General features: G+C 49.9%; 7 protein-coding genes across 12 annotated transcripts; 5 read left to right on the top strand and 2 right to left on the bottom strand.

The window, feature by feature from the left end:
• Positions 1 to 10438: 10438 nt before the first annotated feature.
• Positions 10439 to 27672, top strand: CSNK1E (casein kinase 1 epsilon). The gene is made up of 9 exons (XM_086610198.1): positions 10439 to 10514; positions 16507 to 16617; positions 16780 to 16928; positions 17639 to 17867; positions 24429 to 24599; positions 26153 to 26301; positions 26819 to 27011; positions 27115 to 27254; positions 27640 to 27672. Exons 1-9 carry the CDS (start codon positions 10439 to 10441, stop codon positions 27670 to 27672), a joined length of 1251 nt encoding a protein of 416 aa, XP_086466324.1.
• Positions 27673 to 31675: 4003 nt separating this feature from the next.
• Positions 31676 to 60304, top strand: TMEM184B (transmembrane protein 184B). Of its 2 annotated transcripts, XM_086611074.1 has the most exons (10): positions 31676 to 31752; positions 45283 to 45543; positions 48031 to 48196; positions 51665 to 51755; positions 52337 to 52412; positions 55560 to 55651; positions 55954 to 56123; positions 57344 to 57538; positions 58433 to 58456; positions 59519 to 60304. In XM_086611074.1, exons 2-10 carry the CDS (start codon positions 45343 to 45345, stop codon positions 59758 to 59760), a joined length of 1257 nt encoding a protein of 418 aa, XP_086467200.1. In that variant the 5' UTR covers positions 31676 to 31752; positions 45283 to 45342; the 3' UTR covers positions 59761 to 60304. The 2 variants fall into 2 exon arrangements, with proteins under 2 accessions (XP_086467200.1, XP_086467199.1); XM_086611073.1 differs by lacking the exon at positions 58433 to 58456.
• Positions 60305 to 64078: 3774 nt separating this feature from the next.
• MAFF (MAF bZIP transcription factor F) lies at positions 64079 to 67416 on the bottom strand. Of its 3 annotated transcripts, XM_086611076.1 has the most exons (4): positions 67396 to 67416; positions 66245 to 66268; positions 66140 to 66181; positions 64079 to 66057 (listed from the first exon to the last, which is right to left on the bottom strand). In XM_086611076.1, the coding sequence occupies exons 1-4, from the start codon at positions 67414 to 67416 to the stop codon at positions 65644 to 65646; spliced, it is 501 nt and encodes a 166-aa protein (XP_086467202.1). In that variant the 3' UTR covers positions 64079 to 65643. The 3 variants fall into 3 exon arrangements, with proteins under 3 accessions (XP_086467202.1, XP_086467201.1, XP_086467203.1); XM_086611075.1 differs by lacking the exon at positions 66245 to 66268 and having other exon boundaries at positions 66140 to 66193; XM_086611077.1 differs by lacking the exon at positions 67396 to 67416 and having other exon boundaries at positions 66140 to 66296.
• Positions 67417 to 68057: 641 nt separating this feature from the next.
• Positions 68058 to 83962, top strand: PLA2G6 (phospholipase A2 group VI). 2 transcript variants are annotated; one of them, XR_015222130.1, is made up of 17 exons: positions 68058 to 68544; positions 69045 to 69260; positions 70026 to 70206; positions 71754 to 71941; positions 73212 to 73308; positions 74260 to 74442; positions 74661 to 74769; positions 75341 to 75493; positions 77174 to 77264; positions 78011 to 78174; positions 78698 to 78848; positions 79030 to 79166; positions 79802 to 79956; positions 80658 to 80825; positions 81963 to 82036; positions 82565 to 82796; positions 83944 to 83962. XR_015222130.1 is itself a non-coding variant. In XM_009986502.2 (16 exons), exons 1-16 carry the CDS (start codon positions 68336 to 68338, stop codon positions 82704 to 82706), a joined length of 2418 nt encoding a protein of 805 aa, XP_009984804.1. In that variant the 5' UTR covers positions 68058 to 68335; the 3' UTR covers positions 82707 to 83828. The 2 variants fall into 2 exon arrangements, 1 of the variants encoding a protein (XP_009984804.1); XM_009986502.2 differs by lacking the exon at positions 83944 to 83962 and having other exon boundaries at positions 82565 to 83828.
• Positions 83963 to 83986: 24 nt separating this feature from the next.
• Positions 83987 to 96648, top strand: BAIAP2L2 (BAR/IMD domain containing adaptor protein 2 like 2). The gene is made up of 15 exons (XM_086611078.1): positions 83987 to 84238; positions 85162 to 85296; positions 86286 to 86361; positions 86677 to 86763; positions 87854 to 87915; positions 88498 to 88569; positions 89190 to 89306; positions 89712 to 89858; positions 90334 to 90486; positions 90758 to 90896; positions 91673 to 91898; positions 92860 to 92931; positions 93262 to 93442; positions 95294 to 95334; positions 96126 to 96648. The coding sequence occupies exons 1-15, from the start codon at positions 84011 to 84013 to the stop codon at positions 96199 to 96201; spliced, it is 1812 nt and encodes a 603-aa protein (XP_086467204.1). The 5' UTR covers positions 83987 to 84010; the 3' UTR covers positions 96202 to 96648.
• A 5726-nt stretch (positions 96649 to 102374) lies between these two features.
• On the top strand, positions 102375 to 107452 carry SLC16A8 (solute carrier family 16 member 8). The gene is given in 5 exon segments (XM_009986501.2): positions 102375 to 102603; positions 103111 to 103254; positions 103807 to 104103; positions 104106 to 104669; positions 106946 to 107452. Coding segments are annotated over 5 exon segments (1629 nt in total). The 3' UTR covers positions 107341 to 107452.
• Positions 107453 to 110685: 3233 nt separating this feature from the next.
• On the bottom strand, positions 110686 to 121097 carry PICK1 (protein interacting with PRKCA 1). Of its 2 annotated transcripts, XM_086610207.1 has the most exons (13): positions 121069 to 121097; positions 119933 to 120024; positions 119050 to 119161; positions 118441 to 118569; positions 118253 to 118319; positions 116861 to 116950; positions 116375 to 116428; positions 116216 to 116278; positions 115734 to 115867; positions 114865 to 114957; positions 113829 to 113879; positions 112218 to 112362; positions 110686 to 111953 (listed from the first exon to the last, which is right to left on the bottom strand). In XM_086610207.1, the coding sequence occupies exons 2-13, from the start codon at positions 119971 to 119973 to the stop codon at positions 111706 to 111708; spliced, it is 1227 nt and encodes a 408-aa protein (XP_086466333.1). In that variant the 5' UTR covers positions 119974 to 120024; positions 121069 to 121097; the 3' UTR covers positions 110686 to 111705. The 2 variants fall into 2 exon arrangements, with proteins under 2 accessions (XP_086466333.1, XP_086466334.1); XM_086610208.1 differs by lacking the exon at positions 113829 to 113879.
• Between the last annotated feature and the right edge of the window lie 16330 nt (positions 121098 to 137427).

The raw sequence follows: 137427 nt of genomic DNA on the forward strand, positions 1-137427 counted from the left end.
AGAGAGAGGGAAGCAGAGCAGCCCGATTCCACTCCTGCAGGAAGATGGGATGGGGCTGCCCCAGTTGATGGCTCTGCCAAAGGGCGCGGCCATGGAGCAAGAACTCAAACAGAGAGAGGGACTGGTTCAGCTCCTTTTCTCCAAAAAATAAGAGGCTTGGAGTTTCTTAGAGGGAGACATGCTACTTTTAGGGTGAGGAGGAATCTACGAGACTTGGCAAAGTAGAGGTGGTGCCTCCCCTGCATCCCTGCATCTTGCCCAGGATGCTAAGCCAGGTTCTTTGACCACCTCCAGAAGCTCAGACGTCTTGGTTCCCTGGGAAGCATTCAGCATGCAGGCGAGGAAGACGAGGTTATGTGTCTTCAAGCAAGATCCTGTCAACTCAGCCCTGAGTCCAGTTCCTCCCAAGGAACTTTCACCCTCTGCTGTAGTCCTCTGCTATGTCTGCCCTGGTCTGACACAGCTCTGAGGGTGCACCTGAATATTCCTGTTTGTTTGTTTTTTTCATTAGGTCTTTTTTTTTTTTTTTTTTTTTTTTACCAAAGCAAGCCAGCGTGGGTGTAATAAAGAGTCAGTTGCAAACTGACAGAAGCTGGGAATACCATGAGGATAAGAAAGGCGAGGCATGTGGAAAAAAGCAATAAAGGCCCTTAATTACAGGTGTGGCCAGGTGCAGCTCCTATTATTAAGGTTGCCAACACTTCCCCTTTTAAGACCCTGTTTTCACTTGCTTATAACTTTGTCGAAATTTCACCACTGGAGCAGAAATTTTCCATAGAAAGTCATTGCCTCAGCTTAAATTTGGCATATTTATTTAGTTCTTTCTCAAAATGTTGGCCCAACACTAGGTTTCCTGGGCTGGAGGAATTATATATGTAGCCCTGGGGATGAAAGCTACAGATCTTCTGGGCTTTCAAGCAAGGTCTTGGCCTTGGGCAGGACATCAGTTTTTTTGTCATGGAGGTTGTGTTTTGCCAGCTCCATGAAACACCACTGCTCTTCCCCACCAGTGTGGACAAATTACATGGCTTTCCTAAACACGGGAAGAAGACTTGCCAAAACTTCACAGCTACAAAGATTTCAGCCTCTGCTAATCTGCCGAATCCTCCCTTGGCTTCTGAGGCTGGTGTGACGGCATATGGGCTTTCCCACGGAGGAGCAGAGCTGAAGGAAACCGGGAGGACTTTCCCTTCCATGGATGCATCCTGCTGCTCTGCGTCAGGCACCGGGCTGAATCCCTCGATACCTGTCTCTGCCCTGCACTCCTGGCACCTCTTTTTTGGCTTCTGGGAAGCCCAGTGGAGAATGCCTCTGATTTGAATAGGGATGAGATGAAACTCAAAGGGAAAGGACCAAAAATCTGGGGAAAAGCAAATGAAACTGGGAGACGGATGAGATCGGGAGATGAAGGGAGATGCCAGGGCTGGTTGGGCAAGGGGTTATTGCCTGGGAGCTGCTGGAGTGACTTAGGCTGGCTGACCAGGGGAACTGGGAGCAGAAACCAGGGTTGGCCAGGGCAGTGGGATGGGGAATGGGAAGAACATAGGCATGGTGATCAGAGATGGACAAAGGCAAGAGCAGAGGAAGGGTGATTGGGAGCGGGGTGGGCAGGGGGGACAGGAAGGAGGCTCAAGTCATTTGCCTGGAGAGTGGGTGATTCTGGTGACAGATGGGGACTGAGGATGGAGGGGAGCTGCCACCAACCAAGGAAGGCTTGGACTGGTGACAGGGAGAAGCTTGTGTGGAGGGGGATAGCATGCTGTGGAAAAGCTGGGACTGACTGGCCAAGGACACGCAGCTGAGCCAGACTGGTTTCATCTGAACAGGCGGTGTGATGGGGAAGAGACAGGGAAGGGCAGGTGAGGTGGACCTGGAAGGGTGAAATGGCTGAGCTCAGAGCCCAGGACTTTGTGACAAGCCTGAAGAAGGGAAGCCAAAAGTGGGAAAACTTGAAGGGGACAAGGGGAAGAGGGAGGACAGCTGTATCAGCTTGTGTTTCTAGAACCACAGACTTCTCCAGTGCTCGAACTTCTTCTCCCAAGTCTTCTGCCCAAGTCCTACTGCTCGGGTGCTGTTACCTCAAACGCCACCTGACAGCGTGTCTCACTTCTCACCAGCTCTGCTCTTCACTGAGGACAACAGGCCACCATTGCTATCTATTATATCAGAATACATCTTTCTCACCGCTGAGAAATGGCAGCACCAAGGCTGGCTGTACAACAGCCCTTCAATGTCCTCATGCATATGAATTATGGCTGAGTCTTTACTTATGTGGCCACAGATTTATTTTCCACAGGACACCTGCAGCACACAGGTTAGGTGGTACTCTGGATGAGTCTGGGCTGTGTCATGAAGAAGGCTCTGCAGGGACCCAGCATAATCTTTTTTTTTTTTTCCCCCCCAAAAAAAAGTGTGAAGAAAAGGAGTGACTCATTGCTGAGACAGTTGTGTGTTGGCCTGGATCCCTGCCCCTGCTGTGGATTTCTTACCTGATGCTGAGCGAGTCACTCACAGCAACCTTTTCAGAGGTAGCTATTAGCTATGTTTTATTTATTTTGGCATTTTGCATTGTTTTCAGCCTTGTGCTATCCTGGGATCCTGATGTCTCATTTGCAGGAGTATTTGTTGCTCCCTGCTGCATGTGAAGGGGGACTTGCACTTGTCTGTAGGAAAGGCTTTAAAATGCAGAGTGCTCTGGCAAAGCACTCAGATCAGCATCCCCACCTTGCAGGCTGTGTTTGACCTTCCCTCCAGGAGTGCTGGGTCTTCCCTAAAACGCTACGCTGTTGCTTGGTATGAGTATTGAAAAGGCAAATCCATTATTATTTGGGAAGTACTGAGAAACTAGAGTGCATGTCCCATAAAAAGATTCTGAACATTAATCATTGTTTTCTGAGAGGGGGCTGCATGTTCTGAATAAACTGTGAGTTAATGCTTTGAACAACTCTGTTCTGCTCTGTTGGATGCGTCAAGTCACAGGCACTTGCCTCCTCAGGAACCTCTGCTCTTGAATTGCAGGTGGAAATGGTTTAGCTCTCACTTCTCATCTTTTGTTGCTTTCACTGGCCTTGCAGAAGTAGAACTTCACACAGTCAAAGTTTGCTATTTCCCTGATTCCTTACACTTTCCTAGCACAGGCCAGTCTCTCTGAAGAAGTGGCTTCCTTCAAAGCAGCATTTCCCCCTCTGGATAGTGGGTGAAACGGGATTCTGCTCCCTGTGGATCAGGCAGAGCTGCCAAATGCGACCTGGCATTTCTCTGAGGTTGGCTAAGTCACTGGAGCTCAGCTTTCCCACGAGTTTTACTAGGTGCTGTGAATATCATATATGTTGACACTGGAAGGCCATCCAGCAGTGACACTTTGAATAAACAGGGAAATTCTAGCCCTTCTTCTCCTTTCCTATCTGAGGAATGACATGGTGGGCAGTGGTGATGCTGGCTGGATGCCCAGTGAGGTATATTCCCTTTGGATACACCAGCCTGCAAGACTCAGCCTAAGACACATCACCATGGGTTTCCTTTACAGCACTGCAGTGTAAGCACTGGGAACTGCCCGAGGACCTTCCCATGAGAACAGGACAGCTGTGTAGCCCATCTTCTGCCTGCTTGCCTTCAGCAGCAGCACTCCCCAGATCATCTAGGGATGCTTTGGTCATGTCTGAACCCCGTGAAAGGTAGACATGAGGTGTCCCAGGTGCAGGTCCCTCAGTTGCTGAGCTACAGGGCTTGACTCGAGCCTCAACTCCCTTCCATGCTCTATACCCAAAGACCCTTCCCAGGCAAACCAGGGAAAAGAGGTGAGGTGAGGCCTCCTGGGCTCTCATCCTGGTATGGGGTTGCGAGTGCGTGTGGCTGCAGCTCACTGCTGAGTCTGGGAGGTTAAACAGCCTTCCAGGTACTGCTGTTTAAACAAAGTCTTAATGTGCCTTTGTCATTGTATTCTGGTGCCTAATACAAGGCTAGACCTGAGGGGATGTTCATTTTTTGGAGAGGTGCGCAGAGAGAAAAAGATGCTTGTGTCTGCCGCTGCACACCAATTTGGTAACTGGAGAGGAACGGAGATGACCCGGCACAGATTGTGAGCATTGATTCTGCCTGTCCCTCAAATTTCTTCCCTTCCCAACCCAACTCCAACCTCTCTCTAGTAAGGGTCCTGCTACTTGTGTTATATTATAACACTCACCTTTATTAGACACCAGGGCGGGAGTTACTGTGGTACCACCAGAGCACTGACAGTCCTGATGGAGACAAGGTCCCCTCAGTACTGGCTGCTACACACATAGTCAAAACCAGCAGCCCCAGGCCCAGGCTCCCTAATATAAATCACTCAAGAAGAGGTATAACTAGGCAATGCTTGGAGAGAAGAAGGTGGGTGTTACTACACCACACGGTTAGCCAGGCTAACAGCACTAAAAGCTTGATTACAATTCAATTAAGGGAATGTTTCTAATTAAAGAGTTCTTATTTTAAGCCCAAAATGATTAAAATAAAGGTAGCTGAAGTGTCCGCACACACATTCTGATTTCATCCCCAAGGGCTGTGTCTACGTTTGGGAATTCTTCAAATTCCCTCCTGATGCCTCAACCAGCAACAGGGGGAGAGCTGGTGTGGCCGCTGTCCCCCCAGACCCTACACTCACCTGCCAGGCAGTGTCACCCCAAACTCTGCTCCCACTGGCCATGCCGAGAGCCACTTCTCCTGGGATCCGATTCAGACCCATCCTTCCAGGAGTCCTCTCTGACACAGCCCGCCTTGCTCAGTGCCTATATGGGCCTACCTCTTGCAGCAAAGTCGTGAGCGGTGTTGGGCACCGGCAAATTCTCTCTGGGCTGATGTGCACCAATCCAGGGTAGGAGGACAAGCCCTCCGCTGGATTCGGCAGCAGCTCCGTACTTCATTACCTACCTTCCCATCTGTTTGCTGTTACGTAAGCTGTGAAATTACAGAGGTTCAATGGAGCATGGGTAAGGAAATGTCATTACTACAAAAAACTCAATTAAATTTTAACTTCTCGCAATGGAGACAAAGTTCCACGATAAAACTGGCCCAGCAGTGACAGGGAAACGGCGCTGGTTCCCAAAGGTTTGCATAAAACAGGAACAATTCCTGGGTCTCAATGGTCCATCAACTTAGCACGGGCATTGACCGGCAGGGGGATTCAGAGTATTGCAGCCCACCATCTTGATATGACTTGAAGCAACGACTCCCTTCCGCACCACGTGGTGCTGGCAGGGCTGCAACTTGGACCTCTTGGTGCCAACAGACCATGCTTACGTTGCATATTTGGAAGTTGACATGGGAGTCCTGGCCTAGATGCATCTACGGGCTGGCCTGGTATGGGGGCTCTTGAGCTCTCCCCCATCACACTTATCTCCTCCACCTGTAGCCCAACTGCAGGAACTGCAGTTCTTGACTTTGCAATGACTGTGCCGAAGCAGCTCCTCCTTAATGAGGCATCCTGGTGCCTGCGAAGCCTGGCAGTGTCCGGCTCTCGCTCCACAGGACTTACTGCTGTTCCCTTCCCTCTCACTCTGCGCTGGCCTCCAGCCTCCCTCCACACTCCTGCTCCCACAGCTGCACAACAGCACCTCGCTCCTTTTTGCCCATCCACCCCCAAACTCCCGCCTCCCGGGACGCCCCAAACACTTCTCCAGCCTGGACTCTGCTCCTACAGCCCCATATGGGTCTGACACACTCTGGTTGTCTCCCGCTGACCCAGCTGGCTCTTTCTGAGCTGCTCCTGGGCTTGCTATGGCGCATGGTGGCCATCTGGCCCCCAAACACGCCAGGGTCTGGGGGGTACCCCCAGCTTTGCACCCATCTGCTTGCGGACACCCCGTGGGATTCCATCCGTCTGCGTTAGGGTTTACGTGTGAGGGCCGACATTCGCGCGGATTTGCAGGCGCTTCACCGAGGGGTGCCCCCCTGCCTGAGGGGTACGCCTCCCCCGGGCCGGGGCCGAGGGGCGGCGGCGGGCGGGTAGGTGCACCGACGGCAGGCGGTTGTGCCTTTAACGGCGGGCGGAGGAGGAGGAGGAGGGCCGGGGCTGTGCTGGGTGACATCAGTGGGTTTGGCTCCGGGGCTCAATGGAAACTGGGTGAGCGGCGGGCTGTGCCGAGCACACGCCGGCTGGAAGGGACGGCGAGCGGGCGGGAGGCGGCAGGCAGCGCCGCGCCGCGCTGAGTCGAGTCGAGCCGAGCCGAGTGAAGGAGGGACGCGCTGGGCACGGCCGCCGCCAGCCCTCCCCAATCCTCCGTCATCCTTCCCGCCGCGGCCGCCTGGCCCCCTGACAGCCGGCGGAGCAGCAACCCCACACGGCCCCCTTCCCGTCAGGGTGGGTATGGGGGGCGCCCGCCTCCATCTTGGGGCGCAAACCCCGGGGGAAAGGCGGCCCCTCCGGCTCTTTGTGTGCGCGGAGGGAGGGGGAGGGGGCGGGGGAGGGAAGGGCAGGGCGCGATGCGCCGGGCCGGGGGGGGCAGCGGGGGACAGAAGCCCCTTTGTGGGGGCGCGGGGAGGGGGTCACCCCCTCCGGCGGCGGCGGATTTTGGGGGGGGGGGGCGCTCCCCCCTGTTCCCCTTCTTCCCCTTCTTTCCCTGCCGGGGCTCTGCCTGCCTGGCCGGGGCGAGCGGGAAGGGGGTGCCGTGCCGTTCTCGGGGGGGCCTGCGGGGGTCCCCGCGGGGGGCTGCCCCCTGGGTGATTTAACCCCCCCACCCCTCCCGCTCACTGATGCTCCTTGTCTCCCTCCCCAGCCTCCTTCGTCGCCTGCTTCGGAGGGTCTTCGTTTGCGGGGGGATTGTGGGGCTTGGTGTTTCCTTTTGTGCGAGGTGGGGGGCGGCTGGGGCGGGGGTCGGTGGTCGCGGCCGGGAGCTGGGGGGCACGACGGGGAGAAGTTCAGCGCCGTTCCCGGGGGTGGCTGCTTTTTGTTACCTACCCGGAAAAATAACAGCGCGGGTAAGGCTGTCTTCGTGTAGTGTTTTGCCTGTAGGGGGTGGGGTGTAAGGCACATATTTATTATTATTTTTTGTCGTTTCCCCCACCGTTTTCCTGTTGTGGCTATTTCTCCCTCAGACGTACTCCGAACCCTCTGTACGTGGGGTTTCTCCCCCCATCTTACTTGCTGCTCTCTTTTTTGTGAGTGCGAAAGGGGCTGGAGGGGTTTGATGTTTTGCCTTTCGATCAAAATGTAATTTTTCTCTTTTTTTTTTCTTCCCGTTTTTAAGCCAGTAAAAATTATTGTTTTGCCAGCCTGTTCCTTTATTCCCTTCACACACACACACACACACCCCACACACAAAAAGGCCATGGAAAGCCTTTATGGTTTATGGGCAAAGCAGCCCCCACTCCCCACGCTTCCCCTGAAGCCAGAGCGGTGCTGGGCTCGACAGCCTCCATTATGGAGCCGTGGGTTTGGTTTTTGCCTGGCCTCTGCTAGCCAGGGTATCTCCTCACTCCCAACAGCCTCAGGTGGGACCGAGGTGGCCCTCTTGTGTCCCCCGTCCCCCCCCCCGCCCCGAGATGGTCCCTGCGCCTCCGGTTGCCATCGGTGCTGGCACAGCGGAGCAAGATAACTCTTATCGTGTGTTTATATAATGGCCTTTGTGCCTGTACGTGGATATTTTATATTATATAAAAGGGGATTGGTGCAAAATGGTGTGTGTGGGGAAGCAGCGCTGGTGGCTGGATAGTATTTTTTTTTTTTTGAGGCTGTGTAGTATTTTGTAGGTGTCTGTGTAATGTGGGGTATTCACGTATGCAGACGCTCATGCAGAGCACACACTCCCTTTGAGGTTGTATGCGTGTTAATCCCTTATGGAAAACTAAATGGTTTAACTAAATGATTGCCCTGCAGCCCCTGGGAACGCTGCCTTGGCCAGAGAGTGCAGGAGGGGTGGCAGGGCAGGGGGGGCTTAAGCCTGCTGGGGGTGGGAGGAGGAAGGGCTTTTAAAATTTTACATGTATAAATACTGTATATAGAGAGTAATATCAATTTCATATGCAATAATATAAATTTTGTATGTGAAATTTTCTTTCTTCTTCCTGTAATAGTAGACCTGAAGATCAGATGATAAGGGCGAAAGCTGTAGATGGTGGGGGTACGTGTGTGAAGTAGAAGCAAATCTGGTAGATGTTTGAACTCCTGGAGCAGTTGCTGGGGGGTGTGTGTTCTGCCCCTTTCCCATGAATCCAGGCTGTTGCTCTCTGGCTATCCTCCACCCAGGTTTTCTAAGCACACTTGTGTGTGTGTGTTGGGGGGAAGATAAGACAAAATGACAGCTGTGCGAGACCATGATTTTTCACTCCATTATCCTGCTTCTTGCTTCCACCCCCTCGCCCCGGAGCATTTTTTAGATTCCCCTTTGGAGCCTGTTGCTTAATCAGCTAGAAGGGCTGTTGCCTCGTTGTGTGAGAAACCCTTCTTAACCTGGCTCCTGCCTGTCCCAGAAGGGTGGGACCAAATTTAGGCTTGGGACTGTGGTGTTGCAGAGGAGTAAGTGCTGTGCCCTGGTGTGGAGGGGACCGTGCTGGGACCTATTGTCCGTCCTCTGCAGCTTGCTTGGCTGTGCTTGCCCCAGCTGGGAGTTGGACTCGAGTTGAAGTGCTTGGGGTTTGCAGGCCTGGGCAAACGTGGCCATGAAGGAAGGAGGTTTGAGAGCTGTGTTCCTCACTGTGGTGTGACGGGTTCCTGGGGACAGAGACCTTTGATCGTTTATTGGAGTAGGAGTGTAAGCAAGTCAGATGTATGTTAATGTGGTTATACAGAACAGCAGGCAGCGGATAAAAATCATGTCTGTTTGCTGCGCCCTCACCCAGGTACGCCTGCCTCCTGGTTCAGTTCCCAAGGCTCTGCCTACATTCCTCGTAGTAAGAAAGTCAAAAATAGCCACAGGGTTTTGTAGACTTTAGACACACACAAACCCACATGCATAAGTAAATACTAGGTGAGGGGACTCCACCTCTAAGTGTTTTGTGTGTGGTTTCTGGTGACTGGAGCTCTGCTTTCAGGGTTCACAATGTCCCCTGAATGCCTTGATAGGATTATTTCCCTGTACGTCTCTGCAGCCCGTCCATTCCTCTTTCTGTAATCCCGTCTCCTGGGGCAGGAGAAGCAGCTCTGGGTTTATAGTATGCCCGAAATCCTGTAGCTGGGATTATTTTTCTGTGCTTGTACCTTACAAGGCTGTTCCTCCTTTCCTGCAGTGGTGCTTCCTTCCCACTGAGCTCCAGCAAGGGAAAGTTCCTCTCACCTACTTGTGAAAACATGAATCATTCCTCACCTTTCCTGTCCCCAACAGGCTCTGTGTCTGCATTTTGTACGCTAATAATGTGGCATTGCATAAATTAGGAGTGTGGCACGTCCCTCTAAAAGGAGACGTGTTGACTGTCTCAGGAAGAGCTGTGGTTCCTCGAATAAGTTGGTGGCTGTGGAAGGGGTGAGGGGAAAGGGGCTGTTAACAGGGGAGCTGCTAGAACAGTGTTTGACCAAGGTGTTTGCAGCAGAAATTGAGGTTGCAGGGAGAACAAACTCTGTGGCTGTGGTCCTTCCACCTAGTTGGTTTTCTGTGGAAGGTGAGTAGGCTAAGCCTGGGCATGTTGATGGAGTATAGCAGGTCAAAGGGTTGGCTAATCACCTCGGGTAAAGGGGTGAGGAAAGGCCTGAGCTGCTAAAACCGAACAGCCGGCACACCTAGGTAGGCAGTAGCAACGGAGAGGCTCGGGTAGACCAAAAGAGGTTGTGATCCCATCAGCAAAAGCGTGTGGAGATAAGCAAGTGGCGTTCCTAGTCAGTGCGGGCCTTGTCTTGAAGGGTTCAGTTCAGTCATGTCTCCTCCCTGTCCCCTGTGCGGGCCCCTGCCTAGGGGCAGTGGAGTCGCTTGCTCCTGGCAGTCTGTCTGTCTCTCCCAGCCCTTGGGTCCTGTGCTTCACTGCCACCAAGGTACTGATCTAGGGCTGGGCCAGAGTGCGCTCCTTCTCAGAGTTTTTGCTGCCCATCCCTTCTGGTGTCTCGAGTGGTTGCCACTGTCTTGGTGCCAGGTGCTGTAGGTTACAAGGAACAGTGCCATCTCTTGTCACAGTAGTGTGAAGTGATCACCCACTGAAGCCTTCTTAGGAGGGATTTCCTGCCCCACCTCACCTCAGTCTCTGAACGAAATGGTGGGGAAGAGATTCAATCCTTCTTCATTCTCGTAATGGAAACATGGAAAACATACTTGAAAGGGTCATGTTCCTGCAGCGTTTCTAGCTCATGCTGTCCCTGGACTTCTGGGAGATCAGGAAGGGTGACAGAGGCCATGTAGGAAGTGAAGTATTTCAAGATTAAAAATTGTATCCAGCCTCTGGGTGAAGTGGAGAAGTCTCTTCTGTGGTGTTACATGATTCACTTCCTGTTTCTGCTCTGACACTGCTGTTTCTCTGCTTCTTTTCTCAGCACGACTGAACCATGGAGCTTCGAGTGGGGAACAAATACCGGCTGGGCAGAAAGATTGGCAGTGGTTCGTTTGGAGACATTTACCTAGGTGAGTATGAGTCTCTGTCCTTCCACCTGCAAGGTTGTTTTTCTCAATTGTGTCATTGTTTTGTGGTTGTTTTTCTTGCTTGTTGATATTTGTGGGCACTGTGTAAGGTTGGAAGTGGTGGAGAGAAAGAGCTTCAAGGAATACTGCTAGTTGCTGCCGGTCTTCTGCAAAGAAAGTGGGATGAGTTCAGCTTTGCCTTGCAGGTATTGGAGAGACAGTGATGTTTGATCAGATTGATTTAAATTTGGACTATTCAGGGCATATTTGTCATACACACTACTCCAGCTGTCTCGCTTCCTCTTCTTGAGCTTGGATGTGTGGGGGTGTAAACTTTGTAAAGAGTGGGTGGTGGAAAGGGAGGAGGCAGTTGTTCCTTCAGGGTAGAAGGAATAAAGTTTTGGGAAGATTAGTAGTGGAAGAGATGATACAGCACCTGTGAGAGAGAAATCTGAGACTGGGAGGTGTAAAACAGGTGAGAGAGGCTGGCCTCATTGGTGCCCAGATCTATTAGATCTATAATGGGATTTACAGTTAATGTCTGGAATGACCTGAGCTGGGAGCTCAATGGACAGAGCCCATGAAATGCTGGGTTTCCTCTTACCACAGCAGGTCGCCTGGGGAGATATTCTTCTAAGCTAGCATGCTGATGTGTAGACGTGTTCCCTGATACTTTGCCTGCTGATGTTTTTTATTGGCTCAAATGATGTGGGACCAGAGTGGTGAGACTATCCAGTAGCCTGATTGATCCCTCCATGAGAGCTGGCATGGCTTTTCCTGTCATCTTGTTCTCACCACTACTTGTTTAGCTGTAGTCCTGCAGGCCAGCAAAGTGATTGTGCGCTCCCTTCTTGGCGTTTGCACCCTTTGGATACTTACAGATGGTCATCATGTGTTCCTTGACTGTTCATTTGCTTAGTCGAGTTGTATTTTGCTTCCTGATACATCCACCACTCCTCACGCTTGTTGCTCCTTCAGTTTTTCCCAGTTTGTCCATCTGCTGAGCAACTTGGAGCCTACACAGCATTCGAGGTGTGGCATTTCCAGTGCCAGGCAGTGAGTGAAGGGCTACCCTTCAGTGATCTGTAATGCGATGCCTCTGCATAGACTGCTTTGGGTCTCCTTGGCTTCCCCCATCACCAACACTGTATCAGGTTGCAGAATTGGCCTTAGCACCATGTCAGCTGTATTGTAGGAGATCTCTTCTATGTTCTGCAATGTCTTCCCATCCCTCCTCGAGTTCCTTTCGTTGAATACCTCTAGTTCAGATTACTTATCCCCGTGTTTGTAAATCACCTTCTGTTTTCTACTTCTGGCTTTTATCTCCAGTTCTCTCTTGCTTCATTATTCTTTCTCTTGATTGGTGTTGGCAGCCTCTCTTGATTAAGTATCCTGTGGGAATCATCAGTAACAGGCTTTGTTGCCACCTTTACCCAGAGCATGAGCAGAGATCATAAATAATGTTTCTGGGATCCCAGTTCCACCATGTGCTGCCTTCACTGCAGCCTACTCCTGTATGTCACTTCTCTGTGGCCCTCCAGCCAGTTAGCGTCTCGGGTGACAGTGCCTTCAGTTCCCAGGTGCTAGAGATTGAGAGGTGGTAGCCTGGACACAGCATTTGCCACCTATGCTAGGGCTTGAAGCGTTCCAGACGCTCTCTAGGACTGTAGAAGTTGTCAGGATCTTGCAAAACGTCTGGGAAGTGTGTGGAGAAAGAAGGGAAGTACTGAATGGAAAGGCCTCTGCATCACATAACAGGTCATACCCCTGTGCAAAGGGGACATGGAAAACACGGGCTGTGGTGAAGGGGTTGTGCCTACTTTGTCTGTAACCAAACAATGTGAGAGGCAGAGGAAGCCCCAGTGCTCTGGTGTGGTGAGCACAGCGGGATGCCTCCAACTGCCCGAGTTCAACCAAGTTACATGAATGCAGTATCAAAGCCCTTGTGATGTTCATTGAGGTGCAAGCCAGTGTGTTTTGAAGCAGTGATAGCGAGACTTCTTGGAGCCTGGGTGACTCCCCAGCCTGGAGGGATGGGGCACGTAGTCTCTGATGGTGCGTCTGGAGAATGCTTGCGTTCATGCTATCCTCTCATGGTCTGTTCTGCAGACAGAGGGACTCCTTCACAAGGACTTGTGTCCTGCACCAGATTCACCTCGCAGTCCTCTCTTGATAATGGTGTGGAGACGGTGCAGAGACAAACAAGCCTTGTCTGTCTCTGAATGGGAGTGTGGTCTGTATGGTTTGTTCCAGCTTCTCCCTCTTAGGTTGTTAGTGTCTTGACCTACTCTGTAACCAGTGGGTGCTGCGTGCCGTGCTCTTCGGGGATTTGCTTGTGGGTTTTCTGTCAGGAGGAAACTTGAATTTCCACATGGGCAGACAAAAAGGATGGACTCCTGTTAATCCTCAGCTGGGGCTTAAAGCACAATGCCTCGCTTCCATGTGCTACCTTGGGGGACAGATGTGATTCCCCGCATGTTGGCAGGGTGGGAAATGAGATCCAGCTGCCTTGGGACTGGGCCTACCCCATTTGCTTCTAAGAATGCTCACTCAGAGCAAAACCTGGTTTGCAGAAGAATTGCAGAGACCTTTGGGCCATCAGAGGATCGGTGCTTTGTCAGAGGTGTTGGCCGAGAAGCAGGGCAGGGTTGCTGGATTTGGTACGAATCGGCGGCAGGGCCTGGATGTGCTGGAGGGGACGCTGACGGTGGAGAGGAGCTGGGAACGGCGGGGCAGACAAAGCTGATGGGACTTGCCGTGGCTGGGGACAGTTCCTGGTGGCAGGCTCCTCCCTTTCTGGGAGGGGAGTGCCTTCCCTTTGTTTCCTGGCCTGTTAACTCTCTCTCGCCCTATCTGACTTCTTCCATCTGTTCCCAGCCCTCCATTCTTCCCCCACCCACCAAGCTGGGGAGAGGGGAGTGGGCAGCGGGGAGAGCGGGGAAACATGCCTGTTGGCTTGCCTGATGCGCAGTGAGGGCGGTGTTTATTGTACCAGACATGCAGCAAGGCTTCCACTCCAAAAAGATCCTGTTTAGCCGGTGACATCCTCTGTCCCCAGGGCCCCGTTTCAAACAGCTCGTGATGAATGAGTTGAATTTGTGCAGCCCCCACAGCGGAGCGAGACTGGGGGTGGATGTTAGGAATTATCCCCAATCCTACGTACGTCTCTCGAGTGGCTGAAGGCAGAGCAGGCAGGCTCTGCTGCGTTTGTCTGAAGTGCGGTGCTTTCCAGTCTGGAGAGGGAGCAGAGAACTGTTGCTTTTGTACTTGTATCTTTAAAAAAGATGGTGGTTAAAGCATGGAACCAAAGGGTCGAAGAGACTCCTGCCCTTGAATTCCTTCTTCTTGCAGTAGTCTTGGTCTGGGTAGATCTGTAGCCAAAAATCGGTAGAGGGAGCAGCCGCCTGACGACATATGGGGGTTTGGGCAGAGAGGGAGGTGAGCCCAAAGTGTTCCATTGGTGACTCCCTCAGCAAAGAGTAGCTCCTCATTAGGTCTGGTAGGTCCTACTTTTGCTGTCCCAGGCCACAGGGTTGTTTCTTTTTTTTTCCTAAGAGACTGACACCTATGTTTGGGCTATGGAGAGTGTGGGGGAAGGCCATGTTGGTAATTTGAATGGCATACTCACATTTTGCAGAATCAGAGTTTTCTTGATGCTTAACCTCCTCCTTTTTTCTACTTCACATGCTCACTGATAACACTCTCCATCTGCAGACGGCCTAGTACATGGATGCGTTGTCATCTTCCTGAACACATGGGGTAACGTGGAGATGAGAACTCATTCATCTTTCCACTGTTCGACTTTGGGGAGTACGGTCCATTTCAAATGCTAATGCTACGGCTGCCTAAAGTCAGCAAGACTTATCATTGCGTGTGTGTCAGCAGATGGACTAGGAGAGGGAAAAATACCCCCAGGAAACGGACAAGGGAGCTGCTGCAGAGCATTTGGAGGGAAGTCTTCACAAAGGCACGGGAAAGAGAGAAGGGAAGGACGTGCTCTTAGCTATTTGGATGTCCGGCGTGTTTCCATGCTGAATAAGGGCCAGTGATTGAAGACTAGTTTAAAAGGTAGATACTAGTCCGAGGCCACTTTCTTACTGTGATCTGAGCCCCTTTGCCTGATCTTTTCCTCCTTGCACTCCTGATGCTTGTAAGAAGGGCCCTGTGGTGGAGTGAAGGGAACGTACAGACTTGCTTTGCTGGCCAGCAGTTTTTAAGTGGAAAACGTCAGCATCTTTCCAAAAGTAACCATTGGATAAATGGCTCTAGCTCTCAGGATGGCTTTTTCCTTTTCCCTTCTCCTGGCTCTTGTGTAAAACCCCCTTATTAAATTCATCCCATTTCTTCTCCTTCCCCTCCCTCAGAACACCCTAAATAATTCCTCTCCCTCCTTAGTGTTTACAGCCTTCAAATATTTGCAGGCTGTTGTCATGTCCCATTCTTCCTCCCCACCCTTCTTAGTTGTATCTCTTGTCTATGTTACATATTTAGCTCTTTTAATCTTTCTTGGTAAATCAGTCCCTCTAGGCCCCAATCGTTTTTGTTCCTCTCTTACAAATTCCTAGCAGCTTGTCTGTCTCTACCCGGGGCTGTAGTATCTAGATGACGTCTTTTTGCTAGCAGGCAGCTCTTGGCCAACTTTGCGTACAAGCCAGAACTCTTCAACAGGAGGTTGATCTCCTTAGGATCCAGGGGTAGAAAGAGATCCAGTTGTGTGACCATTTCTTTTTTCTCTGTAGTCCCTGGCTCTGGAGGTGGTGTGTGAAAGGATGGTTGGAAAGATCTATCTGCAGCTGTCCTTGTGGACTCTGAAAGTATTATCACAGGGATCAGAGGGCAGGAATTAACCAGAGCTACCAAAACTAACTGTAGGATATCTACGAAACATCACCTTTGACTCCATCTGCTGATGTTTGGCATGCATGTTCTGGAGTAGTTTATTTTATGACAGTGTTCATAAGCTGCTCATGATCAGAGCTGCTCTCTGATTTGTGTTTGAGTGCATCTTCTAATAGTTCTGGATACGAGGAAGGGCTTGTCCGTGTGTGCGAGGCAGGCATGGGAAGGAGGGAAAGAGAAGCGAGTCTTGAGTGTCATTCCCGTGACCTGTGTGCAGATCTTCATTCTTTCCATTTTAGGATGATGTGAAACATCTGGAATCCTCTTAGCTAGTACAAGAGAAAGACCAGCCTATTCCTTCTTTGACAGAGTGCTGGCTTTCGTGGCTGGCAGCTCTGTTCTTTTCAGAGAGAAGCGCGTGGGGTGGTGGTTTTGTGTCATCGCAAACTATCTAGCAATACCTTCAACAAAGGCGTCTGAGTAGCTTAATTCAGTACTGGATTCAGTTTATTGCTTCACGCTTCTAATTTAGGATATAGCAAATATTTCTGTCTTGGCAAAAGATAAAGGTACTATTAAAGCCCTCGGGAGAGGGAGAAGCTGGAGATTTGGGAACTGCCTGTATTGAACAGGTCAGGGTTGCGGAGAATCCAGAGGTAGTTGGGAATGTTAGCAATGTCTCCTCCTGGACTAATAGACTCTGTTGAAATGATGTACCTAAGGTAACCAGTAATTTTGCTCCAGAAGAGATACTCCATATCACTGCCTAGGGGGCTGGCTCGGGTTTAGGGGCTAGGTATATGATCAGGGACAGCTAAAACTTCCACTCAGTTTACTGCTGATACATACAGATTGATCTCCCAAAGTCTGGCACTTTTGAGATAATGAGGCAGTTAGCACATTGTAGAACTGTCTTCTAGCCTGGCTGCAGGATCAGAGCTGGTTTCCTATTCGTGTGCGTTCCTCTGGGCATGTCTTTGCAAATGGCAGTGCTGGAAACTCTGTATGAAGTTGAAGTGGCTGAATCTCATTTCTATTACAGAGAATAAATTTCAGGGCAAATCTTAAGGTTTTGGCATCTGTACGGGCCTTGTTAAAAGTGTTCAGCTTCAGTGGAAGCTTGCACAATCTTCATTTCACCCTCATTTCTATGCAGGAGCCAATATTGCAACTGGTGAAGAGGTGGCCATCAAACTAGAATGTGTCAAAACCAAGCATCCTCAGCTCCACATCGAAAGCAAGTTCTACAAGATGATGCAGGGAGGAGGTGAGATGGGGAGGAAAGGATGGGGCCGGGGGAGTGGTTGAAGGAGGAAATTGTTCTGGAGGGCCTTGGAAAGGAAATGATTTGGTGTTACAGATGATCTTCTCAGCAGGGGATGCAGCAGTTTTCCTCTGTTCCGTGGGCTTAATCTTTCTCTTTCCCCAGTGGGTATCCCCTCCATTAAATGGTGTGGAGCAGAGGGGGACTATAATGTGATGGTGATGGAGCTCTTGGGGCCCAGCCTGGAAGATCTCTTCAACTTCTGTTCCCGCAAATTTAGTCTCAAGACAGTTCTGCTCCTGGCAGACCAGATGGTGAGTTTCCTCTGAAGCATTTGTGCCTACTCCCCTTTTCCTTTTTTTTTTCTTTCCCCCCTCCCCTCTTCTTCCCCCTCCTCCCATCCTCACTGCTCAAGAACTGCTGTATCTCAGACTTTTTTTTCATTTAACAGCAAGTGGCTGCCAGGTTTCTATTTCTTGATGAAGCTGGAGGCCTGGAACCTAGGCATTGCCGGTTTTTCCACATCTCCATCCCTCCTTCCTTGCCCTGCTGCTCACCCTGTGTTAGTTTTACAGGCATAGATGCTTTTGCCTGCATGATGAACAATTGGCATTGCTACTTATCTTGACTCAACTGCCCATGCCCTGGGTTTAAGATCCTTAGTGGTTCTGGACCTTCTCCTTTCCCATCCTGGATAAGTTTGAAAGTTGACTGGTGTCGATACTGAAGCTCAGAGTTTTAGTCCATACAAATTTGCTTCCCATGCTTCATTGTGCTAACGGTGACCTCCCCAGATCGAGAACTGGGCTGGTGTGCAGGGTTAAATTCCATCTCCATCTCCAGATCCTTCTGCCTTCAGAGGGTGTCTTTTCCTTGACTGTCGTGTCTGATATTCTCTGCAAAGTGTCCCTTTCCCTGCTGTGACAGGCCAGTGTCCTAGAGAGAGTACTGTTTTTAACAGATGTAGTTATGATAAGTTTCCTTCTCACTTCTCTCACTATTTATTTATTCTCCCCCCGTCCAGATCAGCCGTATTGAGTACATTCATTCCAAGAACTTCATCCACCGGGATGTGAAGCCAGACAACTTCCTTATGGGCCTCGGCAAAAAAGGCAACCTAGTATACATCATTGATTTTGGTTTGGCCAAGAAGTACCGAGATGCCCGGACCCACCAGCACATTCCTTACCGGGAAAACAAGAATCTTACTGGCACAGCCCGTTACGCCTCTATCAACACCCACCTGGGAATTGGTGAGTCTGCTGTTGCCCCTTGCTGGGGCTTTCCAGGGGAGATAGTGTGTCCCCAGAAGGAGGGAGTTGGGTTCTGTGCCTGGCTCTGCTGCTGACCTATGTTGAGATGCTGGGCAAATAACTTAATGTTACACCTGTGTTACCTCTCCTGCCTTTTGTGGCACTCTCAGCTCCTGAAGGCAGAAATTGTCTACCGGTATGTGTTTGTGCACCGCTTTGTGCAGTGGGGCCCTTGATGTTTCAGCATCAAGGCTGTGACCTCCCTGACTTTACTGCTACTAACTCTTCCTTGCACAATTTTTGCAGGCTCATTAGATACATAAAGGAGACATGGGCAGGCACTGAGCCTTTAGAGATATGTGCAATGGAAACCTCTCTTGTTGACTCGTGAGTGCCTTCATCAGTGATTATTCTGTAGCTGTCAAAGCTCAAGGATACAGTCCCACTGCAATGTGGTCATACTCCTGTAATCCACCACTGAAGATTGGGACAGTCTTGTGTGGAAATGTACAAAAAGCTGAAATGAGGGGAGGCTTCCTGCTGCCTGGGCATCCAGGTTTTATGATTGAGGATTGGCTGTCATGTGCCTTCAAAATACACGCGTGTCTGAACCACACTGCCCTGTTCACTGTGAGAGAGACTGAGGCAGCTTTAGGGAGGTAGGACTCTGCTCTTAGTGTCTGTGGTTAGTACTGTGGGGATAAAACTAGGGTGGGAAAGAGCGCCAAGAGTTCAGCCAGGTCTTACACTGGTGATGAGCATCATCCCAGGTTTTGTAAAAAACTTGTGCAGGTTAGTACCTACCAGACTTAAACCTTCTGAAGTCACCTGTCCTGGGAATGAGCCCCTGATGCACACCAGCTGGTTGCTTTGAGGAACAGAGGTGAAAACCTCTTGCAATTTTCTGTTTCTTGACCAGATACTTCTCTGCGGTGTATGACCTTTTTCACCTGCTTGAGCTAAACTTTGTCCGCAGTGCAAGAGTTTCTTAGTTACCATAGGGTCCGTTCTGAGCAGGCTGGCTTGGTTCTGATGCTGATTGGCAAATCCAAAGAGCAGAAACACTGAAGCTGCCCTGTCCGCAGACCCAGGAAAGTAGCTCCTGTGTTCACAGCTCAGTTTGTATCTCAGGAAGACCTTATTCTGAAATGTATAAGCTGGGAATTTGAAAATCAGAGCAAGGAACCCAAACCTTTTAAACTAACAGCTTCCACAGGATTTCATGTCCTCATTCTTCCTAGGGAAAGCATCCCGTTCTCCCCTCTTGTAGATGGTTTCTCAGAAATCTGGAATCAAGACTTGACCTGCAGAAAATAAAGCAGTTCCCCACTGTCTTCCTTACTTAATACTGTAGAACTGTAGACTGAAAATGCTTTATTTATTTTGAAATGGGGAGTGTTGTGTGTTGAGAGCGGGCTGTGATCTCCTGACCTCTTGCACGTAGTAAAAATAGTTCTCGTAGAGCTTTCCAAGTTAAGTCTTCTGTATTTTGGCTTGACCTGCTTATATATAACTGACTCTCCATTGGATTCTCAGTCAAGATTTCCACGGCCATGGTAACTGCCACAAGGAGACATGCACAAAATAATTCTCACTACTATGTCTGTCGGTTCTTTTGTGTGTGCCTGCTCTGTCTGAACAGATCACGAGAGGCTAAATGTCTGGTTGTGTTGGTTGTGGGTTTTTTGGTTGTTTTTTTTTTTAAGGCCTTCATTATTCATTCCGCCCTAACTTAGCCCTTTGCTACTGGTGCTTGGCTTATGTATCAGGATGAACAAACAATGTCTGAACACTAATCCGAGGGCAAATCGCATATGCCATCGGTCTGAGCACAGCCGTCGCTCTCTTCATGCCCTTCGATTTGGGAGAGTCTGGGTGTGAGTTGCTCTGCACAACAGGTCTCGGGTGTATTATCTCCACGTTGCAGATAGTTCCCCTGAATGGCATAAAGGTTACATGACTTGCCTGGAGGAAAGGGGATGGGGGTGTCAGGGTTGCAGCTGCAGTTCCTGTTTCTCAAGACCTTGCCACAGGGCGTATGACAGACATGTTTTCGAGCTAGCGGCATTGCCATGGGAACCATCACTCTGAATTTTTTTACTTTTCAGAGACTAAATTCTCTGTCTTAATGTTACATTAATGTGGTTTAGGGAGAGGGAAGGAACCAGGTGCTGGGGTATTTGTGTGACAGGAATAGCAAATGAATAAATGCCTTTATTTGAATGTGCAAGCTAAGGGTTGGGCATTCCGATGTCTGGAGGAAACACATTCTTTTCCCAGTGACCAGGGGAAAAAGTAGGGGGCGAGATCGAGGAGGGTTTCCACAGCTGGAGACTTGCTGTTGGGGGAGTCATTGGACTATGCAGGCTTTGGTTCATGCATTCCAGTCAGTTTTCACATGCTCTGGAGATGAGAGTCCCTTGCACCCTCTGGAGCTTGTGAAGTCTGAAATAGATGCCCAGGGGTGCCCAGGAGACAGTCTTAGAAGAAGCCTGGTGGGCTCTGTCTGGATAACAGGAGGCTGGACATGGGGGGCAGTTCCTCCCCAAGCGCATGTCCTAGATGGGATTGGCGTAGTCTGTGCAGAGCATAAAGTTCTTCTGCTCGTCTTGCCCTTGGTCACCCATTCCAGATTTTTGTGGTTTTAAAGGCTGTTGCCATGCAGTGGGGAGAGAAAGGGGAAGCGTAGTCCCAACATGTGCAAGTGCAAAATCCGATCTGAGTATGTAGTCAGGAAAACGTTTGTTTAAGACTGCTTGCTGGTGGGCTGGCTCCAGTGAGGACAGCTGATTTCTAGGGAGTCCTGTATGGGAACAGCGTTGCTTTGGGTAGGATCAGGGTAGGGGGAAGCGCTGTCCTGGGGGACGAGGAGGTGCTTTAGGCTGCAAAGAAACAAGTTTTTGTCATGAACGTCACGTCCAAGGCAACCAGTCCTCTGTCTCCTGTCTTTGCCCAAGCATGTCTTCCCCAGGTAACTCACCATCCTGCTACTCACCCCTGACTCAGGTCCTTCTGAGTGAGCACCCTGCTTTGGGAAGGCACTGAGGGTGTGGGCTGGCTGGGAACCTCCCTGGGAGTGGAAGGGAATTGGCAGGAGGTTGCTTGCGGAGTGGGTTGAGTTTGAGAGGTCATGCTGGGTTGTGTGGGAAGACGACCTTGTGTTTTCTATTGGAAAGGGGATTGTGGCTGAGGGAGGAAAGGATGAGTGTCTTATAAGAGTAGCAGTCCCCCATGTATTGTGGGAGAGCTGAGAAGCTGAAATAAAATTGAGAGAGAAAGTGTGATGTGCTGTCACAGGTCATGACTGTAATCCTGCTTCTAGACTGACTTGCTCTGGGCACACATTCGTGTCACTTGTGTTTCTCTTTCTCTTTTCAAACTGTAAAGTGAGATTTTTTTTTTTTCCCCTTGATTTTTTTTTTTTTTTGCCTGTGTCACAGGAATGCTGCAAGAGTTAGTCAATGGTTGTCAAGCTTCTAAAATTAGGAAGTAGTAATATTAAGTAATGTTTCTTTGGTGTGTAGAGATGAACTTTTTTTTTTTCCTAACTAATTAATTACTCTGCTTTTGCTGTCTCATGTTACCTAGTGTCCTGAGAATGTTGGTATGAGGCCAGGGGGGAAAGGGGAGAAAAAAAAAAAAAGAAAATTTGGTGATGTGTAATAGTAACTGAAGATGAAACAAAGAAATGGGGTGTAGGAACTGTTACTCTTCACTGTCATCCAAGGTTTAATTCAGGATCTTGTAGTTAGGGTTACAGCTGAAAGACAGCTACAATGTTTTGAGGTAGCGTGACAACTGTGACCCATCATGTTGGTGCTTCAGTCTCATCATAGATTTGAATCTCACTGAAATTAAGTGGGCTACAATGACCAAATGCACCTGAGATATTGGACATCAGAGATGCAATGCAATCAGACGTTTATCATTCAGCATTTTAATAATTAGGTGCTGTGCTTGCAGTTGTTTTTCCTTGATCATGTTGCTGTGTTAAGGCACAGCTAAGGTGTGTTTGCATGCATGTAATGGATACTAGTCATCTCCTCAGTTTGGTTTTGTAACTGCTCTCACTGCCTCCAGTAAGGGCTTGTAGCGTGCCTCACTGACTTCAGGCTCCCTAACCTCAAGTCTCTTAATCCTGGCCTTCCCTAAATCACTAGGACTGTGCCTAGGCATACGTTCGCAGAACGTCCCCTGTTCTGGATGGAGTTGGTGGCTGTGCTCAAAGCTGCTGTGCTCCACAGAAGTGGAGGTGTGTGATCCAGCCTGCTCTAAGCTGTGTGGAGTTCAAGCAAGTTTTTGGAGGCAAGATCCCGATCTACTCCTGAAACGCTGACTTGCTTGTTCAGTAGGTTCCTCTGGTTTCTGCCTTGCCTTTCCCTACTTCTGAGGGCACCACCGTGCTCTAGAGAGGGAACCTGCAGTTGCAGGCTTTAAAGCTACAGCGTGGATAAGTCAAGGGCTGGCAAATTGCAGGATTGAGGTTACTCTCATCTCCTGCGCTTTCAGGACCTGGATGTGCATTCTGACTCCATTTCCACAGGCCTCTTGTTTCAGGATGTAGGTCATTATCAAATATTGTTTCGTTTTATTTAATTGATATGCATGGTGTGTAATCATGGCCCTCTGAGAGTACACGTATCCCAACCTTAGGCCAAATGCAAAACCGTGGATTTCTTTTCCCTGCTCTCTGCATCTAAGCATCTCCCAGCCAGTCATATGTAGTTAACTTTGGCAGCAGCCTGATAAAATTGGGAAGTATTTAGGCCCTTGAAAGTGGCCAACTTGAGGCAGTAAGTTAGTGAGGTCCAAAAATGCTGTTTTTTTCCACATGCTCAAACTAAGATACTTTGGGGATCTGCAGGACTGCCTTCTCCTCTGCTCCAGTCTTGAAACATTGTGGTTTTGTGGCATTTCCTGTGCTTTGACCCAAAGGCTGTCTCCTCTCAGTTGTGAAGTGATGAGACCCTCTTTTTCTTCTGCAACCACAGTGCTTTCCACCCCCCTAAATATTTTTAATTTGCTGAGCTCTGTAGTTCTCAAAAACACTAGGAGGTTATGAGGGAGATGCAGGAGGAAGAAAGGCCCATGGTGACCCACATCTTGTGTTGGTTCATCTGGACATCTAGATCTGTGATCTGCTACAGCTACTTCTCTGTCAGCGTTCAGTTCAGCAAGCAGAGTAAAGGGTAGCTGTAATAATCTACTGGCCTTTGAATGGGGCAGGTGGTAGCATGTAACTGATGCTGAGAATTAACCCACAGACCAATAAATGATCTGCAGCATCTTCCAGGACATGGCACTGAATCCAGCAAAATGTGCTGTAGTAGTAAATTAATCTAATAGATGAATCTATCTAGTCTTTCCTCTACCCTTGTGCTCTCCCTCAAGCCATATTTTGCCTTTCTGTTACGCATGTAAGTTGTTGTCCTCCTCAAGATGTAAAATACTTTCATTTTACATCTTTATTTTACATCTTAGTGTTTATTTTACTGTATTTGGGAGGGGAACAATGGCAAGAACTTCGTGACAAAATTTGTGAGTGCATTAGTAAGCATGTTGGAAGAGCTGGGAGGAGTTTCACAAGTTGACCATTCAACATTTTCAGTTTCTGAGATTCTGCGTCAATTCCATCTTGAACTAACTGGAAACTTAAAATGGCTTGGCCAATCCAGAGAAAAAGTTCATAGAATCATAGAATTTCTAGGTTGGAAAAGACCTTAGAGATCATCCAGTCCAACCATTCAATGCAGAATGTTTTTGTTTGGGAAACATTTTTTTGTTGTTGTTCTGTAAATAAGCATCTAAAAGCAGGCCCTTACAGTGACATAGAAAGGGCAACTCTTGCTCTGAGTAGAGTTGGTGGTGATGCCAGTTACACAGTCATTACCCATTTGGAGGGGAACATTTTGTTCAAAGTATACCTCTGTATTCGTACTTCTTTCCTCCACAGCTTGAAAAATACCACCAATCCAGAAAGATCTTTGCACAGTATTACATGTTAGGCTTCTCTAAACTATCAACAAAGTTGTTTACCACAAGAAGGGGTCCCTAGTTCCTCACTTCTGCCCTGTCTAAAGAGTATCAGCAGGTTACTTATATGGTGTGTTTGAAAGGGTTGTGTTGGTCTTGCTTCTGTTAGCTTTGTCTTTCTGTCATGACTAATCCCCAGGGTGAAGTATCATTCTGGGTGGAGAAGTGTAGGTGCCCTTCCTCTGGGACTGGGAAGAGTGAAGTAGGCAGTCTCACTGCAGCATTTCTTGGGCTGTTGAGTTCTTGTGTGAATTCAGGCTTGTCCAGCTGAGGAGGTAGTCAGAGTAATTATTCATTTGTGAAGTGGGTTGGGCTGTATGGGGAGAAGAGCACTTTAACTCTTGCAGTATGAACATCCCCACAGGAATTTGTACTGGAATGTCTTCTACAAGTTTGTTTACGCATAGAAATCTGCCAAAGAAGAGAGAGGAGTCCTTTCTTTTCTCTGTGTTCACCTCCAAAGCTGTGTGATTGCCCGAGCAGTTTTGATTGATGCTCACTCCTTGCCCCTTTAACTTTTCCTCACAGAACAAAGTCGACGTGATGACCTGGAGAGCCTCGGCTACGTGCTCATGTATTTCAACCTGGGCTCGCTGCCCTGGCAGGGCCTCAAGGCTGCCACCAAGCGCCAAAAGTATGAGAGGATCAGCGAGAAAAAGATGTCAACGCCCATTGAGGTGCTCTGCAAAGGGTACCCTTGTAAGTGCTCTGATCTTGATGGCTGTCTTGTCTGATGTATGGCTTGCTCTCCTGCTGAAACCCCATGAAGTCTTGAGTCCTGAAGGGCAATGCCTAGTGTCCCCAGACCAGAATGTGCCGCTCACACCAGTGATGAGAACGATAAGAGACCAATGGTGATACAGTTCTGGTTTAGCAGTGGGAAACATGCTTTTGTGGAGAGTTGAGCCTTGTGTTAGTATGGGCATGAGAGTGCTGAGACGGATCTTTAGGACCTCAGAAACAGTCTGGAATGGTGGTTGGCAGTGAGGTGAGAAGGTGTGCTGATGATCGTGAGTTTTTACTGCGTAATGAGGATGAGGACCAACTGTGATGAATTCCAGAAATAACCGGGCAATGAAGTGGCAGATGCAGTTCTTAGTAGGTAAATACGGAGTCATGTACGTGAGAGGAAAGAGAAGGCTCACTCCTCGTGTCATATGCAGAGTAGTAGGCTCTGAGCTGAGCAGCGCCGCCCATGAATGAGCTGTTGCAGTTACAATAGATGGTTCTGTGAAAACATCAGTTTTGCGCTTAGTGGCTACTGAGGAAAGCGGATCGGGTGTTAGGAATTACTAGGAAAGAAAAGAAACCTAAATGGTCTGTATAAACCCATGGCTCACTCGCACCCTGCGTGCACCGTGCAGCTTTGGTCCATCCCACTATTTCAGAACAGACATGGTAGAACTGAAAAAAAGGTTCAGGAAAGGGCCAAAAGGGTGATCAGAAGTGAGGTGGTTTCTATACAAGCAATGAGTTTGCTGGAACCTGGAAAAGAGGTGATTAGAGAGATGACAGGAGTCTACACTCTTATTATGCCTCCAGAAGTTTGGATGGCAGCTGATTATTTTGCAGTCCCAGTTCTTGTATTGGAAGAGAAACAAAGCTGGTTCCTGCTAGCTTCAAAACAACATGATGTGGTTCTTCAGGCAGCCAGTAGTAGATCTGTGGAACTCCTTCCCAGAAGATGTTGTGGATACTTAAAGCTTAACAGGAGTTCAAGGAGAGATTGGACAACTACGAGGAAGAGCGATCTGCTGAGGGTTACTAAACAATTAGAAACCACATCCAGATCAGGAAGTTCTCTGAGCTGAAAGTAGCAGGAAACTGGGCTAATGTCAGTGAAGGTGTCAGACACGCTTGCCCCGCACTTTCTCCTCTGTAGCTGTCTGGCCACTGCTTAAGACAGGCTACTGAGCTAGGAGGACCTCTGATCTGAGCTCTGCTTCCCAAAGCTCACCTCCACCTATTCTTTAGGCCTGCGCTTTTACTCTCCTTTAGCAGGCTCTGTGACTTGCTTTCTCTTGCTTGGAGAAGCAGCCAGAAAAAAGAGGTATGTGAGCATTTCCTCTGGTAAAAATAGGGATAGGGTCTCGGTAGCCAAAGCACCGCAACCAGCAGGCTCTGTTTTCGTTACACAGCTCTGTTTGTGCCATCGTGGTCCAGCACACTGCTGCTCAAAGGCTGTGGTGGCTTCATGGTGGGACCAGGAGGGGTTGAATGGTGTTCAACAACTTGTTCTCTGCTCCTTCCAGCTGAGTTCTCGACATACCTCAACTTCTGCCGCTCGCTGAGGTTTGACGACAAACCTGACTACTCATACCTGCGGCAGCTCTTCCGCAACCTCTTCCACCGCCAAGGCTTCTCCTACGACTACGTCTTTGACTGGAACATGCTTAAATTTGTGAGTGTGTGTGAGGAAAAAAGGGCTGGAGAGCCAGGGGTTGATTTGTATCATGGAGATGAGGGAGAAAAGTTTGAAACTGCCGGTGACTTATAATTACTTCTGGTGATCAATTTGAGGAAGGGGACCAGGTAGAGTGAAAAGAGACAGAGTTGTCTGGTGGTGCCACCTGAGGGGGTATGATCACTTTTGTATTAGTGAGTCTGTTGTGTGGAGGATGTGTGTCAATAGATCTATAGCTATAGGTAGGTAGAGATAATTTTTCAGGAGAGAACTGTATTCGGAGGTGGGACACAGTCGTGAATTGCAGTAACAGCTGCAGTACTATATGCTTTGTTCCCTGTTTCCTCATGGAAGAGAATGAGGCCTTCTCTGAGTGTAGTGGGAAATGGTGGGAGGAGAATGTGTTTTGGGGAGGGAGCTCTGCTTTCTTGGTGTGATGGAGCACTGTGTGTTTTCTATCCGGGCTGCTGCTGTCTTTCCTGCCTAACGGTGTGGGGGTTTCTGTCCTCCTCAGGGAGCAGCCCGGAACCCCGAGGATATGGATCGGGAGCGGCGAGAACACGAGCGAGAAGAGAGGATGGGGCAACTCCGAGGGTCAGCCACACGAGCACTGCCCCCCGGCCCACCTGCTGGAGCCACTGCCAACCGTCTTCGCAATGTCACTGAGCCCATGGCCTCCACCCCCACCTCCCGAATCCAACAGTCTGGTGAGTGGGGTGGGAAAGCTGGGGGAGGATGCCACCCCTGTTACTGGCTGGAAACTGAAATGATTGACTGATGTTCTTGTCTCGTGTTTCTCTGCCCCAACAGGAAACACGTCCCCCAGAGCAATCTCAAGAGTGGACAGGGAGCGGAAGGTCAGCATGAGGTTACACCGAGGAGCTCCTGCCAACGTCTCCTCATCCGACCTCACAGGGCGGCAAGAAGTGTCACGGATTTCAGCATCACAGGTGAGTCCGTGCTGCAATGTTCATGGCCTCAGCCTGGATGTCCTGGAAAGACTAAGGGCCCCAAAGCATTTTTTACCTAATCTGCTGGAGCTGATATGCACCTGAAGCTTCTACAGGGTGGTGAGGGGAGTGGTACCAGGTTATGCCTTGGCTTTTCAGTTACGTGTCATCTGGAGGCCACGCTCAGTACTGTCGTCTTAGCTCTGCTTTGCTTGGAGTAAGCCTTCATCTGGTCGTCTTCCAGACTGTAATGGTTTGGAGAAGTGGAATAGTGAACCCTTGGGAGAGAGGATGTCCTGAGGACACGCAGCCTCTCTATTTTGGTGTTCTTCATGACTTTTTTCTTCCTCTCCATCCCTTACCTATTCTTCCTCTTCTTTTGTAGACAAGTGTGCCATTTGATCACCTTGGGAAGTGAGGAGCAATTGCCACTGGACCAGTGTTTGCTTAGGTGAGCCTGTCCTGGTGCCTGCAGTCCCCCAGGCAGGAATTGCCGGCATTAGAGATTAAGTTAAGGCTTTGATGTTGCTGTGGGAGATCAGTACGTTTCCTTTCCCTTCGCCTTACTTTGAGATGGTTTTTGGCTTTAGAGGGAAGAGCAAAGTTGGCTGCCAAAGCCTTGGGGGGATGGATTATTCGAAGTGTGAAGGTAGCTTCCATTTCTCCAGGAGGGTAGGGAAGGTGGAGAAGGTGCTGGGCCCGGGGAGCCGTTTCATTAGTTCCTACCAAATGATTTTCTGGAAGCATGATAGTGTTGGGGAGGTGAGTACTGAGCACAATCAAGTGTGCGAGACTTTGCACAGTTAGTGAGTGCCTCTTGCAGTAGCTGAACAAGGTAACTCTGAGGGGTGGTGGGAGTGTAGAAGAAAGGTCTGATTTGATTTGTTACACTCCAGTTGGCATTGGTATTGCTGGGAAGAGCCTTCTCTCCTAATGTCCTCTTCCCTTTTTCTCTCTCTTTTTTTTTCCCCTTCCCCTTTTTCTAGTGTCTTCACTGTATTTTTCTTTTAAAAAACAAAAAAAAAAAAACAAACAAAAACTAAAAAAGACAAAAAAAGACAAAACACCACAAAAAAAAAAACTGACAGAATTTCTTTTTGCCAACGACGAGGAGTTGAGCTGTGCCCCTGCGCTGGTGTGAGCAGTTTCCGAGAGGGTCGCCTGCATCCCCCAGCGCGAGCGCCTCCGAGAAGCTGACGACGCGGGAGCCGTGCGGGAACACCTCCACTGCCCCCCCAGCCCCACCCTGGCCCTACCGCTGCCTGCGCTGGCTACCCCCAGCTCCCTCTCTTGACTCTCTGCTCCTGGTTTTGGTTTCTCTCTTTTTTTTTTTTTTCCTCCTCCTTGTTGGATATCTTCTCCTGCTTTATTTTATTTTTTTAATTTTCAAATCATATGGTTTCTAGCCATATAAATTTTAACTTTGCTCTCCTTTTTTCTGAGGGCAGAGGATGGTGGGGGAAGTTGGTTTTTTGTTTGGTTTTTTTTTTCGGTTTGTGGGTTGTTTCATTTAATTTTTTTTTCCAGGAGCCTTGTGGGCCAGGAGGGAATCAGATTCCAGCCACGCTTGATGGTAGAAGTCTGATTTTTTTATTATTATAACAGAATTTATTTTCTCAAGCATTAAATGAATTTTAAGCTGTGAGGGGAATTGTGGCAACGGCCTAATCATTGACTCGGGCTTTCTTTCCTCGGGTGGCTTCTCTGCGTTTTTTTTTGGCTGTCGAGAGAAGTGCCAGACTTCCCTGATCCGAGTGGTCCTTACGCACGGAGGGATCTTTATGGAGATGCACCAGGTCCCATGAAGGATGGGAAGGCTGCAGCTGAAACACAGGGAGATGAGAACCCACTTCCCATCTCTGCAGCAGGGTCTTTTTTTTCGTCTGGCTGTGTGTGTTTTTCTATTTTATTTTATTTTTTTTAATTAAAACTTGTTTTAATTCCTGCGGAGAGAGTATGGGACTTGAGGAGAAGAGAGGGGCGCACAGGAACTGGAGTTTGGTTTTCTTTCAGAGCGATGGCTCTTGCTCTCTCCTTCCCTCATGCAACCCCAAGTAAGATCCACCATACATGCACAACCCCTTCCTACCCTCTCCCCCCTGTCTCCCCCCTCCCCCCCCCCCCCCCCCCTTTAGTTGTTTTTAAATATAATTTAGGAATACTCAAGCTGCTTTGTGGCGCTTGGGGCTTTGAAACACAGTGATCACCACTGCGACCTATGGCCTGTAGCAGACACACTGTCACGGTAGTGTGGAGCCGATGGTTGTTGGCAGGGCGGGGAGGGTGGGGTTAGTCTTTGTTTTGTTTGTTTTTATCCTTTCTATTTAACACTTTATTTTTCCTCCCTATTTTTTTCCTAATTTATTTACCCCTCTTACTGTCTCACTCTTTTTTTAATTAAAGAGCAAAACTTTTTATTACTTTGTAATTTAAAAAAAACAAAAAAAAACCTGAAGAACTTTGGGGGGGGATTTTGTACTTTTTTCCTGTGTAAATATTGGACTTTTTGAGCTTTATCGTGGTTGTTAATTTGAAGTAATAAAGTAGAAAATGATAAAGTGATGCCAGCATCTGTTATTTCTTCCTTCCCTGGCATCCTTGCTGGGAGTGATGTCTTGCAGACAAACCTGTTCCTGAGTTCCAGGAATGAGTTTGATCAGAATTACTGGAAAAAAAGGCACAGGGCTGGAGTGCCTAAAAATAAATCTGAGCTGATCTCTGCTGTTGCAGCCTTGGAACAGCAGAGCTATGTGAAATTCGATTCAGGGTCTCTTGGTTCCTGGATTTGAGCCTCCGGCACCCCATGTGTCTGGCCTTCAGGAGGAGCGGGATGGGACACTGTTGGCTTTGAGTGTGCACCGAGTTTGACAGAGGTGGACCCTGGGTTTTGTATTTTCTTGCTTCTATCCTCAAATCATGAAGGAAGGGGAAGGAGAGGGGTCAGAGCAGCAGCCCTGCGCACTCGACAGCAGCGCTGTGCCTGATGCAAACATGCTGAACTTCCTGTAAAGTGGCACCTGCTGCTTTGGTGTCTGCGGTGGTGTGGTTTGTTTGGGTTTCTCTGCCTTTGGTTGCCTGACCTGTCTGGCAATAAATTACTGAATTTTAATACTGATTTATTTTTAAATCACTGCTCCTGTAGTTATGCTTCCCTGCATTATCCAGATGAGAGGCCTATTTCTTGCAGGCTGTGTAAAAACTCTTGAAATTTATTTTCAGAAACACCTGCTGGGAATAAATGATGGATCTTGGTGACTTCGCAAATTCCTTCCATGCCTGTTCTCTGCCAGCTGAGCAGGAAGAGCTGCTCATTTGTTTGCCTGTGGACTGGGTCTTCCAGCTCCTTGGATGAGAGAAGAGGAGGAGGAACGGGAAGAGGAGAGGGGGTAGTTGAAGAATATGGGCTGTTGTCCTGTTGCCTCTATCCGGCATTGGTCCTGCCCCTGTTTTGAGTGTGTTTTGAGGTATCAAAATGAAATTACTTTTTCCCATCTAAAGCTTGTTTTCTGTGAGAAAGGGAAGTGTTGCCAGCTTGGAAGACAACGCTCATCTGCATGGTGCCTTTCCTCCACTTAGCACAGCAGTGTGGTGGAGGCAGCAGAGCCTTGATCTGGCTGGGTTCTGGAGAGGTTGCTGTGTTTCAGAGGGGAGTTCTGTTTTGGGACGGGAGGGAGATATGGGGTAGCAGGTCCATGGGTGCAGCTGTGTCTCAAAAGAAGAGAGCAAGTGCCCCTCTGAAGGAGGAGAGTCCCATCAGGTGCCTCAGGTGGGCTATTGACTGCTCTTGGTAACACTGCCCTTGCCACGGGGACAGTGTATTAAAGGTTTTTAGGGCTTGATTTGGGGTGGGGTTTTTTTTTGAGCTTCTTTCTTGTTTAGATTGAAAATCCATTGTTCTGTCTTGAGTGGAGATAATATTGGTTTTTGACACCTATGCCTGTGTTTTTTTCCCTCGGAGTTTCTGGGAAAACGGCCCTGAGGTAGAGGTGGAAATCTGCCTGGGAGCATCTTCCTGCCCGTAACCAGCCGAGGGGGGAAGAAAGAGTCGCTGGGTGCTGAGAAGCCCCGTGCCCAGCTCGGGGAGGGCACGGCCAGGTTAGGGCAGCAGCTCAGCCCTCGCCCAGCCGGGGACCGCACCGCCCTGGCGCTGCGGCGGCGAGAGCCCGAGTCCCCGCCCCGCGGGCGCCCGGTCCCTCCGCGGTGGCGCCGTCCCTTTAAGAGCCGGGCGGTTACGTCACCCTGTTCTGCTGCCGCCCCGCCCCCTCCGCGCGGCGCGGGGAGTGGGCGGGGCGTGCCGCGCCGTGCGCAGGCGCGGAGGGCCGGGGTGGGCCCGGCGTCGCCATGGGCTCCTGAGGCCCTCAGCGCCCCCGCGCCGGTGCCGGCGCCTGCCCGCCCGCGGGGCAGCGGGGCAGGGCCCGACCCCTCCCCTCCTCACCTCACCCCAACGGGCTGGGCCGAGCCGAGCTGAGCTGAGCCCCGCCCGCCTGTCCGCCGGGAGGTAAGACGTGGCGGGGGGAGTGTGGCCGCGGGGCAGGCCTGAGGGCCGCGCTGGCGGGGAGGGGGGCATGGGGGTACCCGGTGAGGCCCCCGCAAACTCACCCTGGTCGCCGCATCGCCCTGGTGTGGCCGCGACCTCCGCCCTGACCTCCCCCCCTCCTCCCGTTTCCCGGCGTGGCCGGCGCGATCTCCCTGGTGCAGCCCGCCCCCCAGCCTCATGCCCCTAGTGCCGGCCCTCAGCCCTCCTCCCCATTCCCCGGTGCAGCCCGCGCACATTCCACCGGTGTGCCCCCGCCCCAGTTCCCTCCATGCAGCCCCCGCCATTCCCTCTCCACGCACGCGGCCCCTGCAGCCTGCCCCCACCCCACACATTCCCCCCGCGTGGCCTCCACACCTACACACACACGCCCACCCCCACGCCCCCACACGGGCTCCCAGTGCTGACCGCCCTCCCCCGCCGCGATGGCAGCCCACACGGTCTGTCCCCCAGTATCTCCTTACTGCAGCCCACCCAGTCTCCCCATCCCCCCCCCCCCCCCCCCCCCGGTGCTGTCGTGCTGCTCGGTGGCCTGGAGTGTGTGTCGTCTTCTGCAAGGGTGTGCTTGTCCCTGGGCGGGCTGGGAGCACAGTGGACCCCAGCAGAGTGGTGGGCACCAGGCTTGTGTTTGCTGTGCCTCCTCTGGTTGAGACTGGATGGACTGACAGACAGCGTGTGCACTGATGTGGTAGGTGTGTGAGGAGGCTGGTGCTGTGCCTGTGTGCTCCTGTGTCGCAGGTGAGTTGTGATTGATCTTGTTCGGATGCTCACGGTGGATGGAAATTTCAGTGGCTCCGTGAGGGCTAATTCAGTCTTGGCAACTGCAGCCAAGTGTAGTGGAAGGAGGGCTGTGGAAGAACGTGTGCGTGACTGGGTTCTGGTGAATTGTGATCCAGGAAAGGGACTAGAGTGGTTTCAGGGACAGCTCTGTGAAAGCTGCCTGGAACATCACGAAGCTGTCAAGAGTGGGAGGAGGAGTAGGAGTGGGAAATATAGAGGAAATACTGAAGATGGCTCCTGCTTACAGAAAGTTTGAAACCGTTCTTGTCACATAAGGAGCTTGAACAGGAGTAATTATTGAAGACATAGACATGCTTCCCCAGAGAGAAGACTGTTTTACCTCTGTTGAAAAGAAAAATAGAAGGCATTGATCAATAATAGGGTGAAGGCTAACAGGATTAATAGAAACATCTATTTCCTATTCTGCAAGAAAAAGACAACAATCGATGAAAATGTAATAAAGCATACATCCCACTAACAAAGACTTGCCTTTTTTAACACAATAGTTAAGTATTCCATTGAACTTGTGTTGCTGGAAGTTACCCTGGAGTCTAAGAGCTTAGCAGCCTCCCTAAAAGGGACCAGAGACTTCTCTAGAAACTTTTATGTTACAGATTTTTGTGCTACTTTTGGAAAAAATAAACTCTCACACTTTTAGGATGTTGGCTACGTACTAAACAATAGGGCTTTAGGGAGAGCTTTTCTTATGGTGAAGGTATTCCACAAAAGCCTGCTTCAGGCTTTTTTTTTTTACCATTATCCCTGAGAAAATGGGCTTTGAATCTGCTCTGGTCTAGTGGAGCAGTTTTAAATCCTTAATACCATCATTGTTATGGTTGTGCTGTAAACCTTAAGTGGCACGTAGGCAGCAGGTGGCTACCTCCGCGTCTGGAGCAGAAGCGATCCGATCTTGCTGCAAAATGATTGGGAAGGCATTGCTACTGAAGGCAGCGTTTCTAACCAGTTTGATGGTGTGGGAAAGGTGTTTTTCTTTGTGTTCTGCTCAGGTCTCTACAACCCCTTCAGAGTGCTGAACGGGTCGAGTTTTGGAAACGTGGGGCAAGGAAAAGAACACCTCCCAGTCACTTGAGCGTCTTTTGTGCAAAAGATTTGTGCGTTTGTGTGTCTTCTTGCACACAGTGTATGCACGCATGCATTTTCGTGCATTTGTCTGTCTCCTTGGGACACATGGCAGTTAGAAGGGGAAGGTTCTCAGACACGCATAAGCTGGTCAAAAACAAAGTTCAGCGTGACAAGCTGGTTTGGCATAATGAAAGCATTCTGAGCTGGCTGGTTTATAGGAATTTGACAGAATCCAGCTAGAAATCTGCCTTGTTCTCTGTCAGCTTGTTTGCCTGTTAGCTGGTAGCAGGCTGGGAGATGAGCTTTTGCGGTTTGCAGTTGTGGGATTAGGGTTCTGTTCTTCTCATGGATAAAGAAAGGATGCGTTGTTGTTTTTTCCCCCAACTCGTAAATAAAATAACTTTTAAAAAACACCTTTCCCCCTCCCTAAAATCAGCAGTCCCTTTCTTTATCCAGTTCTACTGCTAAGTTAACTAAAGCATCTAATAATCATGTTTTGACTTAAGACAGCAACCTTTTAATTTCCATGTAATGGAACTTATCCTTCACCCTCCTCCCCTCCTGCTCTGAGTCTGTGTTTAATTGGCTTATGTTTGCAGCGATGGAGACGAGCTCTTGCCTGCTCCTTCTGGCAGAAGTGCTTGTTTCATTTTCCAGCAGCTCAAAGGATATCTTTGAGCTTTTGCAACAATGGCAGGTGGGAGCCCTGAATTCCTTGGGAGATGTTTATTTGGTCCAAGCTGCTTGAAGAGCCCAGCGTTGCATTGTTCAAAGTATTGAAGGTTGAGCTAAAATACAAAGTTGTGAATCAGACTTGTTGATTCTGAAGGGCCACTGCTGTGACTGGTTTCACAGGGTTTTCAGGCTAAAATTGAGAAAACAGGTTATAAAGCAGCGGTGGACATATGGGTGGGGCTGTCTGCAGAATCAAGAGAATAGTAGGGCCTGAGAGAGAAATGGCACTTAACCTTTGTACAGTAGAGCTTTCCTAGTACATGACTGCTGCTGGCTATCTGCATAACAAAGCTGCTGTGTGCTACTGAACAGCCAGGGCTGGGGCAGAAGCTTTTCTCTGTTTCAGAGCTTGTGATTGATTGCACTCGCTGAGGCCCTGGAAAACTGAGGTGTTGTAGAGAATAGCGTGTGTTTGGGTTTTGTGTGCTGGCTTGCCCATCTGTTCGCTTGAAGTGGTGTGTGTGCTGCGCGCGGTTCCTGCTTCTTCCCTAACTCTTTGGGGTTTGCTTTCTTGTGGTGGAAGAGCGGTTTCCTGCCAAGACATTACACCCTACCAGAATGCTTGGGACTCTGAAAGCGGTTTGACACTGCAATAAGATAGATTAAAACACTTAGCTAAAATAACTGTAAAATGTGATAGTGCTTGGCCTGGAAACACCATTTTGGAAAGGTTTTTGTTGGTTTGCTTGTTTTTTTCTTTTTCATTACGGGCTACTTTGAGAGCAAGCAACTGGATATGTTTTCAGAGCAGCAATCCCCCAGGAAGTTTGTGGAGGTGAAATTCTACCAGCTGGAGCAATGAGCTGCAGCCACCCTCAGGGAGTCTCACCTCAGAATCTTCCTCCTGTAGGAGAAGAGGAAGGGGACTGGAGTACTTGCTTATAGCCAGGTTCTCTCTACTCTTTAAAAATCAGCTCAATCTCCATGTGGTTTTTATTCATGATGGTGTAAGTAACATGTCTGGGAAGGCAACAAAGCAAACTATGTCCAGGGAAAATGCAGTATATAGGCAAGCTGCCCAGGAACCATGCTGTATCTGGGTGTGACTGGGTCTTTAGAGCCCCTGAGGGGCATAATTTACAGGAAATCTGAAAAGGGAAATAACTTACATGCTCTACCTGCAGCATTGAGTTTCCTTTAACCCATAGAATACCTGGATATTTGTCTCCCCACCCTCAAGTCTGTCTCTGGATTGAAAGGATGGGAATACTGCTATTATTATCTTACAGTTACAGTACTTGGGAGTCTGATGATACTGGAAGGATCAGCTACTTGAGGATGTTGTATAATGGAGAGTGACTAAGAGCATAGAGAGATGGTGTCACAGCCTCAGATTTTTTTGTGTCTATCCCAAAAGCGGTCCTGTCTGCCTGGGTATGTTGTACATCTGGCCCCTGGTTGCCTCTGTGGCAGAAAGGTAAAAAAAGGTGTCTCTGGTTCAGCAAATAAAATGACTGCGACATGTTACCTAGTGCAGCAGTGAGGCTTTGAGAAGGAGATGAGATGAAATAGCACCTTAAAAGCTGACCTTGCCGGCCCGTTGTTCCTTCCCTGGGCTGCGAAACATGACATTGATGCTGTTGGAGGCTGCTGAGCTGATCTCTTGGGAGCCTGCAGTTGCCTGATTGTCTCCTGCACAGATACAGCCCAGGCAGCAGTAGTGTAAGTTGCCCTGCCTCTGTCCAGGTTACTTAAAATGAACCTGGGCAAGCCAGTCACCTGAGGAGGCAGATTAGAAGAGAGCGAATTTCTCTCCATGGCTCATCACATCTTGTCTCCTTGTTGCCAGTTTTGCTAGGAAAGGGTGATTAGTGATGGGTGAAACTATTTGCAGCTAATTGTCCCATGGGAGCCAGGAGCAACCTCTCTCTTCCTCCACACTCTCCTGATTTTATTTTTTTTATAGCAGCCTTCCAGTACTTAAAGGGGGCCTACAGGAAAGCTGGAGAGGGACTTTTTACAAGGGCGTGTAGTGATAGGACAAGGGGCAATGGCTTTAAACTGAAAGAGGGCAGATTTAGATTAGATATAAGGAAGAAATTTTTCACTCAGAGGGTGGTGAGGCACTGGAACAGGTTGCCCAGAGAAGTTGTGGATGCCCCATCTCTGGAAGTGTTCAAGGCCAGGTTGGATGAGGCTTTGGGCAACCTGGTGTAGTGGAGGGTTTCCCTGCCCATGGCAGGGGGGTTGGAACTAGATGATCTTTGAGGACCCTTCCAACTCTAACCATTCTATGATTCTATGATTTTCAGACTTTCGTTCCCCTGTCCCAATGGCTTTGTGATGGCATTGATTTTACAGCAGAGTTTTAAGCTGGAAGTTATTCATATAAATTCTCATTTAGGCAACTTCATCCAACTGGGTAATTTAGTCTTACTGTGTCTGGAGAAATTGAGTTGAAGTTTTGTCTTTTTTGAAGCACACACCCTCTCAGGTGGATGCTTGGTGTGCCCTTTTCTGTATAGAGAAAAGGCATTGCTGTTGCTGAATTCTGGGATGTAGAGGAGGGGCTTCAGAATCGCTTCAGATTGTGTTTTAGTAGCTGTTGGCACCTGTCAGCTTCTAATAGTATTGGTGACTTCTCTGCAAACCTCTGTGGTCAGCTTTGGTGCTGAGTCAGGGGAGGCTGAGCAGGTTCTCGCCACTCGTGTGGTGTAAACAGCCTTCGGAAGAGGACGCTGGGCAAGATTTTCCCTTCTGATGCTGTCTCTGCTTACTGTGCTTTAGCCAGCAAGAGTGAGAACGGTTTCTTCCTCCAGGCATGGTGCTCTGCCTGTGAGCTTCCAGAGGTAACTTTTTTGTAAGGGAAGTGGTACGTCTGGGTTTATTCTTTAACGAGCAAAGCCATAATGCTGATGTATCTATGGTTTAGCGTTTTTGTGTGGGGAGGAACTCTCTTCTCCCAGGAGTCCAGGAACACAAAGCTCCTAAGTCTGCTTTAGGGAAGTCTGCATCTGTTCATCTTTGTTTTTCTTGATGGGAGTAACAGAGCAGGAGAAAAGTGCGTGGACGCAATATTGAACAGGAGCAATGAAATGAGGAGTTGGTGATTTTTGGGAATTAACAAGAGGATGTATGTGCCTTATGTCCAGAATTATTTTTTTTTTTTTTAAAGCAACAACCCACAAACAAAAACAAGTAACAGAAAGGCTCCATAGTGAGTTGCTTTGGGTGCTTTGTTGAGAATCACTAGAATCACTTTTTTTACTTCCACACTGCTCATCACTGTTATATATTTGCATTACAGAATCATAGCTGGGGAGATCAGAAGCGCTTTCTCCCTCATATGCATTGCTGCACAGTTGCCGAGGCTTGTGATAAGACGTCTGGCTTCTTCCGGCACATTGACTTGCTAAATTTTAAGTATGGACCTGATCTGATGGATTCTGTATGTTATATTCTGTGTGGAAAGATATGCTTCGATATATAAAACGAACAAACCAACTCCCTTCATGTGTGACTGCCACAAGTTCAGTGGCTTTCGATCCTGCTGTAGAGTCTGACTTCTGACGCGGCTTGGAGTAACTGTATGCCTTGTCGCAACTTTAAAACTTCTGTCTCCTCTGTCCTTGAAGGCGCTTGAAGATGGGTTAGGAATGCAAGTTGTTGGTGGAGTAAGTTCTGATTTGACTCTCTTCTTGAGAATTCGGAAAATGAAATGCAAACTTCCTCTGTCATGCTGGACATAAGTGTTTACAACACATCCTTTTTCTTGTTGTCTCTTTCCTCTCTGCCAGTCGCAGAATATCTTTGTAGTCTTTCTGTGTTTCTCTCCTGGGAGCAGAGGGCTTGACTGCTTCGAGTGGAGTGGGGCTGCTGGGAATATGGAAAAAGGATGCAGCACATGGCTCAAGTGTGTTTGATCTTGCTCTTGAAGGAGAGGTTGTAAGGTTAGAGAACATCCCTTCTCCTCTCACTCCCCCTTTCTCTCTTTTTCTTGTCTCCTTCCAAAAAAGGGACTGGATGTTGACCTATCACAATGTGGGTCAGTCCACAAAAAAAACAAGAGGAGGAGGAGGATGGGAGGAGGAGGGCTGTGTGAGTACAGCGAGACAACAGAAATTAATAGAGCAGAAAAAAACTCTGGAAAGAGGAGTGCACGGCTCAGGATAAAAGGGTTTTATTGTTGATTCTGAGTTTTTAAATGGGTGCATGGAGAGGGGAAGCTGCTCTCTCTTCGAATGACTCTGTGTGGGTTAGCAAAATGGGTGGGGGCTTTGTGAGCTGGAAGTGGAGAAGATTTTTTTGTGGTACTTTAAGAGTTTAATTTCCTTAAAACGAGAAAAGAAGTTGCATGGCCTTGTTGAAGGTTAAATTGTTTGTGTCTACGGTATGCTCTTATGTATAGCTACGTGTTGGATCATCGCTTGAATATGGCTTAGTGGGTGTGTACCTTGCCCTGCGGTTTGGTCCCCCTGGGTGCCTGACTCCTCTACCTTCTGCGTCCGAGGCTAATGGTCTTCCTGCTCCTCTGGTGCTGGTGCTACTGGTTTTATATCCCAGTGATACTTTTCTCTATTTCGCTGACTGTACTGACAGCTGTTTTGAAAATTGTGACCAGGCAAAATCTCTTCAGCGTTCAGACTGCTTGCACCTCTGTTGAATCAGCGTTGCGAAGAGCTGCGTTGGGATCCGAATTTGTTGCGCAGAGAGAAGTTGTGCATTCAGCTGATGAGAAGCGCAGTAACTGCAGATTAAGTCACGGCACGCTTTTGTAAACCTCATCGAATGCCGGTCTTGTAGCTGAGTGCAGTATTGCTCACGTGTGCGTAGAGTAACGTACGGGTGCATGTGTGTGAAGTGCGTGCTGTGGGGTGACTTTCACTGACTTGAGATTAAGAAAGCTTTGCCCAGCATAGATAGTAAAATGTAAATGAGTTGCACTACTAAAAACTGCATGCCAGGTCACACACTTAACTCACTGTTTCGGGAATGCTACTGGAGAGCTTAAAAATGCACTGTTGGGACCTTTTAATGTCTTGTAGCTAACTAAACTAGATGCCACCCCAGAGAGCAAAGGCAATTTAAGAAGTAATAAATTTAAAAGCATTTGATTTTCTTTTATTGCTATCACTGATTTGAGCTGCTCCAGTGACTCTGTCACTGTATGGTGTTACGTTGTTTTGTCCTGACTCTCTTCCTCCTCCTTTTCCTACTTTATGCCAGATAAACTGGTGATGGCATGCCTTTTGGGGTTGAAAAGACCTTACATCAGTTACGAATTTGCAATATATACCTAGCACAATGGAAAGAGCTGATCCCAGTTGGTAATTCTAGGCATTCATATCGTTATAATAGTCTGAAATAAACCTTAAACCATTTCGTTGTGTGTTCTTGAACTCCTTATGAGTCTGGGAGACGTTCTGAAATCATGAAGCTTCTGCTTTGACTAATGTAAAGCTCTAATTTATGTTCTAATAGATGCAGAAAATTCAGACTTTAAATCACCTACCACGTGGACTTCTGCATTGGTCTTTTTGGGTCTAGAATAAGGATAATTTAATGGAGAAATTCATGGAGCAATAAAAAGTTAAGATACCACAAAACCATTTTTCACTCCCCTCTTAACAGAGGCAAAGTTCAGCATGGTGGATATTTGAAACTACAATAAGCGTGGAGTAGGTTTTAAGGAGGAGCAATTTCTTGCCTCGTAGCTTTCCAGGAGAACCTTGCAGCCAGGTCATGCATGTTTTGTTGAATCTCATCTTGTACAGCAGAAGGAGGCTTAGCTGTTAAGACTCTTTCATGGGATAACTTTGTGTATTATTCTTTGCGCTCTCAGCAGTTTAGAAATGAAATACTTTTAGCCTCAGAGGAGATGATCTATTTTAAAAACGCAGATTGTGTTTGCAGATGGCAGAGAACGGCTTCAGAGTCACGTCGTTTGGGATTCTTTTCCTACCGACATCAAGGCAAAGGGAGCTTGCTGTCGCCAGCAGCACAGCGGAGAGAGAGGGTCTTGCTCAGAGCAGGCAGCCCACTCTTTTTCTATACTCCGTGGTTGAATACGTGTCCAGAAATACCCCTAGGAACTCAAGGACCAAGCTTGAACATTTCTTCCCTCCTCTTACACTGCTTTTGTTGCATCAGAAATTGAGTTTATATATTTGTTTGTTTATGTAGAAATAACTTCTCCTCGATGGTAACATTTTCCATGCCTTTACACAAGCCAAAAATGAAGTTTTTTGTTTTCACTTGTGCCACATCCCTTCTGTTTACTGTTCTGAGTTTATTTTCGGTGCAAGAAGCTGCCATGTTAATGTTAGAGACAGAAGGCCTCTGTTTCCAAAAGATACAGGAATGGCAATCTGCTCCTGGTTGAGAATTACTGCATTGCTTGTTTTTCTGTGGATGCAGGCCCTGTGGACACATCCCCGCTAGCTTTACACCAGTATGGTGTCTCTAACAAAACTGGTCCCATGCAGGTTGGAGCTCCTTCCCTATCAAGAATCTCAGTAACTGTTTTGCATCTCTAGGTTTTTATCAGAATGGTTATCTTGATATAAATAGCACATGCTTTGCTTTATTTTCTTTTCTCCTCGCTGCATTGAGAGCAGACCCTAATACTCCTAAAGTGCTTTCGGAAGACCTGTTAGATATGTTTAAGCGGGTACTAGGTTGGTGCTTCAGCTAATGCCCTAGCAGTACAAGGTCTGGTCTTGCTCTAATGTGTGTAACTCGTAATGGCATCTAGGCAGGAACACGTAACGGCTTCTTAGGGATGGGGGTGTCATCTCTGCTTTCCATGCTCAGGGTGGTTTGGTGTAGACCTTGTGCAGACCTAAACTCTGCCCAAAGCTCATGTAGCCCTCACACAGGAATTGTACCAACTAATCCAAGTTTCCTGCGACCTTCCTGAAATGCGCCAAAGCCTGTATCCAAAAGCCTTGTGTGTTTACCCACATGTACTTTTTTGTATGCATCTTTCCAGTTTTCAAAGTTTGATGCTTTTCCTGGCTATCTGCTCTCCTGGTCCTGTTTAGGACATGCTATATTGTAGGTTACCTCCGGGGGGAGAAAGGTAGTCAGTTGGAGATGGAGAAAGCTTCAAGAGTGAAATTTAGAAGTGTTGAAATGTTTTCCTTTGATATATTTAGGAGAGCCCTCCAGAGAGGGAGAATAAGTATGCAAGTAACTTTACTCTTCCTTGAAATCGAAGCAATGAGATGGAGGTTAAAGAGATGGGCAGAGAAAACAGGATATGGCAAAAGGTTAAGGAACTCTTCAAAATTTATTATGTGTTAGATTAGTGTGGTTTGTATTGCATTGGTAATTTAGGTTTCTAAATGCCCCTAATTTGCAATATGGTAACATCAAGTGCTTTCCTCATGGTTTGGTACCTCACAGTGCTGGGAACTGTATGGGCAGAGAACAAAAAGATCGTTGTCCCAAGGAGCTTGTAACGCACAAGAAACAACAGAGGAATGTGGCCAGGTGGGAGGAGTACACAGAAAAGAGATCATAGCCAGGAGCCTGACTCTTGTCAGGTGGTTGCACAGCTGGAGCAGCAAAGTGGGAGAATGGAGAAAATCGAGGTGAATAAGAAATAGCTTTGTGGCTGTTGGAAAGGTCTTTTTTCCATGGGCACGAGAGGAATCGGGAAGGTTTTTGTTGTGGCACTGACATGGGCTGGGATGGAGGCAGGTGTCCAAGAAACAAGTACGCAAATGCATTTTCTGTGTAAGGTAAGAGGGAAGCTGCTTACACCAAGGCGCTCCATCTGTGGCTCGTCAAGGCAGTGTGTTCGCTGTGATGTGCTCCCAGGCACCGCCGTTGCTGGAAGCCTGTTCTAATGATGTGCTGGGCTTGTGTCTCATTGCATGGTGGGCAAGAGGCTCCTTGGCAATGTGTCCTGTTAAGAGAGTTGCCGTAGCCTGCCCTCATGACGCTCTTTGAACAAGGCAAAAGAGGAGCTAGCAGACTCTGAGATGGTGGTAGTGAATGAGCTGAAATCTACTCACCTGCTTAAGGCTCCAATCATCTGTACTGTTATCTATTTCTTAAATATAGTCCAGAATTGCTCTTACAGCTTTATATTCCTGCATACAGTAGTCCTTCATAATAGCTTTATGCACTGCTTATACCTGCCATGGTAGCAATGGTGTATGGGACTTTAGGAGATTAGAAGGGATAATTTGGAAGATATATGTAAATTTTGCAGATTTGGGAGTACAGTGTGCCTTCGTGTTTCGCTAGCAAGGATAATGAACTGCAAGCTGATGCTCGCAACCAATAAAGCAATTTTATTGCAACCAATAAAAAGTATCAACGGATTAAAAAGTTGTCCTCAGGGGCAAGCCTGAGAAACAGGATGTTACTCATGGTTGAGGTGGTTTGAGGTAGAAGAAGTGGAGCCCTGGTTAAGAAAGTTTGTATATTTTCTTTCAGAACACAGCCCTGGGAGGAGTTACTAGTTTCAATGACTGTGTGAATTAAAGGGGATTAGGCAAAGAATGATGCAAAATCATGTAATTAATGACAGTTGATGTATAATCACAAGGGGGCAGTGTTAATGTTACATATACAACTTGAACTTGTAAGTGTCCTTGCTTCTGAATACAAAACCCTTGTCATGTTGAAGTGCTTGTTGATCGCTTTTTGCTGTTTCAGCTTCTTTTAAAACGAGTGCAGAGAAGCCGAGGAATTCCCTTTCGGATCTTCGGTTCTGCTGACATTACTGGCGCTGCGTTTGGGTCTGTGCTGTCAGTGTGGTTTGATTAGCTGGAGCATGGAGCTCCAGATCCTGTCCCTCCTGCCACTGGTGGTCTGCAGTAGAGATCCTCTCCCCCGTGAACTTTAGGAAGGGCTTAGCAGCTTCCTCTCTTGCATAGCTCCCAAAGTGCACTGGGATGTGCAGGATCGCAGCTGGCTGGACTTTATTTAGAGCTAGGTTAACTACAGGTGCATCTGCTCTGATTTCTTTGTAGATGTGCCCTTTGTGAGCTTAGTGGAAGCAATCTCAGCACTGTGAGCATTGAGTTGCTTTAGGAGTTACTTGAGTAGAAATCCTTTTCTTCTCAAAGCAATAAAAACCTTGCTACCTTGTGACATCTCCATCCAGCCTTCATCTTTCCAGAATTTTAGATATAGTATAGATAATGTAATGTGTGTATGTGTATGCTTTGAAACACAAAACTTAACAGTTATATTTCCTGTAGTGATCAGGACTGGAAAGGAATTACCCTTCAATATGTGCAGTTATGGAAAGCTGTAACTCAGAGCAGGGATGTTTTGGGAAAAGAGCAACTAGAAAGAACAAAGGAAAGCCAAGTTTCATTGTTATTTTGTAAATTAAACCAGAACAGTTTTGCAGCTCCTTCTGTAGTAAGATAATATCTGCTTAAACAAATCTGGACATTTCCCAGGATTTGCATTTGTTCTCCCTGTGGAAGAAAGTAGCAATGAGATGGAATGCGGTGATAAGGAGGTGTGGTTTGGAAAAGCGTGTGCTGAAGGGGCCATTTGCACACCTTAGTGCGTGTGTGGAAATGATTTGCTCTTGGCCCTCTGCTTCTACTGGGTGCCTGTTCCCCGATTTGTGCTGTGGACTCAGGTGAAGCAAGGCTGGGGCAGTTCATCTCCAGGTGAATGTTCTCTTTCGTGTTCTGCTGTGACCTGTCAGTAAATGACAGATGTGCCCTTCCCTGCTGCAGCTGTAAACTGTGGCGATGGATTGTTGGCCCTCCTAAACCCCTTTCCATCTGCTGATCTTAAAGGCCTGCGTAAGAGCTACGTCTTGTGCTTTTACAGAAAGGGTATCCCGAAAACTATTAGGACATTGTCAGAAGGAGGTAATGTTATGCTGTTTCCCTTGGTAACAATGTCTTTACTGCAGCTGCATCAGAAGAAGCTCTTCCAGTGGCTAGAACCCATGGCTGCCTGCTTGTGATCTCGTTTTAAGTGGATTATCTTCCTCCAGTCCAGAGGTCGCGTTAGAGCCTCCTTACAACCAAATTGAAAATAACAGCTGCTTTAGATCTTAGACCTTCAAGAATTTGTTTCATTGAAAGAAAATAGCTTTTCATCCGGAAAACAACCGAGGGTCATACTGCTTTGAAATCTTGCATATCCTTGTGTTCTGGGTGTGTTTTCATGGGTCAACTGGTTTTTAAAAACCAATCAGGTTAAACTCACATAATGTGGAAAACAATGCTAAGTTAGTAGAATTAACGACAGTCTGGCTAAGTGTACCATGCTGTACGATGTTTGGTAAAAGCATCACTTTCATGCACCTCTTTCTGGTGAGGAGAGTTTTCAGTGTGTATCCTTCAAATGAAGATGCTTTGGGCTGAGTGTCGTTTTCCAAATGGCAGTAGGGGGGTGAGGATTGCTCACTGGAGGAATAAGGATTCTCTTCTTCCGCCCTTGCTGCGCAGTGACACTTTGTGGTGCGTGTTCTTGTTACCTGCTGCTGCTTGTTCTGCTGCCTTCCAGATAAAACTCTAAGATGAAGACTCTGGCTTTTCAGGACACAGCAGAATAGCCAGTGCTTTCAAGGAAAGTAGAGCTGTTAACTTAAGTGTGCCTATTATCTTCCAATATGGATGATTCAGATACTTCCTTCGGATCTCAGGTGGATGCTGTATTCATCTTGTTCTTAAATATTTTTATTGCAGAAGGGTGGTGACAATGGCAGTGTTTCATGACCTCTGGGATGGCAGTGGCAGTGTTTCATGACCTCTGGGAGGCTGTGTTGTGAGTGGTAGAGAGGTTCCTGAGTACCACATGATTTGTTGTATCACAAAGGGTGGCAATGGCAGACATATCCAGGTCCTGTTCGTAAAGCATGTGAGCAGCCTGGTGAAAGGCATGTGAGAGATGCAGAGTACTGTTACTGTTATGCTTCTGAGTCCTTTCAGCTGGGTTCAGTTGCTTTTTGGTTCTCTTCCTTGACAGGTCTTGGCTCGTGGGTGACTCTCTAGCAATCCCAACTGGAACCTCACACCAAAAGGCACCATGATAGTGATGACTGATGTCACTGCAGCCCCCAGATTGGGGTCAACTGCCACCACTCCAGCTGTGGCTCCCAACTTCTCCTGGATGCCAGAGGATGGCAGCCCCACGGCTGTGGAGCAGCCAATATTCCTCATGACCACTGCTGCTCAGGCCATCTCAGGTTTCTTTGTATGGACAGCTTTGCTCATCACCTGCCATCAGGTAAAACCCTGTCACTTGTACTTCTCATCTTTTTCTTTTCGCCACGTGGAGGAACATGCGTGATACCCTTGCATATTTCTGCCAGATACAGCTGTGTGATGGGGTTTTGCAGACTCTGGAGTGTTACCACGGCCTCTTCTTTGGGGTCTAATATATTATCTGTGCAGATCAAGGTGGCGACTTTTATACAAAGGCCTTTTTCTGCCCAGGTTCAGACTGTTTCCGTAGTGTGAATGGGGAGGAAGAAGACTCTTTAAAACTAGCAGGTGTAAAACATTTGACCATCTCTCGAGCGTTTGCAGAAAGGTGCGTTATCTCAAGCCATCCTTTCCCAGGTCTTGTAGCTGAATCTAGCCATTTTGTTATTGTGTCAGCTGTTAGCTAAATGATCGTGGTCATCTGTTGTTTGACATACCTCCTTTGATCTCTTGTGCCAGTGGATTCCACAGGCTGAACTCCACTGCGGAAAGGAGTAGCAGGAAATGTTTTATTTTAATTTTTCTCCCCTCCCCTTTTTCTAGGGCAGGTGTCCTGGGAGCCAGAAGAAATCAAACCCTGCATCCTGTTCTGTACCTCTCTTTCATGCGGTTGTCATGTGAACTGGAAAACACAGTGGGGAAACTCAAGCCCTGTTATTTATCAACCTGTGTTTTGTACCTGTTGGTCTGTAGATTCCAGAGTGATGACTAGCATCTAGAAAACTACAGCCTATTGATGGAGTACAGGGGATAGCGAAGTTCAAAAATGGGTTAGTCACTGATGAATAACACCTGCAGTTTTACCAGCTTGGGTAACAATTACAAGTGTTGTGGATCCTCCTGTTTCAGAGCACAAATTGATTGCCTACTGAGGGTAGGAAGAAATATTTCTGCTGCAGTATAGCATTGCACAGTTAGGCATTAATGCCCTTCTCCGAAGAAACCAACGAGGTCGGTGCCAGAGAGACCCTGTTGATTGAAACGCGCTGTTGTCCTGTTACAACAAGGCAGCAGTTCCTGTGCTCTCGTAGGCACATGGATCGCAGGGCTCCTGTGACATCCCAAGGGCAAAGCTTGGAGTCATCTGAACTCCAGTGTCAGCTGTCCCTGTGCTGGGTGAGGTGTGTCACTGGGATTGTCACGAGGAAAAAATATCCCTAAGGTTTGTTAGTTTATTTTCAAACTTTTCTCCTCAGGAAGTGAAGCTTTGTGAGCTCTTCCTGGGATAAGGAGAGGAAACAGAAGTATTTTGAGCCCTTCAGTTGATTTTGACCAGATCTGGCCAAGAGGCAGGGAGAGATGAGCAACAGACAGCTGGGGAGAGACAACTCCTCTCCCTTATGACAGAAAAGTGAGAGCATCAATGTGTGCTGCGTTAGACCTTGGAGAATCCCCACAGCACCCTCAAATGCAGGGTGAAGCTTCAGATAAGTGCTTGTGCCTCCCTCTTCAGGCAGCAAAATTGGTCAGTTGTGAGGCACATATGTAATAAACTAGCTGTTATTAGTCCCAGCAGTTGGGGCAGCAGCTTGATGAGGGTTGCCGTACGGAGGCCTTGCCCCTGGAGGACGTGCCCTCTGCTTATTCCGTGGCCAATAGAGCATACCTGTAACTCATGCTGAAGCTCTGGCTGCGTTATTAGGCCATTACAGGAGTGGTGCTCATCTTCAGGGTATGCTTGTGGTCAATACCTTTCCCAGGAGGTGGGTATTTAGTGAAAAAGCATTTTAGGTGTGGGATTTAACGATGGCTAGCAAACAGTGAGTGGTGGGAGTGGGTAGGGTGGGGACATTGCAGTCCCCTCAGCCAGTGACTTAGGGGGATTGGCATGTATGCAGTCAGACAAAACAACCAGGGTGGCTGTGTGATTCCTTCAAGCATGGTGCATGAGCTTGGTACTCACTTGACGGCTGATGCTTCGTGGCTGCGCTGCCACCAATGCGCAGAATGGCACTTTTTGAGCAGACGAGCTGTGGCTTATCAGCTCTTGGCAGTGCTGTAAAGGGTTCTCATAGGTTGTTTCAGGTGAAAATCTTGAAAGCATCCAGAACTGCTGAGAGCGAGAGTGTTTACAATGAGCATGTGCTTAAGTGCACGCTCCTTTCCTCTTCAGAAAAAAGCAGCCTGCAGTGTTGCGAATCTTAGGTACTTAGAATAACAGCAGTATAGGACTGATAATTAGAAAAAAAGGTACGAACAGAAGAATATGGGCATGGTGGTGATGATAATAACGGTAAATTAATTACCTATGAGAAACTAGATTAGAAAGGCCTCCACTTCCTTTTCCTCCTCCGTCCCACTCTCTGCAAACTAAGGGATGCTATATCAATGCCATATGATAACAGTGATTTTTTTTTTTTTTTTATGGTCATCATCTTGAGGCTGCTGGAGGAAATCAAGAGATGATTTACTGAGTTTGTTTTTCCTGGCCCAGTTGACTTTCTATTTCCGCTTTCTTCTATCTGTTCCATATACTGCTAATCCTGGTCTCCCCTCTCCGTCTTCTCAGATCTACATGCATCTTCGCTGCTATAGCTGCCCAAATGAACAGCGCTACATCGTTCGGATCCTCTTCATTGTGCCCATTTATGCCTTTGACTCATGGCTCAGTCTCCTGTTCTTCACCAACGACCAGTACTATGTTTACTTTGGCACAGTGCGGGACTGCTATGAAGGTAAGGAGGGATCAGACAGAAAACAGGGGAGGTGAGAAGTCTCTGCCCTGAGAGAACTTTTGCTTCTGGTTGGGAACATGGAGAAAGCATCACTGTCACCTACTGAGAAGAAGTTTTATGTTGTGCCTCACTGGATGACTGTGGCTTGCTCAGTGACTGAAAATCATAGAATCATAGGATGGTTTGGGTCAGGAGGGACCTTTGAAGATCATCTAGTGCAATGCCCCTGCCATAGACTGGGGCATCTCTCACTAGATCAGGTTGCTCAAAGCCCTGTCCAACCTGACCTTCTCACTCACTGGCCTCTGACCATGACAAGATGTGTTTGAGCCTTCCCTCCAATGTTCTGTAGAGGCAAAGTTTCTGATTTTATTGGGTCCTTTGCTTCAGGAAGGCATAAAGCCAAAAATCTGATTCTAGCTGGATGTTTAAAGCGAAGTATTGGTTAACTCCCAGTTCTTGGAACAGTGCTTACTTAGCAGCCTGTCGCTTTACTTTGTCCTGTTTTTCTGGTGCGTTTTATTAGTGACGTATTCTTCTGGTCCCATCCTGTGGCCACTTGTGTGATCGTGCAGGGTAGCGCAGCACCACATGCTGGTGTTGGTGAGGTGTAAAGTGCTTTGGAGTCCAGCAGGAGACAGGGTGCCATGTTCAGGATGAGTTACTGATTGCTTCATTTTCAGTTACCAACTGCAGGTGATACCACTAACGTTGTATGTGAGGGAAACAATTACTCTCCAATAAATGTTGTAACTTCTCTCCTGGTCTCATCCAGAAAGCAGCCTTCTGCCCATCCAGCAGGAGAAGCTGCGCTCTAGCAGTGTATTTTTGAGGACAGTTTATTGCTGTACCCTCATTAAATCATAACTCGCTGGTGCAGTTGTTTTGGTAAGATCTGCATTGCAGAGAGGTGCCCCTGGCCATGTGAACAAGTTAATCAGCTGAAGGGGGACCAGCAGGCCCTCCTTCACATCCATGACAATGCTCTGAGATGCAGCAGCAGATGGCAAATGCGTGCACGTGATTCAGAAGGCATCTTTGTTTGGCCCTGTTTTTTTTTCTTCCCTCCCTTCCCGCCCTGCATTCGTGTGGAGGTCTAGCAGGAAGCCTGCTGCTCTCCGAAACTCCTCTCCTAGCAACAGCCAGTATCCCTCTGCCTCGCTTGCTCGGGGAGTTTGCAAACATCCAAGCATCTGCTGAGGGAGCAGCCCATGCTCTGGAGTTCACCTCAGCACACTGGGCTGTGTGAAAAGACTACAGGTGGAGGTGAAAGTGCCTTCGGTCAGCAGGTTCTCTCCCTCACTTTTTCTGGGGATCACTTTAAACCAGCCTTTTTGTTCTCTGCCTTCCCTTGCAATCCGCCTTGTAATTTCATTTTTGGGAAGTTATTAGGTTGCAAAACGGGGGGAGGTCTGTTGGGGAACAGGAGGAGAAGACCCTGTTAATAAATGTTGAAATCTGCCTTAGGCCATTTATGGGCTGTGTTTCATAGCGTGTGTTCTGATGAGCATGTTTTGGTGTTGCTCTTTCATGTGACTCTGCTTCTCTACAAACTTGGGTGTCAGTAACACTGACACAAGTAGATTTTTTTGTTATGTTGATGTCATGAGCACCATCCGATGAACATGGATCAGGAATGGGAGAAGTTGTTAATCAGTTCTTTTGCTGATGTGTTGAGCTTTGATAGTTAGCACTCATTTCTTTTGGGGATAGAGGGGCAGATATTTCCCCTTCTCTCTCTCTTTTTTTTTTTTGTTGTTGTTTTGTTTTCTTCCTCTGGTGTCATCTCTTCCCTAGTGCTTGTGGAATGGGCAGCTGGTATTGTAATGACCACATAAGAGGACAGGGGTCACTGGAGGACAATAGGAAAAGTTCAGCCTCTCTGCGTGCTGGGAGCTGCCAGCTAAGTTGAAGGAAAATTGCAGGCAAAAGGGGTTACCACAGTTATTTAAATAAGTTTTTCATGGTTGATGTTTTCCTCCTAATTAAGGCTTTTGCAAAATCATTGCTACGTGAGCATACTTAACTTTATTCAGTAACAAGGATTACAGATGGAATAACAATATCCCAATTACATACATAGAAGCAGGTATACCACTGGCTTTTATGTGCTGTAGCGTTCTTGCCAGCTAGGCACGTCTACAAGTCCTAAATATAATGTTTTGAGACTATGAGCATTTTGGGGAGTGTTGAGTACCTCTTTTCCAGGGCATAGTTTGGATGCTTGTGGAAGAATTACAGTTGGCGTTTGTGTCTGACTTTGGAAGCTCATCCATGTGGGAAAATTGACCTTAGGTCTAATAGCTGGCTGCTCGGTGAGGTCAGCTTCTCAGCGTTGTACATTATTAGGCTTTTGTTCATATTTCAAAGTTCCTCGAGACTTCTGTTTCCATCTCAAGTTATTTTCTCTTTATATTGTGTCAGTGCTGGAGGCCAAATCATGATTTGGGTGTTGGCATTCCAGGGAATGTCCAGCTATAAACTCTCATAGAAAATAACTTTGAAAGCAAGAGTCACTTGGTCTGTCATTTTGCCCCGAGGCTGTATATGCCAAACTTTAGAATATAATCCTTGCCCTAAAAATCTCACAACTGTACGAGGGTCCAGCAGTGATTATATCAAGTCAGGAGAGTGGCAGACAGGACACATACAGGCTTACTCCATGCACAATTAAGTGGGTTTGGATCCCGTGAAAAGTAAACGTGCCCGTAGTTATGAGAGCTCACGCCACAGTGTCTTCACCTCAGTTTGTATGTATCAGCAAAACTGAGCCTTGAAGAGAATCGAAATAGGGCAGAGCGTTAGCGGTCAGTCTGAGAAGGCTGTTCCTCATCGGTACCAGGTTGCTGGGGAAGGCAGAAAAGAGGTGGCCCAAGGAGAAAGCTGTTCAGTACACAAGAAATTTCAGCTTTCTCAGGAAATGAAGCACAAAGCCTGTTTTTTGAAAAATCTCCACCAGGCATGAATGAAAACAGAGTTTCACGAATTGGTAAAAACCCTCTGTTTCTCCAACTCTTATGTCTACAGTCTGGTTACCTTGAAGAGAGAGCTGTGTTCATCACCTAAATGGTTAAATACAGGAGTTAAAATATGCTTGATGGATCAGAGATAACTTTTCCAAATGATCTAGTACTAGTGTAATGTCCTGGAATAATGCACAGGAACCCTGTAAAGAATGCCATCTTACAGATGCCAAGTAAAACAGAAACTGACCACAGTTTTAAATGGTCCTGTGACCCTTTTGGCATGGGTCGTGGAACTGGCCTGGGACCTTGGCCAAACTCCCGTTCCGAGAGTCTTGTGAATGCTGAGGTAGGATGATAAATGCAGTGAAAATAATCTGGAGTGCTTTGAAGGGAAAGATGCTGTGTAAGCAGTCCCTGCTAGTGTTTGGTCTGTTGCCTGTGCTCTTGGTCCTTCCACCTGTTTTGAAGTTGATTGTCATTTTACTCATTGATGTCTTTGCAGCCTTTGTAATATACAACTTCCTCAGCCTCTGCTATGAGTACTTGGGAGGGGAGAGCTCCATCATGTCTGAGATCAGAGGGAAACCAATTGAGTGAGTATTTATTCTGCTTACAGCATGATGCTCTCATCCTTCTGTGCCCATCTACCATGTCCTTGCCCTGAAAAATTGTGTCAGGTGGCAAACGTCTGCTGGACGGGGCAGCATGGATGGTGATAATTTAGCAGTACTGTGCTCTGAGACAGATCAGGCTGATCACATCCTCTTAGGCAAGCTGGACTGATTCACAGCTTTTCTCAACACCTGCCTGCTCCTTTGTTTATTTTTTTATTCCCTTCTCCTTTAAATCTTTTCTGTCCTCAGTTGGTTATGTGTGCTTCCTCCAGGCCCTGTGTTTCTCTTCATGCTACTTGGGTTGGTTTTTTTTTTCAAAAAAAAAAAAAAAAAGTGGGGGAGTGGGGAGGAAAAGATTGTATGGGGAGTGTGTGTTGTGGAGACAGCATGTTGTTTTAAACACATCTCTGAAAGAGATTATGGCTGTAACTGTAATCATGGTTGGAGAAAGCACCAGTCCTGTAACTTTGGTACAGAGAGGTAGGCAAAGAGGATAGGAATCTTGCACTCTAGCCCAAATCTTGCTTCTTAACTCTGTCGTGTTGTGTCGGCTCTTTCAGGTCCAGCTGTGTATACGGGACTTGCTGCCTGTGGGGAAAGACCTATTCAATTGGATTCCTGAGGTTCTGCAAACAGGTATGGGCTGGAGGAACTGTGCTGTCCTCCAGAAGTGAATGAAGTGTGTGTGGGTGGCAATGGTGCCTTTTGCTGCTGAACTTCTGAGATGAGCACTCCTTTGAGGTGGTTTATAATATCGTTTTGAGAGGCCTGCAGGCTGCTGAGAAGAGGGGGGTGTTTCAGGGGTTTGTTTTGAATGATCTTAACGTTTTCTACTCAACTCCGCATCAAGAAGGTCTTGGCAAAAGACCCAGTTTATATCCTGGATCCGATGTTAGCCCTGGGAAGAAATTCTGATTTCCTCTTCCTTCTCTGGGTTGCAGAGGTCCCAACTTTAAGACATTGATGGCTGTGTGGTGTTGCAGACACCTCACAGTTGTGTAACAGCCTCCTGAATTCCCAGTGCTGCTGTTGTGGTTTGGAGTTGAGGAGGGGGTGGAGGTTAAGCATGACACAACGCGTTGTAGGAGGAACCGAGTATTGCTCACCATGTGTGTCTGTCTCTGCTGAATTGGGTATGTTGAGGGGGAGGGAATGGGGGAGATCTAAACCTCGATACAGCCCTTGTCTGCTCGTGCCAGGTCAGTCACCTCTGCTGCCCTGAAACAGCAGGTGAGTTTCAAGGCTTTGCTCACTTGCTGGAACGAACACATGAGGTTTCTCTGGAGACACAGCATGAAGCAGGTCTGGTTCTTTGAAAGGGCTTGGGTCATTGTAATTCCAGCCACTGGGTCTAGATATCTGCCCTGGCGTCTCCTCCACACCATGACCCATCTTCTGTGTTTCAGCAATATGCAGGAACATCAAAGGTACAATGCAGCCTTATAGTAATGTCCAGTGTTAATCTCGACAGCACAATTGGCCTTTTTCAAAGGACCACATCTGTCTTTTCTCAGTTCTGTTTGTTTCCGTCCTATATTCTGTCCTCATGGCATTCCCGTTTTCTTCCCTCATACTTTATTTTCTAATCTTCTCCCAGTATGCTGCTTCACCTGTTTCTCTTGGGCTTCATTTGTACACTCTTTGTTTGATTCAATGCATTATCTATTCTTTTTGCTCCTTGTATTAACTTTTACCTATTAAATATGTCATAAGCAGATGGAACACCCATCAAGGTGAATGAGTGCTGGAGAAATAATTTCCCTTAGACCTCTTGTTTCTCATGTCCCACAGCCTCTGGCAATTACCACACCAGGCTGTGTTTGGAAAGTTTTTTCACAACAATGAAGACTAGAAGCACTTTTTTTTTTTTTTTCTGAAGGGAAGAGGGCAGGGGGCATGGGGCATGCAGTGTGTGTTCTACTGGCTTCCACTAATCCTCAGAGCATTTGGTAACTGACTTAGGTGGATATTTTACTTTTCCTTTGCTGCTATCTGGCAGCATTTCTTGTAGTCAGGTGTGCTCTTTGCAATCTGCTTAGTCTGCTGTGAAGGCTGTGAGAAAGGTGTCTTCCAAAGGGATGTTTAAATACTTCCGTCCTTCTTGGCTTGAGCTTAAATATTGCCTTGGTGAGAAATCTTTGACACCAAGACTCACTTTCTGGTACTTCTAGACTTCCAGGATTGCCAAGTAAGACCTTTCAAGGCAAATTCCTGGGAAGGCTGGTGTGAAAGGGCAGCAGATCATGCCTTAGTGCTGATCTGTGCGATATCCACCTTCATGATGATCAGGAAGAGGAAGGTGCTGTAAGGAGCAGTTTGCCCATTTTATCCCTGTTCTCAGCATCTCCAGCACTCCTGTTGCCTCCCCCACCACTTGCCTGTTTTCTGCTCTTTCCAGCCCCTTTCATCCTGAAGGAATCTCTGTGTTATAACCATTCCTTCTTTCTATCTTCACTCCCACCCCAAGCTGTTCTCAGGCAGGTGCCTGCTGTGGGTCAGTCTGCCTCCGTTGCCTGCAGCTGTCCAGCAGTCGGGTGGTGTGCTGGTAGCTACGGTGTAAGATCTGGACAGCCCGTTTCCTTAAAGAAGTCTTGATCTTTGCTGGGTCTGTGTCTGGTGACCCTCACAGATGGGTCACACGTCATCCATGTGCTTCCTGTATGCCGTAGCATCTTCTAGGGAAGCAACTAAAAATAGGATGTGGTGGTTTGGATTACATGGAAATGGTTAAAACATCCCCAGATTGGAAGGAGGGGAAGCTCAGAGGACAGAGTTGTTTACGAATTAGCTTGACCTTTTCCAGTTCACATATTTACAGTGACTCACTAACTGGCATGCGCTGGGGTTTTTAATCTCCTTGAAGTCTTATGACCACTAACAAATTGCATCGTATCCAAAGCAATTATTCCTGTTTGGTTTTGCCATCTTTCCATACGCAGCCCTCCCCACATGTGCACAGGTCAACACCTGCCCGTGCTCTTCCAGCCTTCTTCAGGGAGACATGAGTGACATTTTTAGGGTCACAACCCTCTGGTGTCTTAGGACCTTAGAGTTCAGTGTCTCCAGAAAGATGAAGCATGGGGTTGCTCTGAGAGAGGAGGAGTCCCAGTAGGAGCAGTGATTTATATTGACAGGACGGATAGAGCCGATCCAAGTTGTATGGAGCCTTTGGGGAGATTTAGTAAAGGTTGTGTGAGTGACAACTGAATAGCTCTGAATTTCTGTCTGGCAATACACATTGATGTGTATACAAAATGCCTTAATATGGTGGCAGTTGTCAAAGTTCCTCCTCTGAGAGCTGGGTTTCCCCTCCTATCCAGGAGACCATCTTGCCCAGCTTTATGGCAACTATGGATTGGACTTTGCTTCCCTTCCCTGGTATCCCTTTGTTAATCTTGCTATGTCTGTACCCTAGCAAAGTGTGGGATATCTTTTTTTCTCAGACTGTTACCATGCTTAAATGTGCTGCAGCACAGCCTATGAAAGACAGCACTGGAAGAGAACAGCTGAGTGGTTTCTAGGAGCAACCTACCGACAGGTTTTTCTTCCCATCCCAGACAAGTAGATGGCACACATGCTTCTTCTGAATCTCCTTTATCTCCTGTTGGGTGCTGCAGTCCTCAACCACAATCAGTTAGTGAGCAGTGCAGTCAGACTCCTTGTTGGGGCTGGATTGTGTTGCATTGCTGCGCTGTCCCAGTCGAGACACTGTCATGGTGATTGATTCGGAACTTGGCCTCTTGAACCTCCTGTCTTCTCATTCCTCCTCTCTCATTCCTGTAGGCTACCCTGCAGTTCTGTGTGGTGAAGCCCCTCATGGCGATCAGCACAGTCATCCTTCAGGCCTTCGGCAAGTACCAGGATGGTGACTTTGAGTAAGTTTGTTTGTCTAGCAAGCGTGCCTTGGCTGCCCCTTCTCTGCCCAGCTGTACTTATGGTCCATGTGCGTGCTGGGCCATGGGAAAAGACAGGAGGAACAACACAGGCTGAATATGCACATGAGAAAAGAGTGCAGGGGTAAGCCTGTTGGTTTCAGTTTTTTTCTACCTCAGTTTGGAGCAGGGAATGGGACAGGGAGGCAGGAAGGAAACAGAATCTTAGAACTCCCCAGTGACAGTGGCAAGGGGAAAAGATCATGCTGAAATTTCAGGCATTCATGTGTCTTGTCTTTTTTCAGCGTAACCAGTGGCTACCTCTATGTGACGATCATCTACAACATCTCTGTCAGCCTGGCGCTGTATGCCCTATTTCTTTTCTACTTTGCCACACGTGAGCTGCTCAGTCCCTATAGCCCAGTCCTCAAGTTCTTCATGGTGAAGTCTGTCATCTTCCTGTCCTTCTGGCAAGGTGAGCTTCATTTCCCTTCCCTTGATAGCTACAAAGAACTCTCTGCAGGAGCTCAGATACTAAAGTTGGTAGAGCAGGTGCTGGTTAATAGCCAGAATGCCTTTATGTATTATTATTATTATAGTTGGTTTATGGTCTTTCATTGCTTTTCTCTGGGAAACCTGTTTTGTTCATTTTCATTTTTCTTTCTGTGCTTCTGAATCCTCACTATCCCTGTGCCATGTGCATATGCACACACATACCTGCCTGGCAAAATCAGCTGTTTGGATGAAGAGTCCTTTGCGTTCCTAGAAAAATCATAAAGCACAAGCTGTGCCAACATTTTATCTGTGTGCTACCGTTTTATTGATTAAAGTGGCACATCTAAAAATTTTTAGTATTTTTTTCCAGTGCTCTATAAATAAAATTTTAATGTTCTGTCTGCGATTCATGTAAAGCAGCAAGCTGACTGAATGTAGTGTGCTGCCACAGAACCACCACCGAGCGGAAGGACGTTCGGAGTACATACACGTGATGCAGAGGCACATCTAGAAAGCTGAAATTCCACCTAAGCTTAGTGCTTCTTACTAATTGACTCTAAGCATTTCCCTGTTCAATGCCCTACTTAAGTTTACTGAGTTGCACTTCAGAGACTAATTGAGTAGGAACTTAGGTGGAATTTAGGCTGTTGGAGTATGGCCCATCCTCCCTGTCTACAGACAAACTAATAAGCTGTCTAGTTTATCATCTTGAGCCATCTGGTCACAGACTTTTTGCCTTCTCTGGAATTCTTCAGCCACCTGGCTATGGACAGGGAGAAATACCTTTCTTGCAATGGTGTGTCAAAAACACTTTGTGCTTAAATGAAAAGCTCTTGTTACCTCAATTTTTGCTGTAGCTGTTGGTAGTGCTCACAGAAGCGCTCACAGAAACATCTGACTGCTTCTTACCCTTTTGGACTTTATTAGATCCTGCAGCAGCTAGTTCCACAGATTATGCATCGAGTGAGAACAGAAGAGGGTCGGTGTGTGAACATTCTTTACTTAAACAAATTTGTCTCATTTATTCCTCCTGTTGTGCAGGTGAGCCTCGATGGGAGTATCTAGCCCACTGTGTTTGTAGCTCCTATGTTAAATGGGTTTGCATCTAGGACATACAGCACAGACAACTATTTCCATTCCTTACAGTTAGTATGTGATCATGTTTTCTACATGATAACATGAGCTTGTTTCTTTTTTTAGGGATGCTGTTGGCCATCTTGGAAAAGTGTGGTGCCATTCCCAAAATCCACTCTGCCAACGTGTCTGTGGGTGAAGGCACCGTAGCTGCTGGGTATCAGGACTTCATCATTTGCGTGGAGATGTTCTTTGCGGCCATTGCCCTACGCCATGCCTTCACATACAAGGTGTATGCGGACAAGAGACTTGATGCCCAAGGTAGGAAATATGCCGGTGCGTATGGCATGTCTATTTGGTAGTGAGACTGGGTGGAGACTGGTCCCTCTAGCAACCAACACACTGATATGACTCCCAACCTGAGTGCTTGGAAAAACATCGCATTCCCTCCTCCGTGGTGTCTGCACAGATTGATTGTGCAACGGCTCTGCAGGGCAGAAACCTTGCCTGAGTTGCATTGTTCCCTTTTCAGTTCCCCTGTATGCCACCCACGAGAGCTTGTTGCAGACCTGAGGGCTGCAAGAGTTGCATCCTTTTGGTAGACTGGGTTTGTCCTTCTTCCTGTCTCCCCAGAGGGGAACTCCGTGGCTCCAGATTGTGCAACAGACTGAAGGCAGGAGGGACAGGGCCTGACACAGGCTCTGTTGTGAATCTGGCTCAGGAAGATGAGGCTGTGCTTTGGCAATATGTTTTACTTGGAGGAGGATGAGAATCTTCCTGTAACAACTTTGTGAGGGTTGGGCTGCTAGAAATCTTACTCTGTGGAAGAGGGAGATGGACGTCGTTTCTGGGAAAACGGGGTTCTCATGGCCAGTCTATGCAAGTACATTCAGTGTTTTCCAAATAAAAGAGTTGCTTCTTGCTGAGGTGTGGGAACACAGTAGCCCTTGGGCAGCGTTCATGTAGATGATCCCTCCATCCCAGCCAGCCCCAGGGGTTTTGGAAGGATAGCGGCCACAGCTGGGGGAGATGAGATCTGTGGGAGGTGAAGGAGTAAACTGCTGGCCAGTACAGTGGGGGATGTTTCGGTGGTGGGTCTTGTTCAGTTCTTGTTATTTCCTCTCTCTCTCTCTCTTTCTTTCTCTTTTCCTTTCTTTGTCTCTCTCCCTTTCCCTTTCATCTCTCCCTTGCTTTGGCCACTGGTCCCTGATGCAGCTGTTCCATCATATGGGCCATACGGTAGGTACAGCATGCTCTGTGTGTTTCTCTGTTGTTTTTTTAACTGGGATGCTGTTCTGTCCCGATTCCCAGCCTGCCTGCTGCTTGCTCTGTCCCTTGTTCCCCCTTCCTTGTAGATCTGTAACTTGACTGCCTCACACAGCTGCTTCAGGATTGTCTGGATCGTGAGTCGTAAAACAGCCCCATGGGCAGTGGCATAACACCTAGTGTTAGAGCGTTTCAGTCAGGACTGTGTGAATGTCTCCAAAGAGTTGCACAGGCTCTCAAAGGAGCTCCTTTGCTCCCTCACCCCAGTCTCTCTTTGCTTCCATAATTGCCACAGACGATCAGCATGCTTTCGGTTGTTTGGGGAGCTCATCCCCAGGACTGAGCAGCGCCAGAAGCCCACGCTGGACATGGGATCTAAGAGCCATGAGAAATGGCAGCTCCTAGAAGGACATACAGCCTTCCTCTGTGCTCAGCGCTTGGGTGGGACAATCTCCAACTGTTGCTTCCTTCACTATCACAGTGACACGCTCCACTCCTGGGGTGGTTCTGCCTCATAATGCCCGTTGCTTTCCTTTCCCTCTTTTGCACTGCTTTCCCCTTTTATGGTCTCTTTCCTGTGGGCACTTTGATACCACCTATCGATCTAATTTCCAATAAGTAGGAATGGCAAATGCCATTTCTCCTATATTTTTAGAATTTCCTTAGTTTTTGTCTTCTGAAACCCTTTACAGGAGCACTTCCCTACCTGGCTGTCTTCATTGTACACCCAAGCCAGTGCAGGTAGTGTGTAGTGGAAGTTGTCGCTGTGGGTATGTCCTATTCTCATGACATGTCCCCCATTTGGTACTGAGGTGGATTCACTTGGCTAGCAGTGGCTGGACTTTAGGAGCACTACTGGTAAAAATTGACACCATTTGTGTGGCATTTCCTTAGCAGCTGCTTAAGGAAGTCTGTAAATTAACTTTCTGCAGGATCTAGGAGTGCATGTTCCCTGTTCCCCTTTCCTTCATGTTAAGGGGTGTGGTGGAAGGCAACAGTATTCTTCACTTGCCCCTCCCCATCTTACCCCAACAGGTCGCTGTGCTCCCATGAAGAGCATCTCCAGCAGCCTCAAAGAGACTATGAACCCCCACGACATTGTCCAAGACGCAATCCACAACTTCTCTCCAGCCTACCAGCAGTACACCCAGCAGTCAACACTGGAGCATGGTCCACCCTGGCGCAATGGCAGTCATGTCATCTCACGCTCCCACAGCTGCTCGGGTGCCCGTGACAATGAGAAGACCCTCTTGCTGAGCTCTGATGATGAATTCTAGAAGGGGAAACTGCCAGCACAGGCTGTTATTTTCCTTCTTTTGTTGTTTTTTATTCTTTTTTAATTTATTGAAGCAGAAACACTCAAGTCATATCACTTCCTAGAGAGTGCAGATTGTAGAAGTGGGCACTTCCCATTAGCTTTTTGTGGGTATGGACGTGAAGAGTGGTGCGGAGGTGGGGAATGGCCAGGATTCCATTCTCGAGCCCATTCCTTACAGCAGCAGTCGACTGGAATTAATTAAAGCAAAGCTCCAGGGTTTGGGGCTCTGGCCTCCCATACCTGCCCAGCTTGGTGTGGAGCATGGGCCAGAGTCCAGAGTTGTGGCCAAAAATTTTTTTTTTTTTGAACTGAAAAACGTGACTGCTTTGTATTCCTCTTCCTGAGTGGTTGATACAGGTGCAGTTTGCTCCCCCAGCTCCCTGCTGCTAATGTAAGGAGCAGGGTGTCCCTGGCCATGGCAGGGCAGTTGGAACTAGGTGATCTTTGAGGTCCCTTCCAACCCAAACCATTCTATGATTCTGTGTCTCTGTGATCCTTGGGAAATGGGATTAGAATGCAGTGATAAACATTCCTGAGGACCAGACCAGAGATTGGTCTCTCTATAGCCATTGCCTTGAATACTTGGTAAGGAACATCTGGCCCCACCCTCCTGAGCACCTGGTTGTGCAGTCCTGTACTTGACTGAGCGAGGGGGGAAAAAAAGGACAGGACTTTCTACCTGTTCCTCCACTCCCTGCATCCTCCCTGCTCACCATCAAAGCTGATGCTTGTTGCAGCTCAGCAGGGATGGAATTACTGTCTCACAGGGCGGGGTTTTCTAATCACTAGGTGTCCAAGCTTCGCATCTCCCCTGCGTTCCTGTGGCAAGAAGCCTCCCTGGAGCGTCTGTGTCCTGCTAACAAGACTGAGGGCTGGCCATGATAGATGGTGGAAGTTTGTAGAGCTCTGGCCCTTTTATCCCTCTTCAGGAAAAGAAGAAATATAAACACTGAAATGTTTTTTTCTTCTTGTTTCTTGTGCCCCACTGACACAGCTGCCCCTCTTAAAGGTGTGGATTGCACCAGGTAGCTGCCAGAACAGGTCCTGGTCTCTCACAGGTAGCTCTCCCGATGCTTGTCATCACTGACTTTCCCTGTAAGCTGCACAAGTTTTGCCTTTAGGCTGGAGTATTTAGGAAGGGATGTTGCACACTCTTTCTTTGCTTTTTATCTCTGTAGCTGTTCCAGGCCAAACTGGAGCAGACTTTAAACCTGACATGACCTGGCTGGTTAAAATTGTCCTCTTGGTTTCCCAGGCAGAAGTTGCTGCTGTTGCTGCACATTTCACAGGCTGTGTGGCAACTGCAATGCTGTCAAGGGTGGAGCCAGCATCCACGGGAGTGGGAAAAGAAACTTCCCCTTGCTTTTGTTGGGTTTTGGATTGGGCCTTAGGTGTTTAGTGAAGCCAAAATAAAAATGATCCCTCTGTAGATCTATCCAGGGACCAGGAAATGCCTCTTGCTTGTTTAAAATTGTCTAGGAAAGGAGGGGGGAGCACACTCAAAGTGCCATACATCAGATGCTCCTACCCCCAAGGAGGAAGCGAACTGGAGAGGTTGGAGCAAGCTGCTGAATTCTCCTTGGCTGTAGTTTCTCTGTTCCTCTCCTGCTTGATGCCTACCCTGCCCTCAGCAGACCTGCGTGTTTTCAGATTGCCCCTTGTTGCTCTACTAGGAGAACTGGGGTCTGGCGTACCTTTCCTCTTGTATCCTAATCTGTATGCTTGCTCGTTCACTTTCTCAGAAGCAACTGTGAGCGACGAGCACCTCATTCCATCAGCACCCCTGCCAGAAGTGTGTGGTCAGCAGCGGGGGGAAAAGGGCTTGAAGAGAGGTGGGTTTGCTCCCCGCTGTGAGGGTAAGAGGGGGAAGGCTTAAGGGCAGTGTCTCCTTCCATACTCACGTGTCTGGGGGACGGTGAAGCAGGTGGCAGCGACGATGCTGACTCTGAGGGAGCTGGAGGCAGGGTAAGTGGATCCAGCAGCTTCTCTGCTGCTGGATTTCCCCATTTGCACGCATCCTGCGATGCCACGCAGTTATTACTGCTTTTCCTAAATCTGTCACTGCTTAAATGGACATGCGGACGCTATTTGCCAGGTTTTGTGTGGGCTTGGTGTAAAACTCCTTTTCCTCATGCCATAAGCCTCCTGGAAGGCAGGGCTGAAGACTCAGTGGGCTTTCCTTCTGTCTTCTGTGACTTTCATTAACAGTCCTTTAGCGTGAGATATTTATGTTAAATTTCCCCTCTCTCTTAGGAAAGTGAAGCATGGGACGTGATCCCTTCTTCCTCTTTCCTTGCATTTACAGGTCTTGATGATGTCCCAGTGTCACTTAATTGGTGACTGTCCCCAGTCTTTGTTGCACTGGGTGGGTGAGGTCCGAAATCTCTTGGATTGCCCTGGTGAGCTTGCAGGTGATCCAGGCTTGGGGAAGTGTTTTTGAAAATTACTTTGAAATGTATGCTGCATATACATGCTGTGCAGAGGATTTGGATATTCTCAAAGCTTCCTGTATGTAGTGGTTTCGAGTATAACCCTTTTGCACTAGCTGCCTTTGGAGAAGCCTGAAGAACTACTGCCCAAACAACAGTCAGCTGCCATGCATTATAATTTTATATATGTACATATTTTTTAACACCATACAAACGCATCTCTGAGCTTCCTGCTCTCCCTCACGATAGGCAAGTGCCAGAGTGAGGACTGGCTCTGAAGCTGCTCTGGCTTAGAGGAACAAATATCTTATAAGACCCAGAGCTTGAGACCATGGAGGCCAAGGCATCTGTGGTCTTGCAGGTCTGCTCGTGGTATCCCAGGGCCCCCACAAATGTGTCAGTTCCAGGAGTAGGCCCTTGGAGCTGCTTCCCTCACCTGCTTCCCCTCTCCTTCCTTCCTTCCTTTTTGTTTACCATGTAACATACCTATGGGATTTGTTTATTATTTTTCCATATAGAGTAGTTCTTTGTATATAAACAACTGAAAAAAAATGTATGATAAATCAGAGTCACCTAGTTTTGTACCTATCGTGTTTAACTGATGTGAGCTCAGCGACAAGCCGCTCTCTCTATTTTGGTCTTTGTGACGTTATACTCTGCAGAAATGAGCAAATATGATGACAAATAAAATATAGAGATAATATAGATTGTACTTAAGCTGCCTCTGTGTGGTGCTGCCTGACTGACTTCTCTGAACTGATTTTGAGTTTTTGCTCATTGTAAGGGTTGAGGCTTAGTGGGTCAGTGTGCCTTGTCCTAGTCCTCTTCTTGAGAGGAAAGCTTCATGCTGTCTCTGTATGCAGGAGCTGATGGAGAAGCAGTGCTACAGCAGCCTGAGCCAGAGACATCACTGATGGCCCAAGGCAGGAGCAAAAGCTTTTGCCAGAAACCTGGAGTGGAGATGAGTCCTGATCTTGGGTGCTCAGTGCAAAACAACTGTGGGAGAAAGGGGGCCGCTCTCTCTGACATGGGCCCCAGCAAACAGCAGCTCTGGGCTTTTCTTCTGTGACTGGTGGTGGACATGGAGCAGTTTGCAGTGGCAAGAGGGAACGTGAATGTAAAACCCAGAACCACCATGTGAGCGTTGCAAGCTGCTGGGAGGCTGGGACCTGGCCCGCCTTGGCATCAGGGGAACACGCTCGTTGCTTCCACCTCAGCTTTGAGGAAGGATGGCTTTGCCCCACAGGGAGTAGGTTGGGCTTCACCTCTGGGTAAGGCACCTACCATACTTCCTTCCCCTTCTGCCACCCACAGATGTGAGCTCCCTGCTTTCCTCCTTACTATTCCTGAGTCAGGTGGTGAGGTGACTTAGCAGGGATGGTTTTGGTTAGAGCAGCCCTGATTGCACCTGCTTCTATTCCTGCACCAGGTCCGAGGGCAGCCTGGAGGGAATTTTTCTAGTGAAAAAGTATTATTTTTCCTAGTAAAAGCTGATTCAGCACAGCTGAACTGCTCCTAAAAGCAAGTGCTTTGGGGGCTATGCCCAGAGACTATAAATCTGTTTGTTGTAAAAAGTCATGAGCTGTCCCTTATCCCATCTTTTTGGGGCATATTCTTGAACATATCCTAAAGCAAAGCTAGAGAGAGCTAGAAAACCTGGTCTCACTGAGACAGAGCTCCGTCCCAAAGTTCAAGAATGACCAAACACACACTCACTGTGGAAAAAAAAAAAACGAGCTTGCTTTATTTGCAAAGTCTACAAAATACAGAGGAGTCGGGTAGGACACATACTGTAAGTCAGAAAATAAATAAGTATTTTTCTTTGCTCTATATAAGTATAAGATAAAATGTGATTTGCATATATAAAATATAAAGTACGGCTCTGTACCAACATCCTGGCTGTGCCGAGAGGCGGAATGGCAAAGAGGACGTGAAAATAACTTATGTTCGTGCAATAAATAAACCCAAGAGGAGCTGGGGTGAGGGGATGCTAACCACCGTGCCCCCTTCACGAGCAGCAGACGCCTCTCTCCCGGGAGGGATGGAGGCTGCAGCCAAGGGTGGCTGGCATGGCAAAACCCAGGCAGAGTCAGAAACAGGGAGGGGGGGGAATCATCTATGGCAGCAGATGCCAAGAAGGGTCTGCCTCCTGTTACGTCCCCCATGCTGCCCGTATTTAGCAAACCCAACTCTTCTCCAGTGTTTCAGCCTGCTGAAAAGCTGGTTGCCCCACACTGACTGGTGTCCAAGCTGGAGGGAAAAGAAAGGGAGGAACCTACCTGCCTGCCAGGCAGCTCCCAGGAGCAAGGATGCTCTCCACCCCTGCTTCTCACCTCCTGCACCTCCACCCCTCTCCCTGCCTCCGCAGCTCTGGCTCTCAGGGGCCAAAAGCACCTTTCCACAGGCTTTGTAGGCGGTGGGGTGCCGGGGAGTGCTTTGGTGGGGCCGTACAAGCTGGCCTGCGCTGAGCAAAACAGTGTTTATCTCCACTCCAGCTGCCTCCGCTTCCTTCCTGCCGGTGCCGCTGCATTTCAGAGACACCCAGCCGGCTGGGCTGAGCGTCCCATAGGCAGGAAGAAGCTTGAAGGATGTGCGTGATGGAGAGAGATAAAACAGCACCACAGCTTCTGCCCTTTGCGTACAGCAGCCTGGGCTGACCCGCTCACATCCCTCAGCTCTGCCCTGCCTGAGGGTCCCTCCTCCATCACCGTCACCTCTGGGCTCCCCCAGCACCACAGGCTGCCACAGCACTTTTCCATCCCACTCACCCCTACTAGGCACCAACCTGTAGCCACTTTCTCTTCTCCCTCTGACTTACCATCTCCATCCCTGGAGGCCCCAGCCATGCTGCCACCTCCCCACCTGCTCCAGCTGTGGTCCAAGCTGCAGGGTCAATGCCGACTCCTGTCTCCATTGTATCCCTTCTGCCCCTCGCTGCGAAACCTCTCTCCCCCTTTCCCTCCCTGGCATGTGCTCCTGGGAGTGCCTGGCCCACACTCAGCTCTCCCGTGCCCTCACCGAAAAAAAAAAATCCAAGAGGTGCCTGGTGTTTTTGTGCCAGCTTGGAGCCATGGGATACTTCCCCACTGCTGCCTGTTCAGGCTCGCCCTCTCCTGCGTGCACCCGTTCAGGTGAGGGGTGCCCAGCCAGGGGGGCTACAGCAGGGGACGAGACTGGGTCAGAGGGGAGGAGGCTGCAGGGCTTCAGGGGCCACCAGTGGGGTCCTGTCCTCTGCCCCAGCACCCACGCTGCAGCAGCTCTCCCTGCATGGAGGAGCTGGAGTTCAAGTGATGGGAGAAGGAGGATTTCAGGCACAGGTCCCGGTGGGAAGGAGGTCAGGGAAGGTAAGGAAGGGGATTTGTGGGGGAAGGTGCCCTGGGGGGCCGTGCCCAGCCGGGAGACAGAGGCCGACACTAGGAATAGGCAGCCTGGTTGGTGCTGGACTTGACGATGGTGATGACACTGGCGGTGGCCACCTTGGCGGGGGTCCCATGGGTGGCGACGGTGCGGGCAAAGCCCTGCAGGGCCTCGTACTTGCCACGGAGGGTGTCAAGCTCCAGGCGCATGGCAGCGTTCTCCCGGGCCAGCTTATCCACCTCCCATTCCAGCTCCATCTTCTGCTTCTGCAGCTCTTCCTTCTGGCAGACGCGCTTCACCCGGCAGCTGGCAGCGTAACCCCGGTTCTTCAGCGTCCGCCGGCGCTGCTTCAGCCTCGCCACCTCCTCCTTGGACAGGCCCCGCAGGTGGTGGTTGAGCTCCCGCACCGACAACCCCATCAGCTCCTCATCAGACAGCAGCGGCGTGTTCTCCCCCAGCTCCCGCTTCACCTGCCAGAGAGAGGGGCGGTTGCCTGAGATCCCTGAAACCAGACCCCCGCCCCACCAAGCCCCCAGTCCCAGCAGCACTCACCTTCAGGGCCTTGCTAGAGAGCCCGTCCGCAGCCATCCTTGCCTCACGCTGGCCCTGCCGAGTAGCCAGGAGAAAAGCCGGTTACTGCCAGCCCATGCACCTCACCTCGCACAGAGGGCACTGGCCTTGCTGGCCCCCTGCCCATTTCTCCCCTTCTGGCCACATAACTCATCCCTACTCCTTTAAAAAAAGCACATAGTAATAATAACAATAATAATTATAATAACAGTAATAACGACTGCAAAAATAATAACAATGGGAGAACGTTGGACCTCCCATCCCTCCTGCATCCCTGCCCCGAGGTGGTCGGGATGCTGCTCTGCCCAGAGGACCCGAAACGCCCCAGCCCGGCTGCCGGGAAGCCAAAGCTTCCCTCCGGGGAGGAAAGGCGGGCGAGATCCGCCCGAGGCTGAACGGAAAGTAAAAGCAGCAGCAGCCCACGGGGCGAAACCGCGGCGAAGTCACCCAGCCGGGACGCGCGTGGAGGTGCCGCCCCACCGCCCCCCTGCCCGGCCGGGGACGGCTCCGCGGCTCCCGGCGCAGGGGTCGGGGGTCCGCAGGCTCCGGGGCCGAAGGGTCGGGACCGCGGCCACGCGGGCGAGAAGCGGCCTCCCCGTGATTCAGCAGCCCAGGGGGAGAAAAGTCACCGAAGCGGCGCCTGTCCCCTCGCCGGTGGCCGGTCCCTCCCCGTTCCTGGGGTACGGGAGGGAGGAGAGAACCGGGGGCCCGGGCTACAGTTCAGCAGCCTCTCCCCACCTCAGGGAGCCCCCTTCCCGTTAGCAGAGCCCCGGAGGGGAAAGAGTGGGGCGGATCGGGAGCGCCCCGCGGGGAGATGAGGGGCTGGAGGGGGCGGCGGGGAAGGTGGAGCCGGGGCCGCTGGAAGCTGATGCAATCCGGGCCGGGGAGCCACCGCCGGAGCCGGGGGAGCGGCAGCAGCGGCTCTCTCCGGGCGGTGGCCACGACTCGGCAGGAAAACGCGGACGGCCCCGAGCGGAGACAGCCCCCTCCCGCCACCCCGGTCCCGGCAGAGCGGCCTCCAGCCGGTGCCGAACCCCGCCGCCGCCCCCCTCTCCTGATCGACCCGCGGGGGGAGAAGCCGAAGACGGGAGCGGAAGGAGCGCGCCGGTGGGGTCTCTCCTCTCCCCTCCCCTCCCCTCCGCCGGTACTTACCGGGAGGCTCCGCTGGTCCCCGCGGGGCCGCTGCCGGGTCGGGCCGTCGGGCGGCGCCTCCAGCCCCACTCCCCGCGATTACTCACCCGCGGATTCTTTTCATTCATAAAAACACAGTCATGCGGTGACGTCACCTTCCCCCCGCCCCCTCGCCGCCGCCATCGCGCGGGGCGGCCGCTGCTCTTAAAGCGGCCGCTGCCCTGAAGCGCCTGCGGTGACACCCCAGCCTTGCGCGCGGCCACGGTATTGAACGCACCAGGGTACGAATGCAGCCACCCTCCAAAAATGCTGGTTTGTTCCCAAATTCTGGGGTGACTCAGAGGCAGACAATGGCCAAACCTCGCAGCAAAACGTCCCCACCCTCCCCTGGCAGAATGGGCCGCTGCCGCTTTAAGAAGCGCCCCCGCCCCGCCCCTCACAAAGATGGCGCCCCCCGCCTTTCCGCCCTCCTCCGGGATGGCGACGGGCGTGACGCAGCGGCGCTCGCTGCGCTCCCCCACCCAAGCGTCTCCTCCCCCGGCGCGGCGCCGCTGATTGGTCCGCCCCGGGGGGTGGCGCGGCGATTGGCGGGCGGCCGGCGAAGCGGGCTGGGGGCCCAGCGTGCTTTGCGGGTGGCGTGTCCGGCGCTGTCAGACCGCGGGTCCGCCTGCAGCCCCGCTCCGCCGGGCCCCCGGCCGCCGCCTCCTCCGGCGGCAGACGTCTCCTCCCAGCGCGGGCAGGCGGCGGGGCTGGCCGTGGAGGGCGGTGTTTCCCGCCGAGGCGGCGGAGTAAGGCCCGCGAGAGGGAGGTCGATGATCGATGTGAGGCGCCGAGGAGAAGCGGGTGCTCTTTCCGGAGGTGGCAGGAAAGAAACCGCAAGTGTCGGGCTTTTTCTCCGGGGCAGTGTGTCACCCGCGGCGGCTCTCGGTTCGCTTTTCCTGGCACTGAGTCGCTAAGTTGAGGGATGGGCAAGAGCCGGGCCGGGCGGAGCCTGTGACCGCATTTCCCTCAGGACACGGGGCAGAAGCCGCCTGAGGCTCCAGAAAGATGCAGTTCTTTGGCCGGCTGGTGAATACCATCAACAGCGTCACCCAAATATTCACAAACCCTTACCGGGTGAAGGAGGTGCCGGCTGCAGAGTATGCCGCTCACACCTGCCTGAGGGAGGAAGGCAGGGTGGCCCTGTATAAGAACAGCCTTGCTCGCTCCTGGGATTGCCTGCTGGTGAATCCCCAGAGCCCACAGGTTGCTTTCCGGTAAGTGACAGACCGTTAGCAATCACTACTCGAGTGTGAAACAAAAGACCCGAAATCGCCGCTGTCAGGACTGCTGTGGGTGGGGGTTAAGTGTTTGATCAGCGGGCTCGTGAGGAGTAGGAGGCCCTTGCGTGTGCTGGTGGAGGAGTTGTCAAAACAGCTTGTGAGAACAAGGCAGGACAGAGTCCAAACACTGTGAAACAGGCAACCTGTGAAATAGGCCCTTGGGTCAGAACATCCACAGGTACATGCACTTCTCGTCTCTGTTGCTGCTTTAGCATCTGGAGCACAGGATACTTCTGCCCAAAAGTTAAAGTTCCTCAGGAAAAGGAGATGCTCTCTGCTAATGAAGTAGGCTCCCTTCTTCCCTTGGAGCACCAGATGAGGAGGAACAGGAAAATCCTTGGCACTAATGTTTGGAGAGGAGCTGTTTCTCTCAGATGCATGGGATGGAGGTTGTTTCTATGAGCAGGCCAACACTGTGTTTGCCTTTCCTTCAGGCTCTTCCAGCTCGACAATGAAGCAGATGCCCTGGTGCGTTTTGAGCAGTATGCCGGGCAGCTGCGCCCTTTCTACGAGAGCTCACACCAGCCCTTGTCGCTGGAAGAGCTCCAGCAGCTCAGTGACTGCTTCCGCAACCACCCCAGCTGGTCCTCGGCACATGTCGCAGTGGAGATCGGCCGTCGTGAGAATTTTCGGCACAACCACGTTCTGAGGCAAGGGGCAGGGAGGGGTGTCCAGTGGGCCTGGCGCTGGGAACGAGTTCGGGAGGGCTGGCTAGGCCAGAGTAGAGTATCCTGGCTTGATGTACCAAAGCAATGTGGGCTGCTGCTTGGGGGAGCTTAACGCTTGTTGTTACTGCAGAGATGGAGTTTGAAAGCGCCGGCCTTGGTGTCTCCTGCCTGAGTGACAGATGTGGTAGTAAAGGGGGTCCGATGCGTAAGCTGCTTGGCAGGCTTTCGACCTGCTGCTGCAGACGTTAAAGCCCGGAGCTCTGGTGTTTGAGCTAAAGGATTGAACTGTTGCGAGAGGCACTAGTTAGACTCTTACAACTGTTGCGGAGCTGCTTTTAGGAGGTGATTGGGGCTGACTTTGAAAACCATGAGAGAAGCGGTACAGTAGGACTATCTTTCTGGAAACAGTTTTTGGCCACGAGCGCATGCTCTGTTTCCATGGGGAAGTTCACGGAGGGTGGGGGAGACTAGAGAGGGGACCAGGGGACCTGGCAGCACCTCCACCAAGTTGCTGACTGTACCCTGTGTTCTGCCTTCCTTTGGGCAGAGGGAGGGACAGCACGTCAGGAAGAGGGTCTGTGGCAGGACTGCTTGCTGGCACTTCCCTGTGCTCCTTCCCTGCCAAGAGGCCAGGCTTTCGTGAACCTCGTGGTTTGCACCAGGTTCCTTCCTATCAGCTTGCAGTGCAGCTGCACATCCTTGTCCTTGCAGCCCTTCCTTGGCCTCATGTTGACTCCTGTTTTGCAGCTGTGTGAACAACACGGACAGTGAGGATGGCTGCACCCCGCTGCACCTGGCGTGCCGCAAGGGTGACATGGAGTGTCTACTCGAGCTGCTGGAGTGCCACGCGCGGGTAGACATTACCGACAGGAACGGGGAGACGGTTTTCCACTATGCTGTTCGAGGGAACAACCCCCACATCATTGAGGTGGGAGCAATTCCAAGGTTGGTGGGAATGGGACTAGAATGGATCATCTCTATGCTGTGAGAGGGAGACAGCAAAATAACTGCAGACAGGGGAGGAGAAAGCCAGTTCCCTCTGCTGCAGCATCAAGTCAATGCTTGAGGCCGGTTTCAGCCTCTTTCTTCCTCCTTTACTGGTGCTGTTTCCCGTAAGCAGGCCCCAAATTCCACCCTGTAGTGGAACAGGGATATTAAGCAAATTTCCTCAGAAAGTGTCCGTCATTGGCATTTGCATCAGGCCTTCATCCTGCTTTTCCCCAGGCCCTTGGCTGTCCTTTCTCCATCTTCTCCAAGCAGGGTGTTTGGTTTTGGGCAGAGTGTTCCCATGGGTGAGGAGTGTGTGCTGCCTGCAGACTGAAGGACAGTTCAGAGCCGCCCTGGGCTCCTCTGAGCTGCAGAACCTGTTGTTTGAACTGAGCGGCCTTGTGCAGGGGACAGGGATCAGAGCCTCAAGGCAGAGACAGTCTGAAGCCAGAGGCGTTCTCGATTGCTGAGAAGCACCAGGCAGAGTGACAGGGTTTGTAAGGGTGTGGGTGGCCGCCTGTGTTGGTTCCTCAGGACCGTCAGCTCCCTGGCACCCAGTGTGAGTCTGGCTCTCCCCTATGGCTGCACCCACATTTGCCTAATACCTGTTGTGACAGCTCTTGCCTCTGCCTGCCAGACTGTGCCAGGGTTTCCTAATGAGTGATGGGGGAGGGATGACGATTGGGGCTTGCCATGCTGTAGAGCAGGACAATTAAGACCTTTGTATTAAAAAGGTTTTTCTGATGGCAGCAACTTGGCTTGTAGTTACAGAAATACTTCCAGGTCTGATCTGTCTCCTGTTTGTTTCTTTTCTCTCTTGATTCCTTCCTAAACCAGAGAAAAGAAACTCTAGATTCCTGCTTCTCTTGTGCACAGCAAGGCTTTCAGGGTTTCCCCAGTACGGCAGTATGATATTTTTGTGTAACAAATCAGTCAACTGGTAACAGGTCTAAAGTTTACAGATAGAATAGGAAAATTCCTTCCACTTATCCCTACATGTATATTTTAAACAGAATCCTGTTTGTATCAGAAAGCAGTGGCGGGGTTGCCGGGGGGCTGAGCCCCTGCCTGCTGACTGACTGCAGTAACTGTTGGTGCCGCAGCAGGAGAGGAAGCTGCTGGTTTCGGTTGTCGCTCTCGTTGGATGGTGCTGAGCTTGGTTCACGCGGTGTCACTGTCCTGCAGCTGATGGTGAGAGTCTGCCGGGCTGAGTTGTTCAAAGGACTGTGAGAGCCCTTTTTGGCTGAGGGGTGTCTCGGAAGCACACGGGCCAGAGGAATAAGGCACAGAGAGCATTGATAGCCCTTTGGGGAGAACAAACAAGGAGCGCTTCCATAGCTCCTGTGTTGGAAGCAGGAGCGTAGAGGACAGGCTGTAGCATCACGAGGAGCCCAGTGCTCCAGAATCTGTTGTTGGAGCTCAGAGAGAGAGAGTCAGCACTCTTCCATGTCTCTCTGTATGTATTTATCTGTTGTCTCCTCTCCTCAGCTCCTGGGCAGAACCCCGACTGCTGGCTTGGACCACCTGAGCCATGAAGGGCTGACTGCTCTGCATCTTGCTTGTCAGCTGGGCAAAGAGGACATGGTTCGGTCTCTGCTGAAATGCCGTGCCAGCTGCAGCGTCGTGGGAACGCTGGGTTACCCCATCCACACAGCACTGAAGTTCTCCCAGAAGGGGTAAGTAACTGCTGGGGCTGCCAGAACAGGGCTCTTCCTCCAGTCTGGGGACCTGTCTGCTTGGGGTTGGCCAAGACTGGATCCCTTTCAGGGCAGTGCTCAGTAGGAAGGTGTCCTGTGCTGTCTGCTCCTGCATCACTAAGTTGGCAAAAGAATAGAGAAGTGCTGATGTGGAAAAGAAAAAAACACTTTCAGAAAAAAAGGTTTTCCCTGAATTTATCTATATATATTATTTAGTATCAGACACTGGGAGAAAGACACAGTTTTGTTTTTTTTTTTTAAATAATGTTTCTGAAATACTGTTTCTCACGATGAGCTGTGAGGAGATGATTTACTGATGCCTTAAATAGTATTGCTAATTGCTGTACCTCTGTAGTTGAGTGCTCTGATCCTATTAAGCTTTCATCTCAAAGCCTAGTTATTCCTGTCTCCCGTGGGCCGAAGATACTCTTGACTCTTAATAATGCACTCTGGAACTGAATCAAAAGTGACATGATGTTTACTCCCTTTTTGTTTTCCCTGGAAAAATTTGATTCCCTTTGTATGTGCTGTATAATTCTTAATTTTCAGAGTGTCTGACCTCTACAAATAGGGCTCTCAAGTCAATGCTAGCTGCTGCTAGCTAATTTTTCAGCATTTTGAAAAGTGCTTTCCAGCATTAGAGAGACATTCACAAGCCAAAAATGTGCTGAGGTCCCTTAGTTTGCAGGGAGGCTCCATCTCTTGTATCTCTTTTTTATTTGGTGGTATTTTAGAGTGGAGAGCGTATGCTTTCTTCACAGTTCTACCTACCCACACTTTCTAGGCATGAAATACTAGTCTATTTACAATAGGTGTGATTTTTCACTCATAGGGAATTACACGGATTCGTAATTTCAGCAAATATTTAACTATTTCAGTTTTATCCCCACGTTTCCATCGAGAGAGAGAGGGAGGAGAGAAGAATTTCCCCTCAGGTCTTGAGAGTTTCCAGAAATGCCATATTCCTTTATTAGAGAAGCATCCAGATGTTGCTCCACAACTTGGAAATGGGAAGAGATTCTCCTACTTCCTCTGAACGCTGTGCTGCTTGCATGCTTCCTGTTGCCCTCTTCCTTTCTAAAACGAGCAAAACAAAACTATGGCTGAGGAACTTGCAGGTGTTGCAGAGAGCCTGCTGCTGCTGGAGGGCTTCCTGAACGGCTCTGTGCAGGAGGCAGGTGCTGATGTGAGTGGAGGTCTTGAGTCAAGACAACAGCCACCTGTTCCTTTGTCTCATTGTCTTTGCCAGGTGTGCCCAGGCCATCCTCGAGGTGGATGCCAGCCAGGTCCGCTCCAAGGACCCACGCCATGAAGCCACTCCGCTGCACTGGGCGAAGAAGGCAGAGGTAAATGGAGCCAGTCTGTGGTGATGGCCTCTGCTACCACCCAGCACCCGGTTAATTCCTCCTGCTGCTGACCTCTCCCTTCCTGGGAGTGTCAGAGCACAGCCCGGCGTTTGATTCTCTGATCAGTGCTGTTTGCCACGGGAGATGGAGCAGGGGAGATGGAGCAGTGGAGCCTTGCAGTGAAACAAACTGGTGGGCTCATCCCTAGTACGTCATCTTTGCCTGTGAAACTGCCAGCTTGTACCTTTGCCCTTTTTATTGGGAGTTTGCAGCAGTGTCACTGTTACCCCTGGGGGGAGCTCTCGTCTCATTACTGACAGCTTCACGGAAGGAAGCAGATTGATGCCTTGAAAACTGCAGGGAGAGTGTGAGGTAGGCACAGGGTGGTGGTGTGTGGGTTACGGTCCATCTTCTGCCAGAGATAGGCAAATCAGGGGTGTGATGTGCCATGCTGGAGCACCTGAATGGTGCTTGTTGCAAGCAGAGGACACTCCTATGGCAGGACCGTTTTCCCTCCTGCAGTAACACATCCCTCTCAGAAATGTCCTGTGGAGTTTCAGAGCAGACATAAATCTGCTTGGCTTACAAAGAGAAGATCAAAAAGCAAACTTTTTCCCTCCAGTCTGCAAGAATTCTGGCCTGAGCAGGATCTGTTTTTTCTCCATTGCTCTCAGCCAGTTGCTACACTTGCATGTAAGTCCCAAAATATCCAGAAGTTCTTGCCAGATTGTGAAACCACCAACTAATTCTGTGGTAAAAGACAGGGAAACCCCATCTGTAGTGCTTGGAACAGTGCAGCAGGCATCTGCCTGCCAGCTGTGTCCAGGCTAAGGTTCCTACCTCTTCCTCTGATTTGCTTGCCACGAGACCTGGATCGTTTGAGTGCCCAGGCGGTTGTCCTCATGATCACTTTCTCTCTTCTTGACCTGGCATGTGCACGCTTGGGCACAGATGACACGGCTGCTGCTTGAGTACGGCTCCGAGGTGAATTTGACCAGCCGGACAGCGGACATGGCTCTGCACATTGCGGTCAAGAGGGGACGCTTTGACTGTGCCATGGTGCTGCTGACACACGGGGCCCACACCAATGCCAGGGGTCAGGATGGCAACACACCACTGCACCTGGCCATGAAGGTGAGTTTTCTGCAGAGGCTGCTGGGAAGGAGAGAGAGGATTTTCTTGAAGGATTGAGGCAGGGACAGACTTCTTTGTAATTCTGGCTGTTGTCTTTCATGGTGTGATCCCTTGTGAGTGCTTTGGCTAATGAAAAGGGATGGAAGGGAGGGATTGAGGAAGAGATGATGTAGCCAAGGGAAGCTTGGCTCTTGACTGACCTTTCTCTTATTCCCTAGCATGACCACCTGGATATGATCAAAGCGATCATCGTGTTTGGAGGAGATGTCGAGATCCCCAATGATTTCGGGGAGACACCAGGGCTGTTGGCAGCCAGGAGCAGCAAAGGTGAGGAAGCATGTCAGCAGCCTTACAGGGTGAACCCAGCATCCTGTCTCCCCTTGGTGGCCAAAACAGTGTCTGGGGGAGAGGTGAAACATGCCAAGCATGGGTGATGCTTCTCCAACGTGCTATCCCAGCTTCTAGTTGCTCACAGGGTAGGCACTTCCTGAGCTAGCAGCATGGGCTTTGTATTAGTAGCCCTTGATGAATTTCTTTTCCGTGAGGCAGATATGCAAGAGGAAAAGCTGGCACACACTCCCCCTCATTCAAGCCACAGTGTCAGGCACTGCAGGCTCACAACGGGATGACACAGTGCGGCTGAATCGCCCAGGCGGAAGCAGACATGGGTGGTTCTTCGGTGTCAAGAAGTGTGCGCACATTGGATACCCCTGCTGTGCACGAGTCCTGCTGCCTGGTGTTCACGGAGAGATACCCAGGACATGCTTTGCCCTTCCCTTCCCTGAGTCATCCTAGAGGTTTTGTGAGGGTCAGGGCTGCTGTGAATTTGGCAGAGCCCCCTGGTGTGTGTGTGCACTGATTCTCCTTCTGATCTGTGACTTCCCCTTCGTCACCTAAGGTGCGAACCGGAAGGTGCTCTTAGACCTGCTGCAAACTATAGGGACCGAACGCTGCCACCCACCCAATCCTGACTCCCCAAGCCTGGCACCATCTGCCGCCTCCTTCTTCCTGGAAGGCCAACCTTCCTCGCGGAGCAGCTTCAACAGCTTAGGTAAAGCCTCCCCGGCCCTCCCTTGCTCTCCTGCCTTCTTGCTTCACAGTGCTGTCTCAGATCTCTTCTTCAAACTGGCCGTGCTCTGGGGACTGTCTTCTAGCTCTCAGTTTCTGATGACTCCGTCCTCATTCAGCTGTTGCAGGATCCCATCTCCTTTCTGTTTTTTCTGTGTGTGCGTACTCTAAACTCTTGTACTCTAAACTTTTGTTTTTTAGACTTGACACAATGCAGCTCTGTAAAAAGGAAAGGGAAGACTGATTCCCTCACCCCTCTGGAAGAGGTGTTGGACTTAGTTGCCTGCATGCATTTTATCCACTGGGACGTGTACAGAAGGGGAGGTATTTGCTGGTCTGCCTTGAGGACCTCCCAGTGTCATGCTGGGCACAAGGAAATTAGAAGCATTGCTTGTTCAGATCCTGGAGGCGAGCAGCTGGGAGAGGGAAGGGGTGAAGCCCAAGGATAAGCGACCATGGTCACTGGGTTTATGTTATGCGTAGGCAAAGCCTACTAGGACATATGATTGTGTCGTAGCTTGTGCTCTGTACTGCCCAGACTGAATGAGCACGTGGGTCTATTCTAGGTATTGAGCTTTCTTCCTCCAGAGAGCTCTGAACCTCAGGCAGAGGCAGCATGAGGGGTTATGGAGTGGACAGTGGGTGAGTTGGCTTGGAGGGAGTCTCTGACTCTTGTGAGAGGGTTACGCAGGCAGATAACAGCTGCTTGTGGGCTACTTTCCCTCTCAGGTTGGTGGTTTGCTTTGCAGAGGCCCTCCTGTGGGGTCAGAGGATAATCGCCCCAGGCCCTGGAGCGCATCTATGTCACCACAAGTCTCACTGGCTGGTGACACCGGGACTTTCTTCTCACCATGGCCTTGTGAAAATGACACACAGACCCCCCCTCCACCCCTCGTTTCAACTCTGACGCAGTGACAGAGCAAAGCCCTTTTTTGTCATGGACTTTGGCCCTTAAAGAAACTCCTCACCACATTCATTGTCATCCACAGCCACCTTCTGGCCTGGGTGCTGGCAGGAGTGTTTAACTTCTCTCCCCGTTCTTTCTTCTTTTGGTCTTGCAGGCTGGCTTCTCACCTAGGCTGGATTGGTGCCCTGCACCCAGGGTGGCCTGGGTGTACATCAGCTCAGGGGTAATGACAAGCCACCCTGTCCCCACAGCTCTCCTGCCTAGGTTACTTCACAGGAGTAGATTTAGGTTTATCTTACAGCTTGCAGTAAACTATGTCATGGGCACACTGCTAGGCTCTGCCTTCTTTCTCACCTGCTATGCTCATCATCTGCTTCTACAATCCTTCATCTTTGCCAGCTGCCTGCTCTAAAGGACGGGGGTTCTCCTCCTTGGTGAGGCGTTTAATCTGAGGGGTGTATCTGGTGGCTGTGGGTAAGATGGCTTGTGCCTCCTGCAGGGAGCTTTATTTGATTGGGAAGGGAGTTGTATGTTCTCTGTGTGATTACAGTGGGAACCATTTATGGCAGGGGTGGGAGCTTTCTGACCAAGCTTTCTAGGGGCAGAGAGAAAGTAAGAAGAATAATTGAAGGTTTTCCAATTGATTAAGTATAATTTGATTGACTACTGCCTCTGAGGCACATGTCAGAGGGTTCAGGTAGCAAAGTGGTCTCTAATGTTTGGTTTATTTCCTTTTGCATGTTCATGGCTCTCTAGGGTACAAGGACCTTCTGTATGTTTCCACAACGCTCGGACAGTTGTTGAAGGCACCTGATGTTGTGGACTCACCCAGTGAGGGCAGAAGAAAGTAAGTGAGGAACAGCTTCTGTCCAGGCTCCCGTGCAACTTGAAGGTGAAAGCCATGTGTGTGAATTCTCCCCACTCACACCCGTGGGTGTGGCATCCTCAGAGCTGACATTACTTAGTGTCTGTTGACATTACAGTTTTGGCCAGAACCCTGTGCCTGTTCCTGCCTGCAGCCCTGGAGCTGCAGTGGAGCCCGAGCTCAGCAGGTGAAACCCTTGCTCTGTCCCTCCCCTCTGCCGCTGGGCACCAAACGCTGTTTTGGCTTTGTGATTTCCCCATCTCCATGTGCTGCCCTGGCACTCACCCAGCTCCTTTGCCAGGCTGTGCGCAGCCGTGGCAGTGCCTGCATCTTGTCTTGCATGGAGTGGAGGGAGGGTTGGCACTGAGGTGCTGCTAGCAGGAACTTAAGGCTGTCTGCTTTTTATTTATGACACAATATACGTTACTGCATATTACGGGACTTGGGTGAGTGAGTTTTCGGCTTGTGAATGTCTCTCTGGTGTAGAAGTTAGAGGTGGCTAAAAGAGCAAGCGGTGTTGCACCAGCTCTGATGAGGCATATCTGGCCATGTCCAGTCTTACTTGCATCTGAGGAAGCTCTGCTGGATTTATTTGTTCACTGATTGTACTGTCCACAGCGGTGTTGTTACTGGCCTAGTTTCCCATCCCCAAGGCCGTGTTCCCACACAGTGCTGTGATTTGTAAGCTGTCCCACAGCACCCAGTCATCTGTGTCTGTCTCTCTCCAGTCATGACCGCCTCCTGTGCCTGGATGGAGGGGGCATCCGGGGCCTGGTACTCATCCAGCTCCTCCTGGCTATCGAAAAGGCTGCGGGCCGTCCCATTCGTGAGATTTTTGACTGGATCGCAGGGACCAGCACTGGGGGGATCTTGGCCTTGGCTATCGTACATGGTGAGGACCATGCAAATAATGAGCCCCTTCTTGCTACTGTGGGCTTGAGTGCTCTGCTGTGGGGAGTGGGTACAGGGGTGGGAGCTGCCTCTCTGAGTCCCAGCTGAGATTTGTTGTCCCTGACAAAGGAGGGAAGGGATGTTAATGAAGGAAAGGCTAGACCTGATGCTGTGCTCACTTATCACGTCAGCTGGCCTTGACTAGCTTTCTGGGTTTCGGGAAGCGTGTGGTGACAGAGTGCAATGTTCTGTTCTTCCTGCTCTGTCCGTGGGGTTTTCACAACGAGATGATTGGTACTTTCTGGTAGTGGGAAACTATGCTCCGAGCTTGCCCTTCCTCTTCAGTCCTTCCTAGCTGTGCTGCTGATGTCTGAACAGATGACAGGCAGCCTGGGAAGGAGATGGGATTGGAGTGACGCCTCCCATCTCCTGCTGCTCTGGAAAGTCCCAGCTCTGATGTGCTGTTTGTTCTACCTGCCCTTCCTCCCACCCCCTGCTCTTGCCGGTGCTGTTGCCTGTCTCAGGGAAGTCCATGGACTACATGCGCTGCCTGTACTTCCGCATGAAGGACATGGTGTTCCGGGGGTCTCGGCCCTACGAGTCGGAGCCCCTGGATGAGTTCTTGAAGAAGGAATTTGGGGAAAACACCAAAATGACAGATGTCCAAAAACCCAAGTAAGTCCTGCCTGAGGCTGCACTGGTTGATGCTCTCCTGCGTGTGCTCTAGACCCCTCTGAGCAGAGATGCTCAGCCTCACCTTGGAGCAGATCTGAAGGAGTGTGATGTGCAGACTATTGAAGCCATAAGTAGTTTTTTTCTCCATTTTACTCTTATTCTGCCATGTCCTTTCCCCCAGGGTTATGGTGACAGGGACGTTGTGTGACCGGCAGCCAGCTGAGCTCCACCTTTTCCGGAATTACCCTGTACCGGAGACAAAAACCTCCACTGAATACAAGACAAGTGCATCTTTCAAACCACTCACTCAGCCAGAAGGTAAATGCTGGCACACAGCAGTCCAGCTGGTTGGAAGGAGAGGGGGCTGTCCCTTAGGGACAGAAGACTTCTGTTCTTCCTCCCATTGCTCTGAAAATCGGAGTGTCCCAGCGATGGCTTATCCCTGGTCTTGACTTCTGTCTTGGTCCTAGTGATGGTTCCCTTTTCTCTTCTGTCCTCCTCCCGCGGTTTCTCTTGTACCAGGAACAGGGACTGGCTAGCGAGATTGATGAGGAAGGGGTCTGCTAGAGGAGTCCTGCATGCAGTCAGTACCTTACCCTGGGCTCTCAGGAGCAGATTAGCACAGAAAAGCTGTGTGACTGAACCATGCAGCCCCCTCCAGCTTGCTGCTTTCTTTGTCTAGCAAACATAACTGGTTCATCAACAAAGTAGCACCAATGAAGCTGGTAGAGGGTGAATTTGACCCAGGATGTGTAGAAAGTGGTGAGGACGTCTTTTAAAGCCTCCCAAAATAATCCTGTGCGTTCAAGCAGTGGCCCTACTGTTGGGAGAAGACTACCTAGGGCAGGGTCTTCTGGTGTTGCAAGCCCCCTTGCTTTGTGTTGGTGAAGGTGGGGTGCTTCTTGCACACAGGAAAGTTGCTGCAAGAGACTGTATGCTTTCTCTCCCTCCAGACCAACTTGTATGGCGCGCTGCCCGCTGCAGTGGTGCGGCTCCCACTTATTTCCGGCCGATAGGCCGCTTCCTGGATGGCGGGCTGCTAGCCAACAACCCAACCCTCGATGCCATGGCGGAGATCCATGAGTACAACAAGACGCTGATCAAGAAGGTGAGGGAAATCCTGGCCCTTACTGGTAACTGGGGCTTTATTTGCTGCACTGAGCCTCCCTTGAAGAGAAAGAGGATTTGGGAATGGATGCCTCTCTAGCAGGTAAACAAGTTAGCAGTGCAGCACCCCAGGAGGGAGTGTGTGGAGGGGTATATGTGTTGGGAATGGTGGCTGAGAGGTGAAATACCTCTTCTGACAAGGGTGTGAGACGGTGAGGCAGCCTCATCAGCTGAATCAGAATGATTCAGTTGGTGCTTGTGTGTGGCCGTTGATGCAGCTCTGCAGGGTCTTTTTCTGCCCACAAATAAATGGAGAAGACAATGGTGGCGCTCTGCAAGGCTGAAGAGTGAATGCCTTCTGTGGTGTGGCAAGTTCCTTAGAAAGATGAATAACTGCTGGCAGCTACTGCTCCCTGTAGCTGAAAGGGGAGGTGTGTTGCCAAAATGACTGAAAGAGTCGGACTGTTTCACAGTCATCTGGTCCTAGGACTTGTCTTTGGGGTGATCCTGTGGGTTGGGTGCAGCCAGGGGTGTAAGGGACAAAACAGTGCAACTGTTGGAAGTCACATGGATTATACCTGGGGGAGAGAAAAAGCACCAAGCCTTTCGCCTTGGCTCTCAGAGCTTCCCCAAGACTGCTGTAAAAGACAGGCTCCGCATTAATTGTTGGTCCTTGCAAACAAATCTTTTGTTTGTCCACAGGGTCAGAGGCAGAAAGTAAGAAAATTGGGGTTGGTGGTCTCTCTGGGGACAGGGAAGCCTCCACAGGTCCCGGTGAGCTCTGTGGATGTTTTCCGCCCCTCCAACCCTTGGGAGCTGGCGAAGACTGTCTTTGGAGCCAGGGAGCTTGGCAAGATGGTGGTGGATTGTGTGAGTACTGGGAGGGCGTGGGGGAAGACCCTTGGGGCTGCTTGCAGGGAGGGGACCAAAGGTTTCAAATCTTCATCTTCTTCCTTTTGGAAGTAAATTGTATTTCCTTGGAACTGCTCCAGCCATGGCTGGTTCAAGGAATGGGTGTAGCGGATACCTAAGAATTGCAGGAGCACAGCAGGTGTGAAGCCCTGTCTGCCCGTTCAGGGTTTCATGTGCCAAGGGAGTTGCAGTTCCTGCAGCTGTAAGGAGCTAAGGTGTGGGAGAGCTGAGGGCAGGATGGTGGTCAGTGACCCCTAGGAACATTTGTAGGTGTGAGTTTGTGAAACTGTATCTTTCCAGGGAGCATTGGCTATCATCTGAGCAACCTCAACCAAAAAAATCATGCCTCAGAAAACAGTAATTCCTTTTTCTTTAGAAAAGCTCTGTTATCCCCACTGGGGAAATTAGCAAAGGCTAGAGAAGCGGGAGTACCACTAATAAAAAGCAGTAGTTGGAGCTGTGGTCAGAAGTGTGTAATACGCATACGCTCTTGGATGCTTTAGAAAGCAGCTCATTAAACAATATACGTGAAAACACTCCAAATGAGAGAAAGCCAGGAAGATCAGAACTGATGTTTTGACTATAATCTTAATTCTGTCACTTTATCTCCTCTTAGCTTCCTAAAGCCAGAAAATACCTGGAGAGGTCTCTCTGCTTCCCCTGTCTTTTATTTCAGGGCTCCTAGGGAAGCTGTCCTGGGATAGCCCAGAAAGCCTGCAGTAATCCTGGGCTCTACTGGTACTGGGCTTGCATAGAAACGGACAGAGATGAAATCCCAACGAGGCCGTGATACAGATAATCCTGGGGGTTTCTTTAAAGGAATCCACTCGGTGCTGTGATGGGTGGAGTATCTGTAGGGTACAATTCCTTGTGTCCCAAGGATCCAGGAGCAATGTTCTTATGTTAAAAACAAACAAACAAAAGCCACTCCACTCTCGGTGGTGAATGTCGCCATCCAAGATGCAACTTGCTCCTGGTTTTCCCTCTCCCTCTGTGACTTGTGCAAGTTTGACTTGGTGCCAGGGGAGCCCCTTGCAGGCAGAGGGAGAGCAGAGTGACAGTCAGGCTCTAACTGTGGGCCTGTTTCTCCTGCAGTGCACTGACGCAGATGGCCCAGCTGTGGATCGTGCCAGGGCCTGGTGCGAGATGACGGATGTCCCATATTTCCGGTAGGAGCTTCCTTTCCACTCTCTGTGCAGACCTATTTTTAGCCTTTTCTCTTCAGACCTGGCTGTGGCATGCGTCATCCCAAATCGTGTCCCCTCTAGCAGCATGCCACCCCCGGACCTGTCCCCCTGCCCCCTCTCCTCATGCCTAGTGACATATCAGAGGATGCCACAGCCCACTCTATGAGCTGATGCACCGAGCACGCCTTGTCTGGGGTCGGTTAGTGGGGCTTAGGGGATGCTGTCCAACAGGGTCCTTAGGGGATGTGCATCCTGCCCTATTCCACCACACACAGCGTGTTTTGAGGCTCATGCTTCAGGTGGTGCAGTTGCTGAACTGAGTCTCAGCCTTGAACGTGGTTGTGCCTTGAAGGTGTGGGAGGGCCTCTGCTGGGCAAGCCTGCTCGATAAGGGGAAGTGAATGTCCAGGACGGCGGGAGCCACTTCGCACAAGTCCTGTGCTTGGCACGCTCGCTGCCTGGGCACGCTCATCTTTGTGCCCAGCCAGTGACGCTGTCTTGCTGTATGCAGGCTCAGCCCTCAGCTGCACACAGAGGTGATGCTGGACGAGGTGAACGACACCGTGCTGGTGAACGCCCTCTGGGACACCCAGCTTTACATCTACCAGCAGCGGGAGCAGTTTGAGCAGCTGGTGCAACATCTCTGCCGATGACTGACCTGGAGGTTCCTGTTCAGCATCCCTGTGGCAAGGAGCAGCGGACACGGAAACGGCTCGTGTTTGCCCTTGAACCAAGATGATGAGGTGGGGGAGGGACTACTACTGCTACTACTAATGAGGAATTAATGATATTTGATAGACAACAGCACACATACACATATATTCCAGGACAGCCCTGTGTATTCCCAGACAGCTGTGAAATGCTGACAGTTGTCTTTGTACTGTAGCCCCATCTCTGCTGCTGTGCTTGGTTTTGCTGCCCTGCTCTCTCACCGTACAGCTCTTCCCAGAAGCCAGAGCTCCCACCTACCTCTCTTGAGCTGTAGCAGCTGGAGCCTGGCTCCTGTCTGTACAGCACCTCCACTGACAAAACTGACAAAGCACCTTTCCCACAGCACAGAGCGGGCCAAGGCCAGATAAAGCTTCAGAGGTTACTTGGCCCACTGGGGCCAAGGTGTTGCAGAGTCCTTAGTATTGGAAAAAGGGATTATTCTCCCCTCAACATGTCCAGTTTGAAGGGGAGCAGAAACACTTATGTCTTTCTGCAGTAGATATGATGCCGATGCAGAATGTTACAGCTGGCCTTGGGAGAAGGGGGGGACCTTTCCTGAGCCCGTTGCCTTCTGTAGCACTTTCCCCTTTCCCCTCTGAGGTGGGCTGGCAACACAGGTACTGAGTGCACCAGGGTGGGAGCAGATCCCCCCAGAGACTGTTTTGTGCCTCCTGACTTGCTGTGCTGCTCTTTGCTCGAGGGCTGAGATGTGAAAGCCTGTCTTTGCTCACAGCAAGCTCAAGATGAGGGACTATAGTCTTGGCTTGGTAGAGATATCGTTTCTTTTTGTTCTTAAAGTGGAATTTAAATGCTATGAGATCAGTTCCCACCAAAGAAGCTGACCCTGTGACAATTTGGTTTTACTTTTTTACTGCTGGAAATTCTGTTGTGAGTGGTACACTATTCAATGTTTCTGCAGTAAATTTTCGTATTTATAAATAATTTATGTATCTATTTGGAGGTGTTTTGAGGAGTAGCCTGAAAAACTGAATTATTGTTTGCTTTTGACTGGGCTGCTGTTGTGAACAGTGCTTCTATGCAAAACTAACATGAACTGAAATAAAGAGAGGTTTGCATTTGGTTCCACTGTCATGCAGTCCATGATTGTCCTGTGTCTCTCTCTCCATCCTACAAAATCCCAGAGGGGTTCTGAGCTTGCAGCCTCCGAATTTCTTACAGGTAGAAAATCAGGAATTTGGCTCCTTGAGACACAGGGTTATACCCTTTGTATGGGCTGAAGAGTTGAATGGCCTGTCCCTGGGAGCATGCATGTGGTGTGAGTGGCGGTCCCACGAAGCACAACACTGCATGCTGGGCTTATCAGTTGCAGCCAGTGGAGAGGCTTTGGATCAGCTGTGTGAGAATCCTCTGGGAGCCCATCTGGCCTAAGAAGAGGAATGCTGAAAACCCTCGGGATACAAACGACTGGAGACAGGGCTTTAACTTTGGTATCCCCAGGTGGTTACTGGACAAGGTAACTGCTGTGAGCTTGCTGGTCTTGGTGCCCACTGATTCCTAAGGGGCACCGCTGGCAGGAGTGTGGGTGCTGAGTCACAAATACGGCTAAAAACTAATTATCTGCCTTCTGATCTGCACTTTCACAAATGAGATTGTGGAATTAAGGGGCTTTTAAGGTGGAGTAGAGGTTTTCTTTTTCCTATATAATGGAGGGGCTTACCATCTTGTGGAAAAACAAAACCCCCCATTTTGAGATGGAGAGAAGATCTTTTCTGCCTTTTGCCCCTGGCTTGCACTCTCCCCCTCTATAAGCCTGCACCATTTGTAGGGACTTCCTGGAGTGACCTGTGCTTGGGCTCCTTGCATGCAGGTAGGGAGAGCAGGAGGGTTCAGGCACAAGCTCATGCCAGCTGTTAAGGAATCTCCCTGAGACCAGGAGGAACGCGAAGAACCAGAGGGCTGAGGCCTGGGGTGGGGGAATAGTGGGCAGGGAAGAGGTGAAACCTATTTTGAGGTTTCCTTACGTTTCCCCCCAGCCCCTGCTATTTGCTGCCTGCGATTGCAAGGTGTGTACGAGGCACCTGAAGATGCCCTGCTTGCACGGCGAGGCTGAGCGAGCCACCTCCAAGTGGTGGCAGTGACAGAGACAGCGAGCCATAAGGCGGTTGTTCTGGCAGGTGGCTGGCTCCGCAGGTGTCAGGGCAGGGAGAGCTGGGTACTGAGCTGGCCATCAATAATTCAAGGAGGCGATCACGTGCCTTTTGCTGGCTGTCGCAGGATTCCTCTCCCCTTAGAGTCCGGTTACTTCCAGAGATCAAATTCCAGCCTTTGGGCTGGTGAATTATTAAACTCCAGCAGTGCTCTGTTCCCTTTGTACCACGTCTGTGTGTCTTCCTGCTGTCCTACCTTGCTAGTGACGGACAGGCTCTTTCCATCCAGCTGCCTGTGCAGAAGCAGAGTCCTCTGGGCCAGTACTGCACCTTGTGCTCGCCTTTGCTCCTTGCCTCTCCGTGGGAGACGGAAAAGGCTCTAGAGATGGACCTGTCCTACAGATCCACTATGTCCATCTATAAGGTGAGTGCCGACACCAGCGGCTGCTCCTGTCTGCCTTGGGGAGATGTGTAGGTAGGAGGAAAAGGGCTGTTTTATGCCACCGGCTCCCTTGAAGTGTGGACAGCGGAGAGCTGGATCCAACCCTGGGCTGAACTGCAGCAGCTCCTGTGGGCTCTGGGCTGTGTTTGAGAGCAGATGGGTAGCAGAGGGAAGGGTGGGCTGGGTCCTAAGGCAGATTTGGGAAGGAACTGGGCAAGCAGGGTGATTTGGACACAGAGCATGTTTTATGAAAGATTGCATGCCTAGGTTGTTGGTAGGAAGCTGGAGCTCAGTCAACTGTTCTCCCCTTTGCTGGAAACAGGAGTCTGATCTCACAAATGCTTCCCTATGCACGTTGGTGCTGCACCAAGGTGGTGGGGGCTGGGAGAAGGGGAAATTGGTTATTGCAGCCTCTGATTTTCTCTGCTGTAGGCAATAAACACCTCTGATACATACAGCAGGTAAGAGCAGAGAGGCTGATCTGAAGCAGTCCATACCTTATCTCAGCAAGCTGCTGACTCTGGCAGTGCACCAAATCCTGGCCAGGAAAATGTCGTGTTCATGCCTAGATAAAAAGCGGTGGCCCTCACCCCAGCAGGCTCAGGGTGAGGGGAAAGGCTGCTCAGATCCCCTTGCAGTTACTCTCTTGTCTGCAGTGGGTGTGAGGCCTTGGGAGAAAGCCATCTTCAGGTGACCACTTGGCTCTCCAGCAAGCTACCTTGCTGCCTGGCAGTGCTCCTCTCCTGGCTGGCTGGAGAGGACTCAGGGCAGCCAAAAGTCCCAGCTACCTCCGATGCAGGGAGCTGACTTTTTGCATGGCTGTACATCACCACGGCCATCTGGCATCATGGCTGGGGCAGCTCTCTGGGTCCCTGCTGCAACCAGCTGAAACACAGCGGGAGGGCATCGACCTGCTGAGGTCTCTGGGGCATGGGGAAGACTGGTGTTAACGTGCTTCTGCCTCACCACAGAGTATCCTGGAGCGGTTCAACCCTGCACTGGAGAACCTGGTGTACCTGGGGAACAAATACCTGCGTGCCTTCCATGGTGAGTGGGGTCCCGCATGGCCCAGGCTCCAGATAGTGCTGCTGCATCCATCTTGGGTGTCCACTGTGTCAGGAAGGACTGCTGTCACCCAGGGCAAGGCTGCTGATTCCTCCCATGGCATGTCCTCAGCTGCTCTTACTCCCTTTTCTCCTGCTCCAGGACTGGCTGCTGTTGTCAGTCACAGATGGGGAGAGATGGGGTGCCCTTGCCTACAGGCGAGGTATCAGGGGGTGACTGTCCTGTACGCTGCTTGCCGGGGCTGGTGATGGTGAGGGGGCAGGCTGGATCCTTACCTCCCCTCTCCTCTCCTCACAGCATTATCCAACGCGGCTGAAGTGTATTTTAAGGCGATCGAGAAGATTGGGGAGCAAGCACTGCAGAGCTCCACCTCCCACGTGCTGGGTAAGGCTCTCCCACCCGCCATCCTCTAGCCACAGTTACGTTGTTTTGGCCTTCCGCCTTAGCTAGTCCCTTTCCAGGTACTGGGGGAAGGAAGGCAGCTCCTCTGACTCACAGCACCAGGCTCTGTCCGGGCAGTAAGAGTCAAATTTATTGGTATTCCTGAATATCCCCCAAGGCCCCAGCCCTCTCCCTTGTATCTCTCTGAGATCAATGACTGAGTCCAGCTCCTGGGATGGACCTCCAGCAATGGACCTCTCATGGAAACCAGTTCTGAGGCATCCTGCCCTGAGTGCTGAAGTTTTCATCTTGGAGGAACCATTTCATTCCTCCTCACAGATGTGAGGGAAAAGCCGGAGAGCATGGATTGACAACAGCTAGTGGGATGTTATCCTCCTGAGCGTGCAGCCAGCTTGAAATGGCAGCTTGGAGCTGAGGGGCTTACACTCAGCTGCCCAAATAATTCTACAGCTTAATGATGGCTGCTGAAAATATGTTCAGGGAACTGCTCTGATACTTAGCATTTTAGTAAAAAGCTTCCAGCAGCTGTGTCACTTCTGCAGACTCCTACTATCATCTGCACCACCCAGCTCACAGTTCTGCTCCCTGTCATCAGTCTCTTCCCTTCACGGTTTCATAAAGCCAACACCGGTGAAGTGGGACCGCACACAGCATCAGGTGCTGTAGCTGCTTTCCTGTAGGACAGCTAGAGCCACGCACTGTAGCTGGGGTGCCATTGGGGGTGGGAATGAGGCTCATAGGAGCTGTGGCAGAGTGGAAACCCCCCACCCAGAGCCCATGGCAGAGCCAAGGCTGCCTGCCAGCACCACAGGCTGTAGCAGAGCGCTGGTCTGGCAGTTTCATGGGTTGGAGCAACCTGACATTAGCAGTGCCTGGGGAGTGGTGGTGGAGCTGGGCCCTGGGAAGGAAGGCTACCAGCCTCTCTCAGGGTGCAGAGAGCAGTGCGTTGCGATATCTGTTGGACTTTCACACCCATATATCATCATCCTGAGTCGCGCACCATTGATCTCCTTGGGCACACAAGGAAACAGCTGTGGGATTTTTCCACCCTCTCCTGTCTCTTTCCCTGAAGGTGAAATTCTAATGCAGATGTCCAACACGCAGAGACTCCTGAGCTCTGATCTGGAAGTCGTGGTGAGTGGTTTTCCCAGGAGCTGGTGCAAGACGGGTAAAAAGGGACTTTCTTAATCCCAGCGTGCTGGCATTTGCCCCATCTCCTGCCCTCTGACATGCCTGCTGGCGGGTTCCATGCTTCCCTGCTATCCCTGCTGCATGTGACAGAGGTGTGTTACAGAGCTGGCATGACCAGAGCCTGGCTGTTGTTCAATGTTTGGTGCCATTGGTGGACTGCCACCACCTCTCTGCGAGCGCGGTGGCAGGTGCACAGTAGACTGAGCACTGCCCAGCTCTGAAGATGTGGTGAGGTTGTCCTCTCTCCCTGGATGGCAGTGGTGGGACAGGCGGGAGGGGATGCTAACTCTTCCAGACATTGCTGTTTGTGCCCATGCCAAAGCTCGGGGGGTTAACAGTCAGGTGGGTGCTGAGTGCTGACCTCCAGGCTGCAGGGCTGCTCCATGGTAGCCCTAATGTGCCCGTTTCTGGCTTCTGTATGGGGTCCAGGTGACAAATGAGTCACTAGATCTGTAGGTTTTGTGAGCTGCCCCTTCATTGCGTATGGTGAAGGGATGAGGGTGATGGCTCCTTTGCCTCTTCCAGGCTCAGACCTTCCATGTGGACCTGCTACAGCACATGGAGAAGAACACCAAACTGGATGTGCAGTTCATCAGTGTGAGTAGTGAACTTTTCTCCTTCTCAACCCTCCTCATTTCCTTCTTCCCCGCTACCCAAGGGCTTTTGCTTGAGCACTTGAGGTGTTTCCTTGACTTTCCTCAGCAGGAGTTAGGGGGCCTTATCTTCTTTTGTCATGGACCAAACCCCCCTCTAGTTTGGCTGATGATAGAGGGCTAAAGAGGGCAGGCAACTGTTCTCCTTTGTGCAGTGGGACTTGCCGAATTCTTCAAAGGGGCTGAGAGCCTTGGCTCCCAAAAGCAGAGTTCCCAGCTTCCCGGAACTACAGCATTCACATGGGTGTGGTTCCTGTGCCCTTGTGGCCCAGCTGGCCATGCTGGTGGGTAGTGTTATGGAGGGGGACAGAGGCCTGGGGGCTTGCTCCCAGTGCTGAGGGAGCTGGGTGCCAGTTTTTACTCCTGAGATCCTGAGGCTCATTAGTATTCTGGGGCCCTTAGAAATGAAGAGAAAGGTAAAGAAAGACTTTTTGTAAGAGATCTGGGTGAAGCCTGATTTCAGGAGGGCTCAGATGCTCAACCACCCATCAGAGCAGGACCTCTGCTTCATCATAGTGTGGCTGGGTCTTCAGTTCCTCACCCAGCCTGGTTTCTCCCTGGCAGGAAAGCCAGAAGCAGTACGAGCTGGAGTACCAGCGCAGAGCCACCAACCTGGATAAGTGCATGGGAGAGCTGTGGAGAATGGAGAGGGCCCGTGATAAAAACGTTCGGGAGATGAAGGTGAGCAGCAATTGCAGAAAGGGCAGTTGAAAGAAGGACTGGATGATTTATCTGGAGCCAGGACTGATTTCTGAGCAACCTTCCCCTTCCTTAAAAGCCAGGGTATTGTCCCCAATGTTCAGAAGGCAGCAGACTTATCTGGAAAGGAGGAAACTCCTTTTCTACAGGGTACTGTTGACCTGCGGTTCTGATTCCTGCCAAGTCCTTGGCTCATTTAGCAAGCTTGAGTGAGCAAGGATTTGGTCCCTGGCACTCTGCTTTAGTTTGTCTGTGCTGCTCCAGCACTGTGAGTGGACTTGGAAGCTGGTAGACACGATGATTTGTTTCACACCTTCCCCTGCCATGTGCAAGCCTACTCTGCTGGATTATGCTGATCCCTTCCTCTCTCTTTCTCCTGTGGCCCAGGAGAATGTGATGCGACTGCGCTCGGAGATGCAGGCGTTCATCTCTGACAGCCAGAGGGAGGCTGAGCTGGAGGAGAAGCGCCGCTACCGTTTCCTGGCTGAAAAACACCAGATGCTCTACAACACCCTCCTGCAGTTTTACAGCAGGGTACGGCCCTGGCGTGCCGGGGAGCGGAGCTGGGGGAGCAGGCAGCGTGGCTGGAGGAGGGATACGCAGGCAGGAGGGAGCCAGGGCTGAGCTGCCCCTTGGGCGAAGGCAGCACCTGTGCATGGACTGGGCAGGAAACTATTTCGTGTCTTGCCGTGGAGTCCAGGCTGACTGTACTAGGCTGGGAGAGCATGGCTGTGGGTGAGGATGGTGCTGAGATGGGGTTAGTTGGAAGTGTGAAGGATGGGAGAGGGAAGGGCAATGTCAGTGTTTATGGCAAGGTCATTGAGACCATGGGGTCTCTGCTGGAGGGTGCCGTCCTAGAAATTCACTCCTGCGGGGCCCTGTTTAGCCATTCCCACCGACATAATCATGGGAGGACCTGGTCCCTGATGTAAAGCACATGGCAGCCCTTGGCTGCCCCTATAGCTGTTCTGCCCTGTGTGCCACCCCCTCTCCTTCTCTCTCCCCCCAGGCGCGGGGTGTGATCCAGACAAAGGTGCCGCAGTGGAAGGAGCAGCTGGAAGCCAGCCGCAGCCCCTCGAACAGCCACTCGCAGGGACTTCTTGCCACCTCCCACGGCCAGGGGTATCCTCCGGCCCGGCTCGCCCCCACCCACTTCGAGACGGTGAGGAGCCCACCGCAGCCTCTGCCTGGGCGTCGGTGAGGCTGCAGCTGCCCCATTCAGGCCGCACGGCATGGCCAGTCCTTGGCCGACTGTGGTACTTGCTGCCTTCTCCAGCTTCCGACGCCGTTCCTGGCCCGGATGAAGGGAAGCTGTGTATGGTCTGCAATGGGGGAATATGCTGGGTTTGGCTTTCTGAGAGGGACCAGGTATCTCTCATAGCATCTCCCGCTTGACACAGACCCTGTGGATTCAGCCTCATTTCTTCCAACAGCCCCAGAGACCCCTTGGGGACTTCACTTCTCCCGTGACTGGAAATAGGTCCAGCACCTTCTCTCCAGAGCCTCCAGAAATGAGATTGTCTCCTCAACCAGAGCCCCTCAGGCGGCCGCTGCGGAGGACACCATCAGCCAGTATGATCCACGTCCCAGAGCAATGCTGTGGAGAGACACAGTGGTTGGGCCTCTCTGGGAACAGGGTTGAATTTGGGGAGGGACCACCACTCTATCAGACCACCAGTCCTTAGCCACATTCCTGGGCATGGTGAGAGGATTGTGCATATGGAAGCTGGGGAAGATAAGGCTGAATGAAGCAGAGGGTGAGCACATCCAGGACAAGGCCAGATTTCCCGGCTGGCTGTGTGAGGGTGGGGGATCCACAGGCGTGCAGTTTTCAAGGCTTCTTGAACCATGAGGGCTGGTTCTTACCGGAGTTCTCATTTTGGTAATGCACCTTCTCTTGCTCTACTAGATAGAATATTACCCTGCCCTACAAACCCCAGCCAGTTACCTCATGTCTCACCTGCTTTTGCTTCCTGAAAAATTTCAGCTTCAAGTGTTTTTTTAAGGAAAAAAAGGGCAGGGGGAGAGGAGAACGACCCAAATTCTCAGTTGCTCTAATAGGGTTGGGAAGACGGACATCAGCCAGTCATTTAGCAAGCAGTGCCCTAGACATCTGGCCACAGAGGACATAGTGCAAAGCAAGTGGTTTCACTTTGAGTTGATTTTCGACTGCAAGATGAATGTTTTACCCTTTCCCATGCTACGCCCTGCTCTCTGCCTGCAGAGAAAGGCCTTCTACTCCTCTAGGATAATTACTTGACTGGGGAAGCGCTGGTCCCTCTGAGGCAGCATGGGTCTTGCAGGAGGATGCTGGACTCCAGCCAGACCCCTCTGATGCCTCCCTGCAGGTTTGCTCCCTACTGGCCGTACCTCCCGGTCGGGTTCGTTTGGCGAGGCTGGCAGCGGCAGCGAAGGCAGGAGGAGTAGTGGCACGACGAGAGTGCAGGCTATCGTGTCCCACGTGACGGGTACCAACCGGACCCTGCTGCGGTTTGACCCTGGGGATGTCATCACGGTGCTGATGCCGGACGCACAGAATGGCTGGCTGTACGGCAAGCTGGAGGGCTCATCCACGTATGTGACTTCGGCGCTGTAAATCAGCCTGGCAGGCTGGTGCAGGCTTGTCCAGTCTGGAACTGGGAGGCTTAAACCCAAAATTACCTCCCCACTCCCCTCCTGGAATGGCCTGGGCGCTGCATCTCACTCACCATCTGGGTGGGACATCGCCGTGGCCTCAGTCATGGGCTGTGCCTAGCATGGGGGCTCTCCAAGTTGAGGAGATACGGTAGGGCAGGGTAAGCACGGATGAGCTACCTGAGAAAGCTCCATTGGCTTTGGGTAGAAGAGCCAGAGATGCAGTGACCCCCTCCCGGCTTACACATCTGAGTGACTCCTGTCATGGGACCCAGCTCAGGGCCGTGAACTGCTGGGGTTACCCGAGAGGCTCGGCGTTTCTCAGCTCACACCACAGCTGCTGCCGCACCCTCCGACACAGGCAGGGCATGGAAACTGCTGCACCCGGCGCTTACTGAATTACTCTCTGCAGAGCTGCTGGCCAACACCTGTGCGCAAAGCCTGCCCTGTTCCACACGGCATCCCTGCACCGTGCTCTGCAGGGAAGCTCACGCTCAGATGTGAGATGAGCAAAAGCAGCGCCTTTCTTTTTTGGGGGAATTTCTGGGATGGAGCTGCTTTGCCCTGAGGGGAAGGGATTTCCACAGCTTCCTTGTGTGCTGGCCTTGGTGACCGTGCTCAGTCAGAGCGTGGATTGCTCCAGCATTGCTGCCAGGAGCAGGGATTTTGCACATCCTCTGAGATAAGCGAGTCCTGCTCCAGGCTCAAGGACTGCCTTGCAATAACCCCATGCCGCACCTAGGGGTCAAGATGTGCTGAAACCCTGTCACACGTGGTAGCGGCAGCAGCGGCTTGGCTGACGTGTGGAATGGGTGTAGATGAGGAGTACTGGGCAGCTGTATCTGAAGAACCACAAGCCATGGTTGACGGGAGCTCATTCACCTCTCTTCCTGTGCCCTAGATGTGGCTGGTTCCCCGAAGCTTATGTCAAGCCTCTGGAGGATGTGAGAGAGATGGAGGAGCCACCCACCAGGTAACATGAAACCAATTGACCAGGCAGGAGCTCGAGTGGCTCCTGGTAGGTCATTAACTCCAGCAAGGTGCCTATTTGTGATGTGCCCCATGGAGAGCTGCAGTGCTCTCATGCTGGGATGTCTGCTGAGAGCCTTGCCATGCCCTGAGATCTCACAGGCTTGCCCTAACATGTGCAATGCCTTCTCAAAGGTGACTGTGACTGGGCCAGTCCAAGCCATATGTATTTGCTCCAGAGACATCCCATAGATACATGTCATGGATAGCACCTGTGCTGCTCCCTATTCCTTGCTCTTTGACTCTCACTCCACTGTCTTCTCCTCTTGCTCAGGTCCTTCCCACTGCGAAGCAGTCACAGTATGGATGACATCCTAGACCGTCCCAGCACTCCTTCCTCTAGCAATTATTGGCCTGCTGCTGCCCAGCCCAGTTTGCCGAACCCACCTCCCCTCTCAGTGGGTGCCAGCAGTCAACAGAGTGGAGTGGCCACCCTAGTCAGTTCTGGCTCCAAGGTGAGTGCAGGAAGAGTGACTGGTGGGTGTATGTGGAGTGGGCCACATCTGACTTTCATTCTCCAAGCCATATCTTTTCTGCATTGGCCGGTTGAGAAAGAAAAACACCTTCTAGATGTTGGTGTGTGACCTCCTCCTTTACTGAGCTAAGGGGTCTTGTTAGCAGCGGCCTTTCTCACCCAGTCTGTTGACATGCCATCATGTCCTGGTGGCCTCTGCCAGCTAGCTTTCTATGTGCAGATCCTCAGCCAGTGCCTGGCTTTGCTCCCCTAAAGCAAAGAAGGAAACCTCATCTCTGGTTGCTGATTCCAGGCCAGTGTGAGGTCACAAGCAAGAGACTACTTTTCTGCCCCTGCCCTCCTCATTTCTCTCTCTTTTTGCTCACCAGGGACCCTTCAGTTCAGTCCTTTTCTCCATGACCTCCCAGCCTGATTTCTGGTGGCTCCAGGGCAGCACCTCTTTCTGCTAATAGTAGGACCATGGAGTGATCAGGCTGGGCTGGGAGTGGGAGACCAGCTAACAGAGATGCCATCCTCCTTCTCCCTTCAGAGAATGGAGAGGAGTTTCACAGGGCTCCTCTTCTAAATTCAAGAAAGGATTAGGTTAAAATCACAATTGGGATAAAGGAAAAGCTAGGGGCAAAGTGCACAGCCGTTTTGGAGAGCCTTAGAACAACTTGTGTCCAACCCATGGCTTATGGCTCTACTTATCACTGCTTCCAGCTGTGGGAAATTGACTGGCGAGGACAGTCAAAGTTGAGAACAGCTAAAGAGAGAGAGAGGAGGACGGTGCTGCCTGTGGAGCATTCCTTGCTCAGTCTCACAGGAGGCTGGGAAACCTCATCTCTGGTTGCTGGTTCCAGGCCAGTGTGAGGTTGCAAGCAACCAGATAGCTCAAAGGACTGAAAAATATAACATTTAATTACTCTTATTTCCCTTCACATCCTGCTCTGTGGTTTCAGTGAGCTTCAGGCTGCATAACACAGAGGGAAACAGGCTCTGCAGACTATCCACCCCTCTGGGTCACTGGTTTCCATCTGGTCCTGGGACTAAGGTGTAGGGATAGACTTGGATTAAGCAATGAAGCATCCGGAACATTTAGAGTACCATGGCAGAGAAATTGAGCCTCATGAGAAGTTTGGAAAGACTCAGCTTTGCTCTAAACTTCTGCCCAAGACATCCTCCAGTTGAGTCAGCAGCAAATGGGTGCATGTTTGACTTCTCAGCTGGAACGCAGATAGTCTGTTGTCTGCCACCAGTTACAGAAACTGGTGTACTTTAGCAGGCCAGTTGTCACTGATCCTTCATTATCTGCTGGCCAAGAATAAAGGCTACAAGGCCTAAGTCCATCTTTCTTCATCAGGTTGGTTCACATTTAAGCAGTATGCGGTGTAGGGTAGGATGCAGCACTACAGCTCTCGAGTTCCCTGTGGATGCAGGAAGCACGTGAAGGCACTGATGATAAACTCTTTGCCAGGGTGTGTGGGCAGCGTGAGGTGGGCATCTCTGGCTGTGCTGGAAGAGTGAAATGTAGCTCAGACTGTCACTGTTTGCTGTGCTCTTCAGACATAACACTTTGGGGATCTGAGGCATCCTTTCTTACCCAAGACAAAGGGAGGTGTCCTAGGGGAATAGGGGGCCTGTGTTGTAGGAATAATCCCCACCACAGAAATCAAGGTGTAGTGGTGAATTTGTGGGATTATGAAAAGTTGGAATGAATATGGGACTTGGGCTCCTAACTCAAGTATCTCGTGAAATCTCCATCCGTGTGTGCGGTGTTTCCTGCCCCACTTTTGCCTCACATTCCCCTCCCACCCCGGATCGCTCACTGCTGCCTTTTTTTTCACTGCAGAAATCAGGAGTATTTGAGCAGCCCCCTGAACTCTTCCCACGGTGAGTGAGGCGCGGAGCTCTGGAATCATCAGACTGGGGGGCATTATTACAATACGACTATTATTTAATCTTTTGGACTATAAAACATGGGAGGAACAGGGAAGTGTCTGGAGGAAAGCAATGCGCAACTTACCTTCTAGGACAGGAGGTGGGCCCAAAGAGGTGGGCCATTCTGGCTAACTGGGAAGGCTCTCTCCTACCTCTGGTAATACAAGGTAGGACCTGAGCACCCTGAGCAGATGGCCAGACCTGTATGCTCCTTCTCATCCATCCTGGAAAAGCCACAATAGCAGCTCACAGCCTGAGTGAGGAGCTAAATGATTTATGCAGCTCTGCCTGCTTGGAAGGGGCTGAGGCATAAGGAATGTGGCTTTTACCTTCGATGAGTCAGGTCTCTGGAGAAGAGGCTTGCCATGAATTCCTGCTTTCCTTCCTTCTGCATCCGGGTTGGTGTCTCCACACTTCCGCCATGGTGCTGTGGTTTCTTTCTGCTCCCTGAGTCCTTGCTTTGGAGGGTCAGGGGCCACAAGTGTAGAGTGGTACCGCAAAGGGCAGCCTTGTTACTACATGGAAGAGGGAGGGTGAGAAGCCCTGAGGAGAGGCAAAGGGAACTTGCAGCAGAGTGTCTTAAGGAGAGGAAAAAAAAAACATACAGCAGAAAACTTTACCATACTTCCTCGGCGTGGAGGTGGCTGTCGGCAGAACTAAATAGCCTTTCTTTGGTCAGTGGGTCCCTTGCATGGTCTTTGCAGATTTCCTGATGGTTGCCTGTGTTTCCTTTCCCCCTCCAGAGGTACCAACCCCTTTGCCACCGTCAAGCTGCGTCCCACGGTCACCAATGACCGCTCAGCACCCATCATCCGATGAAGCGGGGCTGCGGACGGCAGAGAATTCCAGCAGGGAAGGGGGAAACATACAAGTGACGGGTTGTGACCCTCGTCTGGGCAGCTACCTAATGCTACCACTGACAGAGTAACCTCTCTTTTTTCCCTCCCTTCCCTCCGGGTCACAGGGACCCATCTCGCCTGGATGTCTGGCGTGCTTTAGCCAGCAGCAGATCTCTGCTGCTCTATTTGGATTGCCTGCCATCCCCCCTCCCTGTGTGATGATACAGTATTTGAGTGGGAGAAGTCTGGTGTTACTGGTGCTGGGGGCCTGGGAGAGGGGGTGCTGGGGACCTGGGAGAGGAGGTGCTGGTGGTCTGGGAGGCAGAGGGATGGATGAGTAAGATCATCTGCAGCACGGGGCCGTGCTAGCAGGTTGAGGAAGGCAAAGCTTTGCCAGCCCTGTTGTGGGCAGAGAAGGACACTCGCCTAACGCTCCCTTTGGAACCAGAAGAATGAATCCCTATGGGAGGAGGCCACAAGAAGGCTTCCAGCAACGTGACCTGGCTGACAGGGCCTGCAGCATGTGGCTCTGTGCTTTCCGCCCCTTTGGCAACCATATCCATTTGTAGCTGCATCTGCACCTTCTCACCCCCCGCACGACTCCTTCCCTCGCTGGGCAGCCCTGGGGCAAGGTGGGGGCAGGTGGCAGTGCCCAGTGCTGCTGCCCTGCTCCTTCACCTCGTGTCTTGCAGAAAAGATTCAAATTTTTTTAAATAAAATGGAGAATGCCACTTCCATAGGCACCACAGCGGCTAGCATGTCACGTTGGTCAGAGGACGTAGGGGGAGGAGGATGTGGGGTCCCCGCCAGCAGTGGGGCCATGACGGCTGCCCATGGTCAGGGCGTTGAATGTGGGGGGTAATGCTCCCCTGGGGCCCTGCAGGTGCCCTGCCAGCCTGGCCTCACCGTCGGGGGCCAAAGGGAGACGTGACGAGGGAGGGAGAGTGAGCAATGGCCAGGGCTTTAGCTGATTAGCCTTATTAATAGAAATTAAACCCCAGCTGCGAGCGCTGCAAAGCCCCCACAGGCCCCCCCGCCCTGCCCCCAGATGGGCGCAGCAGCGGGGGCTGAGGGGCTTTGGGGGTTTACAGCCCGGGCTTTTCCCTCTCCCCCCCCCGAAATCCCACCTGGGGTGAGTCCTGGCCCCTCCCTGGAAGTAAAACGGGTTTCCCCACACATGGCCAGGGACTTCCTTGTCCTTGGTGCCCACCAGGCACCCTCCTGGGCAGCATCTGCTGAGGGGTTTTGTTTTGGCAGGGGGTGGTTGGTGAGCTGCGGGGGGTGGGCTGGATCCCACCCTGTGAGCCATGGACAGCAGTGATTCCTTGCCTGGTCTGCCTTGTCTTTGCTCTCTGCTGAGCACATGCCCTGCAGAACAACGCCAGCGCTTCTCCATCCTTCTGGCTGGCAGCTGAGGAAGTGGTGGGGGACTTCGAAAGTAGCCCCTTCCCCCACTGTGCCCCTTACCGAAGCACGGGGCCATGCCCTCATCCTCTACTTCCCCCCTCCCTGGCACCCTCCCTCCTGGCTGGGTCCATCACCAACACCCGCCACCTTCGCCCTGCGTCCTCCTGCCTTGGCCCCTCCGAATCTGTCCCCCATCCAGCCTGCCTCACTCTGCTGGGGGAAAGGCGAGGAGCCCCCGGGCAGCGGGATTACCAGGGGATTCGGGCCGCGGCAGGCAGCCACCTCCTCCCCATTGGCTGGAAAAGCCTCTTAAAAGTGGAGAAGTGCTTTCTGCCCGCTCAGCACCCGCCGGTCTCTGCTGACTTGAAACGATAAGCAGCTGCTGACCCACATCCACACTGGGAGCTCCGTGGGGCACTACCTGTGCCCGCAGGAGGCAAGGGGGTCCCCTGTGCAGGGCGTCCCTCCGGATTGGCCACAGGCAGCTTTGCTGGGCAGCATCACAGCTGGAGGAAAGCAGGCTGAGGGGGGTTAGCTCTCTAGTTGTCCCAAAGGAAGGAGCGGGGCACAAGAGACCGCTCTACAGGTGCTGGATTCCTGCAGGCATCGCCCTGTGCCCAGCTGACAGTGCGCACACCATGGAGCAAGGAGCCAGCGGGACCATCTAACTGGGGTGCCCTCATCCAGAGCCGGGAAGTGCCAGCCAGAGGGAGAAGGGAGTGCTGCGGACAGGTCTGATCAGCCCGTGCTTGGGACATCATCGCTTCATTGTGCAGGTCAGTAGCACGGAGGGATGCTTGCATCCCGGCACCAGCTGCCAAAAGGACAGCTTGTCCGAGGTCTGCACTCATTTAATTCTCTAACAAATACTTTCCCAGGGTGTTGTCTGTAGGCTGGGGAGGCTGGTGGCATGAGTCATGGCCCTTGCATCTAGTAAATGGACCTCCCCCACCCCATCTGTACTGTGTGGAGGCACAAGGAGCCATCCTAGCACTTGTGTGGACCCTCCTGGATGCAGCTCATTTGACACAGCAGGGCTTTGCTGGGCTTTGTCTGATCAGCTTTTAGGTGCGTGTGAACTTACCCGCGGTATTTTACCTGTGGTTAAAGCTCCTTAACTGAGGAGAAAATAATAACAAGCTGCAGAGTGTGCAAAGGCAGGTGCAGGGTACATGGTGTAACCGCTGTGTGCAGCCGTACGCATAGAGCTAACGTTATGTGCCGTGGTGTTAGAGACAATGCAGCTCTGAACTGCCTGGCTCTGAGCTGGGATGAATCTCCAGCAGAGATGCTATGGCATATTGGCCTTGGAGGCATCTCCACAAGTGGCCTCCTCTTGTGCACCTCATCTTTTCCAGCCAACACCTAGCTGCAGGCAGGTAAAATCCCCTTCATGCCGAGCTGTGCAGTTATGTAGCACTGAGCAAGTGGCTCCTGCAGAGGTACCCATCCAGCTCCAAACTCAAACAGTACTGATGGATATTTGTCTAATGTGCTCTTCAAAATCAGATGCCGTTGACTTGCCATTAACAGGCAATGCTACAGAAATCTCTGAAGAGCATGCCATGAATGGACAATTATTTTCTTGCTAGGAAGCTGGGGGGAAAAACAAGATGAATTGCAGTGGTTTGATTGGTTCATTTGATTCGTGGTGCAGGATGAGGTCCAGAAGAGCGAGGCTGGGAGAGGGGCTTGAATAAACAGGCTAAGGGTGTGTTTGGTGTCAGTCGCTCTTACTTGAGGTAGCTATGTGCGGTAGATGGTGCAGCAGTGGAGCACCAGCAGTGATGGAGAAATGGTTGTGCTTTTGCAGCAGGTCACCTTTTGTACAGCTGTACCTAGCTTGTTAGTCAGGTGGAGCTGGGAGAGAAGCAGCAGGTGGATAACGGCAGAAGCTGAGCAAGACCGTTCAGCCTGGCTGTCCTGCTGCCGGTGATCCAGATAACAGAGAGAGTGGGAGGGGGAAGGTATGGGTGTCTGGAGAGTGTATAATGAATCTTTCTTCGTTGCAATGATTCTTTGCCTTGAAAATGTCTTTATAGCACCCTATTCTCAGTTCATGCCTCTGCTCCTTGCCACAGTTCCTGAGACCTGGGCTAGTGGGGGAGAGACTGGAGGAGCCTGTGCCAGCCCCTGTGGTTCAGCCTGAGAGTTGTTAGGATATGGCCATCCTCAAGAAGAGCTGCCCAATCCATACTCAGAGCCAAATCTTGCTCCCTTTTTTCGTGGCTGATGGAGTCCTGAAAGTTTGGGGATCTCTGCTACAGGGACCCACGGCAGTGGCAGATGCCTAGGTGCTGCCATGAACAAACCTTTGTGTTTTCAGGAGCAACAGTTCCCTGGGTAGGGGAAAGAGGGGGACTGGTGCGGGTGGCTGGTGACTCCAATCCCACCCTTCCCTCTACACATCAGCCGTAGCTCGGACACCTGACTAAAACCAACCAGCCAAGACCATTTTGTGCCTCCTCATCCTCAGAGAGAGGTGATTCTCCCCCTCTACTCTGCCCTTGTGAGACTTCACCTGGAGTACTGCGTCCAGTTCTGGAGCCCCCAACATAAGAAGTACATGGACCAGTTGGAGAGGGTCCAGAGGAGGGCCACGAAGATGATAAGAGGGCTGGAGCACCTTTCCTATGCGGACAGGCTGAAAGAGTTGGGGCTGTTCAGCCTGGAGAAGAGGAGGCTCCGGGGTGACCTTATAGCGGTCCTTCCAGTACCTCAAGGGGGCCTACAAGAAAGATGGGGAGAGGCTGTTCAGGAGGGCCTGTTGTGATAGGACAAGGGGTAATGGTTTTAAAATAGAGGGAGGTAGATTCAGATTGGATATTAGGAAAAAATTTTTTACCATGAGAGTTGTAGAACACTGGAACAGGTTGCCCAGAGAGGTGGTGGATGCTCCATCCCTGGAGACGTTCAAGGCCAGGTTGGATGAGGCCCTGAGCAACCTGATCTAGTTGGAGATATCCCTGTTCCTTGCAGGGGGTTGGACTAGATGACCTTTGAAGGTCCCTTCCAGCCCTAACCATTCTATGATTCTATGATTCATGTCAATGCGCTGTGGGTGCAGGTGCCATGTCCCTTGCAGAGGGCTCCAGAACTGGCCTAGTTGTCTTCTTGTCTTGCAAGTCCCTCCTTCAGCATCCCCTAAACTATGGTTTCAGAACCCTCTCAGAGTACTTCCCAGCCCTGTTTTCTAGCCTTGGCTCTGCATGCCAAACCTCCTGCAGCCTGAGAAAGACCAGTCACTCTCCTTTTCTGCAAGATTCAGGGGTGTCACAAGGTAGGTCCACCTCTTGCCAAGAAAGGGCCCTTTACCTGGACTCTGCCCCAGCCTGTGCCATCTGTGCTTTTGCCTAAGGGGTTTGCACTTGTTTAACCTGCAGAAGAACAGCAGTGCTATGGGAATCAGGGCAAGTTGTCCCCATTGCTTGGAGGACATGAAGAAGAGGGCCTGCCTTGAGAAACACACCCAGATCCAAAGCTCCCAGGTCCTATCCCTGTGTGTACTGTCCATAGGAGTGTCCTTGTCCCCTCGGCAATTTCCAGTCAGCGTGTGACTTCTGGTATTTCCCATGACAGCCAGTGCCATCACTTAGTCCCTCAGCCAAGGGAGCCGGGAGAAGAGAGGACCCACGTTGAGGGGTGTACTGCCAGCAGGATGGTGATAGGGCAAACTGGACCAGGCAAAGCCCAGCTCAGGCATGGAGAAAGCCTGTCTGCTTTTCAACACCTGTCTGATGCTACTTAGGAGCATCTATAGTCAAAGGCCAGTGATGTTTTTGCATACAGGTGTGAAAATAAGCCTGGCTGACCGAGAAACTGAGGCCAACAGTGCTGGAAGGGGTATGGCAGAGACCTGGTGCCTAGGGGAGAAATGAGAAAAACATACCCACAGCAGCCAACTGGAGCAAAATTCCTGGGCAGCTTAACAGCCCCGAGAGCTCACAAGACATCCCCTCTAATTCCCTCTTTCTCCCCCCTTAGGCTTTGTTCCGGTCCCTCTGTGTAGGTACAGAGCCCTAATCTCTCTGGCACGCAAATAACTACCGCCACTGGTTTGCCTGTGCTCTCCCCCTTCACCCATTTCCCAAATGTAGCCCCTCGTGGTGGGGAAGGAAGGGCAAGGGAGAGGGCTGCACAGAGAGGCCTCCCAAAGGAAACCACATTTGGCTTACTGGACCTCTTGTGCCCCACTGCTGGAGGCTTCCGTAGCAGGGCAGGTCCTGGAGGACTCCTAGCTGGAGCAGACTGGGAGGGGAGAGGCTCAAAGGAAGATCTTGTGAGCCAAGAAAGGTTCATGTTGCTGGCTGTCACCTTGCACCAGTCTGCAGGCAAGGCTGGATATGGAGCAAGTGAGCTGCTGCAGATCCCGATGCCCCACCGCATCAGATGCAGCTCTCCAGTCTCAGATGGGAGCTGTGACTCTGCTCGGCTGCATCTGACCAGGGGTTACAGAGCTGTGGGCTGCCATGAGCTCAGGGGGATCTTCCCACCTCTGCCCAGCTGTGGCTTGACCTCACACCTTGAAGCAATCCTGCCTTGCCTGGCGGGATGAAGGTGCAGAGAGATGATGTTGTCCCCCAGTGAGGCTTTCAGAGCTTAGAGATGGTGAGCATGGAGAGATATCTTGTAGTAATGTTTGCTTGCTCTTCTCTTCTTTTCTTGCAGCGCCTGGAGATTTTTCTCTCTTTCTCCCTCTGTTGCCCTAGCTCCTCCCGGTCTGCCTTTCCCCTCCCAGGCTAGACAATGGGGAGAGCTGACCCAGAGGAAGGGCAGCTCCCAGCTCCTGTGAAGCCCCCGGATGGTGGCTGGGGCTGGATCGTGCTCCTTGGCTGTTTTGTGATCACCGGCTTCTCCTATGCCTTCCCGAAAGCCGTCAGTGTCTACTTCAAGGAGCTCATGAAAGATTTCCATGTGGGCTACAGTGACACAGCCTGGATCTCCTCCATCATGCTGGCCATGCTCTACGGGACAGGTGATGCTTGGATACACTTCCCCCTCCCCAGCTTGTGCCTTCCCCATCCTGCTATGGGCCCAGACCATGTCCCCATGGGCTCTCCTCATGCTCACTGGCCTGATCATGAACTAACAAAGAGAATTCAATTGTCCCACCACTTCTCTTCTAGAAGCATGCTGTATTTCATATCCCTGTCTCCTCTGTCCCAAGAGACCTCAGGGGTACCCCCACCTGCCTCTCAGTTAACATGGGGTTTGTTCCCAGTGCTGAAGTGTTGCTCCTGTCACACTAAGCCCCTTCTTGTTCCCAGGGAACAGGGGGCTGAAGGTAGGGCAAAGCAGAGGTCTCCACACTGCAGCCTCTCTCCCTTGGCCAGGCTCAATGGCTGTGTATGTAAGCAGCCCGAGCAGTGATCTCCATCATTAGTGTTTCATCTTCCCCAGTACCCTGCTTGGGCAGGCGGCCCCTTCCCAGTTGTCCTTTCTCCTTCTGGTCTTCTACTCTGTCTCCTCTCCTTCCTCCCAGGACCAGTATGCAGCATCATGGTGAACCAGTTTGGCTGCCGGCCTGTGATGCTCATCGGCGGGCTGCTAGCTTCCTCTGGGATGATCCTGGCATCTTTTACCACCAATATCATCGAGCTTTATCTGACAGCTGGCGTGCTGACGGGTGAGAGCCCAGGAGTTGGGAGGGACAGACTTATCTGGGGAAAAGACAAGACCATGTTGTATCTCCCCTTAGCATTGCCGTGTCTAGCATCAGGTCTCCCCTCGCCTATTCTCACCTGCTCACAGGAGGCATCTAGTCCTGAGCGTTGCCACTGTGGGAGATGCATCTGCTGCACCCAAACAGGCAAGGCCTGTGGCTGAGGGGAGAGGGACAGAAGAAACACAAGTGATGCTCAGTGATCATGGCAACTGGGGTGGCGTCAGTGTGCAGTGGTAGGGGAGAGAGGAAAAGTTCCTGTTTAAGGCGCAGGTCCTGTCTAAACATGGCCACAGTTACCTGATTCAAATACACTTCAGGTAGACAAGCTGGTTTAGCCCATCTTTTCCAGGGGCAACCCAACAAAATGAAGGAGCAGAGGCCTGTGAGGAACACATTAATCCCACCATGGGACTTCAGTACTAGGATAGTCTGAGGGGAGTTTTCAGCATGTTGCAAACCATGCCTCATGTTCTTGCACTCCCTGTCTTCTTCCTGGCTCTCACCCTCATGTAGGTCTGGGTATGGCATTGAACTTCCAGCCTTCACTGATCATGCTGGGCACCTACTTTGACAAGCGTCGGCCTCTTGCCAATGGACTGGCTGCTGCTGGGAGCCCTGTCTTCCTTTCCTCCCTCTCTCCACTGGGGCAAGTGCTGCTGGAGAAGTTTGGTTGGCGAGGAGGGTTCCTTATCATGGGGGGCCTTCTGCTCAACTGCTGCACTTGTGGGGCAGTCATGAGACCCTTGGATATGGGCATGAAGCGGAAGATGGGGAAGGCTCAGGACAAATACGAAGCCAAGGAGATGCTGCCATAGGAGGGAAGTCAGAGGAGGGAATCAGCACCACTGATGGGACCAAGAAAGCCAAGAAAGTCAAGAAGAAGCCCAAGAAAGGAAAGAAGCTTCTGGATTTTAGTATCTTTTCCAACCGAGGGTTTATAATTTACACTATTTCAAAGTTCATCCTGGTCTTGGGTCTCTTCGTGCCCCCCATATTGCTGGTCAATTACGCCAAGGACACAGGTGTACCAGACACAGAGGCTGCATTCTTGCTCTCCATCATTGGTTTCATAGACATCTTTGCCCGCCCGGCCTGTGGCGTGGTGGCAGGGTTGAAGTGGGTCCGCCCTCACGCAGCGTACCTGTTCAGCTTCGCTATGCTCTTCAATGGCTTGACAGACATCTGCAGTGCCAGGGCTAGCAATTACACGGGGCTGGTCATCTTCTGTGTCTTTTTTGGCATCTCTTATGGCATGGTGGGGGCACTGCAGTTCGAGGTGCTGATGGCCATTGTTGGCTCCCAGAAGTTCTCCAGCGCCATCGGGCTGGTTCTACTTATTGAGGCTTTCGCTGTGCTCATCGGTCCACCCTCTGCAGGTAGGTCTCTTGCTGCAAAACACAGGTGATTCATTTGGCTGCCGTTCCACAGTATTGCAGGTATTGGGCATGAGCCCAACTGAATTTTCTCAACTTCAAAGTTCCTCTGGAAGCTTATATCTGAAGTGAGAGCTCCCAGTCTCACTCCACTGAATCTGAGCAGGGGCAGAAGACGGCAAGTGATATTTCTCTCTCTGCTTCGCTCAGAGACCTGAGCAATAGCAGGCATACAGAGCTAATCCAGAGTGCCAGGACTTCCAGTGTTCCTCGGTCCTGATGAGTGGCACTTCCCTCTCTTTCATGCTGGGACCCAGGTCTCTGCCTTCACTGTGAATGTTGCATAAAATCATGTTTTGGGTAGGGTCAGGCGCATGTTGCAGGCAAACCTTTGAGCATTTTCAGTAGGACAAAGCGAGGGTCTTTCAAGTTCTCCTCAGTGTCCACAGATGTTTGATTGGTGCTGTGAATAATGATTTCAACTTGAGTTGGCCCTAATCCCAAGGCACAGGTGTTTTGGTGTCAACCAAGTCAAAACAGTTTGTAGAGCCACCTGAGGCATTTGCTGTTACTCTTTTTAAGAGGATTAAGACACTCACAGCTTCTCAACCAGTCTAGTCTAGGCCATAGTCCCTGGTAAGGTCCATGCCTCACAAACAGCCCATAAACAGGCTGTTGAATGGGGAGAGACTCTGCACCCAAGAGGTTGGTGTAGATTTCTGTTAAGTATCTGATCAGGTCAGGGAAAGCCAAATCATGCTGAAGGCATATTTCCAAATGAAGTGCAGTTCCGTGCATGTGTGATTTGCGAGGAAGAGTCAGAGACAGACCATGGGCAAATTCCAGGGCAGGAACCACTCCATTGCTTCCTGCACTCCCTTCCTTCAGCTGTAACACGTGGGCTAAAGCCGGTCAATGACGGTCTCTGCATGAATTATCTTTTACCTGGCACATACCACCAGTTATGAGCAAAACCTGCCCTCAGCAACTCCACCCAGCTCTCAGGTAAAAATTGGTGGCCAAAACCCTCTTGATGCTAACAATATTTCATGTCCTATCTTACAAGCTGTGGGGCAGTCAGCAGTCCCAGGCCAGGGAGGGTCAAGAAATACATCTCGGAGGCAGCTGCAGAGAGATTGCAGAGGGAGAGGGGAACCTAACAGTCCCTTGCTCCAAGGAGCAAGGCACACTGGTGGGTGATGACGGGGGACATCCCCTAGCCCTCCTGCCTTGGTCCAGTTCTGCCTTGGTACTGTGTGCACGCACAACGGGACGCAGAGGGTGGAGAGTCACTGAAGAACGGTGCTGGGGGAAGTCAAGTCATGGTTCCCACCTTCCTCCCAGAGGGACCTGCTGCTGTAGGACCCCCCTGGTACAGGAAGCTTGAGTGTGCTGGCAAACCCAGCAGCTCAGACTCGGGGGAGCAGTGCTCAGCTGGAAGAAGGGGGTTGAACAAAGTGGCTTTGTTTGGTGTAATCCTCCTGAGCTGCTTCCCGCTCTGTGGGGCTGAGGGGGTTTGGCACTGGATAAGCTGCACACACGGCGCGCACGTGCACGCAGGCTCCTCGCTTGCCATCCGTCTTGGGTGAACAGGGGCACATTCACCTGGGGGAGGAATTCGCCGCGTACCTCAGCATGCCCTGGGGCTGGTGTCAGGCCATGCACCATAGCACAGCAGGCACTGGGGACACGGGTGCAGTTGGGAGCATGTGACACCAGGATGAAGTCTCTGGTCACCATGGCTCCATCCTGACTGCGGCAGGGCAGCTGCACAGGACAGCTTCCCAGCACCAAGGACTGGGAACCCTCCCTCCATTGCCAGCTCCAGTGCATTCGGAAGATACTTTGAGAGCATCTCTTTGGCAGAGAAATCATCAGGTGTGGGCCAACCAAAGGGACTTCTCTTCCAAAGAGATGTTTCTTCTCTCCCTCTGAATGTTTTCCTGACATGATAGCTTAAGAAATAGAAATGCCTCTCAAATTTTGTTTCTTTTCTGAGACTGGACAAACCAAGTCCTCAGAGACTCATCTCACAACCCATCGTGACGCGAGACTGTAACATCAGTATGTCACTATAATTTAACCTCATCCAAACAAGGGAAAACACTAACCCTTCACTCGTACAGTACTTTCCCTGGTGGTACAGTGTGGCTCTTGCCCTGGTTGATTTTTAGATATTCAGGCTTCTTGCTTTTCCCTTGGGTGCTGCCCACCTGTGCTGAGCTGTCCATGCAGGAGCATGTAGACTGAAGCTCTCTCATTTCTTCTCCAACCATCAGGCCGCTTGGTCGATGCTCTCAAGAACTACGAGGTGATCTTCTACCTGGCGGGCTCAGAGGTGGTGCTCTCTGCTCTCTTTCTGGCCATGGCCACCTACTGCTGTCTGAACCGAGGGAAGAAGAAGGAGCCTCCCCCAGAGAAGAACCTCTCTGCGGGTGGCGGGAGTGACACTGAGGAAGCAGAGTCTGATGTGCAGGAAGCTGAGGAGCACAGCAGCGACAACCACCAGCCGGCTCACAGCACTGACAACGCTGTGGTGGCAGCCAGCGAGGAGGCCAACCACGTGGCAGAGGAGCAGAGCGGGGAGGGAGGAGGGTGTCCCGAGGGAGATGGGGAGGTGTTGGCACGAGATGGCTGCAACGCTGACCAGATGGTGGAGAGGGACAGTTTTTAGCCAGGGCAAAGGAACAGGGATGTATAAAATGGGCCTTGTTCGCATGCACCTCAGCGTGGGAGGGCAGGTGGGATATGGGGTGGAGAAAGTGGAGACAAAAGCAGGTGTAAGAATTAAGAGGGACAGGTATAAGAATAGTTGGACCTTATGTACCTATGTCCACATACCTACCCAGTGATATGTCTGCTTGCATCCTGCCCCCATGCTGGTACAACACAGGCTCAGAGCAGCCCAAATACCAAAAAGAAAAAAAAAATAATCTTCTTTCCTCACTTCCAGACCAGCCTGGGAGAAAGTCTTTTGAAGAGGCTGCCAAGGACTCTCCTTTTCCTTCTGCATTGTCACAATACAGAACACAAACAATTAGAGACTCTTTGTAATCAGATCTGGTACGCTTTGGTCTGGTGTCTGTGTTTCCTCCACCCCACTTCCACGGTCAGGATAGCACCAGGCTAGCTGGCCGTAGGTTTAGGAGGTAGTGTAATTCACAGGTATCATCCAGGCCACCCCTGGCTGCAGCTGGCATGGGGCTAGACCCTGCATTCCCTGCAATGCCTCCCTCGGGCACTGCCAAACCAGTGGGACACCAGCTCTGACCACCTCTGTCTGAAGCATCTTTTGTGGGTGGTAAAGCCCGGGCAGTGAGACATGATGCTGCTTTTCCAAGTAGGGAAGCGCTGGGTTAGAAGCTGCTGTGGAGGTGCGAGAGAAGACACCTAAGAAAGACTAATGCCATTAGGTGAGCAGCCACGAGACGGAGCCTCACCGACAGGAATAGCAGCAAGCCAGCTTTATTTAGGCTGAATTGTGTCCTGTTGGCATATGAAGGGAACAACTTGGCCCTATGGGGGTGGGGGTTTCAGAGCAGGTAAATAACCATGTCCCAAGTGATTATCCACTCAGTAGGAATGGCACCAGACACGTGTGTGTTTTCCTTTTAAATAGAGAAAGTCCCCTTATGTAAAGGAATCAAAGGTAAGGCAGAAGGACAAGCCACATCCCTTGGGTACCACTGAGGGTGCTAGAGCACGTGGTAAGGCAGGCGTGACCCCCTCACCTCCCGCTGCAGTGGTGGATTTCTAGATTCAGCGAGGACAACCTTCCCTGGCATGCTTAAACCACTCCTAATCTGCTTTAGGACTGGATCTTTTATAAACACCCCTGGCCAAAGCCCTTTCTTCCGGTTTCCTGAACTGCTTCACCTCAGAGGCCCTGGGGGAACCTGCAACTATAGCCAGGGATCAAAAACTAAGCAGAGGGCTATAGGGAAGGCAACTCATGGGACCATCAAAACAGGTATTTCATTCCAGACCAGACTGACTACAAATTAACAGGTAATGGGCAAAGCCTGCAGTACCTGTAAAGCCATTTAAACCCAGAGGGGGAGCGGGGACATGAAGGAAAGGGATTCACTTTAGATGCTTTCAGGAAAAGAGCAGCAAATGATGAGCAAAATAAAGTTGCTGAAGAATTGTCAGTTTAAGAAGAAACATAAGGACTGGAAATTGGAGGGGAGAAGGTAAAGCCCATAGGGCTGGCTGTGCCCTGTCCCACCCCATGGCTAACACCACTGTTGTTAGCTCTGATTGTGATCCAGCCACAGCAGTGGCTTTGCGATTTTTCCTATTAAAACCCACTTAGAAACATCCCAAATCAAACTAAGCACCATGACGGACCCCAGATGCAAAGCTCTGGGAGAATGAGAAGCAGCAGTAAGGGTGATGGAGCCCTGTAGGCATTTCTTCACTGCTCCACAAGCTTGCTCTCTCATCCCCATGAGGCAAGATCACTGTTTCTGCTCTGCTTGACCAACTTGCTCTGCAGCTCTTTCCCCAGCAACCCCAAACCCCTGTCCCCCAGGCTGAGTTTTCCTTATTCACCAGTACCCTCTCCAAGAAGCAGCTCACAACTTCCCAGAGGTCCAAGGTCTGCAGTGTGAAAACAACTGCCCTTCTCAGTACACCAGGCAGGTCACTAGAACAAGGTCCCCTCTGTTCCCTTGTCACCAGTCAACATTTCCCACTAAGCCTCCCGCTCTTAAATCTTTTCACAAAAGCATGTAAAAGCCCTTAGGGTACAAGATCTTGCTATGGACAGCGCTATAAGATTCTCAGACCTTTCCCTTCCTCTCCATCAGCTCTTCCTTCCCCTCCACCAGTCAGGTTGCAAAAAACCTGGCTACGCCGCCTTCCACTTTGCGTTGTTGGCTTTCAGGCAGGCTCCACTGAAGCATTTTCTCTGTTCCTCTTAACTGCTCCATATTTTGGCAAAACAAACAGCTCTGAAAGAGGATCATGGACTTAAGCATCAGCTCAAGCTTGTGATGCAACAGCTGAGCTGTGTAGAGAAGCTGGCCCTGGAGAGGTGCAAGGATGCCACCGGGCAGGACTGAGGCCACTGGTGGCTTTACAAGGCTGGTGTTCCCCTGGGAAGCCGAAATGCAGAGAAGCTGGTATTACATGGTAGACTGGCCTTGCTACAGTATTTGTAAGCCTCCTCCTCTGGAAACCTGTGCTGCAGTGAGCACCGCAGCTTGGCATAGAGATCATCCACCAGTATGAGCAAGAAAAAAATGGCCAGCACATGACACCCATCTTCTCATCACTATATTTTAAGATTAAAACCAATGGAAGATGAGAAAACAAATGTCAAAAGTAAATCCATGAAGGACAGGAAACGAAACATCGCATTTTTCTTTATTAGAGATGACAGTCAATGTATCACAGTCCGTTTAAAACTTTCAGAGCAGCTTTACCACAGATGGCTTTCTTCCAGGCACCCAGAGAGATGACGAAACTCCAAAAACAAATCAAAGAGAAAAAACAAACCAAAAAAAAAATCTCGATCATAAATTAATGCCCTTAAATAACTTCTCTCACTACCACTAGAATGCAATGCCAGAGACGTCACAACCCTTGCCTCTGAGAAGCACACCACTCCTGGCAGTCGTGCTGCCTGCTAAACGAGAACGTGCCATCTGCATCTGGGATCAGCCCGCAAGGCTGGATGGAGCAGAGAAAAGGCAGGGGGGAAAGAAGCAGCCTCACTTACCTTGGTTTTCCTTTCCCTCCTTCCCTTGTGCTGGGAAATGGGATGTTAGCTATCGCTTCTGGCTGGCCCACAGGCAGCACAAAATGGTTGTGCAAAGGGGGTGGTAGGGATGGTATGCTATTCTCGCATGGCACTCAAAATCTCAAAGTCTCTGCCTACAGGCCATGTTTTCCCCTCTCCACAAAGCTTACTGTCTCGCCTCTCTAGTTTAAGGATGGGATATCTCCTTTGTGGTTCTAAGGTGGCTCCTCCTGGCACCTGCACAAGAAAAGAGTGTGCAGGACTGGCTGCACATCCTCAAGAACCACGTTTGGTTACTGTCCAACACATGGAGCTGTAACAGAGGAGAATGATGGGAAGGAAACACATGCAGTTCTGCTGTTATTCCCAGGAACCTGTCTGCCTCAGACAAGCACGTTCACCCCAGCATCTCTGCCGAGCAGCAGGGCTCCTGTGCCAGGTCCCTCCTTCCCACAGGGAGAGGGTATAGCTATGGAGTGCGCAGACAGTGCCAGCTGTGCGAGAGCTCAGGGACTATGCAGAGCACGGCGGCCAGGGGAAGAGACTTCCAAATCCTCACAGCAGGGTTGCAGCAGCGCAGCATGCCAGGCAACTAATTCCACCAGCCCCTGCTTTAAGAGCTTCCCTCAGCCCTTCGGATGGGATGTGATCAGATCACATGTTCCACCACCAGCAATATGGCATCAGTTCAGACTTGCTCCTATTTCTTAAAAACAGTGGCAGAGAGAGCTGGGAGTGGTGGGAGCAATCATCTTACAAAAATCGGTCCTGCAGCCCGTGAGGACAGATGGAAGAGACAGAGGAAGCTTAAAACAGGCCACAGAATGGGAAGCTTGAAGACAGAAAGCAATGGGGTGAAAAAACAATGCTGGTGCTAACACTTTCCCATAGCACAAGGGGAGAACAGAAGGGGCTGTTCTTGCCATTCGTAATCATCTCCAGATGTTTAACTGGCTTCCATGTGCCAGAGGGGAGTGGTGCATCTCCCACACTCAGCAGTGTCCTGTCTGTACACAGAGTCACACAGCAGTGTGGTAGGGGATTTTCCTCCCCACACCTCAGTACCCAAGTTGGGCAGAAGTCTCTGGAGGAAAAGGGAACATCCAGGCAAATAAGCAAAGGAAGAGAGAGGAAAGCAGAGGTTGGTCCCAATCCAACCAGCCACCCCCACCCAAAGCAGAGAAGGAATCTCAGGCTGGACACACAGAGAAAGCCACGGAGGATGAATCCTCATGTGAAATACATGTTTTCATAACAGTCTGCAAAGTCCTTCCTCTGGCCATGCTGGCACACTCACGCATCATCAATGAGCTTTTCACCATTTGTGTCCTCCTTCCCGCTACCCTCTCTCTCGCTTTCTCCTTCTTCTTCTTCTTCTGCCCCATCTGTGTATGTGTCCTTCTGCCCATAGTTGAGAGTAGTGCGGGCAAGGTCCACCTCAATGGGAAAGACATCCGCATCTCGGAGCACGGCATAGCAGTCATCGTAGTACTTAGACATTGTGGAGACAAAACGTTGGAGCTGGAACACGATGTCTTGCACTGTAGCAGAGACAAGTTGGGAACAAATCAGGTGAAAACTCCCTTCCCAAACAGTGTGAAGGCTGCAGTCAAGCCTCCCTTGCCAGCATTAGACACAGTCTCCTACGCTTTAATCCCTTTTGGCCCCTGAGGGTGGATGTCTTGGGCACAGCCATGGAAGGGTTTTTCAGCAAAGACTTTTGAGCTGAGATGAAGGAGAAGCATGAAGGCCAAAGCCACGTCTGCCTGACCCCTTCAGGTGCTGGACAAAGCAGCCTTACTCACCATGTTTCTGGTCCAGGAGCTCTATTTTCTCTAGCACGTCCTTCCTCATCTTGGCAAAGCGTGTGCGAGCCTCCTGCCGGCAACGAAGGATAAGGCGGTATTCATAGTTGCCAGTGCTGACCCGGTAGAGGGGTTCACCCAGAGCCTGCCAAAAACACAGCACCACTTTAAAGACTCCCGCAACAGTGCTTGCACACAGAGTTTGCCTAGTGATGTGGACTCACAATGACCTTGGCTTATTACAGCCCTCTCAGGCTCACAGGAACTGCAGTCAGGAAACATGAAACATGAGGAAGGCTGAGCCATGTCAACAACTGGCAGTCAATGGGGCCATTCTGAAGGGCAAATACAGTTAAGGAAAGCATCACTACAAAGCAAAGACAAGAGGACAGGCACCTTGCAACCCAGCATGTAGAAGTGGAATGGCTTCTTATCCAAACTATTAAGACAGGCACTATGAACAAACAAGTCTAGGATCTGAGGAATATATTTATTTATATCAATCACACAAAAAATTCTGCCCTCCTCTGCAAGCTTCACCCTATATTGATTGCATGACATATTATATATCTACACAGGGAACCCTGTGGTATCTACAACCATCCAGATACAACACTGGAAACCAGCAGGGATGGACCTGTAAATTGTTCTGCAAAATAGTTTTGAGAGAAAGGGATTAGATCTGTCAGCAAATAGCATTCTTCTCTTACACCTGTAACATAACATACATAAAAATCCGTGTTATGGCTTGGCAATGCACACTGCATGTGCCAAAACCCAAAGGTGTTACTCTGCTATGCAAGACTGGGATAATTCCCTTCCCATTTAGCAGGAAAGATATAATTAAATGATGTGTTAGGAAGTTTTATTCCTTCCTGGCACTGGGATCTAGGCGTTCCAAACAATCAAATTCCTGCTCTGAGGTCAACACCTAGGATAAAACAAGATCTTGGTTTATGCAGGGAAACTGGGCACAAAGGGGACAGCTTCATCTATCTTAAACAGAGATGTTTAGGATTACAGTTGTAAAATTCTAAACCAGACAGTCAACTGTTACTGGAGAAAATTGCCAGTTTTTTTTTTTAAAGTCTTCTGATTTTAAATTACCTATTTTTACCAAAAAACCCTACTGTTAAGAGAAATCCTTTAATCAATTTTATTCAACTACAAACGCAGCTTTCACGTGCATTTTGCTGTGGAGAAGCTAAACCTCCATTTCTCAAAAACAAGTCCAGAATTAATGGTAAGCTGTACACTACACACAAATGGAATCTGTGAAGATAACACTTTAATCCTCCTTACACAAGCTAATATTACTTAAACACTGAGACAGGCAACCACTGAGCAAACAAGCTGCACAGGAGATGTCCGGTCCCTCTACTATTCCACAGCATAGTGATTCATGACAGTTATTGGCAGAGTTTCCCAGGTAGCATTTAAGGATCTCCAATGTCTAATATGTTAAGAACAAACATCTGTAATTCTTAGGATGCATTCACTAGTTTGGGTGCTCACAGGCACAGGAGTGGTTTTGCAATTACAAGGCAACGTACATGGGGAAGCTGCAGAAACAGAGTATGCCGTTGTCATTGCCACAGTACTGGTACTCACAATGCAGCTGTACTCTTCATCATCCATCTCTTTGACTTTCAGGCAGTAAGACTTCGCAATATTAAAAAAAAAACAAAAAAGGCAAAAAGCAAAACAAGAAGGAAACATTAAGAATTAGAAGCAATTTCATTATCATGCATAGCCATAAGGTTATACCATTTCAAGCCTTCCTTCAGTGCTGTAGCTGGGGACGCTGGGGAAAGCACAGTGGGATCAGAGTATTTTAAACATCCCAGGTGGGAAGAAAATCTATTTAGAGAAAGACGGGGAGAGAAAACAGTGGGGGAGAAAGAAGGCACTTATTATTTATATTACAGGAGCGTATACCTTGTACAACCAAAGTAAGAGAAAAATCCTGCGTTGATCTACTGTTTGGGAAAACACAGTACTATGAAAGTATGAGGAGGCAATAAAGAGAGGGAAAAAAAGGATGAATTGTAGGAAGGACTGATGAGGGAAGAGATGCTGCCATATTCACTTGCCTTGGGGCTGCAGCTCCAAATACTTCTCTAATTGGTAAAAGGAAATAGATTCCCACAGTTATAAAACAGATGCACTTAACAACCCTACCCTATTTTTTGAGGTGTAGAAAAAAGGGGTGAGTGGAATAGAGAAAGGAGAAAAAAAGCATGGTCTAAATGAAAACAAACATGATTTGACAGTGATTTAATGTGGCTAAAGAAAGACTATTTAAAACTACCTGAAAAACATGGCTCTGAGGCTGGTGAGCTATTTAGGGGATTTCGAGAGCATGAGTTGCACAGGAACTCTTACGATTAAATAAGGAAATGAATTTGGTCATGTAGAAGACAAGTTCTGGGAGATGTCTCTTACCAGCAAGAACTATTGGGTCAAAAGCAGGTGTCTGAGTCTGAGTAATCCAGCAATAAACAAAGAACTGGAAAAAATAATGCATTCTTGCATGGCTTGTGGAGTGATGGACGTGTGATTGCACAGGCTATATGTGACCCTCAGGATATGATTCTAGGAAACTTAATTTCAACCAGCACTAAAAAAAAATAAAAGAGCAACTCACCAAATATTCAAACTTGACATCCAAGTATTTTTTGATAGTCAGTCTTGTGTCAGGAATGGCTTTATTCAGATACGTATTCAAGTCAGTAAGCATCTGCAAGGGAAATATCCTGTTGCTGAACTAAGACCAAAAAGCATGACAACAATTCATCAAGTGCAACCTTCTAATCAGCACAGGTCATGAGACTGCCTCGAGTTAACTCTTTTTAACTAGAGCGTATCTGAAAGAAAATATTTGATCTTGACTCAGAATCGCCATGGTTAGAGTATCCATTGCAGTCACTGGCAAGTGGTTCCAGTGTTAGAAATGCCTCACTTCCAGTCTGAATTTGTCTTCTTTCAAATAATCTTGTTTCATTTTAAAGTAGTCCTGGAAACTGCTCTCCCTGATTCAGAGGCCCGCCAGCCAATGCTGTCCATCCAACGTGGCACTTAAAGTGGTGCTCAAATCAACATTTAATACTCTCTTTGCTAAACTAAGTAGACAGATCTCCTGGACACTCTCACTCAAATATATTGATTGAAATCCTTAAATTGTTCCAGGACTTCTTATCTAAATTCTTTTAAATTTAGTGACATCTTTTAGTTACGGGTACCAATATCAGGAAAAGGGCTGTAGGGACTACAGTGATCAAACTACCCCCTCATCCCCAAAATAAAAGGAGAGGAATATACTCATGTGCAAAAGTCAAAGGGACAAGATGCTACGCTACCTCTTAAGTTCTTTATGAAGAGAGTTACCTGAAGGAAAGCAAAGACAGTTCTTCCCACAATGAATGATGTTTAAGACAACACCTTCAAAGACAGGCTTCTCTCTTACTAGATTCCCCTCTTCTCAAAACCCTTTACTCCTATGGTTAAATTCTTTACCGGCTTAATGGTTTTCAGAAGGTGAATCCCAAACTTCTCAATGTTGCGATGGGCATCAGCAAATTTCACAAAGGCTTCACTGGCAGCTGGTTGAGGCTCCCGTACACCAATGACAGAGAAAACGTCTCCAAATGCTGCATGAGGGTAATAAATACCAACAGATGAAAGAGGTTGACCCTGGAGAAGAATTTTGCCTCCAATATTACAACTCCTTCCCACAACCTTGCCACTAGCTGGTGAATGATGCTGCTACATGTTCCCTAAAGACCAGAGACTGGCAGGGCATTTCTTCAACATCTCATGTGAAAGACAGGCCTGTGTTAGCACCATGACTGCTGAGGCCAGGAGAAAAGCCCTTCCCAGCTCATTTCTGCAACATTTAAGTTTTCCTTGAGTGAGGGAATCACTCATCTAAGTACTGACTAAAACTCCTGAAACTGGAGGTCAAAAGATTTCTGTTCCCTTCCCTCAAGATTATTTACCTCTGTGTGTCTGGGATAGCTCAAAGAAAGCCCTGAGAAGACTTTTGGTGTGCTCAGTCAAGCCTGTGATGGAAGCCAGAAAAAAATACTTAAGTATATTTCACTGAAACACAATGGAGGCATCCTTCTCTCCCATTCGGTGTCTGATGAACAGTTTACCTTTGTATAACTCTGCAGTCCTCTCCAGCTCCTCTAATCTCTTCACTAGTCCATCTAAATGGAAACAAGAATCAGAATACAGAATTACAGCAGTCAAATCCAGGACATTGGTTAAGACTTGACTGACTGGAAAAAACAGTTTCATATTTTTGGTTCAAATTTCTGTCACCTCTAAAGCCTCTACCCTCATACAACACGGAAAGCTTTTAAAATAACTGCCAACTAGTTTTACAGTGGCATCATCACCTATCAGCATTCACTAAGCAGGTCCCCACTTTAAATTAATTTGACCCTAGCTAACATTTAAATGGCCCCAGTGACAGGATATATCACTCAGGAAGGGCAGAGGCAATCACAATAATGAGGTATAGCAGAAGGGAAGAATTTTGAAGGAATAATGTGGAACATGCAAGTAACTACAAAAAGCTGGTAAGCACAAGAGGGTAAGTGTTCCCTTAAGAAAACGTCCTCCTGGGCAATACTTACCATTGCAAAGTATGGCTCGACTTAACCCCAGGGCATCCGCTGTCCCTGAGCTCATGTTCTCTACCAGTCGATGCTTTACCTTCTTCAATACTAAAGGCCAAAAGAGAGTTGCAAACCAGGATCAGGGTAATTTCCATGGGCATGGAAAGCACACTACCATACTTCACCACTTTCTCAGCTATTGAACAAACTGGCCAGTCTGAACTTAACTCACTATTGAGGCAGCGAGCAGAAAAAGAATACCATAGAAAGCAGATGTTCAGTCCAGCCGTGCATAGCACATCTTCTATCTTCTGTCTGTTCTGCTCTCACATCCCATATACTTCAATCAACCGAGCTTCAGTACTTCTTTTGGAAGACTATTACAATAAATCACTTTGCTATAAGCTAGCTGTCATGATATTTTGAACTAAACTTTGCTTACGCTAATTGCTGTATTACTTCAGCTGAAGTCAGGAGATGAGGCCGAAAGCAAGACAAACAGGATTTAATGCTCAAAGTTTTTTGCTTACTTTTATCTTTTGGATCTTAGTTAGCCCTTTTGTTGCCTCTTGATGGAATTAATTTCTGTCTTTGGTGGTCATACTCTGCAAATTACTAGAGACAATTATGTCCTCTTTGGAATCAGATGACTCAGTAACATTTATTTAGAGGCAAACTTGCAGGGGTGCCAAGTCCTGCAGCTCCCAAGAACTCAACTGGAGCTACAGTGTTCAGAATCTCTGGAAAATGCCATACTCTCATTGCACTCCTCTTTCCCTAGAAATCCATCTGAGTCCTCACCATGTTCCTGAATCCCTGTCAATTCATTAGCACCTTAATCATCACGAAAAGAAATGAAGGCAAAAAGAATAGACGGATTTTTTTTAGGAAAGTGAGAAAGGCAGTCCATACAACGGATACAGTTGTGTAGGTTTAATTCAAAACACACAATTTGTTTTAGAAATAAAGCCTCCTCTCTAGACTATAAAATCTATGGTTGTACAAAACTCAGCGTAGATAGGTATTTCATCGCTGTTATCCAAGCTGAGAAACAGCAACCAGTGCTTTTCGACAGTTACATTTCTGTGTACAGCTGAAAATCTCAATAGGTCAGCATAACTTGCATGTATTAAAAATAAATTATTATCTAGTTGAGTTTCATCATCCATACTAAACTGGGCACTCAAAAACAAGCCTCCCGCAACAACAGTCAAGCCTCAACTTAACTTTCAAGACTATTTCAAGAAGTGAGGGAAGGATGTTTTTAAATTCTCTTTGACTGTATCCATTTGAAAATGACTGAGTTAAGAGGAAGAATGGAAGCAGAATTTTACTTTGCCTTTAGCTTGGACCAATCTTTCACCCCTCCATGTCAGTTTAGCACTCTAGAGAGAAGGAAACCGGTCTTACCGATATCCAAAGACTTGCCCTGCTTTGGGTCGGCCTGAAGCTTGTTGTAGTGTATCGTCACTTCTCCCTGTAGAAAGAGCAAGTCCAAAACTGCTGGGCCAGAAGCAAGTAGCAGTGGCTTCCTTCACCAATGGACATTAAAGTAAGCTATGACCCAGAAGCTCCAGTGGCCTCCTCCTACCTCTCACCTTTACCATCTGTATCATCTTGGCCACCTCCACCTTAGTTTTCCCTTTGACGGACTTCCCATTCACTCCTGTGATTTCATCACCAGCTGCTACGGTGCCATCTAAGGCTGCTGGAGTGTTATCAAATACCTAGGAGAGAGGACAAAAAGCACTGGTAGTCTGGAATCAAGAGGAAGAGAAAAGTGAACGCAGGGCTGAAGAACAAAAAAGGGACAATTACAATCCTCCTATTTAACTCAGTTGCATTTTGTTCATGGTGAAGACTCAAATTTTCCCTAACTCAGGGGTGGGCTGATCCTTTTATTCACTCAGGAAGTTCTTGCCTCTGGGACATATCTCTTCAAGCACTGGATTTCTTGATGTTGAGAATGTCACACCATTCCCTATGAATTCTAACTTGCTCTCCAAGGAGATGGTTAATTTCAGAAGTCTTAATTTAATTCTTCCACAACTATTTGGTACTAGCGTAAGGAAATGTTATTCACTGGAAAGTAAGATGATGTTTTCCACTTTGAGACAAACAAACAGCGTAGGGCTCTCCACACTTCCCATTTCTCAGGCCAACACTGTTTTACAAAGATGGTTTATTCTTCCTCCCCAAGTGCCCACCTGGACAATGTAGAGACAGGGGCAGTACTGTGCTCCGCCCCCAATGCTGATCCCTATCAGGTTCTGAGAATCCTTCTTCAGGGTCACTGTCCCAGGTACAGTGGGGATCCCTCTAGAATGAGAAAGGCGGAATGAATAACTGAACACGGTAGGCAGAGCTGCATGTGTATGAAACAACTCTGGTATCTGAGTCAATACAAACTGGAAATGTAACGGGCACTGCGCATTTGAGTTCATCACATTATCTCTGCCATAGAGTCTATCAGCACCGGCCAGCAGAAAGACCTTCTGGGCTATCTTTTTTGAGGATCAGAGGTGAGAGAGACGCCCTCATCCACCACTAGGCACTGAGGAAACACTGTCATGGTTTAGAGTGTTTCATCTGCTCTTAGTGCTGGAGTGAGAGGAAAACTTGCCCAGCATAAATGAGATGCAAGACAAGTGCTCCATGTGAAATTCATTGCTAATCTCATCAAACCTTTGACTTGCTCAGGGAGTACCAGTGTTCTCCTCCTTACAGACCTAAGGAGTCCAGAGTTTCGTGTCACTTCTTCCTGCCTCTTATTATCTTTCCTCCACTATAAATACTTTTTCCTCTGGCTAAGGTCACTAATTTACAGAAGATTTGTCAGCACTGCTTTGCAATCAGAAATGCAGGGTAGTTATTGCAGAGCAACAGAAAGCGTTCTCCTTTGCCCATCAGCACCGAGATGCCTCATGCCCAGTCCCCAGATGAAGCAGTTAATCAGAACTGAACAGCAAGCCTGACTCTTCAACACACAGCTTCAGGAGCAGGTAAATTTATCTGCTCCCATTAGGTCTTGGCTACAAAGACTATTTCTATTGTTAGCAGAAAACAGGAAAAGACAAGCGAAATACTCACAGCTTATCTTCCTCAATATCATAGTCCAAATCTGCAAACATTGTTTTGGTTACGTGGAACCTGTTCACCTGAAACTGATTCTTCCAGACACCCTGAGAAGAAAGAACAGAATAAACCCCAATAAACTAGTGATCTCAACAGAAAACTGCAGAGAATCAACCTGTCACCCTTGTCAATTCCCCTTTTTTTTTTGAACATCAAATTGGGCTCTCTGTTTCTATGTTGAAGATCAAAAACGTGTCAAAGTGTCTCTGATTCTCTGCTCTGAATGAGACAAGAGAAAGTCCTCGAGTTTGGATGCTCCGTGTTTCAAAACCCACCCATGTGCAGCATTTCCAGAGCACGGAACAAAACATGGTCCATTCTGGAAGCTGCTTCTTCACACGCTCTACCTGCCTAGCACCACGGCTGCTACAGATATTTACAGTTTTATCCCCTACGCCTGTTAAACATCTCCGTTTTGCTCTTAACTTCACAGCAAGTCACTTTTTGATGTTCGTCTCCTATCTCGGGAGGCTATGCAAAGCTCTTCGCAACTCGTTTTCACAAAAAGCCTCATTATTTCCCCAGGCTCAGGGCCTCCAGCTCAACTTTCTATTTAATTTCGGACGGTAATTAGCAGACACGTTTTGGTTTCGCTCATCCTTCGGCGGCACCAAAGACACGGTGACGCTGCCCCACACCGCGGCGGCGGCCTCCCGAGGCGGTTACCGCCACATCCAGCCCCACCGGCCGCCGGCGGGCGGGGGCTTCGCCGGCATCGCGCCGCGCCGCGTTCCTCCCCCAGCGGCCTCGCACGTCAGGCGCAGCCCTTCGCCGCTGCCCGGTGCGAGCGTATCCGCCACCCGCCGCCCTCTCACCGGGCGGGGCCCGGGGTCCGCGGGGCGAGGGCGCGGCATGGGGGGCTCGGGACTGTGTCCTGACGGCGGGGCGTCCCGGCGGCCCGAGGCCTCAGCCCCACCCGCAGACCCGGAGTGGGCACCGGGCACCGGCCCGGTGGCGGGGGGTTCGCCCTGACAGAGCCTGGGGCGGAGGAGCGCGACCCCCAGACCGCCCCCAGCAGAAACCGTCGCCGGGGCAACCGCGGGGGGGCGGCGGGGGAGGGGGGAGGGGGGAGGGGGTGTCCCGTGGCTCACCGGAAGTGGCTGCCTGGCGCGCGGCCCCCGCCGCCGCCCGCCGCCCGGCGCTGTCAACCCGGCGACACGTCACCGCCGGGGCCGGCCCGGAAGCGGCCGAGCGCCAGGCGGAGCCCCGCCCCCTACGCTCGCGTCGCGCCGCGTTGCCATGGGGACGGAGACCCGCGGGAGCCGGGCCAGCTCGCTCCTGCCGCCATCTTGAGAGCGGCGCGGTCGTGCCCTTCCCCGGAGTGCGGGGTGGAGGGAGGGAACTCAGCAAGACCTGAGGGGAAGAGGCCGCCCCTCCCTGCGCCCAGCCGGCCCCCGCGGGCCCGCCCGCGCCCCGGCTGGTGCGGCCGGTTCAGGGAGCGGAGCCGGCAGCTCTTGGGAGAAAGTGTCCCCCGGCGGCCCGCCCCCCCACCCCGCCCCGGGGCCTTCAGGTCCCTCCGAACACCACACTCCGAGGTCTGCAGCCTCCAGCCCAGGTTTGGGCTGTGTCCACCTCCACTTTAGGTTTCTGTGGTAGCCCAGTCACCGAGGGGCGCCAGGAGGCAGTAAGTCCCTGAGCGGGAGTAAGGAAAGAGGAGGTTGTGGAGGCAGTGGCAGCTGAGGAAGAGGATGCGAACCAACTAAGCTGAATGAGTTTATGGGTTTCACGGCACGGCGTGAAACAGCAGTGCCATGACTAGCCCTACTGTTGTTATTAGTGGATTTTTGCTAAGCTATCAGCTATTCAGTCACCGTGAGGGGCACCCAGTGTGTGCCCACCTGTCCTGGTTTCGGCGGTTAAACCACGACATCACCTCAAGGAAAAGATGCTTGCTTGTACTTGTCACTTGGAAAAATACAAAGCTGTTACCTATGGAAGGTGGTGTACCCGACACAAATACACCCTGGCCTCCCACAGATGGCAGCGTTTCAGGAAGATGTTTGTGAATGTGAACACGTCCCAGACTGATGATTCAGTTGACAGCAGGGACACAAAGGGCTTTGAAACCGGTTGGCACAATTGCCCCTACTGCTGGCAGGCCAGTGTTGACCTGTGGAAGCAATGTTTTGGAAGTCAGTCAGCACAGCTGTATGCAAAACCACCGCACTGCCATGTGTACAGCAGGATTGCCAAACTTCCGCACGTTTTTCTCCTTTGCAATGGAGGGGGGGGATGTAGTGTTTAGGTGTTCAAATGAATTTTCTGCCTCCATCAAGACAGCACCATCACTGAGAGAATGCTTTCATTTCTCAGAAGAGTGTGGTTGCCTGTTGCATTATGTGTCATCTCTTCCAGCTGCTACTGGCTTCTGAGCAATTATCAGGCTGCCAAACCTGACCTATTGATACAGATTAAAAAACAAACAAACAAACAAACCCCCAAACTACACTCTTTGAACTAAAAACCCCTCTGTGACCAGGAACAAGGGCTTGCCGATGACCAGGAACAAGGGCCTGCTCTCTTGCTGGCTGAGAGGGTGGTTAGTGTTTGCAGTATGCAGCCCTGTGAACCTCTGGACTGCATTCATCAAAACGCTGACTGAAGCCACCCACAATGCCAGGGCACAAGGGAAAGAGCGTGTTGTTAATAATCACTTTGAAGTCCTGGGTCTAAGAGGTGATTTATTTATGAAAGGAAGCTGAATGAGAAATGCAGTCCTTCAGGTGGGAGCTCTCTAAAGAGAGGAGACCGACATCCCGACCCTGGACGCTGACAGCAGTTTTACATCAGCGAAGCACTAGAATTGATGAGGCAGGCCCTGATCTCTGCATGCGAGGAGCTCGCTGTGGCTCAGCGGTACAATGGCACTTAGCTGCGGCTGAGGATGACACAGAGAAGACAGAACCAGTCTGTTCCCAAGGCTTTTGCACAGCAAAAGGCAAGGGGTAAGGGTCGCAAGTTGCAGCACGGACATTTCAGTTGGATTAAAGGAAAAAAGAATTACTATAAGGGTGGGTAAGCACTATTGCAGCAGCCCAGAGAGGTGGTGGAATATCCGTCCCTAAAGACTGTGGAATTGTAACTGGACAGATTCTGTGATGCTGCTATCCTGACTGAGAGAGACTCCGCAACATTTGGAAACATTTTCCTGTGTAATTCTCTTCCAATTTCTTGGAACAAAACAACCGTCCTCAACTTTCTTCCTCTTAAATACTTACTTTGAAATGCATTTTTTTTAAAAAAAAAAAGTCTGTCCCCCTGTCTTTCTCAGAGCATATAACTTCGTTATTGACAGCTCGGGGTTAACATGTTGGTGATGCAGTTGCCCTGCAGCCGCCGAAGCCCAGCCCCTGGCTAGCCGGGCACTGCCCGGCGCGGAGGAAACCCTCTTAGTACCTCTGGGTTAGCACAGACAAGAACTGGTTACGCCCAGGAGGTCACACAGCAGCTCGTGGGCAGAGGCAGAGGCCGGGGCTGCTGCCTGTGCCATGCCACGGCAGGACTGCTCCGTGCAGCGGGCTGGGGGTCCGGGAGTCCCACGCTGTCCCTTTTGCTGCCTCCGGCTCCGTGGCCGTGCGCTTTGCAGGGTCACCCGGTGACAAGGTGACCACCGGGCAGCCCGCTGGGCATCATGTCTAAGGGGGGAGCTCCACCGTGTGGGCGCTGCTCAGAACTTCTGCTGCAGGAAGGCGGCCTGGGTTCGGGCGTACTGGCTTTGCAGCGGTGGGATATTTCCTATTTTCTGCAAGGGGGGGAAAAGGTTTCCCCCGCACCTAGGAGAACACCTGTGTAACATAAATCATTGCTCGGAGCCTTGCGCATGGCTGGGCAACAGACCTAAAGAAGTTCCGGGACCTAATTTCTCCGGCGTCTCCTGCTGCTGCTAGAGCTGCAAGGGAAAAAAATAGGCAGTGAATTTCTCCTTTCCTGGCAGCTCCTCCCATTAGAAAGAAAGACGAGAGGCAGAGCTGGCCTGGGGTAAAAAAACAGACCTGCTGACACTGACAAGGCCAAAACCTGTAGGTCCAATGTTCCTTGCTTTAGTGCCGCTCCAGTGATCTGTGTGCATTGTGTATGTCCTTCGATATGTCCCTGAAGCATCGGCCTTTGTATGTGTGTGCTGCCTGACCCTGCCTTTTGTGTACAGTCGCTCCGACATGTCCAAGATCAATTGGATTCTCTATGCGTGAGATGGAGAACGAAGCTGCGTGTGACCTAAAGCCATGTCTGTCTCAATATTAGAAATCCAGTGGACCACCTCTTCCCAAGGAAAAAAAAGTAATGAATTACTGATGGAAATGTTTATCTAAATTAAAAAAAAAAAAAAAAAAAGGCTAGCCAACGTGTAAAAAAATCCCAGGAAGCTTTTCATTTTCAAGAATAGGTATGATCACTTGGTGGATAAGGAATTGGTTGGATGGTAGCACTCAAAGAGTTATGGTGAACGGTTCAATGCCCAAGTGGAGGCCTGTGATGAGTGGTGTTCCTCAGGGGTCAGTACTGGGGCCAGAGCTATTTAACATCTTTGTTGGTGACATGGACAGTGGGATCGAGTGCACCCTCAGCAAGTTTGCAAATGACACCAAGTTGTGTGGTGTTGTGGACACGCTGGAGGGAAGGGATGCCATCCAGAGGGACCTTGACAGGCTGGAGAGGTGGGCCTGTGAGAACCTCATGAAGTTCAACAAGGCCAAGTGCAAGGTCCTGCATGTGGGTCGGGGCAATCCCAAGCACAAGTACAGGCTGGGTGGAGAATAGATTGAGAGCAGCCCTGAGGAAAAGGACTTGGGAGTGCTGGTGGATGAGAAGCTCAACATGAGCCAGTAATGTGCGATGCGCGCTGGCAGCCCAGAAAGCCAACCGTATCCTGGGCTGCATTAAAAGGAGCGTGGCCAGCAGGTTGAGGGAGGGGATTCTGCCCCTCTACTCTGCTCTCGTGAGACCCCGCCTGGAATACTGTGTTCAGCAGTATTGGAACTAGATGATCTTTGAGGTCCCTTCCAACCCTAACCATTCTATGATTCTATGATTAATTGTTGTATCAGAAATCTGAAACGCAGCTTTATCCTGAAAAGTGGGCTCAATGCTCGGTCTACCAATATGGCTTGGATCAAGCGGGCTCAGTTTGCAAGTACGGACATTTTTCCACTCCCAAATAGACAGCCCATGAAAAGTCAGCTCAAGCTCCGAGAGTCAAGTTCCCTTTTGCTTGTCTTTCATCACGTATAATAACGAGTCTGCAAGCAGATCACACGTTGCATGACTCGTTAGCTTCTTGGCACTCAGATGCATTTCTCTGTGCTGGGCCTGTGCCGAATCTCGTGTTTCTGGCTGCTTTTCTGCTACTGTTGTAAGCTTAGCATCAACACGACTAACGCTGAGCTAACATCCTCCTCAATTGCTGTCCCTCGAGCCGTGTTGCCTGTTTTGGGGGGCAGCCTTCAGTGGGTAAGTGTGGGAATTGTATTCCCTACCCACCACTCCCACAGCCTGCCTACCCTGTCCCTGCCCCACTTCTGCTGGGTGCTCCAGACCCCTGTAGGGGCTTCTACATGGAGTAGGTGGGAGAGGGAGGTGGTGGTAGCCCCATTCGGGTGGAACAGGGGACAAGCATATGCAGGGGTGGTTTATTACATGCTGAGGTGGGTGTTTACTGTTAGCACATGCATCTTGGGGTTACCAACTCAGAGAGGAAGGAATTAGAAACATTAAAAATATGGCTACAAATGACCTGACTGCTTATTTCTCAACCTGTATGTCTTATCACTGCTGTATTCAAACTCCTCCCAGAATGAGATGTGACTTTGGTTTATTCTGCTGACAAGCTGGAGATATCCCTCCCCATGGGGACATCAAGCCCTGAGTGCTTGCCCCATAGAGTTTCAGCAGAACACAGTTATCGCTGTCTGTTGGAGTTCAGGCTGACTTAGTATGGATGGTGAAATTTCACATTTTTGGGATGAAAAACAGTATTTTTGTGCATTGATTAGTTTTTTGTTTTGTTGGTTTTGGTTTGTTTTCCTGGATGTTTTAATTGTCCTTCCTCTGAAATTTCCTGCATTGAGGATTATCAGAAGCTTATCCAGAGAGAAGATGCCTGATGAATTGGACAGTGCTCCACGGTAGCTGCATTGTATTTCCATATGCACCAAACACGTTTCAGTCTCCCTTGAGTTTGTCCTCACAGATTTCTCCTCCTGGTCAAAGGAGAGAGGTCTCAGGAGCATCTGTTCCTACCTTGCACTAATATACTGCTCAGCATTGACCCCTCCAGAAGGTCCAGCAGTTGCGTACATGAAAGCATTACATGCAAGGGCAGTATTTACAACCTGAAGAAACAATGACTTGAAGCTTAATGGGTTTTCTGAGACCCTGCAGGTGAAAAGCATGAGCCCTGGCTTGGCTGATTGTTTTTAATTTATAGGGCAACTTTCGGCCTTTCCATGCCAGGGCATGGCCACACGCTATTGCACAGCCCAGGAGGACTGCCAGTCTGGCGAGGCCATGTCAAAGCTTGCAGTCCTTGGGTTGAGCCCTTGGGGTGTGGAGACCCGCAGTGGAATAGCGACGGGGTGTAGAGGGGACCACATCTTGTGAGCGGTGGCAGAGTGGAGGGTGGGAAACAGGCAGGGACTTGCCCTCATTATGCATGGGTCTAACATGCCCAATTACCCCATCCTCTCCTCACCTCTGCAATGTAAAAGACTCTTGTTGAGAGTGGTCATAATTCACGATGAACACCCCGCCTCCCCCTTACTCCCTTCACACCCGCTGCTCTCCATTTTCCTTCCAGAAAAAAATATGTCTTTGATGAAATGAAATGGCTCAGTCAAAGAACCCCTCAAATGGTTGGGGACCCCTGCACTTGGCCACCCTTGCCCACTTCCCAACTCTATTTCTGGCCGAGTTTGGAGTTTAAGTGGACTGACCTTGTGCCCTGACTGCCCCCGGGGTCAGTGATGAAAGCGGATGGAGGCTTCACAATCAGGTCTCTTGTGTGTGACTCTTTTGTTCCCAGGACAGGGGTGTGCAGTGCCTGGGACAGTGCTTAATTGTTCGGGGGCACTGCTTTACCCGTCATGCCCTTCCCCGGGTGGCCCCAGCCCTTCTTGCTCATGCGTGGGAGGGAGGCAGCTTCCCCACTTGGGGTAGGGAGGAGGAAGCAGAGCCTGAGTTGCTCAGCATCGTTTCTGGCTGTTTATCAATCTGTGTAATAAATTTTGTGGAGTGCCTGAAAGCTAGGAAAAAACAGAAAGAAAAAAAAAAGACTTCCTGGCATTTTGTGACTCCTGTCTGTCACTGGGTACATCCTCCCTTGTCCTGCTATGCAGGCAAGAGCAACATCTCCTTGCCCTGACTGGCTCCTGGGTCCATCAGCTGTGCTCCACGGGATGTACCCTGCCACTAAGAACTCCGTCTACCCTTCTGCAGGTGTTTAATGAGGAAAGCCTGATGTGTCAGCCTTGAGGCACTGGGGTTCGCCTGAGTGGAGGTGATGGGTTTGCACCAGGGAGTGCAGAAGCTTTGGGTCGGGGCACATCAACAAAGCTGGGTGGTATTGTGGGGAAGCAAGCCCGGGGGTGGAGGAATTGAAGTTCCTGGAAAGCTTTGCTAGATCTGAGCTGAGGACCCACACCTGGCACTGCCCTGAGGACGCGCAGAGGAGCAATGAGTTTGCTGTAGGTATGCACGGGCAGAAGATGATGCTGGACAACCTGTGGGCGTGATGATAAAGAGATGAAGGTTTAGAAACGTCCATGACAGAGTTAGGTCAGCAGAGCTCAGCATAAGCATGTGGGAAGCTTTGTACCACTCAATACCTCTTTGGCTGCCCCCTCAGCATCTTTCTTTCACAGCAAGTCCTTCCTGTGCTTTACATCTTCATTACAGCTGGAGGCTGGGGCAAGAGCCTCCACAGCAGGCTCTACTCTCTGCTGTTTTGGGGAGTGACTGTGCAGAGGAAATGGATAAAAGGAGTGGAGGGTCAGGGTTTAATTACCCCATTGTGTGCAGAGACGAGTGATGGACAGAGACTGTCAGTGGGTCACCGATTAGCTGCCACAAAGCAGACAGAGGGGGGAAATGTGATGAGCCTCTGGGACAGACCAGTGTGAGACATGGAGATGGCAGCTCATGATTGGAGACACTTTTTCTTTTTGTTGTTCTTTTTGTTGTTCTTTTTGTTGTTTCTCCAGTCTTTTGTCCCCTTCTTTGTCCCAGCTCCACCGGGAGCCCTGTGGGCTCAAAAGCCTCCTGCTGGGCCCTGGCTGCTTCACTGGTTAGGGACAAGGGCTGCTGGGGTGGCAGGTCCCTCAGGAGGATGGAGAAGAAGGTGGAACATCTAACAGCCACAAAGATGATCAAAGGACTGGGAAGCCTGCCATATGAGGAAAGGCTGAGAGAACTGAGTTTGTTCAGCCTTGAGAAAAGAAGGCTTAGGGGAGACCTTATCACCATGTTCCAGTATTGGAACAGGGTGGCTACAAAGAAGATGGAGACTCTCTTTTTACAAGGAGTCACATGGAAAAGACAAGGGATAATGGGTACAAGTTACTCCTGGGGAGATTCTGATTGGACACAAGAGCAAAATTTTTCACAATGAGAACAATCAGCTGTTGGAATAATCTCCCCAGGGAAGTGTTGGACACTTTTCAGATTCTACTGGACAGGGTTCTAGGCCATCTTGTCTAAACTGTGCTTTTGCTAAGAAAGGTTGGACCAGATGATTCTTGAGGCTCCTTCCAACCCGGTATTCTATGATTCTATGATTCTATGATTCTATAATCTCCTCTCAGTTGCACTGAGTCTCCCTGTGGGAAGGCAGCAAGGAAGGATGGAGGGAGGGAAGAAGAGAAGGAGGAAAGAAAGGGCAGGAAAGAAGGAAAGGAAGAAGGCTGAAGGAAGTGGCTGCTGGCAGATGAGGTGTAATACATACACAGTGCTCCTCTGTGCAGGTGTGAAAGTCTCCTGCAGAGAGATCAACCCAACCAAAGGGGAAACCATGCTGCCTGTCTCCAGCCCCACTGCCTCACCACTGCCTCCCCTGGACACGGCTGAATGCCTCAGGTAATAAAATCTTTCCCCAACACGTTCCTGGTATGTGTTGGCTCTGGGGCTGCGAGAGACCAGGATTATTCTCTTAGTAGATTTGGTGACCTGATTTTGTGTAAACAGAATACAGAAGTGATAAGTTTCAATAAGTCTTACCCCTTCCACTCCCTATCCCATAGGTACTTCCCCCTCCTTTCCTTCTTACACTCATATCAAGGCCTTTTTCCTCATTCCACTGCACTGTCTCTGAGCCCAGCCTCCCTTTCCTACATCCTCAAGAACTCAGTCCACTCTTGTCCCTGACTCTGCCCTCAGCTCTGCCATACATCGTCACACCTAACCTTCTTCCACCAGTCCTCTTACCGTTGGTCTCAAGACTTCTTTTTTCTTCTCCTTTTCCCTACATTCCCTCTACACACCCTTTTTTGGATTCTGACATTCAGTTTCTAACTTCCTGTGTCCCCTCTCCCTATCACTCCTACCCTTTCTTCTCCCTTTCTCACCTTTCCTCGCTCGTCCTTTACCCCTCTTTCCTGTCTTCTTCACCCCTCATCTCTCAGGATTGTTTGCATGAATCATCTCTGGAATCATGAGATCACGGGTTTTTTTCTGTCTCTGTCAGTGGGAACATCACATTAAGGAGCGTGGATAAGTGACTGGGGGCCATTGGGGTGACTCTGGCACCCCCTCTCCCCATCCTCCCTGCCCCCCTCTTCTTCTTTATCAAAGGAAGCTTTGTTGTCCAAAAGCAGAAAGAGAGAAGCAGATGAAAAGGCGGAACATGTGATCTCATTTGCTTTATTTAGCCATCCAGCTATCCCTCCTCTCTTTTCTTGATTCATCCAAAATTATCTAAGTAAGAATTCATAATCCATCCTTGGGCTTCTCATCTGTGAAAGAGATGGTGGTAGATTCTTTTTTCCAAAGGGACTTCAACAGCTGACCTCTTGGTCTCCACAGGGTGCAAAGATGACCCTGATGAGGCTATTTAGGCAGTATAATGCTTTTGACCAAAGTAGTCTACACTGCAGGACTGTGGGATCTCACCCTGTGAAGGGGAACTGGAATCAGGGAGAAGTAAATCCTTTTCATTTTTTCACCTTTGCTAAATGGGGATTTCTAAGAGGATCCAGCAATGCATTGCTTCATCAGGGGCACTGCTTGGTGGGGAGGTTTGTGTTTGTAGCATTAGATGGACATTTGAATTCATGAGTTTCTGGACTGACCAGGGTAAAATTCTTCATCTCAGGGTGCTTTGGTTGTCCTTTCTGATGGGGATAATCAGTGTTTATCTACTGAGATTGATAGTACCCTCCTGGTGAGCACCCTGTACCATAGAGATACTGTGGGAGCAGTGGGGCACAGCTGGGATTGCAGTAAGGATCTCTGCGTCTGCATTGGGATTCATTTAGATGTTATCAAGCCAGGAGGCAGGAAGAGGATTATTATATATTTGTTAATTATTACTTATTAGATGGGCTTGATGCTTTATAATGAAAGCTGCTCTGCACGCAGTTTTGAGCAGATATGGTTGACTTAGCACAAATCTTTATTGTGGGCACAGTCATGCAAATATAGGAGTTGGTCAGTGCACTATTTTCATGTTGTTTTGACCAGCTGGGTTAAAATCCACCAGACAAGAATTCCTTCTAATGTGGGACTATAATGGCCCTTTTATCTGTATAGTCCATTCCCTTTCTCTACAGGAATAAAAATTATCCACAGCTTTGTATGCGTGTGTGCGGGAAGTCATTGAGGCTGAAATTTAACCATTGTTTTGAGGGCCTTCCAAAATAGTTAAGGCACTGAATGGGAGAAGAGTGCAGAAAGCTTGGCAGACGGAGACAGGCAGCATATGCCGTGTTCACCTAAAGCATGGCACAGACCAAGATGGACTTGGGACAAAGGATAGTCAGAGGAGCAAAGAGGATCAGTAGAGGAGAAGATGAGCAGAAAGGCAGAAACAGCAAGATTTGCTTCAGGTGAGACTGAAGAATTTGATTTTCATGCAGAAGGCAGTATCAGTGAAGGATGTACTCAAATGCTCTAAAAGGTAGGGAGGTGGGAATTTGGCTGCAGAATTGTTTCTGTTGCAGAAAGGTCAATTTGGAAGTTGCAGTGACTTTAGCATCATGTGAACTTTTGCATATCCATGTATGTACGTGTAAAATGACTCAGTGAAGCAGTATGTGCTAGAAGAGTATAGCTAGAAGGATGTCTGTGGGAATGCCTGAGGTATAATTTCAATGGAGTGTGGAAAGACATGATGTCCATGGGGATTTGCCACAGCTTTTCTGTGGTAGGAGATCATGCACAAGAGGATTTACAGTAACTGTGGAGAAACTATAAAACATTACAACCCATCTAACAAAGACTGTCAGCTCCAGCTTACAAACAGCTGAATCAGTAAATGTGTAAGCAAGAAAGTGACTTTTTCGTGCCTCCTGTGTGTTTTTTAATCAATGCAGAGTTCCTGTAAAATTCTAGACCCATAGAAGCTGCCAGTTCTGGGTCCCTGTCATTTGATTTTCCTGAAACAAGTACCATGATTCCATTCATAAGACGCTTCCATTAGCATGTTGGGCTGATTCAACTTATATCCTGCCCTAATGTGTCTGACTAATTTTTCCCCATCTCTAGGAGAAGCCTGAGGGAAGGCAGAGGGCCCTTCACATAGATGCTCAAGGTCTCTATCAAATAATAGCTGAAGAAATATTTGCCATGACCGCGCTATGGTCATTTTTTGCCATTCCTTAGTCACTTGGCAGCCAATGGAGGGAAGAGGCGAGAGCAGGGTGGGGGAGAGTAAATGAGACAGAGAGACAAGAACAAAAGATTCTTTTGTGGTACAGAGAGAGAGAAAAGGGAAAGCATCACCAAATGCCCAGAAGCCATGTTTGTAACAAGAGACCTATTCTCTTAGCTACTTGGAAAACAACTTGGAGTAAAAGGCCCTGGTTGAATTAACCCTTCATGGAGGTGACTTACTGAGCGTGCAGGAAAGAGGCATGGCCATGGGAGGCGTAATCTGTGTGGCGAGGTAGCTGTGTTGGCTCTTGGGCAATTTAAAGCAAGGATTGGTTGTCTGGGAAGAGGAGGTAGGCATGACGTTGAGTGGTTTGACCATACCAAAGTTTTAAAATGTCAGATGTCCTTTCTTCATAGGAGCTTCGGTTTTGGCAAAGATCGCTGGAGGGTTTTTTGCAGCATATGATGCAATGACCCTTTTCCGTTGACATTTTTTCTAGGGATGCTGGCCCCTAGGACTGTGGAGAGAGAAAGGAAAGGAAAACACCACCCCTAAAATATGTTTCACTGCAGCATAATCTTGTCCCATCACAGCCTCTGTGAATTCAGTTCCTATTGCTGGCCTTCAACAACTCCGTTTTCACGCATTGCATCTCTCTTGCTCATGTCTTAGATCTCCCTTTGGCTGAGAAGAACAATTCTACTGTATTTTACTATACAAATGAATTGAAGGTAGGCCAAACCCCCCACCCCAAAGAAGCAACCAGCTTTACTTCATTGTGAACACTCTCCTTTACCCTCCTCCCTGCCCTTTCTAAGGAGGCTTCCTCTTTTATTGAGTGGATCTTCGCATGAAATGGGAGTTCTGTGATAATGGTATGAGAAAAAATTCTACCCGAAGGAAGAGAATCTGCACTTATATGAAGATCAAATATGGTATACTGGCATATGCCAGGTCAGTTTGTATCTGAGCTTGCTTCTGGGTGCTCTGCAAATTAAAAGAAGTGAGATAGCCAGAACTGAAATAAAAGCTTTTTCTCCCCATGATAGTACAGGAGGGATAGCACCCTCTCTGTGGAGCTTCCTCACATACTGCCAGGCAAAGGGAAGCAAAGAGCAGTTTGGAAATGGGAAGATGGTCCTCCTCTCCTCTCTGCTTCCCCGCCTCACCAGGAACAGTGTCCATCCATCATGGGTCACTCATGCCCCTTGGCTTGATGGCGCAGATGGGGAGGGTGCCACCAGTCAGGTGGGCTGCCGAGCGGATGTGAGATGCACAAAACATTACGACTGTGCTTTCGTAAATAACTGATCACATGGAACTCGTGTGCGTGTGTTGGAGCAGCACTTTGAAAACAACCAGGAAAATCATGTGGCAACAGAAGTCTGCAGGCTCCTGGCCCTCCCCCACTCCCTAACCTTCTCCCTCCCTTTCCTCTCCTTTCTATCTCTCTGTCTTGCTGAGATGGTAACCACAAAGCCTGGAGTTGAATTTTGCTCCTGCTAACCTCATCCTGGGCTTTGGGGTGCTTGTGTTGGCACTTGACCTTGGTGTCCGACCTACATGTGCCATTCAGACCATCTGTGCTGTGTGATGTCTCCTGCAGGTCTGCCAGGGAAATTTTCAAGTTCAGTCAGAGGAACTGAAGGACGTTTACCCAGAGGGAATGCTAAATATGAGCAGACCCATTGCTCAATGGGATTTTCATTATTGCAGCTCTGAGTCCAGCAGAAATTGACTTTTTCTTGGAACTGCAGTTTTAATACCTGACTGCCACTTAAAGCAGTCATTTGCAAGGTCAGAAGAGTGAGTTCTGGAGGTTGAAATGCAGTCTGGAAGCTAAGAAACAAAGTTTTCCACTACTCCTTCACACAACTCATTCACAGTAGCACAGCAAGGCAGGAGTCTCAGAGCATTAAGCCAAGCTAAGAGCAGGTGGTGTTCTGTGTAGAACAAGTGCCACCACACTATCAATAAGTGCATGTCTTTGAGCCTTGGCTCCACTAACAGCCTCCTGTTGTAACAAAGATCTTACATGCATATGGCTACTGACCTTGCCGAGTGCGAAGAGCTCAAAGAGTCAGGAAGGAACTGTGGTGTTTAGTGGGCTGTGCCAGGTGAGGCTCAACCTGTCCCACTGTCCTGGCACCTGAGTAGTGTTGCCAATTACACCTTCTACTGTACGTTACTTCAGCTATCATTTCTTCCAAACTGGCCCTTCCTATCTTAGCAACTCAGAATCTTAGTCTCCAGTCCATCAGACCTTCACCTTTTCCTGTGTTACATGTTCCCCCAAATGCATTTCTGCTGACTGTAGTCTCCTCTCCTCTCCTCTCCTCTCCTCTCCTCTCCTCTCCTCTCCTCTCCTCTCCTCTCCTCTCCTCTCCTCTCCTGTCCTCTCCCTTCTCCCTTCTCCCTTTTTCTATCTCTTCTTATAACAGATGGAAGAATTTTAAAGCAGAGTCCCTATCTTCTCTTTTTAAGTCATCCATCTGGATTTGAGTCAAGAGGATCTGCTGGAGGCAAAATAATAGGTGGCAAAGTGTGGGAGAGAACTGAAGAGTGAGCATGTCTGTATTGGTACGATGTGCAGAGCATTTCGGGAGGACCAGTGCTGTTAATCTGTTTGAGATAAAATACCACAAGCTCTTAAAGCCATGGTGACCTCTGTAAGGCCCAGACATTTTTACCTGAAAACACATTTCAAGTGTCTTGGAGCTGAGCTTCTGTTGCCTTGTGGCTGGCACATCCTGGTTCACCCCCTTACTGGGTTAGACTTTGAGTGCAACTGGTTAGGCTAAACTATACTAGCACCTGATTGGAGTGTGGCTTGAATTTGGTCAGAATGGCCTGGGTATGGCTGGCTTGGCCTGAGTTATGTTGGCTTTGATCCGACTGAGCTACACTTACATGAGTGCAATCTGAGTGCAGGTTTGAGATGGCAGCTTGTGACAGGCATGTTCAGGGTCGGCTAGACTTAACTGGGTTAGCTGCCTCAGACTCTGCTGAATTTGGAGCTGAAAATAGGACTGGTGTGGACCGAGTTAATATTTACGGTGGATGGGAGTGGGCTGATGGGAAGAGTTTGCCTGGATACAAAGCTGCTGAAACAGAGCAAGTGACTTCACTGTGGCTGGTTTAAAAGCCTCGTTTCACTTATAGCAGAACCTGTCGCCCCTCTGGGAAGCTGTTTGCTAGACCAGCTTTCCATGGATAGGGAGAAGATTATTCAGCAAGTGCTGAAATGGGATCCCCTAAAAGCTCACAAAAATTTTTAGTTCCTCAACATGCAGCTGCTCCAGGCTATCTCCTTCTCCTCAACCTGTGAGTGGTTCATACCAGAACATCTGTGGATGCCCCATCCCTGGAAGTGTCGGAGCCCAGGTTGGATGAGGCTTTGAGTGATCTGATCTAGTGGAATCTAGTGGCAGGGGGGTTGGAACTAGATGATCTTTAAGGTCCCTTCTAACTCAAACCATTCTATGATTCTATCTGTATCTTCTCAAACTGGTCCACCAGATCAAATCTGTTCATCACTCAACACCCTAGCCTTAAAAAGGAAAATCCTCCTGTCTGAGAAATTCCCCAGCCAGGGATGGCTACCTTGTTTGAAGCAAGGAAATAGGACCTGAAAATCTCACACATGACTTCTATTTAAATGACTAGATTTCCTCGACAGTGCAAAATTTCATGCAGTCTAATATGGTGTGTGTAATGCTTTACCACAGTGTTAATTATCAAGGGGATAAAATAAATACTTAACCTGGACACAGGATTAAGCCCCAAATAAAGGAAAACTCAGACTGTTTCTAAATAAACCATGTCTCAACATAAAAGACTGTACCTGGATGATCTGGCAAGTCAGTCTAGGTGACAGTGCTGCCAAACCCCTTCCCTCCCCACTTGTTCTGGCTCTGCTTTTGAAAAACAAGAAGAAATGTGTAGTGACGGATAGGAGATGGTGTGTTCCCGGGGAGAAGCAGAGCCCCATCTCCTTACACAGCCAGCAGAGAGTGGAGCAGGAGAGCGGAGGGTAGCACAGCGCTGTACAGCTGCAGGGCTGCTCACAACAGGGCAGAGATCCCGGAGAATGTGCTCTTTGTTCCCTGCCTTTAAAGGGTAAGAGAAACACTTATGCATGGCAAATTAGCCCAAAAATGTATTTCTCTAAAACACCCGATTGTCTGGCCAGCTCTGCAGCTGCAGGGAAGTTCCAGGGAGAGAAGGGGGAGGCGGCGGGAAGGAGAAGGAGGGAGGCAGGGAAGGAGGATTTTGATGGCTGGGGGGAAAAGGCGAGATGATTGTGTGAATGTGGGAGAAATTCTCATGCCTTGATTCAAACAGAGCTGACCGGTGAGCAAGGGGACCCCTGACTGAGGGGCCACGTTGGTGGCCAGGGGACCACGGATGCTGTGCAGTCTCCTGGGGGGTAGGGAGAAGAGGGGACACGAGACAGCTGTGCTCCGGACGGCGCAGGAGCAGGCGCTGGAGCAGCCGGCGGTGCCGGGGAGTCCTGCCACCCGGCAGGTTCAGCTGTGCCATCTGGGCCGGGATGCTCCGCCAGCAGTGCCATGCTCCTCTAGTCACCGTGTCTTGTGTCCCAGCGGGTGATGGGCTGTGGCTTCTCTCCCACTTCGGAGCAAAACGTGCAGGGTATGACTCTCTGGAGCGGTGCAGGGCCTGTGCTGTTCCCAAGAGGTGGTACTTGGATTTAAAACATCCTGAATGTACCTGTTGATTAGGAACTTGATCTGGGCTTGTTATGAATTTCCAGCCTAATGCTGATACCTATTTAAAAGTTCCCAGACCATCGCTGGCAGACAAGTGATTCCTTGAACTTCCCTGGGGTTCAGAAAGCAAAACTTCATAGTAAGATTCTTGACAACTGCTCAGACTGTGAAGCTCATGGCAAGTGTCACCGTCCTGTCCCTGCCCCAAGGGATGCCACTGAAAGCAGAGTTCGGCCCACCATGAGCACAGCTCAGACCTCAGTGTCCAAGGAGTGTTTCCCGCACTGTCTGGAATGAGATGTCCTCTTCATGCGCATAATGAGGATTTATTTTCTATTCCATTATCTGCTAACGTGGAAGGAGAGGTGCTCCCTGCTGCCAAGTACAGTGCTTTGCAGGCACAGCCTTGAGGCAACCTGACTGCTCCTCATTACTACCCACTGAATGCTCTTGGGGATGCCTGTGGTGTCATCCAGATGATGCTCCCAGGGGAAGCAGCTCAGGCTGGACTTTGCCTTTGAGGACACTCAGGTGTGCACTTGCCTGCTATAAATCCAGGTCCCAGTGCTCTGTGCTTTCTGTGACTTGACATGACCTACTTTGGGCAGATAAGAGCATCTCCTTCAAAGCCACCAGTGCCACCTGCTGCGAGGGTTGATGAAATTGGTAGATAGCCTCAGGCGAGGCAAAGCTTAGACTGTCCATGAGAAAAAAAAAGAGACATGAGAGTCTTAGAAAGGGATTTGGCTTTGATACATTCCTGTGACTGCCCAGCTCAGGTGTAGGGTTGTTGTTGCCACTGGTTCAAGTTGGCACAAGCAAACTTTACTGTTTCTGAGTTGCTGCTAAACTCATTGTGTGATCAGATTTTTCCAAGGAAAACCCTATAACTCTTTGGGTTTGTAATCCAGAAGTCCTAT

Source organism: Tauraco erythrolophus, chromosome 4 (assembly GCF_009769465.1).
Source record: "Tauraco erythrolophus isolate bTauEry1 chromosome 4, bTauEry1.pri, whole genome shotgun sequence".
Classification (NCBI taxonomy): Eukaryota; Metazoa; Chordata; class Aves; order Musophagiformes; family Musophagidae; genus Tauraco; species Tauraco erythrolophus.

Bases quoted from the DNA above. Each gene is read 5' to 3' on its own strand.
- CSNK1E (XM_086610198.1), top strand. From the start codon at position 10,439: ATGGAGCTTCGAGTGGGGAACAAATACCGGCTGGGCAGAAAGATTGGC. The intron at 24,600-26,152 runs GTAAGTGCTCTG...TGCTCCTTCCAG, and splicing joins GCTCTGCAAAGGGTACCCTT to CTGAGTTCTCGACATACCTC. The intron at 27,012-27,114 runs GTGAGTGGGGTG...CTGCCCCAACAG, and splicing joins CTCCCGAATCCAACAGTCTG to GAAACACGTCCCCCAGAGCA.
- BAIAP2L2 (XM_086611078.1), top strand. From the start codon at position 84,011: ATGGCCTGTCCCTGGGAGCATGCATGTGGTGTGAGTGGCGGTCCCACG. The intron at 88,570-89,189 runs GTGAGTAGTGAA...TCTCCCTGGCAG, and splicing joins TGGATGTGCAGTTCATCAGT to GAAAGCCAGAAGCAGTACGA. The intron at 89,307-89,711 runs GTGAGCAGCAAT...CCTGTGGCCCAG, and splicing joins AAAACGTTCGGGAGATGAAG to GAGAATGTGATGCGACTGCG.
- MAFF (XM_086611076.1), bottom strand. From the start codon at position 67,416: ATGAATGAAAAGAATCCGCGG. The intron at 66,269-67,395 runs GTGAGTAATCGC...GCAGGGGGCCAG, and splicing joins TGAATGAAAAGAATCCGCGG to CAAGGCCAGTGCCCTCTGTG. The intron at 66,182-66,244 runs GTGAGGTGCATG...GGCCAGCGTGAG, and splicing joins GCCAGTGCCCTCTGTGCGAG to GCAAGGATGGCTGCGGACGG.
- PICK1 (XM_086610207.1), bottom strand. From the start codon at position 119,973: ATGTTTGCAGATTTGGACTATGATATTGAGGAAGATAAGCT. The intron at 119,162-119,932 runs GTGAGTATTTCG...TTCTCATTCTAG, and splicing joins GATATTGAGGAAGATAAGCT to AGGGATCCCCACTGTACCTG. The intron at 116,279-116,374 runs GTAAACTGTTCA...CTTCCATCACAG, and splicing joins GACTGCAGAGTTATACAAAG to GCTTGACTGAGCACACCAAA.
- PLA2G6 (XM_009986502.2), top strand. From the start codon at position 68,336: ATGCAGTTCTTTGGCCGGCTGGTGAATACCATCAACAGCGTCACCCAA. The intron at 77,265-78,010 runs GTAAGTGAGGAA...GTCTCTCTCCAG, and splicing joins CCCAGTGAGGGCAGAAGAAA to TCATGACCGCCTCCTGTGCC. The intron at 79,167-79,801 runs GTAAATGCTGGC...CTCTCCCTCCAG, and splicing joins ACCACTCACTCAGCCAGAAG to ACCAACTTGTATGGCGCGCT.
- TMEM184B (XM_086611074.1), top strand. From the start codon at position 45,343: ATGATAGTGATGACTGATGTCACTGCAGCCCCCAGATTGGGGTCAACT. The intron at 48,197-51,664 runs GTAAGGAGGGAT...ATGTCTTTGCAG, and splicing joins AGTGCGGGACTGCTATGAAG to CCTTTGTAATATACAACTTC. The intron at 58,457-59,518 runs GTAGGTACAGCA...TTACCCCAACAG, and splicing joins TCCATCATATGGGCCATACG to GTCGCTGTGCTCCCATGAAG.